We start from the raw sequence: 118,193 nt of genomic DNA on the forward strand, positions 1-118,193 counted from the left end.
AGTGATGCTAAACGATGTGTGCAAACGTTCTCAACATGTTGAGTCTTGAAATGATATCGCGTAGGATCATGAGATAAAATACTCCACCATTAGCGTATATACAGGTACATAAACGGTTCAGTGACCAGGTAAATAACAACAATATAAGCTGCACAGGTAGTGTGCATGCTTTCCAATCTAAGAGATAAAAAAGTGGGTTGTAAACTACATATTGTCTTGAATGCAATAATTGGACAAACGATACTTACTAGTATTATAAAGCAACCATGCATTGTTATGAAGAAACATTCAATTACCTCTTTGTAAAATTATATCACTGTTTAAAAACTGCTGTGCAATGCAATAGATACTACAACTATTTTAAGGTTTAAGGCTACGAGATTCTTAAACAAAAACATTTTGTAAATCACATAATCACATAACCTCATGTTAAAAAATATTAATCATCACCGCTTATAAGTCAGTCAGTTAATATAATTCCAGATATGCCAAAACGTGATATTTACGTAAGATTTCAGATATAAAACAGAATTTTGACAATGAAATTTATACGATTATACATCGGGAATTCAATGATCACAAAAAACTGTAATCATTAAATTTGATAAGTAATTTTTGAACTATAAACATCAGTCGCGTGAATGATTTGACATACCCTAGATCCGCCCCTGCATGTTATGACAATAACAACCATACGTACTGATGAATACCATATCCAAATGCTGTAGCAAGGTGTAGTGATAATATTATCTTTATAAAATAAAAATAGAAACTAAAACTAAGTATAAACTAAGCTTAGTAAATTTGTTTGTTCCTACACCAATATACCCGGACTCAAAGTCACGGCAAAAGTAACATACGACAATCTCTAGATTATAAAGAATGATAAAATAAAGGTGTATACCACAGTTTTTGCGCATTGAAACATATTCTAGATCATAACTGCCTCTAAACTTGGAAAGCGAGCTGTGCATTATCTTGTCTTGGCAACTATGAGGCAAATTCGATTCTTGCACGAGCGATTTTCAAATGAACGCCGATATTTTACAGGTATCGAAATAATTTTGATGTCACGTTGATTTAAATAACTTTATTTATCCATGACAGATATTTGAGATAAGTAAAACGTCGCGAAATGTCTTAAATCTTCGAAAATCCTTGTTTGTAAACGTTATCCGCCATACATTTTTATAGTAATTTGTATCTCTAGTGGGTAACCGGAAGTGCACTTTGCATATATAATTAGGCTTCACATTTAAAAAGAAAAGCTCAAAATAATTCACGATTTCGATGCCAAGCAAGAAACCCGATGTAGTGTTCATCGTAGAAACATAGCTTACATGATACTTGTAATCTTGAGATATCTGAGTACCACATTGTTTATAAAAACAGAGCTTTTGGACCACATGGAGGTGTTGTATATGTCTATATATAAAAAAATCTATTCATTTTTTTATATATAGTACAGTTCTTGACTAATTTAGTTCGACCACGTTTGAGGCTTTTTGGGTTAAAATTATGCCAATCATTTAGTTATTAACTGATTAGTTAATTCAATTACAGCAATGGACATTTTTATATTCTTGGTGTGAAGTCGTTTGAATTGTGCTTTTAATAGACTTAACTTTTGCTATCTTGCGGATCAATTCTGATTACCAGAAACAGCTTAAAATATACCTAAATGATACAACCAAACATCGGACATGATCTTAACAAATCTTTATAATGTCTACAATAAGAATTCTATATCAACTTTCCTTCATTCAATTTATCAGAATATAATGTAATGTTATCTTATCAAGGTGTGAGATTTACTTTTCCCAACATTTAAGCCAACGAACGCCTATTTTGTCTTATTCAACTTAAACAAGCATATGAAACAAAAGTTCCACAATTTGATATTGTGAATTTTCATGTATAAGACAAACACTTAATTATGGAGCTAAGGTTTTTTTTAACAAACTCCCAAAATACCAAGGAAACGGTAATATTATTCAAAAATGTTAATAAAAACAATAAAAATCATATCGCCGTATCTTTTTTTTACATAGCAATTCTCTTTTAATGTTTTAAATTCAGTTGCACAAAATAATTTGCCACGTATCAACTCAAAGGACGAGGCCATTTGACGCTTAACTTATCAGAACGTGAAGAAATCTGAAAGATCGAATGTTCAAAGCCTCAATCATCGATCAGTAAAGGTTTATAACACTAAAGACAAAGAATTATCGTGTGTGTTAACGATGTATAATGAGATCTTAAGTAAAAGTTGTTCGTCAAATATATATAATACAGTTTTAATAAATATTAGTCTCAACCTAGTACTATAAAATATACATCATAGATACTCGTAGCAACTTGTGATCCTGTAGTTGTACACCAAATAAGCAAAGTTACAAATACAAACAATTTGCTTACCAAAAAATCACTGTCATCTGAAGGAAGGCGTGTTTATCATGATGTGCTCGCTTGCTAAGGAGTTTAAATTGCTTGTTAGCATGCAATTATATTTATCTTTGGGTCCGGACGGTATATTTATAAAATATTTTTTATTTCATTATACTTGTGATGATATCAAATGACATTTATGAATCAGGAAGAAAATTTGGTTTGAAATTGCAAATGGACTCATGCATGTCTACATTGAATATTTTAAATATTTAGTTTTTTTTTAAATATTTAGTCGTTTTGTAACGTTGCAATTATCTTTCGTTGAGCTGTTGACGCTAAGGTGATACATGCAAATTCATAGCATTAAATAAATAAAACTGAAAATCTTTGGTTTCTGCTTTGAAAAAACCGAGCTTTTGGACCACAAGGTGGTGTACAGCAGAAATTCTTATATAATTATGCCACGTTTGAGGCTCTTTTCATTAAAATTAGACCGATTAACTAATTATAAACTAATTATTCAATTCAATTACAGCAATGAACATTTTTGTATTTTGGGTGTGGAATCGTTTTGACTTGTGATTTTGATAAACTTAACTTTTGCCACCTTACGAATCAATTCAGATTATCAGAAACAGCTTGTAGTTAAATATACCTAAAAGATACAAACACACATTGAACTTGATGCTAACTAATCTTTATAATTTCTACAAGACTACAACAAGAATTCGCTATCACCTTCCCTTCATTTGATTTATCAGAATATAATGAAATGTCACCTTATCCAACTGTGAGATTTACTTTTCCCAATATTAGAGAAAACAAACGCATATTTTAGATAAGACTTAGTCTATTTCACTAAATGAGGATCTTGTAAAATATATATTGAGAGAGAAAAAACAGAGGTCATTCGTTTACGAATGACAAAGAATAATAAAAGTTGGGTCCAGGCACCTTATTAATCAACGATTATCCCATTATGCTTCATCCCCCCCCCCCTAAGTCTTTTCTACCAGGGATATGGATCATTTGGAACATGTATCTCAGTGTCTTCTCCTTGAGATTTGGGATATTCTCCAATGTCCGATCACCAAATAGTTTGAGCAGAGATTTGTGGTCTACAGCGATTGTGAGTTTGGTGCAACCGAGTACGAAGAACCTGGCTTTGTCGAGAGCGTCTGTGACTGCCAGTGCCTCCTCTTCTATTGGTGCGTATCGAGATTTAGCGGCATGTTTGAAGCGGCTGCCGACCAGGCTTATCTTCCACCCGGTGTGGCAGCATAGTGGTCCAGTCGATTGACATTCACAGTGTTTTTAGAGTAGCCAAAAGCCGATGCCATGTTTTGACCAATCAGTGGCAAGACAGGTGGGGCGTGTCTTGTCAAAGATGCAAACGCCCTCATGGATTTCATTTATGATTATGGATTTGGATTCCTCAAAGAGAGTGTTGAGCTCCTCGTCCCAATAAAACTTCGTGCTGGGTATTAGTACTTTTCTAAACGATAGCATACGTTCAGTGGCTCCAAATGCATATGAGACTTCATTGTTCAGGTGAAATTAAGAGCGGATGTCAGTGATACTGCTCGGCTTTGGTAAATGGCGAATAGCATCGATGAATTTCCTGCTTGGGCGAACAGATTTTATGGGATTTCAAACCCTGCGAACTCGACTGTATCTGATCCGAAGACAAATTTGTCTGGGTTGAGGATGATGCCGTTTTGACCGCAGATGTCAAGCCATTCTACACTTTGATGGAAACTTTAGGTGAGGTAATATGAATTAAATATTTGTCGAAAAAGTTTACAGTTGAACGTCGTATAATGACAAAAAAACTGTAGACTGGCTGTGTCTTTCACTTTAAATAGATTTTTCTTCAATAATTAAATTTTAATTCGATACCAAAGCCCATCTTCAGTGAACTGTCAAGCATAGGTCTCTTCATAATTTTTGAAACTGAGGTGTTGATCGATGAACAGCCAGTACGGTTAAATGCCTTTAACGTGTTACATAGAAATGCAAAAACATTAATTGGAATTGAAAGGATGAACATATTTATATTTTCCTAACCCTTTAGTAATTATTTGATAATCAGAGATAATGAATTCGTTCTGCTCTTATTTGTGTGATGTTTGAATAATGAATTCATAGTCACATAATGCATCATGTGACAAAATCTTTTAGTAAGCTTTGGCTCCCGGGCCTTCCTTTTCCAATGTCACTGCTTTCTTCTTTGCTTCTTTTTTAACCATTTAGACTTCGAGGTATTATTCGCAATAAATTATAGCTTTTTTCCGTTCTTACATGCATTCTTTTTGTCGCTTTTTTGCAAATATAATTCCCACCAAATAGAAATGAGCACATATCGTTAACTTTTAAGATTAGTATAAATGCATAAAATATTTTATCTACAAATAACTTACTAATTAAGGTACGATATCAGTTGGTAAAGTTAAAGTACTCCAGCAATATATACACAAATATAAAGCATAAAGACAATTTAGCGATATTTTTGACCTTAATAATATGCAATAGCCATTCAAATCAGGATTATAGTGTTTTTTATATCAATGAATTTAACGTTGGGCAGTTTTCGTTTTCGTCGGGCAAAAATGTGTCAGAACCCCCAACATTTTTTGGACCCGTACGCCCATTTTTTATTTCCTCATGATATAAAATCTCAACTTCAACTAAACGTTATATATAATGTATATTGAATTTTTGGAATTCTTGGTTTTAATCATGTTGATATATCAATTTTTTGCAGATGGAATCAAGAGGAAAAAGAAACCTATTTTACATTGGGCAAATAATTAATGTTGTTCAAAAGGAACTTGCTTCGTTTTTCATCAAGCAATGGAACTCTCATTACAAATCATCTCATGGAAAATGGGATGATACACCCAAAAGTGGCAACAAATTTTACACTTTCGAATCAGGAAGAAGATTAGTCCCAAAAACACGACAAAAATATCAGGATGGAGACACCAGTAAGTGGGACTGTACGATATTATTTGATGCTATACTTTTTTCAAAATCAATTGGAAAGCATCTTGATAAAAAAACAAAGGATGCTGTTCATGAAATTCTTTGTGAAAGAAACAGATACGCACATTGGCATGAAAGGGAATGCTCAGATGATGATTTTGATGAGATAGTCAATATTATAGAAAAATCATTTCAATATTTGAAATTTTCTCTCGATGAAATCATTGAAATAAAAAATCATCGAAACTGTTTAAATTCATTCCAAGTGCTTCCTTCTAAACCTAAACATTTTATCGTTGAACGCACAAACCTACGAGATGAAATCATAAAAGATCTTGAAAAATTAAGGAATGATAACAATGATAAACTGACATATTTTTACATCAGTGGTAATCCTGGCAGTGGTAAATCACAACTTGCAAGACAGGTTTGTGAAAAAATATCGTGTGATTGGAAAAATAGAACTTCGTTTGTAATGACTCTCGATGCAAAAAATGAGGATTCTCTTTTTAAAACTTACTGTGAACTTGGATACCGTTTAGACTGTGACAAGTCTATGATTAAAAAATTTGAAGATGAAAACTGTTCCATCACAGAAAAAGTGAAGAATTTGAGATCGTTAGTATCCACACGATTAAAATTCTGGCAAAATTGGTTGATCATTGTAGACAACGTGGTACAGCTCAGCAAAAATTCTTCATTACTTCCCCAAGTAGGTGATCCCATTTGGACAAACGGACAAATCATAGTAACTATCCAGAACACAGATGCCGTACCTCAAGATGATGAGTTTAATAAACATATTTCTATCAGAATTGGAATGAATGATAGGGAATGTTTTCAACTGCTAAAGCATTACACTATTGAACATTCTGATGATCAATTGTTGAATCAAGTATCACACTCATTAGATCGTCAACCTCTGGCTTTGGCTGCTGCTGGTTATTGTTTCAGTCGTGTAAAGAAAGTCAACTGTTCATTTACTTGGAGTCAATATTTAAAGATAATATCTTCAGAAGAGCAAGAAAACATGGACGCCACTTTTTTTAAATTTAACTCGGTATATCCTAGAAGTATGTTACAAGCTTCACTTTTAGCTGTCAGACAAAATGCTGAAGAATCCTCAATATTGGCAAATGTTATTAACTTTTTTTCCATGATATCGTTTGATCCTATACCACGAGACATTATTGTCTTTTATATTCAGGAAATTGATCCCAAACACTCAAAGGAAGATATATGTCTTTCTTTAAAGGACTGCTCATTGTTCTTGCATTCAGAAAAAAATGACATTAGTCTACATCGCATTGTTCACAAGGCAATTATTGTTTACCGATCTGAACACTTAAATAAAGAATGCAAAATAGAACAAACTTATAATTTGCCTTCTCTTCAAATAGTAGTAGTCAAATGTATTCTGGCGCTCTTGTGCTAAATGTTGGACACTTCGATTATTAAAATAAGCTTGAAAATGTGAAACTCTTGACGATGAAGCTTTCTGCATTGATTTCTCGACCACAGGTGTTGTTGTAAATTGTAATTGTCACGGAGTTGCTGAGAATATCGTAACTATTAACCATTTTCTATATACAGACATTACTGAACTGGAGAATCAGTTCTTTAGGGAAAATATACTGGGACTAAGTCTTTCATCCGTTAAATCAATAGGTACATAAATGACTAAGGCATTAATATTACTGTCATATTCAATTCATGTTTTTTATGTCTAACTCGAACTATTTGAGATCCGTCGTTTATTGATGGCTTTTAATATGTTTCAGTCGGCTAAGAATACATAAAAATTTCATAGTATAATACAAAAAAATTTGGCCATAATGAATTTAGGGTCCTAGATTTTAGTGGTTCATTGACATACAAATTGTTTTATGTGAAGACTGGGTTATTCATTTTGGTTGTAGACAAACAAAAGAGCCAAAGCAATAATTAAAACGCAGTTGGGATTCATATTTACATTAATCAACTAAAAGAATAATTCAAAAATCTACCTATAAACTTAAAACATGTACATAAATCCCACTCTAAAGAACAGTGAGATGGAAACAAAACATTTTAATGAAACAAACATTGCTCAAGATATATAACAGCTATAAACTTATTGTTAGTTGTAAGATTCAAATACAACATTGCACCAATTTAGAGATAAAAATATTCCATATACCTGGTGTCTATTTCACAGTGACTCATAGAATTAAAGCATAAATTTAAAATTTTAAAGATCATCTTATAATATAAAGGTATCAAAAATGAAACACACTTTGAGTATTTGACATCTTAGAAAAATTTTTATTCCACCAAACCCAGCTCTGTGAAAATTATGTATTCAAAAAATCATAAACTGAAAGATTGACAAATATTGGAACTAAATCGGGATGATTTTAAAACAGACATATTTCAGCATGCTTATGCCATTTTGAGTGTATTACTTTTTGCAGCAAGAAAATTTTATGTCGCTTATACTTGTCACAGATATTAAATTACAGGAGTGGAAATAGAAATTTAATTACAAGTTAAAATTAGACCTATAATGTATTTGTTTGCTGAGATCTAGTTTTATCAAGTTGCTTAATATAAAGCATATGTAAATGATTTGAGCAATAAAGATAGCAAAAGCGTGCCAAAACATGTGTCTACATATTATCAAATCGTGGTCTGTATTAAATGTACAACTGCTATTTTGCTACTAATAAATTATTGAAACTACATTGACATAGCGTGACTGACATTGATGCCAAACATTATTATAGCAATTACAGTCATTATGTATAAAGGTGTTGCACATGATTTTTTCAATCAATTCGATCACTTCTTCCCTTGTTTATTCCTCACGCTCATCTATTTTCCAGGAATACAGTTCAATTTCATTTCATAAATGACAATAATTTGCTACGACGAGTTGATTGTTTAATGAAAGTATAGCGCCGAGGTAGGAGTAAACAAGCCACATATAGCGATAAAATTTCAATGTTTGACCGAACTCTCTTAATTGCCTCGACTCCATAAGGAAAGGCAGCCTTCTGAACAAATTGAGTGATTCGGAAAGGATTCAATATACATTAAAGGAAAGAATCGTCAACGAGAAATGAATTCGAACTTCGAAGTAGCTATTAATTAAGCAACCATTCATTTGCTCTGTTTAGGAACAAAATTCGTCTATTTTCTACGCTTTTGGGCGCTTGCGTATTCTTTAGGAAACTTTTGAATATATATATATATACTGTGTATGACGAATGCATGATTAAATATTTCCAGACTTTTCTTTTACATCCATCAGTAATTAAACAACAACGCTAAAAAATGTGTTAATGTCTGTGTCTGCTTACAATTTTGGTTTTTTGACAGGTTGCATAAAATTGCATAAAGTTGTAATAGTTTCCTTATCCTCAAAACAGACAGTCAACAGCAACGGACTTTAGCAACTTTTTCTTATAATTACTACGAAACTCGACAGAGATTGGCGACAACAGTTCGTTAACACTTGTCTGAATTCATTACAACTCCCTTAATAATCGAGTGTGAGGTCTTTACGGAGAAATATCTGACAGATGTTTTTTGTACTGACCGAGCCCATTAGGGTGAGGTTTGTGCTAAAAACAGAGGTCCGAGATTTCCTAATAAAGACCGAGCAGGCGAGGTTAATAAAAAATCAAGTAGCTATATGGTATTATTTGACCTGAAACGAAGATTTCTTTTCTTTTTCGATCTTTTCTGTTTTGCAAGGACTGGCTTTAACTCCTCTAGTTTTTGCCATCTGAAAATAAATAGTTTGAAATTGTGTTGCCTAGATAATAAAACCCACTTTTCGAGTGTTCTTTTTTGACTTACATTCATACCATGATTTTTTGTGTTGTTTATATTTTGGTTTTACAAAACATTTGCTGTTTGCTTCATGAAATTTTGGTTAAACACAAGACAATAGACACTCCGTATATAGTAAACATTTAATCCAGATAAATAATGTTTACTATATACAGTGTCTATTGTCTTGTATTTTATCAAAATTCTCTATGGCAGTCGTAATTCATGAAGTTTGTTTATCTACATTTATTGGTAATCTTACGCCTAATGAAAGCTGTTTCATTACGTGAAAATATTTACTGCCCTCTCAATATTTCCAACTGTAAGGTCATTTTATTACTTGAAAATGTCAGTCATGTAAAACAGTGCGTAATATATGTATAAGACATTTTGGAGCTAATGGGCAAAACGAAATGAAATTTATAGTTTTAAAAAGCTACTGTCCAAAACTTTCAAATTTATTTTTGTTATTTCTTTTTGAGCGCTAGCTATAAATTCATTTTTTTGCTTGTTGTCAAAATAGAAATACACAGCTTGTGTGGATAACGCTTTTTAAAATATTGTTCACAGAATTCACAAGTGGTGATGATGCTAATGCTACAGATGTCGGAAATTCTCCTGGTGTTGAAAATACAGAACAAGGTATGCCTTTCAATTTTATTTTATTTTATATATTTTGCATAACCTAAGCATATTTAATTTATATTGTATCACAAATCAAGTCATTTGATTGGTATTTATGTACTTTTATGAAGATTTATATTATTTGATAATATGCATAATGTACGTATACAGTGTTGCACTTTCGGACTCCAAACGTTTGTTTATTACGTAAGTTCAATACTGTATTAATGACTTAAATTTTCCTTTTGCGAAAGACAACTAATTTAAATGTACTTTATACCAGACGGCAGTGCTCAGCACAACTTGATAAGTCTTTGTTTATGTCTATAAATACTGCGTAGCAGCAAAGTGTGGCGCAACTCTTTTTATAAAGTGCTCAAATTGACAACAATTCATAAGTTGTATTGAAGAAAAAATATTATAATAAATTGACTAAAACCTTTTAAAACAAATCTTAACGTAATGTACACCATGCAGGTCGACCCTGCATTTTAGAGATGTTCAGGTTAGACGTTCAAGTGCTAGTGTTTGATAACGTTAATTACTACTTTCTTTGTTAGCTACAGGAGATTAGTCGGAGTATAACTTTTTCCAGATAGAAATTAATTTTTTTGCTACTGGTTTACAGTATCGAAAGTGTTGAAACATTTAAAAAAACATCACCAAGTCCAAGTTCTAATAAAAAATTACTTCAAATTCATTCTTCAATCAACCTTTTACAACCTTTTACAATTTTATAAGATATATTAATTTTTCATTACATATCTAAGCAACACTGAATGGTAACAATTGCGGCTGGTTTTATCTGTTTTAACCATGACAGTAAAATCTTGTCCCTTCACAATTTGTATTTGAAGCACATTATCAGTCAGTTGAAATTAAAAGGAGACATGAGGTGATAATGACATCATGTAATCTATTTTTCAAAATAACGTTTATTTGCATTCTGCTTGTTTAATCATAAAAGCTTCTCAACAAACTATCCTTTGGATATACTGTCATACTTCACGTTTGCACCATCATGCATACACTACCTAGCTAAAAACATTGAAAATTATGCAAAGAACGGCCACCATCAAATCGACTTGCTTAATATACTTCAATAAATAAGAATTCCTGTTCGTTGTAATAAAATAAATCAAACTCATATGGAAAATGAGCAAATTTGACGATGTGAATTTTCAAAGTTCCACAATAAAAAGAAAGCTATTTACAATTTTCATTATGACAAATATAGCATTAAATTTCACATTTATTAAACGATCATCTAAATTCTAAATTTACTGAAAAATACAAGTTTTTTTTCAACTCTCTCCTTGCTAAATATACTGGAGATTACCTCTTCAGTATGAACATCATTCAAAAGTCAACAAAGATCATTTTCTATGTTAGATTTGAATTTTGAATACTTTTTACTTGGAGTTGCATTTTGAAAGTTGCATAGAGCATAAAAGTTGCTGTATCAGTTTTTTCTACTAGAAAATTTCACAAAATAGATAAGCAGACAACGTTACTAATGCAAAACATAAAAACAAAGACTTTATTCGTTGATTTAAAAAAATTTCTCCTACTGATCTCAAAATAAATAAATATAATTTTTTGGACTATATTAGAAAAACAAGAGAGTCGAAAAATCTCATTTATGATTCAAGCTGTGTGACGATTGTCAACGATTGTTTAAAAAGCTACGATTGTCAACAGTCTTAATAACCTCAATTAAAAAGTGCATGTCAATCAGACCAAGCCACTTACGACATAAGCCACCCGATTGAGTAAGAATAACGATGCTGCGAAAATATCGCTTACAGAATTTAATGGCTGTATCATGTTTTCTGAGATTTTGTAAAACGAACCACTTAATAGGGGACCAAAACTATAACTTTTTTGGGTTTGGGGAGGGGGTGTTTAATAGCGCTGCTAAAATATCGCTTACAGAACTCAATCGCTGTATCATGTTTTCTTAGATAATGTAGCACTGACCACTGTATAGAGGGGCGAACTAGAACTTTTAGTTTGGTGGGGGAGGCGGGTGTTTAATAAAGCTGCTGCTGAAATATTGCTCACAGAACCCAATGGCTGTATCATGTTTCCACAAATATTGTAGCACGGACCACTGTATTGATGGCAAAACTATAACATTTAGTGGGATGGGGGAGGGGGTGTTTAATAACGCTGCTGCTAAAATATCGCTCACAGAACCCAATAGCTGTATCATGTTTCCACAGATATTGTAGCACGGACCACTGTATTGATGGCGAAACGATAACATTTAGTGAGGTGGGTGAGAACATTTTTAATAACGCTGCAGCTGAAAATATCGCTCACAGAACCCAATGGCTGTATCACGTTTCTTCAGATTTTGTAGCACGGACCACTGTATAGAGGACCAAAACTATAAATTTTAGTGAGGTGGGGTAAATTTGTTTTTCTTCTCTGTCATCATAATTTATTCACCTCCTACAGCTTTACTTCAACATCTTATGATAACTTAGTGATTATTGTTATTAAGTTTTAGGTTTAATCTTAACAGATTTTGATTTCATCATTAAGTAATTTATGATTATTTGATGGTTGATGAAAACTCGATGTTTCAGTGGTATTCGAAGATGTTTGAATACCACTGAAACGTCCCAGACCATGGCATATCTAGGAAGAGCTGGTCGTGCAGCAAATACACCTTTAACAAACCTAGCAACGAATGGATGTGTAACAAACGAGATGCCACTTGGTAGCTTAGGTTAGTAGATAAGGCGCTCCTTGCAGTATTAATACCGCTGTAGGAAAAACCTTCCTGGTATAATTTTGTAAGAAAAGTAATGCCCTCTTCTACAGAGGACGCGACAGGATCGATATTGTTTGCATTGCAATATTGTCGCCAACGGTTAAGGTATGTAGAATATTGCTTCTTGGTACCGGTCCGCCAAGACTGCTGGATGATTTGAGAAGCCTCTGGTAAAATGCCTCTATCAGAGAGGAGTTCCCCGATAAATGGCAAAGTGGTAGCTCTAGTTTTGTATTGAGAGGGTGGATTTGATCTGGATGATCTGGAAGAGTTAAGGTCATTCTTCCTCTAGTTAAGACAACAGGATGTGCTATTAGCATCTGAATTAAAGCTGGCCACCAACTTTGTGTTGGCCAACGAGGGACTAAGACTAGTACTGTGCTTTTATCTTGTACTATTTTTTGTAACACTTGCGAAATTATGCTAAAAGGCGGGAACGCATAAAATGTATAATTGGCTCACGATATCGTAAAGGCGTTGACAGCTATAGCATACGGGTCAGGCTGGTATGAAACATAGGGTTTCACTTGATTATTCAACCTTGACGCAAAGAAATCAATGTTCGGAGTTACGTCTAGTAGTAGAATGGCACATGTAAACAGAGTCTTGTTCAACTGCCATTCTGTTTCTCTGCGTAATATTCGAGATTCTTGATCGGCAGTGACATTTAGTAATCCTGGAATGTGCGCTGCTGTCAACCAAATATCATACGAAATGCGGCAGGTCCAGACATTGCATGTCAACTTGTGAATAGACCTTGAGTAACATGTGCCCATTTGATTAATGCAAGCTACAGCGGTAGTATTATCAATTAATACCTTAACATGCTCACCTTTTAGTTTTGAATAAAATGACTCAAGGGCAAACAATACCGCAAGAATTTCCAAATAATTTATATGATTGGAATTCTTTAAGGGCGTCCAGTTACCCCCAGCACATACAACATTTAGGAAGCAGCCCCACTCTGTCAACGACGCATCTGTTGTTAGGCATATGCTAGGTTGATTGTGAGTAATTTGCCTGTAAGTCGTGCATATTGATGACTGCCACCATCGTAAATCATGTATGGCCTCTGAAGACAGGGTCATTGTCTTGTCAAAATTACCCCGGTTTAACTTATGAGCATCGCTTTTATCCATTTCCAGGCAGCGATAATGCAACTGACCGTACATTAAGCCGGGGAGACTCGAAGTTAGAGTGCCCAAAACCCGAGAAACAACCCTTATTTTTGGGTTAGAAGCTTGTAGCAGCTCATGACACATGCGTCTTATCTTCTCAGCTCGTTCTGTCGTAACAGATACTCGCATAAGAACTAAGTTGAGTCGGAAACCCAAAAAAGTAATTACTTATGAGGGAACTAAAACTGACTTATCCGGATGTACGTAAAACCCCACTTCACTAAGCAGATGGTATCTTGAATATTCCGAACACATGAAGCATATGTGTCGGATGTCAGTCAAGTATCATCAATAATTCCAACCGAAATATATCCCTTTGACGTAAATTTGAAAAACAGGTTTGAGGAGTTTTGTAAATTTTCGTGGGCAGATGGCTAGGCCGTTAGGAAAACAGACAAATTTATATAGTTGCCCTCTCCACCAAAATTTAAGGAATTTTTGATATGTTTGGTGAATAGGTACGGAATAGTAAGCATCTTTGAGATCGATGGATGCCATGAAACTATTTGGTTTCATAAGCCTAATAGCTGACCAAACACACTCTATTTTAAAATGGTGATATCTGACATGCCTGTTTAAGGATTTCAGATTAAGAATCATGCGAAAAGAATTGTCTTTTTTGGGACAAGTGAAAATTGGAGATACAAATTCCCCTGATTCAGGGTGAGAAATCTGTAAAACGCCTTTTTCGCGTAATTTGTTAATTTCTAAATCAATATTGTTCATTTCAACCTCGGGTAGCTGTATTTGCTTAAGTAAGGCTCTTTGTATCGGAATTGTGTCAAATTCAATTTTTTGTCGAGACACTGTCTCTAAGATTTCCTCATCAGAGGTGAGTGTTTCCCATGCACTTAAAAAATTTGATATACTGCCAGCCTGATAGGTCTCCAAACTTTTATTCTAATACGCTATTAGCGTGGGTACAAACGAAGAATACTGGTTTACCTGTAAAGTATTAAAATTTCTTAAAATTTCAGTGTTTTCTACTTGCAATTGTTCATTGTGTCCGATCGTTTCTTCCCGAATCGGTTCCTCTTCGACCGATAGGGGGTGTTTCTCTGATGACGGGATAAAAAAGGATGCCATTGTCGTTTCCCTTGTTTGGAATGTTGATGCCAAGTGGTATTCAAAGAGCTTGTTGTCGCGTTGCCAATCTTGTTGGATGTGTGAATGTGATTAATTTGGGCTTGCAATTCATCTCCAAAAAATATTTCGTAATGGGAACATGCGATGCGCATAAAGTACTAAATTCTTGATGGAGATTGGGACGTATAACGTCACGTCGCCGTTGAGACAATTCAAAACTTATATGTCCCAGGATCGCTATGATATCAGCGTTCATACGAACAAGATTATCAATATTCAGTTCGCTGCTCTTATTGCGGGCAACCAAAAGTTCATTGGTGGTTTGTGCTGCTATATGACCGACATTTGTCAGGGCGGATTGAATGGCACTCAATTGTAAATCACGCCCTCTAGCTGTGCGGTCTAATTTTCCCCAAATTTCGGGGTTTACCTTAGGTACAATAACGCGATCGCAGTTCTTAGGCCTAAAAATATTTAGCCTGTTTTTCCTTCAATTGCTAGTCGCTCAGCTTAGTCGGCCAAAGCTGGTTGATAATTGAGGCGAGCTTCTCGTTGACGATTGGTGAAGTTTCCTTAGTTTTGTCTAGAGTCTGCGAAATCTCTTCCAGCAACGAGTCCACTGCTAGTTGATCTGCTTTAGAATTGCGCTTGGTCGAAGGTGCTACGTTTTGTGTTAAAAAGACTTCAAGAATAAAAGCACTTGCTTTCCTCTTACGAGTAGATTCTACTGTAGAGGATGCTGACGTTTGCTGCATTAACCTGAGTGATTCACTCATTGCAAACATTGCTTCACTCATCCTACAAAGGGCGGTTGCCACATTCAAATTCTTTGATGTGACTTGCACTTATTCGCTTTCTTTCATCATGTCATCTTGTTCATCGTGTTCAACAAACCCAAGAGTGCTGCTTCATCTCCGACATCATCTCTTGTCGTATACCCTTCACTTGTAGAAGCCATAATTCAAAAAAATTTGTAATATATTAAGGAAAGAAACTTTTGTAACTGATCGCTGTGAAATCTTTGCTCGAACTGATCTTGATATCGCGCGCTCTATCTAACATGACTTTCTAGTGACGTAGAACAGTGACAAATTAGAATCTGTTTTAACCATTGCAGTAAAATTTTCTCACTTTCAAAATTGTACTTGAAGCACATTATCAGTCTGTTGAAATTAAAATGAAACATGAGGTGATAATCACAACATCAGTCTGATGATGAATTTGTAACAAAAATGGCACCACCATGCCTACATTACCTAGCTAATGACATTGGAAATCCTGTTTAATGTAAGTAAAATACCTCAAAATCATATGAATAATGAGCCATTTCGACGATAAAAAGAAGGCTGTTAACAATTTTCATTATGACAAATGTAACATAAAATTACACATTTATCAAACGATCTTCTAAAGTCTAAATTTACAGAAAACTTTAAATTTTTCTTTGGCTGTAAGAACGGTAGTAAAAATCCAAATATAAAAAAATGTTTCTTCATGTGAAAATTCACTGAGGGATTGTCAGCTCGATAATTAGGCGGAGTCGTTTATTTTCTACGAATTATGGCACACATATATGTATTGGAATATTGATAACTTTCATATATCTTACTAGCGGTTCATCCAATCATTATTTATATATAACATACAATAACTATACTGAGTTGTGTATGCAAACCTACATGTGTACCACAATCTCAAATAACAAAATAGAGTCTTTGTCGTGGTGATAAATCTGAAAATAGTTCTAAAGATAGCAAATACCATAGTAAATGGTAAAAGTAATATAATAAGTTGATAGTTCTTAAAAGAACTGTTTTAAGTAAAGAGCACTAAACCAATAGTTTTAAATTAAACGACACGATGCATTTCGGCAGACTACTCCTGTACGTCATCTTCTTGGCATTTTAAATATCGGTAGATTGTAAATTTTCATTTAGCAGACGTTTACACTTGAGGAGTAGTCTGCCGAAATGCATCGTGTTGTTTAATTTAGAACTATTGGGTTAGTGCTCTTTACTTAAAATAGTTCTTTTAAGAACTATCAACTTATTTTATTACTTTTACCATTCACTAAGGTATTTGATATTTTGGAACTATTTTCTAAATTCAAATAATTGAATAATTAAATTTTGACGTAATTGTGTATTAATGAAAATGTAAAACATACGTTAAGAAGCTTTATTAAGTGAATGTCTTGTTCTATACGATACAATGTTGATATATTAGTTGTTAGATTCTTAATTCTTTGTTTTCATGTAATACAGTTAGCCTAATATTAAACTTCCTGTTTCATTTGAGCCCTTGTCAAGTTAGTAACTTCTGAAAACATTGAAATGGGATTGAGTTGAAGAATATAAATACATCAAATTTTTAGGTATAAAGGAGACGTCCTGTAAAGTGGAAAAACTGGTCACTTCTGGTGGTGGCAATTTAATGATGGAGGATGTTATTTTTGAACTTGGACCTGGTTGTTTAGAAGACAGTACAATGATAAAGTTGGTCAAGGTTAACAATCCAAGCTACATCAAAAGTTTGCTAGACTTGGAACTTCTTCAAAGTAGCATATGTCATCTGCAATGTCTTCCTAACGGCCTACATTTCTTAAAACCTGCTCAATTGCAAATTAACATCAATGGGAAGAGAGGATTCTCAGAAACAGCTTTGGAAAAGATTGTTGCTCTTTATGGATCCCATTCGAATGATAAGCAAAAAATGGAATGGCAACAGGTGGAAGACATTGATTTTAATGAATCAAGGGTTTTGTTAAACATTTACAAGTTTTCTTGGTACATCTTCATTGAAGCTTCTCCTTCACTTATTCCTCGCATTTTATGTCATCTGAACCATTCTTTTCAAGCTTATGCCTATGTATTCCATCGAAGATCATCAGAAATGGGAACATTAGATATCAAAGTTGTCTTTGTCAGCTCTTTCGTGCGTGAAAAGTTAGGAGATTCTCCTATGATAAAATTGGCCAAAGATTGGGAAGACTTCCACGCAAATAATAACAATGAAGATATCAATGATATCAATACTGATCGATATCATGAAATACAGCTAAATTTTCCTGGAAAGGAGCTTGATTCATACACTTTTAAAATAGATATTTAAGAGGCTTGATAGCGATGGTTTTGTTGTTCATCACTTTAAAAGAATTCAAGTAAATTTTCCTGCTAAAGGATATTTGGAGGTGAAAGAAAGTGGAAACAGAAATTCGAAGTGGAAGCTGAATGTTGACGAAGAAAACTCACAGGAAGCCGTGATAAATAAAGGTAGGAAATTGTCTTGTATAGTTCTTCTTTTCCCAATGAACTTAACGAACCTGAGGTAATAATAAGGATAGTAATGATGTAAAAGAAAGTTAAACGAAAAGAAATGAAAGTCTTATTTCCGTGAACCATAAGCTTCTGCGCTGGATGTTTCATATATGATGTATATACTGTGTTGCATTTTCGGACTCCAAACTTTCGTTTATTACGTATGTTCAATACGGTATGAATGACTTAAATTTTCCTTTTGCGAACGACAAATAATTTAAATGCACTGTGTACCAGACGGCAGTGCTCAGCACAACTTGACAAGTCTTTGTTTATCTCAATAAATACTGCGTAGCAGCAAAGTGGCGCAACTCTTTTTATAAAGTGCTCAAATTGATTACATATCATAAGTTTAATATACACGACAACTTTTTTGAAAATAAACATGTTTCGACATCTCATGATGCCATCTTCAGTATGAATGAAATAATAGGTGATACAGGGTTTATATAAAAGTAATATGATAGATAAATTAGAACAATAAAAAGGAAATAAGATAATATAATGAGGAGCGTCCAAGCGTATTATAAACTAAATATTGTATTGAATTTAAAACTTGAACATTGAGGTCAGGGTTAGTTTTGTTAATGTGGAGTGCTTCTTTGATTTTAAGGGTGAATGAGGTGTCGGCAGTGTCGATGATTTTGAAACAAGAGGGTGAATAGTTGGTTTTGCATGAGTGAGATTTAAGAAGGTGTCGGTAGATGTGAGAGTTTTGTCTGTTGTGGTATGTTCCCTGATTCTGGTGGATAAATGGCGCGAAGTTTCGCCAATGTATCGGGAATTACATCCCGCGCAATTGAATTCATATACCACCATAGATTTAATTGAATCAGGGATTGGGTCTTTAAATGAAAAAGGTTTTGATTTTGAATGATGTGAAAATTAGTCGAATGTCAATATCTGTACAGAAGCGTTTCATAATGTTTGTAAGTCTGCGTTGTGTGTGTCGTGAGTAATGTCCGATGTATGGTAGTTTGAAGTATAGAGTTGTTATTTTGGAATTTTCATTTGTGTTGGTTGTGATCGTCGTGTCAGGAGTTTCGGTGTCTAGGTTGAGGTTGTTGCTATGTTTGTTGTCGAGATATCGTTTTACGGTTCTGTTAATAAAGTGAAGTGGGAAAGAGTTTCGTAAGAGAGTGGATGTGATGTTTTTTATGTCTCGTTGAAAGCCATTGTTCGTATTGTTAAGTTTGTATGCTCTGTCGATTAGTGTGCGTATAAGTCCGGTTTTGTATGAAAGTGGTGTGAAACTAAAATAGTTCGTCAGAAGTCCTGTGTACGTTGGTTTGTGGTATGTAGATGTTGTACAGCTGTCGTGAGATTTTGTTAGTAAAATGTCAAGAAATGGCAGTTGATCTTGTTGTTCAGTTTCAAAGAAAATCTAATGTTTGCGTGCTGTGTGTTAATGTAATTATAAAACTTCATGGCCTCAGTTTCGTTAGTAAAAACACAAAAAATATCGTCAACGTATCTGCGGTAAAATAGTGGTTTAGTGTCGTTGTAGTTGTTTAGCCAGTTTCGTTCATGTGAGCCCATGAAAATGTTAGCAAGTATGGGTGCTAAGGAGAGCCCATCGCAACACCGTCCGTCTGGTCATAAAATTTTCCATTAAATAAAAATGCGTCTGTGCTGTTGCTATTAAAACAGTTGTGTGAGGTCGGTCCTGTTTATACTGAACGTGGGGTTGTGAGTGAATATTAAGTCGATTGCTAGGTTGATGGTTTCAGTAAGTGGTATGTTAGTAAATAGGCTTTCAACGTCGTAGGAGATGAAGAATTTGTGACAAGAAGTTGATGAGTTGAAAGATGAGAAGTCGTCGAGGAAAGTGAAAGAATCTTTAGTGGAGTGGTCATCTGGTATGAGTGGTGTTAGTAGAGAACTAAGATACTTAGCTAAATTATAATTGTATGCGTTGATTGATGAAACTATCGGTCGTAGTGGAGGCGATTGTTCTGGTTCTCGTTTCTTGTGAAGTTTCGGTAAGCCATAGAAGCGTGAGGGTTGAGAACCTCTGGGGAAGATATCATTATAAACTTTGTTGCTAATAGAGTCTTTCTTTAGAAGCTTCCTTAACAGTCGTTGTAGTTTGGCTTCACGTGGTAGTGTGACGTCTTCTTTGAGTGGGGTAAACTTTGCTGTATTGTTAATGATTTTAAGGCAGGAGTTACGGTACATTTGACGATCCATGATTACAACGCCGTTGCCTTTGTCCGGTTTGAGAATGATAATGTTTGGATTGTTGCGAATGTTTTAAGAATGTGATGTTTTTGAAGTCAGCTGGTGTTGGGTGATAAGATGAGATGTACGAGTGAGCGATGTGTGCCAGCTCTGTTTTGAGATGCGTGTAGTCTTCTTGATTGCGAATGTTGTGTTTTATAGTTTGGTGGATTTTTTCGAATGTTGCCAGAATGTCGGTTGAGTTGAGTCGCAGTGGTTTAATGCTGAAGCCAAGGCCATTTTTCAGGAGTTCTAGTTCTTCGTCTTTTAATTGGTGTGATGATAAATTGGTTATCGTCTCATTGTGTGTGAATGGTAGGGTTCTGTTCCTCGTGAGATTACTTACTTTTTTCCGGTGTGTGGCAATTGCCTTTTGTAGGTATTTGGTAATGTTTTTTTCTAGAGCTTTGTTTATAATATTCCAGTCGAGAGAGGATAGATTATTCTTTAATTTTTCTGATATTTTTGTTACTTCATTCGATAACTTCCTTTCTTCCTTTGTTCGCTTTTTGATTGCGCTGCGTAATAGTCGTCTGCGTATCGCAAAGCTATCTTGGTTGTTGACATTTGGTAGTGGAAAGCAGAGAAACTTTGGATAAACGCCGAGTGAAAGACAATCTTTAAGAAACTTAACATCTAATTCTGCTTTCCGTTGTTTGGTTTGAAGCTTTTCAAACTTCCGCAATTCTGATAAGGAAACCTTTCCTTCGTATTTTTGTGCTATGTCGTAAATAATGTTTCCATAATTTCGTAAAAGCACTATTGCCAATACACATTTAATATACACGACAACTTTTTTGAAAATAAACATGTTTCGACATCTCATGATGCCATCTTCAGTATGAATGAAATAATAGGTGATACAGGGTTTATATAAAAGTAATATGATAGATAAATTAGAACAATAAAAAGGAAATAAGATAATATAATGAGGAGCGTCCAAGCGTATTATAAACTAAATATTGTATTGAATTTAAAAACTTCAACATTGAGGTCAGGGTTAGTTTTGTTAATATGGAGTGCTTCTTTGATTTTAAGGGTGAATGAGGTGTCGGCAGTGTCGATGATTTTGAAACAAGAGGGTGAATAGTTGGTTTTGCATGAGTGTGATTTAAGAAGGTGTCGGTAGATGTGAGAGTTTTTGTCTGTTGTGGTATGTTCCCTGATTCTGGTGGATAAATGGCGCGAAGTTTCGCTGTATCGGGAATTACATCCCGCGCAATTGAATTCATATACCACCATAGATTTAATTGAATCAGGAATCGGGTCTTTAAATGAAAAAAGGTTTTTGATTTTGAATGATGTGAAAATTAGTCGAATGTCAATATCTGTACAGAAGCGTTTCATAATGTTTGTAAGTCTGCGTTGTGTGTGTCGTGAGTAATGTCCGATGTATGGTAGTTTGAAGTATAGAGTTGTTATTTTGGAATTTTCATTTGTGTTGGTTGTGATCGTCGTGTCAGGAGTTTCGGTGTCTAGGTTGAGGTTGTTGCTATGGTGGATTCCACCAGAATCAGGGAACATACCACAACAGACAAAAACTCTCACATCTACCGACACCTTCTTAAATCACACTCATGCAAAACCAACTATTCACCCTCTTGTTTCAAAATCATCGACACTGCCGACACCTCATTCACCCTTAAAATCAAAGAAGCACTCCATATTAACAAAACTAACCCTGACCTCAATGTTGAAGTTTTTAAATTCAATACAATATTTAGTTTATAATACGCTTGGACGCTCCTCATTATATTATCTTATTTCCTTTTTATTGTTCTAATTTATCTATCATATTACTTTTATATAAACCCTGTATCACCTATTATTTCATTCATACTGAAGATGGCATCATGAGATGTCGAAACATGTTTATTTTCAAAAAAGTTGTCGTGTATATTAAATGTGTATTGGCAATAGTGCTTTTACGAAATTATGGAAACATTATTTACGACATAGCACAAAAATACGAAGGAAAGGTTTCCTTATCAGAATTGCGGAAGTTTGAAAAGCTTCAAACCAAACAACGGAAAGCAGAATTAGATGTTAAGTTTCTTAAAGATTGTCTTTCACTCGGCGTTTATCCAAAGTTTCTCTGCTTTCCACTACCAAATGTCAACAACCAAGATAGCTTTGCGATACGCAGACGACTATTACGCAGCGCAATCAAAAAGCGAACAAAGGAAGAAAGGAAGTTATCGAATGAAGTAACAAAAATATCAGAAAAATTAAAGAATAATCTATCCTCTCTCGACTGGAATATTATAAACAAAGCTCTAGAAAAAAACATTACCAAATACCTACAAAAGGCAATTGCCACACACCGGAAAAAACTAAGTAATCTCACGAGGAACAGAACCCTACCATTCACACACAATGAGACGATAACCAATTTATCATCACACCAATTAAAAGACGAAGAACTAGAACTCCTGAAAAATGGCCTTGGCTTCAGCATTAAACCACTGCGACTCAACTCAACCGACATTCTGGCAACATTCGAAAAAATCCACCAAACTATAAAACACAACATTCGCAATCAAGAAGACTACACGCATCTCAAAACAGAGCTGGCACACATCGCTCACTCGTACATCTCATCTTATCACCCGACACCAGCTGACTTCAAAAAACATCACATTCTTAAAAACATTCGCAACAATCCAAACATTATCATTCTCAAACCGGACAAAGGCAACGGCGTTGTAATCATGGATCGTCAAATGTACCGTAACTCCTGCCTTAAAATCATTAACAATACAGCAAAGTTTACCCCACTCAAAGAAGACGTCACACTACCACGTGAAGCCAAACTACAACGACTGTTAAGGAAGCTTCTAAAGAAAGACTCTATTAGCAACAAAGTTTATAATGATATCTTCCCCAGAGGTTCTCAACCCTCACGCTTCTATGGCTTACCGAAACTTCACAAGAAACGAGAACCAGAACAATCGCCTCCACTACGACCGATAGTTTCATCAATCAACGCATACAATTATAATTTAGCTAAGTATCTTAGTTCTCTACTAACACCACTCATACCAGATGACCACTCCACTAAAGATTCTTTCACTTTCCTCGACGACTTCTCATCTTTCAACTCATCAACTTCTTGTCACAAATTCTTCATCTCCTACGACGTTGAAAGCCTATTTACTAACATACCACTTACTGAAACCATCAACCTAGCAATCGACTTAATATTCACTCACAACCCCACGTTCAGTATAAACAGGACCGACCTCACACAACTGTTTTAATAGCAACAGCACAGACGCATTTTTATTTAATGGAAAATTTTATGACCAGACGGACGGTGTTGCGATGGGCTCTCCTTAGCACCCATACTTGCTAACATTTTCATGGGCTCACATGAACGAAACTGGCTAAACAACTACAACGACACTAAACCACTATTTTACCGCAGATACGTTGACGATATTTTTTGTGTTTTTACTAACGAAACTGAGGCCATGAAGTTTTATAATTACATTAACACACAGCACGCAAACATTAGATTTTCTTTGAAACTGAACAACAAGATCAACTGCCATTTCTTGACATTTTACTAACAAAATCTCACGACAGCTGTACAACATCTACATACCACAAACCAACGTACACAGGACTTCTGACGAACTATTTTAGTTTCACACCACTTTCATACAAAACCGGACTTATACGCACACTAATCGACAGAGCATACAAACTTAACAATACGAACAATGGCTTTCAACGAGACATAAAAAACATCACATCCACTCTCTTACGAAACTCTTTCCCACTTCACTTTATTAACAGAACCGTAAAACGATATCTCGACAACAAACATAGCAACAACCTCAACCTAGACACCGAAACTCCTGACACGACGATCACAACCAACACAAATGAAAATTCCAAAATAACAACTCTATACTTCAAACTACCATACATCGGACATTACTCACGACACACACAACGCAGACTTACAAACATTATGAAACGCTTCTGTACAGATATTGACATTCGACTAATTTTCACATCATTCAAAATCAAAAACCTTTTTTCATTTAAAGACCCGATCCCTGATTCAATTAAATCTATGGTGGTATATGAATTCAATTGCGCGGGATGTAATTCCCGATACATTGGCGAAACTTCGCGCCATTTATCCACCAGAATCAGGGAACATACCACAACAGACAAAAACTCTCACATCTACCGACACCTTCTTAAATCTCACTCATGCAAAACCAACTATTCACCCTCTTGTTTCAAAATCATCGACACTGCCGACACCTCATTCACCCTTAAAATCAAAGAAGCACTCCACATTAACAAAACTAACCCTGACCTCAATGTTCAAGTTTTAAATTCAATACAATATTTAGTTTATAATACGCTTGACGCTCCTCATTATATTATCTTATTTCCTTTTATTGTTCTAATTTATCTATCATATTACTTTTATATAAACCCTGTATCACCTATTATTTCATTCATACTGAAGATGGCATCATGAGATGTCGAAACATGTTTATTTTCAAAAAAGTTGTCGTGTATATTAAATGTGTATTGGCAATAGTGCTTTTACGAAATTATGGAAATATCATAAGTTCCATTGAAGAAAAAGGATTATAATAAATAGACTAAAACCTTTTAAAATAAATCTTGACATAATGTACACCGTACAGATCTGACCCTGTATTTTAGAAGAGCTCAGGTTAGACCATCTGTTTTAAAAGTGCTCGTGTTTGATTACGTTAATTACTATTTTCTTTGTTAGAGTACAGAAGATTAGTCGGAGTATAACTTTTTTTCCTGATAGAAATTATGTTTTTTGCTCCTGGTTTACAGCATCGAAAGTTTTTAAACAATTCAAAAAACATCACCAAGTCCAAGTTCTAATAAAAGTTTCCTTCAAATACAGTCTTCAATCAACCTTTCACATTTACAAATGTTATGAAATATACGAGTTTTTTTCATCACATGTCTAAACAACACTGAATGGTAACATTTGTGGCTGATTTAATCTGTTTTAACCATTGCAGTAAAATTTTCTCACTTTAAAAATTGTACTTGAAGCACATTATCAGTCAGTTAAAATTAAGATGAGACATGAGGTGATAATGACATCATGCAATCTATTTTTTTTTAAGTAACTTTTATTTGTATTCTGCTTGTTTAATCATAAAAACTTCTCAACAAACTATCTTTTGGATATACTGTCATACTTCACGTTTGCACCACCATGCATACACTACCTAGCTAATGACATTGAAAACTATGCAAAGAACGGCCACCATCAAATCGACTTGCTCACTATACTTCAATAAATAACAATTCCTGTTCAAGTAAAATAAATCAAAATCATATGGAAAATGAGCCAATTTGACGATGTGAATTCTCAAAGTACCACAATAAAAAGAAGGCTATATAAAATTTTCCTTATGACAAATGCAGCATTAAATTGCACATTTATTGAACGAACTTCTAAATTCTAAATTTACAGAAAATTACAAGTTTTTTTGAGATCTCTCCTTGCTAAGTATACTGGAGATTACATCTTCAGTGTAACATCATTCAAATGTTCACAAAGGTAATTTTCTAGCTTAGAATGGCATTTTGAAGGTTGCCTATAGAGTAAAAGTTGCTGTAACAGTTTTTTGTACTAGAAAATTTTCCAAAATAGATAAGCAAAAAGCGTTACTAATCGCAAAACATAAAAACAACGACTTTATTCATTGATTTCAATAAATTACTCCAATGATCTCAAAATAGATTAATGTAATTATTTGACTATATTAGAAGAGGAAGCGAGTCCAAAGATCCCATTTATGATCTAAAGTGCGTCTTAATTCGTGATTGGTTAACTGAGTTCATAACATCAATTAAAAAAGTGCACGTGAATCAGTTCAAGGCACTTAAGACGTAAGTCAAAAGATTGAGCAAGAATAACCCTGCTGAAATATCGCTTACGAAACTCAACGGCTGTATCATGTTTTCTCAGATATTATAGCACGGACCACTGTATAGAGGACCGAAACTATAACTTTTAGCGGGGTGGGGGAGAAAGTGTTAATAACGCTGCTGCTGAAATATTGCTTACAAAATTCAATGACTGTATCATGTTTTTTTAGATATCGTATCAGTGACCACTATATTGAGGACCGTAAATATAATGTTTTGTGGGGTGAGGGAAGGGATGTTTAATAACGCTGCTGATTAAATATCGATTACAGAAATCAACGGCTGTATCATGTTTTCTCAAATATTGTAGCGTGGACTTCTATATGGAGAACGAAAACTATAAATCTTAGTGGGGTGGGGGAGGAGGTGTTTACTAAGGCTGCTGATGAAATGTCACTTATAGAACTCAATGACCATATCATGTTTTCTCAGGTATTGTATCACGGACCACTGTATAAAAGACCAAAACTATAACTTTTAGTGGAGTGGGTGAAGGGGTGTTTCTTAAGGCTGCTGCTAAAAATAGTTTATGCGTATATCTTTTCTTTCTCATGATATTGAAGCTTTTATTATGTTCGATTCATCTAACTTGTGACGACACATTGCATAATGAGAACTAGAATTATTTGGTACATTTGCTGATACTTTACTTGAACTTTGCAGAGTTTCTTTTATTGTGATGTGTTAATGATATAAAATACTGCCTACTATTATCAACGTAAAGTTGTCAGGAAAATGAAGTTTATTTAAAACATGGCAGCGACTCATTTTGCATGCAATATGATGTCACAAGTTAGATAAATTGTTAATAGCAAGGACTTCACTTCAGTATTTTTTGAATGAAAGTATCATACATAAAAGGTTTTAGAAAGCATTCATTTCAAAAGTTCAGGTCAATGTAAATATAATTTAACTAGCAAAGTTTTCGTTTCATTGGCACTTTAATGGTGTTCAAACAAGGTTTGAGAGAATAATTGTTTAGTTTTAGTTGCTCATGGAACTTCAATGTTCATATTTGGCATTAAACATAAGATAGTCTATCTAAATAATGAGTGTCGAGAATGAAATGAAAAATTAAATGAAGCTATTTTGTTATTTTCTACTGTACAAATTTTTAGACTCTAAAAACATGCTCTATAAATTTAAATTTAATATTTTCGAAAAACGTAAGGTTATTTCTTAAAAAAAATATATGAAATTACTGCAGAAAAAAGTTTTTGTGATCAATTGTATGGTATAAGCTAACCTCAAATGTTGCCAGATTTGATTGTACAATTAAAGAACTTATGATTTGTCTAATGGTTGTTGATAAGTTTTTCAAAATGCGCGGTAGCTAAAATATCCTTTCCTGATTGGGAAAGTTTAAGCTTTTTGACGTATTAATTTCGTTTCTTTCACCCTTGAATGTAATATTTTCTAATTTTTTAGAATTGGTGTTGCAAGAGTGGAAATACATTGATGAATCAACGAAACATAAAGAATTGTTTTAAAATTGATTGAATATGGACGCAATTCCAGTGTTGAGGTTAAAGAGGCGGGCAATGTACGAGTAATTTTCTCAGAAGAGTTTTGCATTGGCAAAGGAAGTGATGGAACACGTGTTTATCTTGGACTGGGTAAGGATGGTTACGGTAAAGCAGTGAAACAAATACGTCGAGATAGTTACATCCAGCGTGCGCTGCACGAAAAGGAAATTTTGAATGAATTCAACGCAAGAAGGTCGAAATATGTTGTGAATTATTCTTTCCTAGAGGAAGAGACTGGAACAGAATATGTATATTTGATATTAGACTTATGTGAAGAATCGTTGGACAGTTTTGTCAAGTCTTCTACTTTACAAGATCTTCAAAAAGCTCTTCCCAAAATTCTCAGACAAATTTTGCAAGGATTAGCTGATCTTCATAGCGGCCCAAATCCTATTCTTCATCGGGACTTAAAGCCCGCCAATGTTCTCCGAGACACACAAGGCAACTTTCTCATAGCTGACTTTGGCATTAGTCGAATATTGGAAAAGGATTCTACGACACATAATAGCAATCCTAACATGGGAACTGAGTATTGGATTGCTCCTGAATCATATTGTGAAGATGAAGATACAGTTAATACGGGACGGTACAAGAAAACGTCTGATGTAATGGTAAGTGCATTTGCAAGTCATGCATATATACAATCAATTTTGTGACTTTACATTGTGAATCTTTTTAGAATGCAGGAATGGTAGCTTATTATATTGCAACAAAAGGAAAACACCCGTTTGGAACTAAACCCCGTAGACTGATTAACATGTTAGATGGAAAACCAGTTGGCTTGGAGGAAATCAAGGATGAAACATTGAAAGACCTTCTATCGTGGATGTTAAACCGAGAACCCAAAGACAGACCATCGGCTACCGTGGCGTTAAAACACCCATTTCTTATGTCAGATGACGAGAAATTTGACTTATTATGTAAAGTTGGAAATCTTCAGCAGATTAAGACAAATGATCCCCTGTGTAGTGTCGTTCAACAATTGAATAGTGAATCCTCAGATTGGAGAAGCCAAATGGATAGTGATGTTTATGATTATTTGGTGAATAAAAGAACCTATAACTCTTCATGGACAGATAGTTTAAGTCTTATTCGAAATATTGACCAGCATTGGAAAGATCGACCACGACCTCTACCACAACCAGAACCATTTTATAAGATTGGCGATTACAGGGCGTATTTTCTCCGAACATTTCCTAATCTCCCTGTTCGGGTACATGCTGCTGTCAGGTCAAATGAAGAATTGAAGAACGAGCCAGAACTCAAGAACTTTTTTCCTTTTGATGAATGCAAACTACATCAAAAAAAAATTTAGATACAACAGAACCTGTTGGGAGTAAAAAAGTAGCAATTAAGAAATCATTGATAATGTTGAGATCTTATTTTGTAGATTTAAAGAAAAACAGTTTTCACGACGTATTTAGATGATATTTCACCCCGTTTCTGGTGAATGTATAGCCTGTGGTATTCATTTATACAATGTATATATTTAATTTTTACTGTAAACTGTTTTGGAAAAAGACTGAAGGTGAACATGACTTTAAAAGTTAACTTTTATGCTTGGCTGCACTGATAAAATTTGCTCTACATTCATCCAACATAATAAACTCGTATACGATAAATAATTGTTTTTCTGAAATTATTATAATTACTAAAAGTCTGGCCTTGGTGTATTGGGCTCTTGGGAATTCCTTATTGTATAAATCTGACCATTAGAAGTTGTGCATAATTCCATAAATAGAATCTTTTGTGTTTTACTATCTCACATTAATTACGTAGCTGTCAATATAAAATAGTTGAATTCAATAACATTTTCATGAAATTGAGTGAGTGACAGCATTTCGTCTAATGTTTTGTGTATGGACTCAATAATATTTGAATTAGTTTTATATAAAAATATTCATAGTTGTCATTATTTTCTGATATTTTGCTTATTTCATGCGCTGTAACCCTGACACTTATTTCGTGCCTAAATCCATACAACTAAAATACAAGTGCTATGTATTTAAGATTTCTTAAATGAATATTGAATATACACCTAAATACACGTAAGGTTAACTACGGTGCTCTCTGTTGCCTATATTCTAAAAACTCTCTCACAGTCATATTTACTGAGTAAAGTTTCAAATTAATCTTATAACTGCTAGAAGACCTTGTATTTATTCCACAGATAGAAAATAGTGCAAAGTTATGTTGATTTTATCATCTCAGATCCCATATCATCTGGTAGGTATCCGCACATCAATGTCACATGAAAGCACTCAGTAATAGTTGTGCGACAGTTTTAGTTTAAAGTTTTGTAAATCATTTATAAAAATTTTGAGCTTTTGGGCTTTTTTTATTTTATTGAATTAACATCGCAAAGAGCATACTATAAAAACAAAAGAACGTAAATAACTTCTAAATGACAAAGAGCAATGCTACAGCCTTTAAAATATAAAAATTTTCATCTCATAGGCACTTTAAACGTCATAAGTAGTTGTACATTTCCAAGTATAACATTGGGTTGAATTGTAAGGGATATTCTATACCACTTAGTAAATATGTATGCTTTATAATTTATGAAGCAATAGATAAAGCTGATAAACCACCTGCTGAAATTCACTATCCCCCAGCTACAGGACCACCTTTCACTTGAGGGAAACGAATGTAAATTATAATCCCATTTTCCCCCAAAATTGGGTGGAATTATCAATAACCATAATTGAACATTTTTTGAAAGCCAAAATTTAAATTAATCAAATAGAAGCATTCGTATGTACTATTATTTGAAGCATTCGTATGTACTTTTATATGTCAGGAAAAATGGCTATTCTTTTCTACACATAAACTACGTAAAAAGAAATAAATCATCTTCTATACTTTAATAACTTCTTCCGAGTGAATGAATTTCAAAAAAATTCGTTTTCAGACTGGACCACATACATTTGCCAATAAAATTATAACTGAGAACATAATTATTTTAAATAAATGTATAGCCATAAATGCCTTTCCTATTACAATGTACAATTTGAGATGTTTACGTCAGAAATTTTTTAAAAACTTCAACCATAATATTGGCATTTTTGACACAAAAACAGTGTATTAGCAATCGAGCCCAAAGACTAAATTTTACCGCTCCTAAAAGATGTGTGTGACATTTTTGGTAAGTTAGAGCAGTTGAGAATAAATTAAACAGATCATCTATTTGTAAAATAATTCAGAAATTTTATCTTCAGAAGATTGTCAGACGATCAAAAAAGGCTCAAAGTCAGACGGTCAAAAATGGTTCATGTTCATGTTAACTTTATCGGGAGCACGTACTCTAAACAAGTTCTTTTACAAAATGAATTCTGTCTTTAGTTTTGATGATTGTATATAACATGAAATAGAAGTTTAGTCTCTTACGAAGGTCAGTGTTTTTTTAGACTTAACCGAAATAAAAAATCCCTAATGGCAAAACCTGAACGGTATATACCAAAACCGAGCGCGAAGGCACGAGAACTTGGAGAATACTGAACAGGAAAAAACCACTAGGGATTTTAGCCGAAATTTCGCGCTCCGGGGGAACCCTTACAAACAATAATTTTCACATACCTTTGAAGCAATTCAAAAAGCCAAAACGTCAAAAAAGTAAAAGAGAAAAATTAGAATGCACTTTCAAGATTGAAAATATGGTCTTGAAGGTATATAGACATTTTTGTAAAATTCTCCATTTTTAACGAACACGGAATTCGCCACAGTTTACCGACACAGAAATCTATCATCGAACTTAACAATTTTCTACTTTGAACGAGAAAATTGTTTTTGATGGGAATTTCGTAAAACGTGTGCTTTTTAACATCTAATCCATATCCAAGTCGTATCTAGCGCAACTCAAGCGTCCCTATTTTGCACCATTTCATTCAGTGCTTTGCGCGCCCGGTGTCACTAACGCCTAAAATTTTAGAGCCAGCGTTTGCTTCACGACATGGATTAGATAAAAGTACTTCAAGTATTATGTAGAGCCGAACGAGGTTGACTTGTGCAAACACTCATATTAGAAAAATAAAGTCAATATCGAAAAACAATATCAACAGTGATCACCTGAAGAAGCACACGTTGAGTTTGGTTACCGAGGGACTGGGGGTAGTTTAACCAAACAACCGCTGGCGCTTGATTTACGTTATGCTTTATTTTGACGTTTATCACATACTTGACTTTGATAGCAACTGGATTTGGTGAACATGGAAACCTTAGCTACTATGAAGTAAAATATGTAACAACGTCTGCGACCTGTCTTCATACTAACCATTAAAGAAAATAAACAAAGCACTTTTATTAAAACTATGTCTCTCTTTAGGTTTTTTTGAAGACATTCCACATACCTTTACCTGGTGTAATAATCGTTTATTTTATGCTCGCTTGCACTGTGGAAAAAAGTATTGAAATTCCCAGGAATGAAATCTTCTTTAATGAAGACAACATACCACTTATAAACATTTACAGTAATTATTGCCACGCCGCCCCTAAACTGTAAATGTCTTAACAATCAGAATACTTTATAAGTTTCAATTTGTCGAAGTGAAAATGACCGACAGAAAAATCGGAAGTTTCTTCCAAAAATTTTTATTTAGTCATTTCTCTCTATAGTGGGGTTTGTCCTTTAAATTACTAAAGGTACTAACTACACTTTGGTTATCTGAACGTAGCAACTACTCGCCGTAACTACAGCGCATGCCTGAGCTATCTAAACTTTCTACCTGCGCATGGCACCGATATTCCGCCCTGAAAAGGAATGCCAATTTAAGGAGGTAACCCATCATGCACTAAACTTAACCTAACCTGGTACATGTCGCAACTACGGGTGACCTCCAACCGGGGAGGGTTGAACTACTCATGCATTATAGGGGATCCAAGAGTGCCTTAATAGTCAATGTAGAAAGCCGTTCATGAAATTGGCCAACAACAAGGACTGCATGCTTTTACCGTACTAAGGGAAAGACATTTTTTCTTTCCAGCAAAATCACCATCTTTCCTTTGTCTTCAATAGGTCTTGCTCGCTAGATCCAGTCTTCTCGGGTCTTACAGATGCAATTTTCATCCTCTACGCTAAGGTACCATTTGTACCTACTAACCCCAAGTAGAAGTTGCCTTCCTTTGGCCAAACTTCACTTGCATTTCCGATCTAAGCTACATGTGATCCTATCTATCCTTCTGCGAGGCAACGCCCGGGGCAAGCATACGTAGCTACTTAAAGCAGTATATTCACAAAGAGGTTTCCGAAGATAAATCGAGTAAAGCGACACAAATGCATGTCAATAACAGGCTAACAACCGCTGATACAACTTAATGTTTACTAATTCATACACAAATTTTAATAATGAGCTCCAGAACACAAATAATTTTTGGAGTGAAACTGAAAAAACTTTTAAAACCTCTTAATGAAGACTATTTTTGAAATGCAGGAGGAAACTACTATGAAAATGTGTAATTAATTTTATACCTGCATTGAAAAAAATAGCCCTTAGTGAAATATACTGCGCACTGGGATTTGTTGTGGCTTTTGCCCTTTCTGTAAAAAGGCATGGCCTGTTAGCAGGCTAAACTACGTACAAAGCATAATGTAAACTCACGGTTTTCGAGAAATCCGTTGCCAAGTTTAAGGAAAAAACGATGAATCCAATTTTCCGGTTACCTGACAAACGTCCTCCGTTTCGTGTCGACGACGGCAAGCACAGAAGCAAGATTGGCCATTTCTTGCAACTGTGTATGTCGTCTACGGCATGAAAACGGAAACATTTACAGATAGTCAGAAAACTAGTATTTTTACTTTTGTTTTGCATGCTGAAAAAATTCCATGTTTTTATTAGGAAATTTTTTTAATCAATTAATGTCGAAATTGGGCTGCTCAATGGTGGTGTGGTTTTATTCATCTGCAAAAGAAAAACTATGTTAAATTACTCATTCAGTTTACTTAAATAATTGATTATGGCTTTAAGGATTTGTGGAATTTTTTGCTCTTGTGAATAGTGTAATAAGAATATTATTCTTACCATGATATTATTGATATATCGTCGTATATAGTTCGCATGTCTTTAGGATTGGCGGATTAACCAGTGGGAATCGTATCTTAGTTAGATATAATACCCAGGATAGTAACGTTTTGAACTGCCATAGTCCAATAGTCCAATAACCTCGGTCATATTCCAATAAAACAGGGACTTGTTTATGGACATAAAAGTTTAGCTGATGGAAGCATTGCTTGAAAGCAACATGTTCTATTTGCGTTTGTAGTATACGTATGTAGACGGATTGATGGACAAAAGAAGTCTTGTCTTTTCTAACATCATTAAAGTATATACTGTTTCATCCTTGATGATTGTTCGGAGGACTTCCCAGCTGGCAAAATCACGTTGTCTCAACGTTGTACCAACGAACGTTCACTCAACGTCGGAGACCAACGTTGAGTGAACTTTTTTTGTGAACTTGTGAGAACGTGGTGGCGACGTTAGGATGAACGTTGGGATATAAAGTATCTTCAAACTAAACCCAACGTTCATCCGACGTTCATAAGACGTTTATCCGACGTTTATACAACGTCCATCCGACGTTCATACAACGTCCATCCGACGTTCATAAGACGTTTATCTGACGTTCATACAACATATATCAGAATTTCATACAACATTTACCTGACGTTTATCCGACGTTCATTTAACATACAATTAATGAAGCATTATTTGTGAAATCATAAAACAGCCTTTCCAATGATACGAACTAAAGTTTAATTTCCATATAATCAACTTTTAAAACATCTGTGCGTGTTTTAATATAAATATTTACAAAAATGCTAACTAAGCCGATTCCAATAAGTTGCCTTTTCGGACCTGCAAGAAAGTAACATATATAATCATTAGAAAATGGGAGTCTATATATCATTTTTATATGTCTTACCACCTACAACAACATTGACATACTTGTCTGTAAAAGATGCCATTTAAATGGAAAACTGAATCGCCTGCTGTATGTATATCTTCTCAATTTAATTTATACAAACAAATGAATCAAAGTATTTTTTAGTTTTATTCACTTAAAAGCAATCGAATAAATCCAATTATATGAATGCCACTACGTACGTACGTCGGATATAAGAACTTATCTCGCGCTACAACGTCATCTCATACGCACGAGAAACAAAACAAGTGAACAAGACTTTAATCGTTACGGCACCTTTTTCACATTTAACCAACACTGTCTTTTTTATATAAATAATAAAACAATTACTGAATTGGGTTTTCACGTAATATAAAGAATTATCTAGGCATCAATGTGTTCTATCTGCCTCAGCGTTGGTACATTAAACAAACCTTGGCCTTCATAAGTCTTAATTCATATACTATTTCATTCAATAATTGTTTAATATCACGATAAGCAAATTCTTTATAACAAATCTAATCATGCAGTTTGAGTTAACAAAATTTAAAACTTGCACAAATCTAATACCTGCACTAAAATGAACGTTTTTTAAGGTACGCATTATGTATATGTGTCCATTCCATTTTGCTTTACTTATAATTGAAGGACAATGAAAGACACATGCTCACTTTCTTTAAGTGCACATGCCAATAATGTTATTGTGTATTTTTCTCAACTTACACAGACAAGAAAATACAAACATGCTAACTATGAGATTACGGAGTAAAATAAGTTGAGTTTACCCTGTCTAAGTTGAGAAAATCAAACAAAGAAAAAATGGCATCTATATACTTTACCCAGCAATCTATGATGATAATGACATGTTACCTTAAATCTGGAACCACCTTGCTTGCCTAGAGCATATTTTAAAAATTCGGCAATTTGCTCTTCAACCTTGTCCTCGCTGCATCCTTTATGAGCTTTGACGAGGCTTCTAACAAGTGAAATGAAACAGAAAAGACATACTTTATATAAATTGCATAGATAAAACACTAAATCATTTTTGTATGTTGAATGATAAACAACAATTCATTATAGTGACATATGTAAAACAGTCTAATGTATTAGCTTTTAAAACTTGCAACAAAATTTCTTATGACAAGGAGCAACATAAATGGCTGTTTTTCCAAGTCATGAACGAGAAAAAAGAGACAAAACATAGTACTGCTGCAGCAATCATCATCGTTTAATTGTGCTTACTTGTTATAACTTTGCAGAAGGCAAGGTGCTGAAATAGTCGCTTTGACTTTCTGCCTTTTAAACTGTATTGGGACCATAGATTATTTGTTTCCAGCTTTGTCATAATTCTTCTAACACTGTTTGTACAGGTGTTTGCGCACAGTGCTACCAAAAAAAGCAGCTAGTAAAGAGAGTAAAAGATAAATTATATGGAAAAGTTCAATTTAGACATATATATATAACAATTTTGATCTCGAATTGCAAAATAAAACCATCCAAAGTGAATGGTGAGAGCTTTTAGAAAAACCAGTTTCTTCGTTAAAATTTTTCAGCACAAATAAAACGACACACTCCTAAGAGCCTTTTGAAGTACCGTAACGTATTTAAATCACGACAATGCTCTCACGAAAACACGATGCTAGATTTATATAGTTTAATCAGAAAATCTGAACCCTAACGTCATGAAAATCGTCATTAAAATTACGTTTCAGACTTTGACAAACGTGCATATTTTCAAGCTTCAAACACAAATGGTAGAAAAAAAGTCAATATTATGTTACGTAATTGCAAATCAAACTATCGTTTTCACGTTTTCAAACCGATAAAGGGAAAGAGTTATGCCTTCCTTTGCACATTTTTTTTACGTAACACTTGAAAGAGTCATGCATGAAAAATAGGCCGTGACAATAAATATTACTGACTACGTATGGGTGGTTAACTTTCCAAAACTTACCAACTTTCTACTCGACTTTTCTTCATCAAGACTAGAAGATAGGCCTTAAAGTTCTTCAACCCAATCGAAAGGAGTACGTACAACATCTTCCAAAATTTCGTGCTCGTCTACACCTTTCTTATTGCTTAACAGAGCACGCAATACTGACAACGCTTCTTCTTGCTTATCAATTAATAATTCCAGTTTGGCGAGAACTGATCTTTGGAAGCCTACAAGATAGATAAGAAAATAATAGAATAACTTATGTATAACCTACGTAATATCTTAAAAATATAAAACCTTACAACATGCTAACAAGAAAATTCAAATAAAACTTGCATCAAATTACTAATTGAATACGCATACATAATAACAACGCTATTCAAAAACTATATACTGTAGAATAGGTACCATTAATGGTTGATTGAGAACGTCTTCCTGCAGGTGTTATGTTCATAAAACTTGTCGAAGGCGTTTCGTGCGATGAAAGGTCATGCGCATCTACAAAGCAATCACGTGTTGCAGTCAGTTGTGAAGAAAAAACATTTCAAACGACACGAAATGAACGTAAATGAAAACGTAACAACAAGACATGCAATAATGAATTGTAAGAAAAGCTTGCCTAAGACACCACTGTTTCGTTGAGAATGTCTTTCTCTTGTTGTGCCAGTTGTAGGAATTCCTTGTGAAGAGACGTTGCTTGTATCTACAGAGAAGACACGTACTGGGTTTAACATATATCTTTATTGAACGCACGAACGTCATTTAAATTAAAGCACTACAAGTTTCAAAATCAGAAACAGAAAGGTGACTAAAATAAAACCTCGAGAAAGTTTCATTTAGTAGTTTGATAGCAAACGCTGGCAATTAGATTTGAACGAATGTATTTTGATTAAATCGTGGTGAACACAACTGCAATTTTAATTATAACAAATATTTTTTCAACTAATTACAACAACATTTTAAAGGACCAACGCCTACAGCACCTGTAGAACATACATAAGCCCTATAATGCAACGATGGACGTTGAAAAACAGTAAATGTACAATACGAATTTTAAAGTTATTTAAAAAGAATCAATCAAAATTATTTCAACATTTTAGTCGACATATTATATGAAAGTTGTTGATTAGTCAGTTCTGATGACAGAAAACTTACCACTACGCTGAGATGGTGTCCTACTAGTAGATGGGAAAGTTATTGCATGATCCTTTGTGTTTAGGATTTCTGGTGCTAGTTCACCGTCATATAAAGCTAGATCAACATTATACTAGTATGAAAAGAGAAATTTTATACATGCATGTTTCTGTCAAAAAATTGTCCTCTTGTAAGGATTATAATAGCGCTTATACCTTTTTCTGCAAGGGAGATCAGCTCGCTGTAAACCGGCAAATCTAAAAAGCAAAATCACACATTACATTTAAATGCAACGTAGCAATATGTAAAAAACTGCACTCCTTTGAATAAAGCAATGGCCTATTGCATTTCAACTATAGTACTTACTTCTAGAATTTGTTGATAAGATTTCATTGACGGCTGAAAGAAATTTTGCCTGTGTACAAAAGAAACTATATGAATTCTGTAGCTTTCCATCTGTCAACTTCCATTAAACTCCTAGGTTTTCGCACAAATGTAGAGGGGATAAATGGTTTAAGCTCCACCAATTTTTTACTAACAGCCTCTACATGAGCAACAAACAATTTAGCAGCGCAATTTCCCTTCATCCAAACCAAAATCAATTTCCACATAACACCCAGACACAGTTGATACATGTAGTCAAATGGAAATTGTTTTACCATATCAACAGGCAAGTTAAAGAAAGGGCTAAAAAAGGGATGATGTTCTTCTTGTATCTGCTTTCTAAAGGAAATATTAGTGCACAATTCCATATTATTATTTTGAGAGTAAGTCACTTGACCAAGCCACTTCCATTTTTGTGTACTCTTGTCACAACCAAAATAACCAGTACAAAGTTTTATACCTTTAACAAGTGCTCTTGCAGGAGCATCACAAACAATGCCCCTTACTGTAACAGTCAGAACCTTTTCCCCATCTTGGACTCCCCTCTGTAGAATATCGTTCAAATCTTCTATAAACTAATCCAAAAACTCCAAGTCTTTTGGCTTGAAGTCACCACATGTTAGGACAATAGGAAACACTACAACAGGTTTGATATTCAAAATGGCACACAACCCTGGCCATACATTTTTTGCAGGACTTTTAAACAAAAGAAGCCCATCAACATTTAAAGAGATTTCAAGATGATTAATGTTCTTAACTGTTTCACAAGGATGCTTTTGAAAGTGTTGTAACAATTGTTCACCAAAAGAAAAGTACATGTAATCCATGCCAGATTTTTTCTGAATAGGAATACATCTTGATGTATGCAACAAAGTGCGAGCACAACTAGGCAAATTTGGATGACCATTATCCTTAGGAAGAGCAAGCAAACCATCAACAGCATTTTGCTTAATTGAGTACTCATTCACCCAATCAACTAACCCATCTTGAAAAGAAACATTTAAACTATCATCTTCAAAATCAGAAGAAACAGAAAAATACCTTTCCCCAATGTCTGCATTCACATGGACCAAAGAATCAGCTTTTCCATGGCAAAAAGAAACATCTAAAATATCAACTTCACCAGAAACAGCACGGTCATTTTCCCCAATATCACAATCATTAAGACCAACTTGCAAAGAGAAAAAACTTTGTTTAGGACTTGTAACGGTTCTAGCTAATTTTTGTAAAGGTTATGAATGTTCACGGTCATTATCAAAAACATTATTGAACAGATTACTACAGCTTGAAGCTCTATTAGCAAAAGTCCAGTTTTTTCTGTATTGCACCTAGTCACGTTTCATTATGATATGAACTAAAATAAATAATAAAATGTAACTGTCACTCTATTTATTTTTGATTGATTCAAACATATCCCAATGTTACAACCCATTCCCCCTAAGTGCTGGTGATCACAACATTTAGTAAAATGTTTTAATAAAAAAATGATGAATCTCATTCACAGGTCATGGTAACTTATAAGTCTCCTCAACCATTTGTAACTTATTCTCTTCTTTACATACATGTATCATAACTAATTAATACATAACCTTAAAATTTTAAGTATAACATTATAGTTTACTTGCTAACAACAGCAAATGGAAAATGTTCTAAGCAACTAAATAGGAATAATTTAACTGACATTGCAAGCTTACTAACCAAATAGGTTAAGTTAATAAACCAATCTAAGAGATGAAAAAGTGGGTTGTAAAGTAAATATTGTCTTGAATGCAATAATTCGACAAACGATACTTACTAGTATTATAAAGCAACCATGCATTGTTCTTACCTTCACTGTTTAAAAACTGCTGTGATTTGCAATAGAAACTACAACTATCTTAAGGTTTAAGGCTACGTGATTCTTAATCAAAAACATTTTGTAAATCACATAATCACATTACCCCATGTTAAAAAATTCAATGATCACAAAAAATTGTAATCATTAAATTTGATAAGTTATTTTTGATAACTATAAACATCAGTTGCGTGAATGATTTGACATACCCTAGATCCGCCCCTGCATGTTATGACAATAAAACCATACGTACTGATGAATACCATATCCAAATGCTGTAGCAAGGTGTAGTGATAATATTATCTTTACAAAATAAAATAGAAATTAAAACTAAGTATAAACTAAGCTTAGTAAATTTGTTTGTTCCTACACCAATATACCCGGACTCATAAAGTCACGACAAAAGTAACATACGACAATCTCTAGATTATAAAGAATGATAAAATAAAGGTACTTACCAAAATTTTTACGCATTGAAACATATTCTAGATCATAACTGCCGCTAAACTTGGAAAGCGAGCCGTGCATTATCTTGTCTTGAGAACTATTAGGCAAATTCAATTCTTGCACGAGCGATTTTCAAATGAACACGAACGCCGATATTTTACAGGTATCGAAATAATTTTAATGTAAAATTGATTTAAAGAACTTGGGTTATCCATGACAGATATTTGAAATAAGTAAAACGTCGCCAAATGTCTTCAATATTTGAAAATCCTTGTTTGCAAACGTTATCCGCCAAACATTTTTATAGTAATTTGTTATCTCTAGTGGGTAACCGGAAGTGCATTTTGCATATATAATATAGGCTTCACATTTAAAAAGAAAAGCTCAAAATAATTCGCGATTTCGCTGCCAAGCAAGAACCCGATGTAGTGTTCATCGCAGAAACATAGCTTGCATGATACTATTAATCTTGAGATATCTAAGTACAACATTGTTTATAAAAACAAAGCTTTTGGACCACATGGAGGTGGGTTAAAATTATGCCAATCAACTAGTTATAAACTGATTAGTTAATTCAATTACGGCAATGGACATTTTTATATTCTTGGTGTGAAGTCGTTTTGAATTATGCTTTTAATAGACTTAACTTTTGCCATCTTACGGATCAATTCTGATTACCAGAAACAGCTTGAAATATACCTAAATGATACAACCAAACATCGGACATGATCTTAACAAATCTTTATAGTTTCTACAATAAGAATTCTATATCAACTTTCCTTCATTCAATTTATCAAAATATGATGTAATGTTATCTTTTCAAGGCGTGAAATTTACTTTTCCCAACATTTAAGCCAACGAAGGCCTGTTTAGTTATATTCAACTTAAACAATCAAATGAAACAAAACTTCTACAATCTGATATTGTGAATTTTTATGTATAAGACCAACTCTTAATTATGGAGCTAAGGTTTTTTTTAACAAACTCCCAAAATACTAAGGAAACGGTAATAAAATTCGAACATGTTAATAAAAACAATAAAAATCATAAGGCCGTATCTTTGCTTTACATAACAATTGACTTTTAATGTTTTAAATTCAGTTGCACAAAATAATTTGCCACGTATCAACTCAACGGACGAAGCCATTTGACGCTTAACTTATCAGAACGTTAAGAAATCTGAAAGATCGAATGTTCAAAGCTTCACCTTCGACCAGTAAAAGGTTTGTAAGACAAAAGACAAAGAATTATGGTGTGTGTAAACGATGTATAAATGAGATCTTACATAGAAGTTGTTCGTCAAATATAATTAATACACTTTTAATAAATATTAGTCTCAACCTAGTACTATAAAATATACATCATAGATACCCGTAGCAACTTGTGATCCTGTTGTTGTATACAAACTAAACAAAGTTACAAATACAAACAATTTGCTTACAAAAAAATCACTGTCATCTGAAGGAAGGCGTGTTTATCATAATGTGCTTGCTTGTTAAGGAATTTAAATTGCTTGTTAGCATGCAATTATAGTTATCTTTGGGTGCGGATAGTATATTTATAAAATATGTGTTGTTTCATTATACTTGTGATAATATGAAATGACATTTATGAATCAGGAAGAAAATTTGGTTTGAAATTGCAAATGACTCATGCATGCCATCGTTGAATATTTTAAACATTTAGTCGTTTTGTCGTTTTGTGACGTTGCAAATATCTTTCGTCGAACTGTTGACGCTAAGGTGATACATGAAAATTCATAGCATTAAATAAATAAACCTAAAAATCTTTGATTTCTGATTTGTAAACAGAGCTTTTGGACCACATTGTGGTGTAAAGCCGATATTCTTTTATAATTATGCCACGTTTGAGGCTCTTCTGGTTAAAATTAGACCGATTAACAAATTATAAACTAATTATTCAATTCAATTACAGTAATGAACATTTTTATAATCTGTGTGTAGAATCGTTTTGACTTGTGATTTTGATAAACTTAACTTTTGCCACCTTACGATGAAATTCAGATTACCAGAAACAGCTTGTAGTTAAATATACCTAAAAGATACAACCAAACATTGAACTTGATGGTAACAAATCTGTATAATTTCTACAAGACTACAACAAGAATTCTCTATCACATTCCCTTCACTTGATTTATCAGAATATAATGAAATGTCACCTTATCCAGCTGTGAGATTTACTTTTCCCAACATTAGAGAAAACAAACGCATATTTTAGATAAGATATATTCTATTTCACGAAATGAGGATCTTGTAAAATACAGTATATATTGAGAGACAAAATACAGAGGTCATTCGTTTACGAATGACAAACAAGAATAACAGTAGGGTCCAGGCCCTTATTAATCAACGATTATCCCATTATGCTCTATCCCCCTAAGTCTTTTCTAGTATAGGAAAACGTAATATAAAGTTGTTCTTTGATATTTGTTCATCCTCTCAATTTTCTAACAGCCCTTTCTTGTTGAAATCGAGTAATCTGCGTAGAGCTAGTGTTGCTTTCTTGCTAGGCTTTGTGGTCGCTGGTGTAGGTTCTCTGGCATCCTCATTTATCTTGGTTACGTTTGATGAAGTTCCATCTGCGGTATCTATGTTCGGTAGTGGTGCTGGCTCCAGGGTATCAGTCTGTGTCGTCGGTCCTAGACGTGGAAATGACGATGTTGGTTTTCTGTTGGCTGGTGTCAATTTGCTGGGAGTAAGGTTCTCCATTGAGACTTTTGGTATCAGCAGCAGGTCCGTATCAATAGTATATTTGGGTGGCCGCTCTTGTACAGGTGTGAAATGCCGGAAAAATTTTTTGTGTCTTAGTGTAATTCTGTTGGACCAGTCGACTTTGACGCGGTATTAATCGTGTTAAAGGACTTCGATGACTGTTCCAGTCTTGTCCCATTTCGTAGGGTACAGTCCTGTTTGGTTCTGTATTCTTACAGGTGGTAATCTTCTTGTTAGTTCTGACCAACGTTCCGCCTCTCTCATGTGCCGGTTTCGTAAAGCCTCCTCTCGAGCATCGAGTGTTTCGCTCCAGGTTGCGTGTGGCCTATAACGGCCTGGAGAAATTGGTATGAAATCCTTAATGGGTCAACCGAAGACGCATTGGCCGGTGATAATTTCGTATCAGTATCGGGCGTGTTACGATATTGTAGAACAGCAATTTGTAAGGCGTCTGTGTTGAGGCTACCAGTGGGGCCGGTATTGTTCGTGATGAGGCGTTTCACAGTTTTAACGGCAACCTCCGCGCGGCAATTTGAGTGCGAGAATGCAACGGAGACGAGGCGGTGGTGTACTCCCCATTGTTTGAGGAACTGCCGTATTTTGACGGTGGTGAATTCTGGTCCGCCGTCAGTAGCGCATTTGTCTGGCATCCCAAAGGTGGTTTCGCACAATCTGTGCGAAGTGCTGGTTCACTTTTCTAAAACTTCACACTAACGATGGGACTGTATTTTTGACACTTCAATAAGTTATTTACAGTGTTGTGCACGATTTTACGTTCCAAGCGTTGGTTCTTCGCGATACGGAATGATTTAATTTGATCTTGTTAAGATTACGGACAACCGCCAATCCTAGAATTGCGTTTTCGAAATTTATTGCCTTCTGCAATACGACTCTATATCATCAAATTTGTATGACCAGGTAATACACCAATAACGTCAACTTTTCCGAACCCCTAAACCAACGCTTGCAAGCTATATTTATGTATAATTATTCGAAAGTGGTTTTTGGGCGTTTACACATGACGCGCAACTTCGCCATTCCGTTTCTCCCTACATCATACCGCAATGGCGCATTGCGGTGAGGAAGTGCATGTTCTCTTAACATGACATATCTTATAATCTATAATAAGACACAGTCACACTCTACATAATTTAACATGACAACTTACAACACACTCCCCACCTTTATTAGTCCCACTAATCAAGCATACTCTGTGTCTTCCATACAGAGTCAAGAGCAGCGGCTCTCTTGCGTCTACCCTCATGTTTTGCCTCCCTTCCTCTCAGTTCTTTTTCATTCTCTTTTTGCTCACATTCCCTTTCGTCGTGCTTTAACTCGGTAGGAAAGAGCTTTTGGACGGAACGATTGAAGTGAATGACTTTCCGTTCTTAACTAGCCTGACCTTAGCGCCTCTTACCACCCCATCTCTCCCTAAAAACAATTCCTCTATTCCTCTGGTTCTCGCCGTCTTCTTTGTTGATCTTCGTCCTTCTCCCCAACTGATAATTTGTGGCATTCCCGCATATCCACTTCGACTTGCAACGCGTCGACAAAATCTTTCATGCCCCACTCTAAGTAGTCTCTTCCCCTGGTAATCGTCAGTTTTAATGAGTCCGGTATTTTTGTTAGAAGATTGGGCACGACTATCTCGCAATACGTCTCCTCCTTTGCACCGAGCGCCTTGAGTCCTCGATAATTCGTTTCCACGGCGTCAAAGAACTTGCGCAGCCTCGTCGTATCATTCTCGTTGTATACGGGCTTTAAGTTCATCATATCATTTACATGTGTCCTTTGCACCATCACTTTGTTCCCGTATCTCCGTTCTAACACTTTCAGGGCTTCTGCATAGTTGATCGAAGTCAGAGCAAGTCCTGAAATTGCTGACTTGGCCGGCTTCTCCACCAGTCCCCTCAGATAGGTGAATTTGTCGACCTCAGACAAACCGTCGTTGTTGTGAATTGAACTTTCAAAAGATTCCCAGAATTCACGCCAATCTTGTATCTTGCCCGAGAACTTTTTCACCTCCAGTTTAGGCAGCTTTACTCTACAGCGTGCTCCGCTGGATACCGTACTTGCTGATGTGTTGGCGAGTTCCTCATTTCGCTTGTTTGTCTCTATCGTGCTCAGCGCTTCGTTGATTTCGGCCAACGCGCCCAAAACTTCACAGCTGTATTCCGATGAGCCGTCAATATCTGCCGCAATATCTTCATCATTTTCTAAACAAGCTCTGAATCTCATCGTCCAACTTCGAAATTGTATCTAATTTCTGTACGAGTACAAGCCGCATTTTTCCATTTCGACTTTCCTTAACGGCGCATTATCGTTTACCATACTTCTCATCTTGTTCAAAACTTTTGTGGCGTACGATTTATGCACACTCTTCGACTGTCGCTTTCTTGTCAGCTCTGATATCGTAAACAACTCTTTATCCTATTTCTGTGTTCTTCTTGAATTCTGCTACTATATCCGGCTCGAAGGACCACGTTTCGCACAATCTGCGCGAAGTGCTGGTTCACTGTTCTAAAACTTCACACTAACGATGGGACTGTATTTTGAATATACAATTTTAACAGTTCAATAAGATATTTACAGTGTTGTGCACGATTTTACGTTCCAAGCGTTGGTTCTTCGCAACACGGAATGATTAAATTTGATCTCGATAAGATTACGGACAACCGTCAATCCTAGAACTGCGTTTTCGAAATTTGTTGCCTTGTGCAATACAACACTAATTCATCAAATTTGTATGACCAGTTCATACACCAATAACGTCAACTTTTCCGAACTCCCGAACCAACGCTTGCAAGCTATATTTATGTATAATTATTCGGAAGTGGTTTTTGAGCGTTTACATATGACGCGCAACTTTGCCATTCCGCTTCTACCTACATCCTACCGCAATGACGCATTGCGGTGAGGAAGTGTTCTCTTAACATATACTATTTTACATGAATTTAATATCCGTTATATCTTATAATCTATAATATGACACAGTCACACTCTACATAATTTGACATGACAATTTACCACAACTCCCACTTTATGGTCATACTTCCAAAATATCTTAAAAACGGTATATTTTATTAAAATTTATACTTATTTCTATTGATCAATTTGTTCCAAATTAAAATCAAACTTATGAAAAAAAACCAATAAAAATCATAAAACCATGTCTTCGCTTTACATAACAATCTATTCTTAAGATGTTTTAAATTTCGTGGCACAAAATAATTTTCCACTCATCGACTCGAAAGAAGAATATATGAATCTTAAGTTGTCAGAATTTTAAATCTTTCTAAAAGTTCAACTGTTCAAGGCTACACGCCATTAACCAGTAAAAGGTTTTTAAGACAAAAAAACAAAGAATTTTCCTGCACGATTACGACGTATAAATGTGACTTATGGAATCTTGTAAATTCTGTAATTGTAGATAAATCAAACGAAGTTACAATTCCAAACAAGAACAATATGCTTACCAAAAACAAATCACTGCCGTCGTAACCAAGGTAAGGCTTTTTTAAAGTATATTTACTTTTTTATGATTCACTACGAAGTACATTTACTTTAAAATCGCAAATGGACTCATGCATGTCATCATTGAATAGTTTAGATATTTAAATCGTTTTAGAAGTAGAAATATTGATCAGCAAGTGTGTTTATCTTTGTCGTAAACTATAGTATCGCTTGTTCAATTTTGTAAGTCCACATTTTAAATGGGGCTAAAGAATTTTGCTTATCTTTGTGATGTTGCAATTTTCTTTCGTCGATGCCAAGTTGTTGATGCTAAGGTTTGTATGTGCAAATTCATTTCATTTTACAATACAATACATTTACAATACTAAAGATCTGGTTTTCTATCAACTTGATAACCTTATAAGTACAGCTAGGCAATCAAACAATCCTGCACATCTGTATGAAAGGAAGCATGTATATGTGACGTTATTCTTGTCACGTGTCCTAAGATATGAATATTACAACTTAATAATTCCTTTTAACACTCCCACTTAATAGTTATATTAACAAAACTAACAAATCTTCGTGATAAAAACTTATAACTTATCATTATTCTTTGATTTCAACTAGTCCCAATAGCTTTGTAAAGTTTTGATATTAATCTTTTGAGAGTATTTTGGTCATTATATCACGAAACATGTCTTCTGTTGGCAACACTTGAAAGAAATGTTGTTATTTTTGACGTGTTATCACACACAGTGATACGACACCTCTACAGTGGGTGACCAAAAAAAGTGTCCTCGTAATGAAATATGAGTTTTGTTTGTAAAATTTATGAAATCAAAAAACTGATTAGAAATAATCGTAATTGAAACAACATTTCTAGTAAACGACAATACTTAAGCAATAATTTACAAAAAAACTGTGCATGTGCAGAAATGTTGACAGTCCTGCAACACTGAAATAATTCGTCATGTTTATATATTGCAACAAAAATCAACACAAACATCAAGCAATTTTTAAAACCAACGCAACGTATATATGAAAATAAAGAAGTCGAATTGCTAAGAGTGACGAACAAGACACCGTCTGCAGATATATCAGAATAAAAAAGGCGAAGGGATCGTGAAATTCGATACATGCTTAATGCTGGAGTCTGTGTTTGTAATTAGGAAGTTGCACAGAAGTTTCTAGTTTTCTACTCATTTACTGTGAAGTAAAATACTGAGTTCAAAGTTGAGGTTAACTTGAGGTGGTAATCACGCCTCCTAGAGGTAGAAAAAAAACAACAGACCACTGAGAGAAGAAATATCTTCATTACTAAAACCTCAAAGTTAGGTACTCTATCAAAGATTTCTTTTTAAATCTTATTGTTCCAGATTTTAAATGCACGCTTTTGATAATCATGGTAGCTTTGCAAATGTCTTTCGTTGATGCTAAGGTTTATTTATGAAAAGTTTTGTCAAATTAAATTATTAAAAAACAGAAATTTTCTGATTTCCTCATCAATCTGATATTGAATATCTTTATAACTTCATCAAAACAGTTAGGCAATCAAAGAATTCTGGACGTCACGTGATACATCAGTGAAAACACAAACTGTGCATCAGCCGTTTCTAACGTCACTTCTGGCATTCAAGACAAAGACAAAACGTATATTTCCATATGAGTTTGGAAGCTCTATAGTTGTCCTTATTCAAGCTAAAGCTTGATTTATTATGTCCTCTGAATGACAGCTCTTTTTTAAACAAATGAAAGATAATGCTGTCAATATTTGTCTTCTTTTTCTGCCTTTTATCCTCATTATGATGCTTCACAGCTTCTCTTCTTGTGTTTCAGAATAAAACTTCGTGGTTAACATCCTTGTCCATAGTGTTTAACACTTGCAAATTTAAAAAAAAGTAATTTCATTTTTTATGAGTCTCGAAAAAGTTGCAAAATCATGCTTTATTATACATTCGAGTTTACGTAAATGATCCCCTCAAAACGCGTTATTTTATCAACATAGATTAAAAATTCTCATTTCATATTAAAATTTATTTAAAATAGTCAGTTATTTGCTTCAGATTTTGCTTAATATTCTAGTGGTTCATGGTCTTAAAATTGATAAAAAACTTTACCATTGCCAATCAATTATCGTATATAGCCAAAGAAAAACAAGATCTTTTGTTACAACATTTTGTAAAACAAATATATTTACAAATTCAAGTTCTATTAAATGCGTTAGACTCTATGAAATTAAATAAACATAAACCTTAGTAACTTTAAAAAAGGCTATTAACTTTAACATTATAACATATTCTTAGATACAGATGCATGACATTCACAAATGAGTACGCAAATATTGAAATATATATTCTTATGTCTGTTTTGTAACGCAAGCTTTAAGGTAAAATATCATATTTTTAAAATTTTTCTAAAGGTTGTTTGACAGGATACTGCAGTTGGTAAAAGCTGTAGCATATATGCTCTCTGTCATTATTAGTTTTCAGGTTCTTTTGTAATTTTAGTACTTTTGGTGAAGTTAAATCAATTAACAAATAAGTTTAATTTTGTCATCATGTAAATTGAGACTTCAATGGAAACTGATAAAGGTTGTATAGAGTTTTTGGAATTGCTTGATTTTTATCTAGTTGATGTATACAAAATTTTTGTAGAGATGGAATCGTCAGGAATAAGAAATCTGTCGTACATTCAGCAAATAATTAATGTGGTACAAAAGGAACTTGCTCAGTTTTTCATTAAACAATGGAATTCTCGTTACAAATCAACTAATGGAGAATGGGATGATACAGAGAACAGTGGTAACAAATTTTACACTTTGGAAGCAGGAAGAAAAATAGACCAAAAAACACGACAAAAATATCAGGATGGAGACACAAGTAAGTGGGACTGTACGATATTATTTGATACAATAATTTTTTCAAATTCAATTGGAAAACATCTTGACAAAAAAACAAAGGATGCTGTTCGTGCACTTCGTTGTGAAAGAAATAAATACGCACATTGGTATGAAAGGGAATGCTCAGATGATGATTTTGATGAAATAGTCAATATCATTGAAAAATCATTTCAAGACATGAAATTTTCTCTCGATGAAATCATTGAAATAAAAATTCATCGAATTTCTTTTTATTCATTCCAAGTTCTTCCTTCAAAACCTAATCATTTTTTCGTTGAACGCAATCAATTACGAGATAAAATTATAAAAGATCTTGAAAAATTAAGGAATGATAACAATGATAAACTGACCTATTTTTACATCACTGGTAATCCTGGCAGTGGTAAATCTCAACTTGCCAGACAGGTTTGTCAAAAAATATCGTGTGATTGCAAAAATAAAACTTTATTTGTAATGACTCTCGATGGAAAAAATGAGGAATCTCTTTTAAAAACTTACTGTGAACTTGGATACCGTTTAAACTGTGACAAGTACATGATTAAAAGATTTGAAGATGAAAACTGTTCCATTACAGACAAAGTGAAGAATTTGCGATCGTTAGTATCCACACGATTAAAATTCTGGCACAATTGGTTGATCATTGTAGACAACGTGGTACAGCTCAGCAAAATTTCTTCGTTACTTCCCAAGTTGGTGACCCATGTGGATAAATGGACAAATCATAGTAACCATCCAGAACACAGATGCCATACCTCAAGACGATGAGTTTAACAAACATATTTCTATCAGAAGTGGAATGAATGATAGGAAATTTTCAACTGTTGAAGCATTACACTATTGAACATGCTGATGATCAATTGTTAAATGAAGTATCGCACGCATTAGATCGTCAACCGCTGGCTTTGGCTGCTGCTGGTTATTATGTCAGTCGTATAAACAAAACAAACGGCTCATTTACTTGGAAACAATATTTAAAGAAAATATCTTCAGAAGAAGAAAACTTGGACGCCACTTTTGTTAAATTTAACTTGGTATATCCTAGAAGTATGTTACAAGCTTCACTTTTAGCTGTCAGACAAAATGCTGAAGAGTCCTCAATATTGGCAAATGTTATTAACTTTTTCTCCGTGATATCGTTTGATCCTATACCACGAGACATTATTATTTGTTATGTTCGAAAAATAGATTCCAAACACTCAAAGGAAGATATATCTCTTTGTTTAAAGGACTGCTCATTGTTCTTGCATTCAGAAAATAATGACATTAGTCTACATCGTATTGTTCACAAAGCAATTATTGTTTATCAATCTGAACATTCAAATGAAGAGCTTGAAATGGAAAGTAACGCTGATCAAATATCTAAAGCACTTTACATGTTTAAAGAAAGAGACGACGAAATCAAATTGATGCCACATCTTGAAAAAATTGTTCAAGATTTAAAGACGAACAAGACAAAAATCAACATGAATACTTTACAAGTTTTCCAATATTTTGTTGACAGATTAAGACATTTTGGAAAATACGATCTTGCTCTTGAACTATTGGATAAATTTAAATCAGAAGAATCTAGTTATGACAAAGCTTGGTTGTTTAGTATCTTCGGTCTTTTATACTGTGACACCGGGAAGTATAGCAAAGCTAAATTACATCATCAAAAGGCTCTGCAAATTCGAAAACAATTGTTAGGTCCAAAGCATGTTGATGTTGCTTGGACTTTAAACAATCTTGCCAATGTGCTTGAAAAAACTAGAAACTACAACAATGCTATCGTGCATTACGAAAAAGCTCTAGAAATTAGAAAACAATCGTTAGGTCCAAATCATGTTGATGTTGCCACATCTTTAAACAATCTTGGTATTGTGTATAATGATATTAAAAAATTCGACAAAGCTATAAAGTTTTTCGAAAAAGCTCTGGAAATTCGAAAACAATCGTTAGGTCCAAATCATGTTGATGTCGCTAGGTCTTTAAACAATCTTGGTTTGGTGTTTACTGAAACTGGAAACTACCACAAAGCTAAAGAGGCTCACGAAAAATCTCTTGAAATTCGACAACAATTGTTAGGTCCAAATCATGTTGATGTTGCCACATCTTTAAACAATCTTGGTATTGTGTATTATAATATTGGAAAGTACGACAAAGTTATAGAGTTTTACGAAAATGCTCTGGAAATTAAAAAACAATCGTTAGGTCCAAATCATGTTGATGTCGCTGCGACTTTAAACAATCTTGGTTTGGTGTTTGAAAAAACTGGAAACTACGACAAAGCTATAGAGTTTGAAAAAGCTCTGGAAATTCGAAAACAATCGTTAGGTCCAAATCATGTTGATGTCGCTGAATCTTTAAACAATCTTGGTGTGGTCATTGAAAATTGGAAAGTACGACAAAGCTATAGAGTTCACGAAAAGCTCTGGAAATTCGAAAACAATTGTTAGGTCCAAATCATGTTGATGTCGCTGCGTCTTTAAACAATCTTGGTTTGGTGTTTGAAAACTGGAAACTACGACAAAGCTAAAGAGGTTCACGAAAAGCTCTTGAAATTCGAAAACAATCGTTAGGTCCAAATCATATTGATGTCGCTGAATCTTTAAACAATCTTGGTGTGGTCATTGAAAAGTTGGAAAGTACGAGGCTAAAGAGTTCACAAAAGCTCTGGAAATTCGACAACAATTGTTAGGTCCAAATCATGTTGATGTCGCTGCGTCTTTATACAATCTTGGTATCGTGTGTTATGATACTGGAAAGTACGACAAAGCTATAGAGTTTTACGAAAAAGATCTGGAAATTCGAAAACAGTTGTTAGGTACAAATCATGTTGATGTCGCTGAGTCTTTACACAATCTTGGTATCGTGTGTTATGATACTGGAAAGTACGACAAAGCTATAGAGTTTTACGAAAAAGCTCTGGAAATTCGAAAACAATCGTTAGGTCCAAATCATGTTGATGTCGCTGCGTCTTTAAACAATCTTGGTTTGGTGTTTACTGAAACTGGAAACTACGACAAAGCTATAGAGTTTCACGAAAAGCTCTGGAAATTCAAAACAATCGTTAGGTCCAAATCATGTTGATGTCGCTGCATCTTTAAACAATCTTGGTTTGTCATGAAAATTGGAAAATACGACAAAGCTATAGAGTTTTACGAAAAGCTCTGGAAATTCGAAACAATTGTTAGGTCCAAATCATGTTGATGTCGCTTCGTCTTTAAACAATCTTGGTATCGTGTGTTATGATACTGGAAACTACGACAAAGCTATAGAGTTTTACGAAAAGCTCTGGAAATTCGAAAACAATCGTTAGGTCCAAATCATGTTGATGTCGCTGGTCTTTAAACAATCTTGGTTTGGTGTTTATGAAACTGGAAACTACGACAAAGCTAAAGAGGTTCACAAAAAGCTCTGGAAATTCGAAAACAATCGTTAGGTCCAAATCATGTTGATGTCGCTACATCTTTAAACAATCTTGGTGTGGTCATTGAAAAGTTGGAAAGTACGACAAAGCTAAGAGGTTCACAAAAGCTCTGGAAATTCGAAACAATCGTTAGGTCCAAATCATGTTGATGTCGCTGCGTCTTTAAACAATCTTGGTATCGTGTGTTATGATACTGGAAAGTACGACAAAGCTATAGAGTTTTACGAAAAAGCTCTGGAAATTCGAAAACAGTTGTTAGGTCCAAATCATCTTGATGTAGCTAGGTCTTTAAACAATCTAGGTTTGGTGTTTACTGAAAATGGAAACTACGACAAAGCTAAAGAGGTTCACGAAAAAGCTCTGGAAATTCGACAACAATTGTTAGGTCCAAATCATGTTGATGTTGCCACATCTTTAAACAATCTTGGTATTGTTTATTATGATATTGGAAAATACGACACAGCTATAAAGTTTTACGAAAAAGCTCTGGAAATTCGAAAACAATCGTTAGGTCCAAATCATGTTGATGTCGCCACATCTTTAAACAATCTTGGTATTGTGTATTATGATATTGGAAAGTACGACAAAGCTATAGAGGTTCACGAAAAAGCTCTGGAAATTCGAAAACAATCGTTAGGTCCAAATCATGTTGATGTCGCCACATCTTTAAACAATCTTGGTGTGGTGTTTAAAAAAACTGGAAACTACGACAAAGCTATAGAGGTTCACGAAAAAGCTCTGGAAATTCGAAAACAATCGTTAGGTCCAAATCATGTTGATGTCGCTGGGTCTTTAAACAATCTTGGTATTGTGTATTATGATATTGGAAAATACGACAAAGCTATAGAGGTTTACGAAAAAGCTCTGGAAATTCGAAAACAATCGTTAGGTCCAATCATGTTGATGTCACTCTGTTTTATACAATCTTGGTTTGGTGTTTAAAAAAACTGGAAACTACGACAAAGCTATAGAGGTTCACGAAAAAGCTCTGCAAATTCAAAACAATCGTTAGGTCCAAATCATGTTGATGTCGCTGCGTCTTTAAACAATCTTGGTTTGGTGTTTAAAAACACTGGAAACTACGACAAAGCTATAGAGGTTCACGAAAAAGCTCTGGAATTTCGAAAACGATCGTTAGGTCCAAATCATAATGATGTCGTTGCGTCTTTAAACAATCTTGGTTTGGTGTTTAAAAACTGGAAACTACGACAAAGCTATAGAGGTTCACGAAAAGCTCTGGAAATTCGAAAACAATCGTTAGGTCCAAATCATGTTGATGTCGCCACATCTTTAAACAATCTTGGTATTGTGTATTATGATACTGGAAACTACGAAAAGCTATAGAGCTTCACGAAAAGCTCTGGAAATTCGAAAACAATCGTTAGGTCCAAATCATGTTGATGTCGCTACATCTTTAAACAATCTTGGTAATGTGCTGAACGAAATGGAAACTACGACAAAGCTATAGAGCTTTACGAAAAGCTCTGGAAATTCAAAACAATCGTTAGGTCCAAATCATGTTGATGTCGCTACATCTTTAAACAATCTTGGTATTGTGCATTATGAAACTGGAAATTACGACAAAGCTATAGAGTTTTACGAAAAAGCTCTGGAAATTCGAAAACAATCGTTAGGTCCAAAGCATGTTGATGTTGCCACATCTTTAAACAATCTTGGTATTGTGTATTATGATACTGGAAAGTACGACAAAGCTATAGAGTTTTACGAAAAGCTCTAGAAATTCGAAAACAATCGTTAGGTCCAAATCATGTTGATGTCGCTGCCTCTTTACAATCTTGGTTTGGTGTTTAATAAAACTGGAAACTACGAAAAGCTATAGAGTTTCACGAAAAGCTCTGGAAATTCAAAACAATCGTTAGGTCCAAATCATGTTGATGTCGCTAAGTCTTTACACTGTTGGTTTGGTCCTTGAATATCATGGAAACTACAGCAAACCTACAGAGGTTACGAAAAGCTCTGGAAATTCAAGAACAATCTTTAGGTCCAATCATAATGATGTCGCTGCGTCTTTATACAATCTTGGTTTGGTCTTTGAAAAGTTGGAAAGTACGAGAAGCTAAAGAGGTTCACGAAAAGCTCTGGAATTTCGAAAAATCGTTAGCCTTTAATCATGTTGATGTCGCTGCGTCTTTTACAATCTTGGTTTGGTCTTTGAAAAGTTGGAAAGTACGACAAAGCTAAAGAGGTTCACGAAAAAGCTCTGGAATTTCGAAAACAATCGTTAGGTCCAAATCATGTTGAGTCGTTGCGTCTTTAAACAATCTTGGTTTTTGTTTAAAATATTGGAAAGTACGACAAAGCTTTAGAGTTTTACGAAAAGCTCTGGAAATTCAAAACAATCGTTAGGTCCAAATCATGTTGATGTCGCTAAATCTTTAAACAATCTTGGTTGTGTATTCTTGCTGGAAACTACGACAAAGCTATAGAGTTTTACGAAAAGCTCTGGAAATTCGAAAACAATCGTTAGGTCCAAATCATGTTGATATCGCTAAATCTTTAAACAATATTGGTACTGTGTATTCTTATACTGGAAACTACGACAAAGCCATAAAGTTTTACAAAAAAGCTCTGGAAATTCGAAAACAATCGTTAGATCCATATCATGTTGATGTTGCTGCATCTTTAAACAATCTTGGTGTGGTGTTTAAAAAAACTGGAAAGTACGACAAAGCTATAGAGGTTTACGAAAAAGCTCTAGAAATTCGAAAACAATCGTTAGGTCCAAATCATGTTGATGTCGCTGCGTCTTTAAACAATCTTGGTGTGGTGTTTGAAAAGTTGGAAAGTACGAGAAAGCTAAAGAGGTTCACGAAAAAGCTCTAGAAATTCGACAACAGTTGTTAGGTCCAAATCATGTTGATGTCGCTGGGTCTTTAAACAATCTTGGTTTGGTGTTTGAAAAAACTGGAAACTACGACAAAGCTAAAGAGGTTCACGAAAAAGCTCTTGAAATTCGAAAACAATCGTTAGGCCCAAATCATATTGATGTCGCTGAATCTTTACACAATCTTGGTGTGGTCAGTGAAAAAGTTGGAAAGTACGAGGAAGCTAAAGAAGTTCACAAAAAAGCTCTGGAAATTCGACAACAATTGTTAGGTCCAAATCATGTTGATGTCGCTGCGTCTTTATACAATCTTGGTATCGTGTGTTTGATACTGGAAAGTACGACAAAGCTATAGAGTTTTACGAAAAAGCTCTGGAAATTCGAAAACAATTGTTAGGTCCAAATCATGTTGATGTCGCTGGGTCTTTAAACAATCTTGGTTTGGTGTTTACTGAAACTGGAAACTACGACAAAGCTAAAGAGGTTCACGGAAAAGCTCTGGAAATTCGAAAACAATCGTTAGGTCCAAATCATGTTGATGTCGCTACATCTTTAAACAATCTTGGTGTGTCATTGAAAAGTTGGAAAGTACGACAAAGCTAAAGAGGTTCACAAAAGCTCTGGAAATTCGAAAACAATTGTTAGGTCCAAATCATGTTGATGTCGCTGCGTCTTTAAACAATCTTGGTATCGTGTGTTATGATACTGGAAAGTACGACAAAGCTATAGAGTTTTACGAAAAGCTCTGGAAATTCGAAAACAATCGTTAGGTCCAAATCATGTTGATGTCGCTGGTCTTTAAACAATCTTGGTTTGGTGTTTACTGAAACTGGAAACTACGACAAAGCTAAAGAGGTTCACGAAAAGCTCTGGAAATTCGAAAACAATCGTTAGGTCCAAATCATGTTGATGTCGCTGAATCTTTAAACAATCTTGGTGTGGTCATTGAAAAGTTGGAAACTACGACAAAGCTAAAGAGTTCACAAAAAGCTCTGGAAATTCGAAAACAATTGTTAGGTCCAAATCATGTTGATGTCGCTGCGTCTTTAAACAATCTTGGTATGTGTTTATGATACTGGAAACTACGACAAAGCTATAGAGTTTTACGAAAAGCTCTGGAAATTCGAAAACAATCGTTAGGTCCAAATCATGTTGATGTCGCTGGTCTTTAAACAATCTTGGTTTGGTGTTTGAAAATGGAAACTACGACAAAGCTAAAGAGGTTCACGAAAAGCTCTGGAAATTCGAAAACAATCGTTAGGTCCAAATCATGTTGATGTCGCTGGGTCTTTAAACAATCTTGGTTTGGTGTTTATGAAACTGGAAACTACGACAAAGCTAAAGAGGTTCACGAAAAGCTCTGGAAATTCGAAAACAATCGTTAGGTCCAAATCATGTTGATGTCGCTACATCTTTAAACAATCTTGGTATTGTGTATTATAAACTGGAAACTACGACAAAGCTATAGAGGTTTACGAAAAGCTCTGGAAATTCGAAAACAATCGTTAGGTCCAAATCATGTTGATGTCGCTGGTCTTTAAACAATCTTGGTTTGGTGTTTACTGAAACTGGAAACTACGACAAAGCTAAAGAGTTCACAAAAAGCTCTGGAAATTCGAAAACAATCGTTAGGTCCAAATCATGTTGATGTCGCTACATCTTTAAACAATCTTGGTGTGTCATTGAAAACTGGAAAGTACGACAAAGCTAAAGAGGTTCACAAAAGCTCTGGAAATTCGAAAACAATCGTTAGGTCCAAATCATGTTGATGTCGCTGCGTCTTTAAACAATCTTGGTATCGTGTGTTATGATACTGGAAAGTACGACAAAGCTATAGAGTTTTACGAAAAGCTCTGGAAATTCGAAAACAATCGTTAGGTCCAAATCATGTTGATGTCGCTAGGTCTTTAAACAATCTTGGTTTGGTGTTTACTGAAACTGGAAACTACGACAAAGCTAAAGAGGTTCACAAAAAAGCTCTGGAAATTCGAAAACAATCGTTAGGTCCAAATCATGTTGATGTTGCCACATCTTTAAACAATCTTGGTATTGTGTATTATGATATTGGAAAGTACGACAAAGCTATAGAGTTTACGAAAAGCTCTGGAAATTCGAAAACAATCGTTAGGTCCAAATCATGTTGATGTCGCCACATCTTTAAACAATCTTGGTATTGTGTATTATGATATTGGAAAGTACTACAAAGCTATAGAGGTTTACGAAAAAGCTCTGGAAATTCGAAAACAATCGTTAGGTCCAAATCATGTTGATGTCGCCACATCTTTAAACAATCTTGGTTTGGTGTTTGAAAAAACTGGGAACTACAACAATGCTGTAGAGCTTCACAAGAAAGCTCTAGAAATTCGAAAACAATCGTTAGGTCCAAATAATGTCGCTGTTGCTAAGTCTTTAAAGAATCTTGGTATGCTTTTTAATAAAATTGGAAACTACGACAAAGCTAAAGAAGTTCACAAAAAAGCTCTAGTAATTCGAAAACAATCGTTAGGTCCAAATCATGTTGATGTTGCTGATTCTTTAATCAATCTTGGTAATGTGTATTATAATACTGGAAACTTCGACAAAGCTATAAATTTTTACGAAAATGCTCTGGAAATTAAAAAACAATCGTTAGGTCCAAATCATGTTGATGTCGCTGCGTCTTTAAACAATCTTGGTTTGGTGTTTGAAAAACTGGAAACTACGACAAAGCTATAGAGTTCACGAAAAGCTCTGGAAATTCGAAAACAATCGTTAGGTCCAAATCATGTTGATGTCGCTGAATCTTTAAACAATCTTGGTGTGGTGTGAAAATGGAAAGTACGACAAAGCTAAAGAAGTTCACGAAAAGCTCTAGAAATTCGAAAACAATTGTTAGGTCCAAATCATGTTGATGTCGCTGGGTCTTTAAACAATCTTGGTTTGGTGTTTGAAAAACTGGAAACTACGACAAAGCTAAAGAGGTTCACGAAAAGCTCTGGAAATTCGAAAACAATCGTTAGGTCCAAATCATGTTGATGTCGCTGAATCTTTAAACAATCTTGGTGTGGTCATTGAAAAGTTGGAAAGTACGACAAAGCTAAAGAGTTCACAAAAAGCTCTGGAAATTCGACAACAATTGTTAGGTCCAAATCATGTTGATGTCGCTGCGTCTTTATACAATCTTGGTATCGTGTGTTATGATACTGGAAAGTACGACAAAGCTATAGAGTTTTACGAAAAAGCTCTGGAAATTCGAAAACAGTTGTTAGGTCCAAATCATCTTGATGTAGCTAGGTCTTTAAACAATCTAGGTTTGGTGTTTACTGAAAATGGAAACTACGACAAAGCTAAAGAGGTTCACGAAAAATCTCTGGAAATTCGACAACAATTGTTAGGTACAAATCATGTTGATGTCGCTGGGTCTTTAAACAATCTTGGTTTGGTGTTTACTGAAACTGGAAACTACGACAAAGCTGAAGAGGTTCACAAAAAAGCTCTGGAAATTCGAAAACAATCGTTAGGTCCAAATCATGTTGATGTCGCTACATCTTTAAAATCTTGGTGTGGTCATTGAAAAACTGAAAGTACGACAAAGCTAAAGAGGTTCACAAAAGCTCTGGAAATTCGAAAACAATTGTTAGGTCCAAATCATGTTGATGTCGCTGCGTCTTTATACAATCTTGGTATCGTGTGTTATGATACTGGAAAGTACGACAAAGCTATAGAGTTTTACGAAAAGCTCTGGAATTCGAAAACAATTGTTAGGTCCAAATCATGTTGATGTCGCTAGGTCTTTAAACAATCTTGGTTTGGTGTTTACTGAAAATGGAAACTACGACAAAGCTAAAGAGGTTCACGAAAAAGCTCTGGAAATTCGACAACAATTGTTAGGTCCAAATCATGTTGATGTTGCCACATCTTTAAACAATCTTGGTATTGTGTATTATTATATTGGAAAATACGACACAGCTATAAAGTTTTACGAAGAAGCTCTGGAAATTCAAAAACAATCGTTAGGTCCAAATCATGTTGATGTTGCTGATTCTTTAATCAATCTTGGTAATGTGTATTATAATACTGGAAACTTCGACAAAGCTATAAAGTTTTATGAAAAAGCTCTTGAAATTAAAAAACAATCGTTAGGTCCAAATCATGTTGATGTCGCTGCGACTTTAAACAATCTTGGTTTGGTGTTTGAAAAAACTGGAAACTACGACAAAGCTGTAGAGCTTCACGAAAAAGCTTTAGAAATTCGAAAACAATCGTTGTGTCCAAATCATGTTGATGTCGCTGCGACTTTAAACAATCTTGGTTTGGTGTATTATAAAACTGGAAACTACGACAAAGCTATAGAGTTTAACGAAAAAGCTCTGGAAATTCGAAAACAATCGTTAGGTCCAAATCATGTTGATGTCGCTGCGTCTTTAAACAATCTTGATAATGTGCTTGAAAAAACTGAAAACTATGACAAAGCTAAAGAGGTTCACAACAAAGCTCTGGAAATTCAAAAAAAATCTTTGGGTAAGAATATATACAAATTTCATAGTATAATGCAAAAAAATTTCTCCATATTGAATTTAAAGTCCTAGATTTAAGTGGCTCATTGACATACAAATTGTTTCATGTGAGGACTTGGTTGTTCATTTTGTTTGTAGACAAACAAAAGGGCCAAAACACTAATTAAAACGCAGTTTGGATTCATATTTACATTATTCAACAAAAAAAATAATTCAAAAGTCTACCTATAAACTAAAAACATATACATAAAACCCGCTCTAAAGAACAGTGAGATGGAAACATTTTAATCAAACAAACATTGCCCAAGATTTATAACAGCTATAAACTCATTGTTAGTTTTAAAATTAAAATACAACATTGCACCAATTTAGAGATAATAATATTCCATATACCTGGTGTCTATTTCAAAGTCACTACTAGAATTAAAGCATACATTTAAATATAATGTTATAGCATATACGTATCAAAATTTAAACACACCTTGAGTCTTTGACATCTTATAAACATTTTATTTCACCAAACCCAGCTCTGTAAAAATTATGTCATCAAAAAATCATAGACTGAAAAATTGACAAACATTGGAAATAATTCAGGATGATTTTAAAACAGACATATTTCAGTATGCTTATGCCATTTTCAGCGTATTACTTCTTACAGCAAGAAAATATTATATCATTTATATATGTCACAGATATTAAATTACAGGATTGAAAGTAGAAATTTTATTACGAGTTAAATTTAGACTTATAATGTATTTGTTTACTGAGATCTATTTTTATCAAGTTGCTTAATATAAAACATAAATAAATGATTTGAGCAACAAAGATAGCAAAAGCTTGACAAAACATGTGTCTACATATTATCAAATCGTGGTCTGTATGACATGTTTAACTGCTATTTTGCTATTAATAAATTATTGAAACTACATTGACATATCGTGACTGACATTGATACCAAACATTATTATAGCAATTCCAGTCATTATGTTTCCTGCAGGATGTTTCCCTAAATTTATAAAGGTGTTGCAGATGATTTTTTCAATTCTTAGATCCCTTGCAGTTCTTGTCTACTAATTCAAAAATATTATAGCGATCACTTTTTCTCGCTCGTCTATTTTCCAGGAATACAGTTCAATTTCTTTTCATAACTGACAAAAACGTACGACGACGAGTTGATTGTTTAATGAAAGTATAGCTCCGAGATTGAAGTAAACAAGCCACATATCGCGATAAAATTTCTATGTTTGACCGATCTTTCTTAATTGCCTCGACTCCGTAGGGAAAGGCAGCCTTCTCAACAAATTGAGTGATTCGGCAAGGATTCCATATACATTAAAGTAAAGAATCGTCAACGAGAAATGAATTCGAACTTCGAAGTAGCTATGAATTAACCATTCATTTGTTCTGTTTAGGAACAAAATTCATCGATTTTCTAGGCTTTTGGGTGCTTGCATATTCTTTAGGAAACTTTTGAATATATATATATATATACTGTGTATAACGATAATGTATGATTAAAATAATTCCAAACTTTTCTTTAAAATCCATCAGTAATTAAACAACAACGCTAAAAAATGTGTTAATGTTTGTGTCCTTACAATTTTCGTTCTTTGATTAGGTTGCATAAATTCGTATAACTTTGTAGTAGTTTTCTTGTCCTCAAAACAGATAGCTAAAAGTAACGGATTTTAGCAACCTTTTCTTAAATTACTAAGATACTCGACAGAGATTGGCGACAACAGTTCGTTAACACTTATCAATGTCTGAATTTATTACAACGCCCTTATTAACCGAGTGTGAGGTCTTTACGGAGAAATATCGGACTGAAGTTATTTGTACTAACCGAGACCCTTAGGGAGAAGTTTGTGATAAAAACAGAGGTCCGAAATTTCTCAATAAAGACCGAGCAGGTGAGGTTAGTAAAAAGTCAGTTAGCTATATGGTATTATTTGACCTGAAACGAAGCTTTCTTTTCATTTTCCATTCTTGCTGTTTTGCAAGGACTGGCTTTCACTCCTCTAGTTTTGCCAGCAGAAAATATATAGTTTGAAATTGTGTCGCCTAGATAATAAAACCAACTTTTCGAGTGTTCTTTTATGACTTACATTCATACCATGGATTTTTGTTTTGTTTAATTTTCGTTTTACAAAACATTTGCTGTTTGCTTCATGAAGTTTTAGTAAAACACAAGACAATTGACACTCCGTGTAAACATTCTTTAATCTAGATAAACATTATTTAATCTAGATAAACATTATTTAATCTAGATAAACATTATTTAATCTAGATAAATAGTGTTTACTATATACAGAGTGTCTATTGTCTTGTAAAACACCAAAATACTCTTTGGCAGTCGTAATTCATGAAGTTTGTTTATCTACATTTATTTGTAAAATTACGCCTGATGAAAGCTGGTCCATTACGTGAAAATATATACTTCCCCCTCAATATTTCCAATTGTAAGATCATTTTATTACTTGAAAATGTCAGTCATGTAAAACAGTGCGTAATATATGTATATGAGATTTTGGAGCTAATGGGCAAAACGAAATAAAATATATAGCTTTAAAAAGCTACTATTCAAAACAACTTTCCTATTTATTTGTGTTATTTCTTTTCGAGCGCTAGCTGTAAATTCATTTTTTTACTTGTTGTCAAAATAGAAATACACAGCTTGTGTAGATAACGCTTTTTAAAATATTATTTGTAGAAATCACAAGTGGTGATGATGCTGATGCTAAAGATGTCGGAAATTCTCCTGGTGCTGGAAATACAAAACAAGGTATGCCTTTCAATTCTAATTTATTTTATATGTATTGCATAATTTAAGCATATTTGTTTTGTATTGTATCACAATTCAAGTCATTTGATTAGTATTTACGTGTTTTTATGAAGATTTATATTATTTAATAATATGCATGATCTACGTATACAGTGTTGCACTTTCGCACTCCAAACGTTCGTTTATTACGTATGTTCAATACTGTATCAATGACTTCAATTTTTCTTTTGCGAACGACAAATGATTTAAATGTACTTTGTACCAGACGGCAGTGCTCAGCACAACTTGACAAGTCTTTGTTTATCTCAATAAATGCGGCGTAGCAGGAAAGTGGCGCAAGTCTTTTTATATAATGCGAAAAAATTGACTACATTTCATAAGTTCCATCGAAGAAAAAGGATTACAATATATAGACGAAGACCTTTTAAATCAAATCTCGACAAAATATACACTATACAGATCAGACCCTGCATTTTAGAAATGTTCAGGTTAGACCATTTGTTTTAAAAGTGCTCGTGTTTGATTACATTACTTACTATTTTCTTTGTTAGAGTACAGGAGATTAGTAGGGGTATAATATCATTTCCAGATAAAAATTATGTTTTTTTGCTTCTGGCTTACAGCATCGAAATTGTTGAAACAATTAAAAAAACATTACTAAGTCCAAGTTCTAATAAAAATTTTCTTCAAATACAGTCTTTAATCAACCTTTTAAACTAGCAAACGTTATGAGATATATGAGTTTTTTTCATCACATGTCTAAGCAACACTGAATGGCAACATTTGCGGCTGGTTTAATCTGTTTTAATCATTGCTGTAAAATTTTCTCACTTGAAAAATTGTACTTGAACCACATTACCAGTCAGTTGATATTAAAATGAAACATAAGGTGATAATCACAACATCTGTCTGATGATGAATTGGTAATAAATTCGCACCACATGCTTACATTACTTAGCTAATGACATTGAAAATCGTGTTTATTGTAAGTAAAATCCCTCAAAATCATATGAATAATGAGCTATTGCGACGATAAAAAGAAGGCTATTAACAATTTTCATTATGACAAATGTAACATAAAATTACACATTTATCAAACGATCTTCTAAATTCTAAATTTACAGAAAACTTTAAATTCTTCCTAAGTTGTAACAAGGATAGTAAAAATCCAAATATAAAAAAAATGTTTCTTCATGTGAAAATTCAGTGACGGATTGTCAGCGCGATAATTAGGGGGTGGTGTCAAATATTCATCTAAGGTTTTCTGTATGAATTACTTTCGGAGTCGTTTATTTTCTGCGAATTATAGCATACATATATGTATTTGAATATTGATAATCTTCATATATCTTACTAGCGGTTTATTAAATCATTATTGATATATAATATACAATAACTATACTGAGTTGTGTATGCAAACTTACATGTGTGCCATAATTTCAATTAATAAAAAAGAGACTTTGTCGTGGTGACAAATCTGAAAATAGTTCTAAAGATAGCAAATACTATAGTGAACGGTAAAAGAAATATAATAAGTTGATAGTTCTTAAAATAACTGATTTAAGTAAAGAGCACTAACCCGATAGTTCTAAATTAAACGAGACGATGCATTTCGGCAGACTACTCCTGCGAAGACGGTTTCAACGTCTGCTAAATGAAAATTTACAATCTACTGAAATTTATAATGGCAAGGAAGAGTGTACATCATAAATACTGCGTAGCAGGAAGTGGCGTAATTCTTTTTGTAAAGTGCTCAAATTGACTACATTTCATAAGTTCCATTAAAGAAAAAGGATTATAATAAATAGACTTTAAAATAAACCTTTTAAAACAAATCTTGACATAATGTACATCATACAGATGAGACCCTGCATTTTAGAAGTGTCCAGGTTGGACCATCTGTTTTAAAAGTGCTCGTGTTTTATTACGTTAATTACTATTTTCTTTGTTAGAGTACAGGAGATTAGTCGGAGTATAACTTTTTTCCAGAAAGAAATTATGTTTTTTGCTCCTGGCTTACAGCATGTTGACGCAATTAAAAACATCAACAAGTCCAAGTTACTTCGAATACAGTCTTCAATCAACCTTTTACATTAACAAATGTAATAAGATATATGAGTATTTTTCATCACATGTCTAAGCAACACTGAATGGTAACAATTGCGGCTGGTTTAATCTGTTTTAAGCATGACAGTAAAATCTTGTCACTTCACAATTTGTACTTGAAGCACATTACCAGCCAGTTGAAATTAAGACGAGACATGAGGTGATAATGACATCATGAAATCTATTTTTTTAGAAAGTAACGTTTATTTGTATTCTGCTTGTTTAATCATAAAAACTTCTCAACAAACTATCTTTTGCATATACTGTCATATTTTACTGTCATACATTACCTAGCTAATAACATTGAAAATTAGGCAAAGAACGGCCACTATCAAATCGACTTGCTCGACATACTTCAATCAATAAGAATTCCTGTTCATTGTAATAAAAATATCTCAAAATCATATGGAAAATGAGCAAATTTGACGATGTGAATTCTCAAAGTTCCACAATAAAAAGAAGGCTATTTACAATTTTCATTATGAATAATGTAGCATTAAATTGCACATTTATTAAACGACCTTCTAAATTCTAAATTTACAGAAAATTACAAGTTATTTTGAGCTCTCTCTTTGCTAAGTATACTGGAGATTACCTCTTCAGTGTGAACATCATTCAAAAGTCCACAAAGATCTTTTTCTAGGTTAGAATTAAATTTTGAACACTTTTTACTCAGAATTGTATTTTGAAAGTTGCATAGAGCATAAAAGTTGCTGTATCAGTTTTTCAACTAGAAAATTTCCCCAAATAGATAAGCAAATAAAGTTACTAATCGCAAAACTTAAAAACAACAACTTTACTCATTGATTTGAATAAATTACTCCCACTTATCTCAAAAATAATAAATATAATTATTTCAACTATATCAGAAGAGCAAATGAGTTCAAAGATCTCATTCATAATTCAAATTGTGTCTTAATTGATGATTGTAAACTTGCTTGATGACCTCGATTAAAAGGTGCACGTGAATCAGACCAATCCACTTACAATTTAAGCCTCCCGATTGAGCAAGCCTATCGCTGCTTCTGAAATATCGCTTACAGAACTTAATGGCTGTATCATGTTTTCTCAGATATTGTAGCACGGACCATTGTATACAGGGCTAAAACTATAACTTTTAGTGTTGTGGGGAACGTGTGTTTAAAAATGCTGCTGCTGAAATATCGCTTACAGAACTCAATGGCTGTATCACGATTCCTTAAATATTTAATCTAGATAAATAAGGTTTACTATATACGGAGTGTCTATTGTCTTGTGTTTTACCAAAATACTCTTTGGCAATCGTAATTCATGAAGTTTGTTTATCTGCCTTTGTTTGTAAAATTACGCCTAATCAACGCTGGCTCATTACGTGAAAATATATACTTCCCCCTCAATATTTCCAATTGTAAGGTCATTTTATTACTTGAAAATGTCAGTCATGTAAAACGTAATACATGTATATGAGATTTTAGAGCTAATGGGTAAAACGAAACGAAATATATAGTTTTGAAAAGCTACTATCCAAAATTTGCAATTTATTGGTGTTATTTCTTTTCGAGCGCTAGCTGTAAATTCATTTTTTTACTTGTTGTCAAAATAGAAATACACAGCTTGTGTGGATAACGCTTTTTTAAAATATTGTTCGTAGAAATCACAAGTGGTGATGACGTTAATGCTAAAGATGTCGGAACTTCTCCTGGTGTTGAAAATACAAAACAAGGTATGCCTTTCAATTCTAATTTTTTTATATATATTGCGTAACCTAAGCATATTTCTTTTAAATTGTATCACAATTCAAGACATTTGATTGGTATTTATGTGTTTTTATGAAGATTTATATTATTTAATAATATTCATGATATACGTGTACATTGTTGCACTTTCGGACTCCAAACGTTTGTTTATTGCGTATGTTCAATACTGTATCAATGGGTTAAATTTTCCTCTTGCGAACGAAAAATAATTTAAATGTACTTTGTACCAGACGGCAGTGCTCAGCACATTTTGACAAGTCTTTGTTTATCTCAATAAATAGTGCGTAGCGAAAAGTGACGTAAATCTTTTTATAAATTGCTCAAATTGACTACACTTCACAAGTTCCATTCAAGAAAAAGGATTACGTATTTGATTACAAATACAGTCTACAATCAGTCTTTTACATTAAGTATTGTTATAAGATATATGAATTTTTTCATCACATGTCTAAGCAACACTGAATGGTAACATTTGCAGCTGGTTTTATCTGTTTTAACCATGACAGTAAAATCTTGTCACTTCACAATTTGTACTTCAAGCACATTATCAGTCATTTGAAATTAAGATGAGACATGAGGTGATAATGACATCATGTAATCTATGTTTTTAAAGTAACGTTTATTTGTATTCTGCTTGTCTAATCATAAAAACTTCTCAACAAACAATCCTTTGGATATACTGTCATACTTCACGTTTGCACCACCATGCATACATTACCTAGCTAATAACATTGAAAATTAGGAAAAGAACGGCCACCATCAAATGGACTTGCTCGATATGCTTCAATAAATAAGAATTCCTATTCATTGTAATAAAAATACCTCAAAATCATATGGAAAATGAGCAAATTTGACGATGTGAATTCTCAAATTTGGACAATAAAAAGAAGGCTATTTACAATTTTCATTAAGAATAATGTAGCATTAAATTGCACATTTACTAAACGATCTTCTAAATTCTAAATTTACAGAAAATTACAAGTTTTTTTGAACTCTCTCCTTGCTAAGTATACTGGAGATTACCTCTTCAGTGTGAACATCATTCAAAAGTCCACAAACATCATTTTCAATCTTAGCAATAAATTTTGAATACTTTTTACTCAGAATTGCATTTTAAAAGTTGCATAGAGCATAAAAGTTGCTGTATCAGTTTTTTTTTACTAGAAAATTTCCAAAAATAGATAAGCAAATAATGTTACTACTCGCCAAAATTAAAATCAATAACTTTATTCATTGATTTCAATAAATTATTCCCACTGATCTCAAAATAAATAAATATAATTATTTCGACTATATTAGAAGAGCAAGTGAGTCCAAAAATCTCATTTATAATTCAAATTGTGTCTTAATTGATGATTGTCAACTTGCTTGATGACTTCCATTAAAAAGTGCACTTGAATCAGACCAAGCCACTTACGACTTAACCTCCCGATTGCGGAAGCATAACGCTGCTGCTGAAATATCGCTTACAGAACTCAATGGCTGTATCATGATTTCTCAGATATTGTAGCACTTACCATTGTGTAGAGGGCCGAAACTAGAACGTGTAATGTGTCGTATCTTCATTTGTGGTCGACTGATTTTTTTTTTAAAGCCAACGTAGTCTACATTAAACATAATTCAAATAGACCAATATATCAATAAATTGACAGGCAGATCGATCGATAAAAAATTTATATGAAAATTTTTTATTTGAAAGCATAAATATGATTTACATCATGATTTCTTTCTCATGTTTCTAAAAAAGACAAGAATTTTATCAAAAGGACTAAAAGATATGATAATAATTTAAATCGCTTACTTTTTTTGTTGGATTAAAAAAATTATTGACTTGCATGATTCTATTCCTCCCTGGGTAAAAATTCCTTAAAAAAGAAATTTTCTCGATAACGAAAACCTTGACACAATAGACACATGACAGACAAATTGTTTCTTGCAAATAAAGCATCATGTGCTTAATAAAATAATTGAAAACTGCAAATAGCCATTTTCAATTCGGCAAAGGGAAAACAATACTAGTAATCGTTTTGAAGAACGCAAATACTATGGGGGATCGTAAAAGTAATTCAACATGGTATTTGCGATCTTCAAAACGATTTTCAGGTTTGTCACCACGATAAAGTCTCTATTTTAATACTAACAATGTTACACGAGAATAAGAAAAAGCATGAGGTAGAGTTTAAGTTTGTAGAAATATAGATAACGTGGTTCACTTTACCAGAGAAACAGTACGTGTCAGATAATTTAGAGTTAAAGCATAAAATGCCTATGAAACGAAAATTTAGCAACCAGTGTTGTACTTTTATTGAACAGACATTTTAATATGATAACGGACTTTCTGTACTAGTTTATGCATAACACTTTTCATTCTCGATATATTGAAGTTTTTATTATGTCCGATTTATCTGATATCACACTGGATAATGAGAACTAGAAGTATTTGATAAATTTGCTGATACATTATTTTAACATGGCGGAGTTTCCTTCTTTGTGATGTGTTAATGATATAAAATACTGCGTACCATTATCAACCTAAAGTTGTTATGAAAATAAAAGTTACTTGAAATATTGCAGCGACTCATTTTGCATGCAATATGTTGTCACAAGTTAGATAAATTGGTAATTGCAAGGACTTCAGTATTTTTAGAATGAAAAAAGTCATACATAAAAGGTTTCAGAAAGCACTCTGTCTTTTCAAAAGTTTTGGTCAATACAGATATAATTTAACTAGGAAAATTTTTGTTTCATTGTCAATTTAAGATGTCCAAACAAGTTTTGAGAGATTAATTGTAGAGATCGAACTTCAATGCTAATATTTGGGAACAAACATGAGATAGTCTATCTAAAAGACGAGTGTCGAGAATAGAAAGAAAAATTGAATGAAGCTATTTTGTGATCTTTTGGTATAAAAAATTTCTTAGACTCTAAGAAATATATGCTCTCAAAGTTTTTATTTAATATTTTCGAAAAACGCAAGGTTACTCCTTAACAAAAATTCATGAAATTACTGCAGAGAAAAGTTTTTGTGATTAATTGTTTGGTATAAGCTAACCTCGAATGATACCAGTTAAAAAATTTATGATATGTCTAATAATTGTTAATACGTTTTTTTAAAAGTGTACGGTATCAGTATCCTTTCCTAATTGGGGAATTTTAAGCTATTTTGATATATTTATTTTGTTTCTTTAACCCTTGATTGTAATGTTTTTATCTTGAAGTGTGGAAATACATTGATGAATCAAAGAAGCATAAAGAATTTCTTTTAAAATTGATTGAATATGGACGCAATTGCAGTGTTCATGTTAAAGAGGTGGGCAATGTACGAGTAATTTTCTCAGAAGAGTTTTGCATTGGTGAAGGAAGTGATGCAACCCGTGTCTTTCTTGGACTGGGTAAGGATGGTTACGGTAAAGCAGTGAAACGAATACATCAACATAAATTTATCCAGCTTGCACATCACGAAAAGAAAATTTTAAATGAATTCAATGCAAAGAAGTCGAAATATGTTGTGAATTATTTCTACTTAGAAGAAGATACTAGAACAGAATATGTTTATTTGATATTAGACTTATGTGAAGAATCATTGCAGAGTTTTGTCAAGTCTTCTACATTGCATGATCTTCAAAAAGCTCTTCCTGATCTTCTTACACAAATTTTAAAAGGATTAGCTGATCTTCATAGCGGCCCAAATCCTATTCTACATCGGGATTTAAAGCCTTCGAATGTTCTGCGAGACTCAAAAAGCAACTTTCTGATAGCTGACTTTGGCATAAGTCGAAAAATGAAGAGTGACTCTACAACATATAAAAGCAATACTTCCATGGGAACTTTGCATTGGATAGCTCCTGAATCATATTGCGAAGATGATGATTCAGGAAATAAAGCCCGTTACAATAGAAGGTCTGATGTATATGTAAGTGTAGGAATGTAAACATTTGTAAGTTGTAAAGAAACTCAATGTTGTGAAATTGCATTTTGATGTAACGCTTTTTATTATTTTAGAATGCAGGGATGGTAGCTTATTATGTTGCAACAAAAGGAAAACATCCTTTTGGAAATAAACTATATAGACAGATCAACATGATAAATGGAAACCCTGTTGGTTTGGATGAAATCGTGGATCAAACACTAAAGGACCTTTTGTCGTGGATGTTAAATCTAAAACCTGAAGACAGACCATATTCTAACGAAGTATTAAAACACCCATTTCTTATGTCAGATGATGAGAAGTTTGAAATGTTAAGTAAAGTTGGGAATCTTCAGCAGATTAAGGCCAATGATCCCCAGTCAAGTGTCGTTCAAAAATTGAATAGCGAATCCGTATATTGGAAGGGTCAAATGGATTGGGATGTCTATGATTATTTTAGAACGAACGTTAGGACTGGAAAAGTTTATAAGTATAAATCTTCATGGCCAGAATGCTTAAGATTCATTCGAAATATTGACCAGCATTGGAACGATCGACCACGACCTTTACCACAACCAGAACCATTTTATAAGATTGGCGATTACAGGGCGTATTTTCTCCGAACATTTCCTAATCTCCCTGTTCGGGTACATGCTGCTGTCAGGTCAAATGAAGAATTGAAAAACAAACCAGAACTCAAGAACTTTTTTTATTTTAATGAAAGCGAACTATATCAATAAACAATTTAGACACAACAGATGCTGTTGGGGGTGAAAAAAGTAGCTTTGAAGAAATCGTTTATACTGTAAAGATCTTATTTTATAGATATAAAGAAAAACAGTTTCCACGACGTGTTTAGATGATATTTCATCACATTTTTGGTAAATCTATAACCTGTGGTATTCATTGATACAATGTAATATACCTGATTATTTAATTTTTACTGTAAATTGTTTTGGAAAAAGACTGATGGTGAACTGGACATTAAAAGTTAACTTTTATGTTTGGCTGCACTGATAAATTTTGCACTACATTTATCCAACATAATAAACTCGTATAGGATAAAAAATTGTATTTCTGAAATTATTATAATTACTAAAAGTCTGGCCTTGGTGTTTTGGCCTCTTGGGAATTCCTTATTGTATAAACCTGACCATCAGAGGTTGTGCATAATTCCATTAGTAGAATCTTTTGTGTTTTACTATGTCACATTAATTACGTAGCTGATTAAAATATAAAATAGTTGAATTAAATAACATTTTCATTAGTTTGAGTGGTTGAGAGCATTTCGTCTAATAATTTGGTTATGGACTCAATAATATCTTAATTAGTTTTATAGAAAAATATTCATACTTGTCATCATTTTCTGATATATTGTTTATTTCATGCGCTGTAAGAATAGCAATTATTTTGTGCCTAAATCCATACAACTAAAATGCAAGTGCTATGTATTTAAGATTTCTTAAATGAATATTGAATATACACCTAAATACACGTAAGGTTAACTACGTCGCTCTCAATTGCCTATATTCTAAAAAATCTCTCACTCACATTTACTGAGTAAAGTTACAAAATAGTCTTATAACTGCTAGAAGACCTTGTATTTACTCCACAGATAGAAAATAGTGCAAAGTTATGTTGATTTTATCATCTCAGATCCCATATCATTTGGTTGGTATCCGCACATTAATGTCACATGAAAGCACTCAGTATTAGTTGTGTAGCAGTTTTAGTTTAAAGTTTTGTAAATCATTTATAAAAATTTTGAGCTTTTGGGCTTTTTTTATTTTATCGAATTAACTTTGCAAAGAGCATACTATAACAACGAAAGAACGTAAATAACTTCTAAATGACAAAGAACGATGCACCAGTTTTCTCCAGTTACTGCAGCCTTTTAAACACAACGTTGCAAACATTAAATACAACACAATTTATATAATGTATAATAAGTGCGAACGTTTTTCTTGAATTGATGAAGGCTGACATTTTTGCCTCTGAAGTTATTTAGATTTACTCTAGAGTGTACTGCATCTCTTTAATTAAGAAGTGAACGGATGCTGAGCACGTGAAATCATTCAGAATCCAAAAACAATTTTTTTAAAAAAAATTCAGAACGTTGATGGTACATCCATCGTATCCAACGTTTCGGCTACCTGACAAACATCCCCGGTTTCGTGTCGACGACGGCAAGCACAGAAACAAGATTGGCCATTTCTAACAACTGTGCATGTCCTCTACGGTATGAAAACGGAAACATCTACAGTTAGTGAAAAATTTAGGATTTTTACTTTTGTTTTGCATGCTGAAAAAAATTCCATGTTTTTATTAGGAAAATTTTTTACTCAATTAATGTAAAAATTTGGCTGCTCAATGGTGGCGTGGTTTTATTCATCTGCAAAAAACTATGTTAAATTACTCATTCAGTTTACTTAAATAATTGATTATGACTTTAAGGATTTGTGGGATTTTTTGCTGTTGTGAATAGTTTAATAAGAATATTATTCTTACCATAATATTATTGATATATCGTCATTTATAGTTCGCAAGTCTTTAGGATTGGCGGATTAACCAGTGGGAATCGTATCTTAGTTAGATATAATACCAAGGATAGTAACGTTTTTAACTGCCACAGTCTAATAGTCCAATAACCACGGTCATATTCCAATAGGACAGGGACTTGTTTATGGACATAAAAGTTGAGCTGATGGAAGCATTGCTTAAGAGCAACATGTTCTATTTGCGATTATAGTATGTGATGTAGACGGATTGATGGAAAAAAGAAGTCTCGTGTTTTCTAACGTCATTAAAGTATATACTGTCCCATCCTTGATCATTGTTGGGAGGACTTTTTTTCCCATTCTTGTTAATTGTTTGGAGAACTTTATTCAAGTATATTGTCCTTTAGAGTAAATGGTTTGAACCCGGGAGTATCGTTATATGTTTGTAAATGATGATCGTCCAGGTTAATAAAGTCCTGAGAAGGACTGTTTTTGATGTTGTTGACTGACGTTTCGACAACCTTAGCGGTAGTCATCTTCAGAGTCAAATGAGGAGTAAACGTCAGGTTAGCCGTATTTGTTGTCTGGTTCTTACGTCATTGTATTGTGTGTACAGGAAATGTGCAGGAAATGTGTATTGTCATTGTGGATTAGTGTGAAGTGAAATATTTTAATTTTAGTTGTGATGTGTGATTTAGGTGTGACGTTTTTAGTTGTAGTGTGTGGGTGTCAATTGTGTATTGTCATTGTGAATTAGTTTGAAGTGTAATGTTTTTAGTTGATCGTTTGTTTGTATTGTGAATAAGTCGTTTGTAAGGTGCCGGTAATTGCTGTGATCTGTTCAGGGGGGTTTGTTCCAAGTTGGTATACCAACTTTCTAATGTAAGCCCAACATTGACTGGGACTCGGCAAAGTGCATCACTTACAGTACTGACTATAGACAACGGCTTACATTAGAAAGTTGGTATACCAACTTGGAACAAACCCCCCTGAACAGATCACAGCAATTACCGGCACCTTACAAACGACTTATTCACAATACAAACAAACGATCAACTAAAAACATTACACTTCAAACTAATTCACAATGACAATACACAATTGACACCCACACACTACAACTAAAAACGTCACACCTAAATCACACATCACAACTAAAATTAAAATATTTCACTTCACACTAATCCACAATGACAATACACATTTCCTGCACATTTCCTGTACACACAATACAATGACGTAAGAACCAGACAACAAATACGGCTAACCTGACGTTTACTCCTCATTTGACTCTGAAGATGACTACCGCTAAGGTTGTCGAAACGTCAGTCAACAACATCAAAAACAGTCCTTCTCAGGACTTTATTAACCTGGACGATCATCATTTACAAATATATTGTCCTTTCTTGATCATTGTTCGGAGGACTTGATTATCCATTCTTGATCATTTGTCCGAGGACTTTATTCCAGTATATTATTCATTCTTGATAAGGGTTTCTATACAATAAGATAATAGAAGAAAATGTCAGTTCACAATATACTGCCAGTTAAATTAATGTCAAAAATTAATAACGTAAAAAGTGCTTACTTTGAGGATTTTATTCAGACTTACGCATCTAATGGAATATAAAATTTCTACCAAAAGTACAAAATCTACAGCTGCATAGCATAAATTGTTCTTTTTATGTGTTGCTCAGCCTGAAGAGAATGATGAACGAAATCCACATCGATGCATATCTACCGTCGACAATAATCACTTTCTTTATAGTTATGCAAGTCCATCATCGTGGTGATTATAAACCACAGACATCATTGTTTGACAACCTTATTTGATGACGATTTTGTTTTTAACAGAGAAATATTCATGTCTAAAATCAAGAATGGAACGAAAATTAGTTTCTAAATCTAAGGTGTCATACTTTACATGAATAAAGATCACAGTGTCGCTCACATTTACCACTTCAATAGAAGAAAGATACTCTGTTAAAACCAACATTTATGACACACATTTACCTCAATGAAGTTGATTTCAATAAACTCAAGGAGATATTTCACAGATAAAGGGTTTTGACTTCTTTTATCGTTTCTTTCTGCACGTACGGTTGTACAGACTCTTATGTCTGGTTGTGTTAGATCACGATTCTAATCCTGCTGGTGCCTTAATTCCTTTCTTGTTCAAGAAGTTACATTCTATTTCAAGGAGCAGAAAAGCTTTCATGTTAGTAACTGAGATATGCTGAATGTATAACTTGCAATTCTTTATGCACCCATGGGCTTAGCAATAGCATATAATGATAGGCATTGAAATAATCACAAAAGGTCAATTTATGAAGGTCTTACTTTCTACTACGTCCTGTAAAATTAGCTTTATAATTAGCATTCATTGTGTAACGAGTATTTCAGTGGCACTTCACATTCTCGTATATTTCACATACGAGGAAAACTCATAGAGTTAGTGTAATTCAAACAATTGTTGGATAGACTGCAGTTTAGCGGACGCCCAAAGCGCTTGTATGGGGAGCGTGGGCTCGTTTTTGCATAGTATTATAAGGGTAGGGTTTGGGTCAGCGTCCAAGGTGTCCGCTAAACTGCAGTAGTCCCCAATTGTTAAATAATTATTAAATACGTTATCTACAGGCTGTATCGCAAAACTGCAATGTTATAATTTGTATGCAGGAAATTAAACATTAAAATTTCAATGGTTATGCAACTAATTACGCTTCAGGTGTTGAAAAATGCCTTTAAGCCATATGCTAAGCAAATTGTAATCGAACAAATTATAATTCCCTTTGTAAAGGTTAGAACAGGATTACGTGTGTTCTATGGGATTAAGTGGCTCGAGCGCTATATAGGAATTTTTATCCAATGCAAGGGTATCTTAATCTCGTAGAACACAAGTGATTAGACACTAACCGCCTTAGAACATGGCCAAAGTCATGAAGAATTATTTATAGTACTAAATTTACGATCACATGCATGTTTTCATACAAGTGATCATTAGTTTGTAATAATTGTTTTTTGGTGTAAAGCATTTTTTTCACTAGCAAGATAAGCATAATTATAAGGATCATCTAAAACAAAAGAAAATACAAAAAAAAAACAAATTAAAAAGAAAATCCTTTTTCTTTTATTTCCTTCAATCTCTAGAGAACATGCTTTGCTTGGTTTAATCGCTTGTGCTTATGTCGCTAGTGAAAACTAGGCTTAAGAAGCAAATAAAAAATAAAAAATTAAGTAACATTTAATGTCTTTAAGTAGTTCAAGTTTTCTATAAATGCTAAGATTTTTGTTTTCGTGCAATGAATGAGCATAACAATTTACAAGATGAACAATATAAATTTTATGAAGACAAAAATGGTTGTTTTCAATGGACGAGTATCTAGAAATGTATAGGGCAGATTGCTGTAACGAAAAGTCAACGTAAAGTGTATAAAGCGATGTGCAACTGCAAAGAAATTACAGGTGTTATCATGGTGAAGCTTTCCAACGAGAATTTGAGTTGTGAAACCTGTTAATTTAAACACGTTTAGAAAATATTCACGAACAATGTGCGAACAATGGCTTACATTGACATAAAAGGTAGAATATTTTCACATGATTTTTGAAAAGCTCCGTGCCCAATAGCCCTCGAAGAAAGTGTTATGAACAAACACTAATATCTCGAACTGGTCATCGAGGCACATCAGTCAGATGCTGCAAAAGGCCAAGTATTCTGGTTATGTCTGTTTCAAAAGCAATTCAACAAATTTTTCAGTTGATGTTTGCAATATAAAAATAAGAAGAAAGAAGCATGTGTTAGTACGGCGAATACACGACATACTTTAGAAGTTATTGAACACATGTAAACACATATGTTGTTTCATTTTAAGCAATACACATGTGTTTGCTTTTAAATTTGTGAGCAATTATTGCTTTTTCCAATTTGTTCGTAAGATTTATTTTAGCTTTAAATTGTGCGCAATAATAGTATATTTACATCATCGAAATGCATTCGAAAAAAAATTACATCTTATTGTCAGTTGTTCTGGTATGCAATGTAGGGCAACAACAATCATTAATATTCTTTAACCTCATTAGTATTTGCTGTTTAGAGAATACTAATAAGAAAATGAACAATAAGAAAACAATATCTCATTAGTATTCTCTACATAAAGAATACTTATGAGATATGGAGAATACCAATGAAGTATTGTATTCCATTGTTTTTACTCCAATGTAAGTCATTGCAATTCTAATGTGTGATCTTATGCGTATACAAATTATGGTTTTTGCAGTCTTTTAGAGGAATTATATATCATTTTCTTTTGTCTTTAATGCATTCGGCGCATATAAAGTTCAACACTTGAAAATGTAAATGAAATAATCACTAATAAGTTGATTATGTATTAAAGTTCATTGTGTAAAATAAGCATGAACGGAAAAACTTTTTTCGTTCCGCTCAACTTCCGCTGGCGATATCTGCAAAATTCAAAAAAAGTTAATGAGACTTGTTGAAGAATCAAGGTCATTTCAACTATGTAAGTGTAGTGTCATTCAGTAGAGGACGGTTACAACAGTTACAGCAGTTATATCTCCAGTTTAAAATACTTTGCAGCTAACCCTATTTGAGCTATTTTGGTTAATTCTTATTTTATATTCTGTGTTATCTTTACGATTATCTAGGTGTAGGCACGTATCTTTTTCATTACGGCTTATGATTGATTCCAAGTACAATGGAGTACAATACGCAATAGAAATAATAAAGATCGAGTAGTTTGTTGTTATCGACAGTACCTGACACAATCGGAGAATACACTCATATTATAATATATAGTTACTACAGTATTTAGGGCCTGCAAGTACTATACTTCAAAACACAACAAATGTTATTTTCAGTGATATCTGCAGGGAATTTGTTAGCTGGAATTCAAATGATAAACGCCAATAGCACACATCTGTCAAGCTTACGTACGTTACGTATTGTAAATTATTAATCGATTATAGAAAGTTCTTCACCTTTCTAAACTTCGCCCATTTCATTTGTTTCCTCATGGTATTCATCAGTTACTCTCATAACTGCCTCCCACCAAAGATTACCATTAAGAGTAAATGTGCGACCAGTGGCTTTCTCGTATCGGAAGATATGAGGTGTATACGGTTTCGACCAGGTATTTGTAAAACGGTCGTACTTCATGACGTCGCCCCAAAATGGACGCATAACTTTAAATCTCACTTCGACATTTGTTGCGCTTGCAGAAATATTCACTCTCTCTCCATCACCACTTACTTCTTCTGTGACTTTTCTTTCGTTTAAATAATAGGTTACAATCATCTTTGAGATCCACGGACCTTTGGAGTAATATTGAATGGTTTTTCTGGTCAATTGTTCTTGGTTTGTTTTATCAGCAATTGAGCGTCGCTGTGTTTTTGACGCAAAACGTTCATTATTTGTGCAAGTTGAATTACTTTGATTGAAATCGATTTCTACTGTTGATGAAAAATTTCTCTCTGTTTGAGAGCTATGTGTCAGGGGGTTTGTAGATGCTCCATACTTCACGGGCAATTCGTTTCCTCGATTTATGTGACGACCGATTATTTTATAGTTATCCCTTCGATATCGTTGCAATTCTCGGGTCCAAGAAGCTTTTCTTTACTTTTATTGTCTATATGCGCAAAAATTTCAAACTTGTATGATTCCTTATGACGATAGCAATGATTCTCTGTTGGTTGGAGTGTTTTTGAAGAAGTCGGAAACTTGTAAAAAGGAGACCAACTTTTGTAATAGTTTACAGTGATTTTAACATTGGAATGGTTTTCAAACGACTAAGCATTTATATTGATCATCCGCCATTGAGTTTTGCTTTTTGAACTCTTGATTTATCCAATTTTCTTTATGAGACACTGTCGTCTTAATGTTTAAAGTTCTGCTTAATATGTCATCACATTAGTTCCTAAGAAAAAAAAATCATTGTAAACTGAAGTATTAACAATTTTTAATTGCAGACTTGGAGATTGCAGATTACGCATATAAATTAATGAAAAAGAATGGAAATCTGTATTGATAATGATAAACCATCAAAATCATCGAAATCTGTATTGATAATCTTTTTCACACGGACATGGCTGTACCGCACATGTCCGAGGAGGCTTTTAATGAATTAATGATAGCAGCTACTAAAGGAGTTAAATTTAGTTTTAGTGATATCATGTACAAACAAATTGATGGGGTGGCTATGGGTTCTCCTCTTGGACCAGTATTTGCTAATATTTTCGTAAGGTATTATGAATGTAAGATGTTTGCCTTGTCTGGACCTCCAGATGTGCTGTGGTACAAACGTTACGTTGACGACACCTTTTCCCTTTTTCGTAACTACAAAAATCGCCAATTATTTTTAAATAAACTCTGTTCTTTTCACCATTTTTTAAAGTAAACGTCTGAACATGAATCAAATTGTCGTTAGCGTTTATGGATGTTCTTGTGCATATACGCAACGGTCAATTACTTACAAGCATTCATCGCAAGGCAAATTTTACGGGCTTGTACACACGCTTTAACTCTTTTTCTTCACATAGAGAAAAGATTTCTTTAGTAAAGTGTTTAATAAAGCGAAAGCTTAGACTGTCATCAAAGGAGTTCATTGAGGGTGATCTCAACTATTGAAAAAGATATTTCTCTCAAATGGATATCCGGAAAAAATGCTTGATAAACTTTTTTCATACACAAAAAATGAGCAGAACAGGCCTTTTGGACCAGCTAAGTGCCCTGTGTTTATCAAACTTTTATGGATGTGATGATATTGAAAGAGAAAATAAGAATATTACGGAGAATTTGCTTTTTGCACGCCATGCTATCTTTCTACCACCTACCACAAAGAATCTCTACCGGCAACACTTTTAAGCAATGTAATTTACGAATATAAATATGAGTGTGATGCTCGCTATGTAGGTAGAACGTCTCTAAGGTTGGGTGATAGGATCGAACAGCATGTAACAACTTCAATCAGGAAGCTATAATGGTCGTCAGGTTCGTGACCTGAATAAATTGGTGAGACTTAGAGGAAAGGTTCGCTCGGTGGTAGCAGCAATCCGGAATTTTACGATAACTGACCGCGCACTCCGCACTCTTATGTCTAAGTACGTCAGCAAAAGTGCTTTTTTATTTTATTTTGTTTTGTTTTTTTTTGAAAAAGAAATCTTCAAATAACTTTTGGTTGTTATACTTATCTGTAAATGTGCTGATTCGCCAATGATCTCATTTATTTTTACTGTATATACGTAAGGCCCTGTGTACACGATACAGGATTAGTTAGATACCGGATTACTTTTCGTACCGGATAGGCCTCGCGTTCATACGGCTCCGCTGAAATCCGATACGCTTTATATCGTTTTTCCGGAGCGATTTGACTCCGCTGTGGAAGTGGTATAAAAACCAATCCGATACGTTCCGTTGTCGTGTGAACGTTCAAATCCAATACGTTCCACTTTGGCAACTAAGAAGTCCGTGCGATTTTCAAAAATGAAAGCAAACATAGCGATACAAACTATGTTTTAAATGAATAATCCGCCAGCAAATATAATCTTCAACATGGCATGTTTAAGCTTTTAACAATGTATTATCGTAGTGTGAAAAGCTTCTTTCTAGTTAGCAGCAATTTTAAAAAACACTTGAGAAAAACGACGATTTTTTTGAAAGATGATTTTTTGACAATTTTGTCGAAACATGTTTGCTTTCAAAAAAATCGTCGTTTTTCTCAAGTGTTCTTTCTAGTATTATTGTAATGGCAACATATATTCGGTCGTATTTGGACTTTACACTCTTCCAGTCCTTGCGCCCATTCGTAAAAAACCTTAATACGCCTAAGAAAAAACTCTACTTAGTTATCTGTCAAAAAAAATTCTCATTTTCTCACGAAAAACTAATACTAAGAAAAAACTCTACTTAGTTATCTGTCAAAAAAATTCTCATTTTCTCATTTTCTCATTTTCTTACTTTTTTTCGATACTTATGTATCGTCTTATGAATCCGGCATCGTGTGAACAGAGTGCATTTTTCGTATCGGATTGCTCAACGAGTACGGTACAAGACGAATCCGGTATCGTGTGAACAGGGCCTAAGTCAAAATAACTAATGGGAGAACTGCATTTGAATTATGTCTACAAATCACAAATGCATGAAGCAAGTTTAAAATTGAGTTCTAATTTCAACATAATTTTCATGTTTCACAGTCCCATATTCTCATCGTGTTAATATTTTAGTAATATTTTAAAATATTCTCATAAATCCTTCAAGATTATTTGGAATGTATAAAAACACAACCTCTACAGTTAGATCATTCATTGTCAAGATTGTGAAACTCTGTGAAATATAAGTACTAACAGTCTCTTTGAAAGTTCCTAGCAACAATGAAAAAACACTCCAATACTTGGATGAAATGTTTATTTATAAAATAGAACTGCAACTTACAGGGCCTTCTTTAAGGTTTTTTTTTCTATCAAGACCATCATATTTAAATATCCTTATATGGTTTTCCTACAGCCCAATGAAATATGAACCAATCAAAAAATCCAGTTTATTGAAATTTCATTTTAAAATGAGTAATATAAGGTTAAATAGTAAAAATGTTACTGAATAATATAAATATAGCATAATGCCATTTTTTGAGTTTCTTAATAACATTGCGACTATTTAAAGGTCACTTGAAATGCAAAATTCATATTTCTGTTTATTTGACATATAAAATGTATATATTGCGTAGACTATTCAAACGAAATTTGAAAACAATCCCATGATTATTTTAAGAGATATCAACGTGGGAATTTGTGTTTTTTTTTGAATAGAAGTAAAAAATATTCCGTCGGTTTATCGTCGGAAAGTACTCGGTGTGACGTAATAGTTGCCATTGACATTTCGCGCGAGAAAGCGGAAAATATGAATTCATAAATAAAGTTTGATTTTGATCGGCTATTTTAAGATGGTTTACTGTGTGGCATTTAACTGCAAAAACGGTCCTTCTAAGAACGAATCTAAGGCGGAAAAAGTTGGGTTTTTCAGTTTCCCCGCTAAAAATCCTTTACGCCAAGCATGGGTCGATAAGGTGAAAAGGAAAGATTGGAATCCTTCGAAAAGGTCAAAGCTCTGTTCGGCACACTTTGAAGCCTGCTGTTTTGTCCAAAACCCCGGAGTCCTGAAATCTTTAGGATGGCGACCAACCAGGTTAAGGTTAAAGAAAGACGCAATACCAACGATCTTCGACTATTCGAGGTCGAAAGTTGGTGATAAACGGAAACCGGACGCAACTAGAAACGCGTATGCAAAGCGCAGAAAATTAGAGGTAAAGTCTTGTAGCCAAGCAGTTTTTAATGTAATTATAGTGCATTACTTTAAAAAAACGCATATACAATTCAGATAATAAACGAAGCTCTTGAGAACTCCGTGGAAAACATTGAGCAGCCTGACGAGGACGAAAATACATCAAAAACATGTTCGTTTTTTTTGGGTGGACAACTGGACTCAAGAGATAAATGTAACATAAGTGACAATGGAACACAAACTGACAAAGTGGTAAGGGAAAGCAATGCAGTTTAGTTTTGTGCAAAAGCCTAACTGTTGCTTGATGATGTAGAAACGCAGACATGTAAAGTGTCAATCTGATATAAAAATCCCAGTCGAAGCAAAAAGCAAACGCACTCAAACGAATGCACAAGTGACGTCTCAAGGTTAATTTTTTACATGAACTCAGCGGAAAATAAACATTTTGAAAAGTGTTTCCTTAATTATGTTATTCCGTTGCACAGGGACAGAAACCGAAATTATAACGACAAATGCAAGAAGCACTCAAACGGAAGGTAGTTTATCCGTAGATGAAAACGACATTGATGATGATTTCCTATCAGATGCTGAAATAAGAACTTCGGAAAACAACAGTACCGCAGATGAATATCTTAGTTTCAGCGAATTTGAATCGTCAGATGATGAAGCATCAATTGCCGAGTAAGTTAGTCTGCATCATTTTGAAATAAGATAACCCAAAACATAAGTTCATTTCAAGTATTTTACAGAGCAAGATAACATTCATATAAAAAATAAGTAATTTTTCCATGTTATAGGGAAAATGATGTTACTCAAAAAAAATATATAGTTTTTGACAGCTGTCTAAGAAAGTTGTTCTCTCAGTGTCGACACTGTGGTGGTCACTGCAAGATAACAACCAGAAGCATTGGAAGCATGGTGAACATCATCGCTAAATGCTCATGTGGGTTTCTTAATAATTGGAATAGTCAACCTACTCATAGTCAGATGCCATTGGGTAATCTCTTGTTATATGCCAGTATTCTATTTAGTGGTAACAGCCCATCCAAAATCCTGCAATATTTTCAACAAGCAAATGTACAGTTCATTACTGAAAGATGCTACAACTATATACAAAGTGGATATCTTATTCCAAGTGTTTTGAATGTTTGGAAAAAGCACCAGACTATTATGATGACAGAGCGTCAGGGAAAGCAGATTGTTATTGGGGGTGATGGACGATGTGATTCACTTGGCTATTGTGCAAAATATTGCTCATACAGCTGCATGGATTTAGAAAGCAATAAAATTCTAGACACACAATTAGTTCCGGTAACTAGCTCAATTCATTAGTTTATAGTATTGTATTCAAAACAGTATTGTATGCAAACACATTTTAGGAAATGTGTAATATGTACTTATACAACAGGAATACAATGTGTGTAACTAAATCATGTGATATACACCAACATACATGCATACTTGCAGACATACATATCCCAAACACTGTATGATTTTATTTACATTAATATATCTATTACAGTCAAATGAAGTTGCAAATTCAGGGCAATGGAATTGGAAGGACTGAAAAGATCTTTTAAACTTATTCAGTCACACAATCTTCAAGTGAGTCATCTTATCACAGACAGGCATTGCCAAGTTAAAAAATACATGAAAACCCAACAGCCAGGAGTGAAGCACTATTTTGATGTTTGGCATGTGGCAAAAGGTAAAATTAAGGCTATCAAAAGCTGCTCAAAGTACAGCAATGGGTCTTAAAATAAAGTACTTCCTGATTTGATCAAAGAGTATCTTTATAATCATAAATTACCAAGTGATTAAGAGGTTTTAGAATTTTTCTAATTGCATTTAATTTCATGATATTTTGATCAATTATTGCTATGTTTTGCATTACAATTTTTTAACCGATGTACAGTGTCTATTTTTTTCTACAGGTATCAAAAAAAAGGTAATGGCAGCCGGTAAGAAGAGTGGATGTAGATTGCTACTTGATTGGGCACAGTCAATATCTAACCATGTCTACTGGTGTGCTGCAAGTAGTGGTGGTGATGAGAAACTACTTAAGGCTAAATGGCTATCATTGCTGAATCACATTTGCAACATTCATGATGGTCATAGCGAATTATTTCCAAAATGTGAGCATGGTACTCTTGAGCCTCGCTTATGGATAAAGAAAGGTACAAATTAATCCTAAATGCTCTGGTATAAGACATAATAGTTATTTACAGTAATTGATACTTTCTTTATCAACAAACTTCAATTGCCAGCCAATGCCACAATGTGGTGTTATTTGTCAACATATGACATAAATGGGCACCATAAAATTTTCTATCTTTTTTCCAAGGATCTAGAGCATTTACTGAATTGGCATCGATTGTTGAAAGCAGGTATCTCATGAAAGATATTGGGAAGCTCAGCCATGAGAAACAAACATCAGCTCTTGAAGGTTTTCATCGAGTTGTTATACTATATGCACCAAAGCATACACATTTCTTTTACAAGGCAATGCAAGCTAGGTAAACAAACAATAAACAATGTTGTTTTCATACTGAAAATGATTGCAAGGTGGCACACTAAAAGTAAAATTAAATTTTAGATTACTGATTGCTGCTCTCCATTTCAATGAAAATGGAAGTAAAGAACAAAGGCGTACAAAAGAAAATGGGGAATTAATGTGGAAAGTGTCTCACCCCAAATCAAGACAGTCATGTGGAGTCATCAAAGGTGTTAAAATTGATAGTACTTATGGTAAGGACAAGTTTTAGCACTCAAAAGCCAAATAATTGTTCTACTGATGGTACATTTCTTGCACTTCTCAGTTTAATTCTTCTCCCCCTGTTTTACAGACTATGTGAGACAACTAATGGAAGAACAGATAAGGTGCAGACATGCTAATTCCAGTTTAAACCAAGCAATTGCAACAGAAAGACAACAAAAAATACCAGATCCACTGACTAGTAGAGTTGAAAAAGTTGATAAAGTAACAGCAGTGCAACAACATACTTCACGATTCAATCTTAACCAAACTGAAGTCTAACACTCACAGGTATTTATAAATGCTGTGCATATTCAAAGCCTTTATATATGCCAGAAGATGAAGGAAATGCTTTCCTTATTTCTTTAACAGCACAGGATGGTATAGGAAGTCGATATTTCTTGCCGAGCTTTCCATGTATCCATGCTGTCCATTGCCTATAGGCAGTGTAACGCAAAGTTCTGGGAAACAAAACAAAATCAAACATAAGCAAATTATTGTCGATATATGAGGAGATATCAAAAAAGCTGAAACTGACTCGGTTTCTGGAGCGTCTGGTATTGCCCCGTGATCGTGAACGAATACAACCATAGCTGTTATAACGACTGTTTCGTTGATGCAGACCATGTGAAACTCTTGTTCTTCTGTGATGCATAAATGGTCACCATGAATTTTAGGGTCTGTCTTCGGTTCCTCATGACAACAAATGCTTTCCCGGCCGGTTGTCATCGCCACTCAGTGTCCACACTCACACCTGCCATTAAAATAAAGAAAAGAATTTTATGACGCGATCTGAAATGTTAATCATGAAAAAAAGCAACGCACCAGTTTGTATTTCCAATCCTGTGAGTTTATTCGTCAGATGAGCTGTCCGTTCACGACGACGAAGACAGATCTTCGTCAGTTTCAACATTATTGCTACTAGCTAGCGGTTCAAACATGTAAGGCTGGACCTCCGTAGCAATATATTCGATGTCAAATTCGACTTCTTCCTCCGTTGAAGACATCGAGATAAACACGCATTAATAGTAGCAGCAACAACAAAAAGAAAATTGGCGAAATTTAATTTTTACTGCTACTGGCTGCACTGAGCAAAAACATGCAATGGCAACTATTACGTCAAACTCGCCCCAGCTTGGGCAATTCAAATTCGCTCGCGCTATTTGAATTCGGCCTTCGGAAATCGTCAATGACATGAATTCAGAAGACCATATCTAATAAAATATAAAACATTGGACTTTCAAATTTGGCGAATAGGCTAATCATTAGCTAAGCTTTCATATGAAGCAAAGTTATATCAAGCATTTCAGGTGACCTTTAAAGACATGCTGGTTACATTCTGTTTTTTTTAGCAAGTACAATGCTACTGGTACTTGCTATATAGCACAACTTGCATGGACTTACAGAAGATAACAGTCTACTGAAAGGCTTCATAAACTTTAATGGCATTAAGCTGTCCTTAATTGCAAAATTTCCTCTCTGATACTTATTGTTTAATCTTTGGCAGAAAAAAATTTTGAATTTTTTCTCAAAAGGTGAATTTTCTGCCAATGTAAGGGGAAATGGGTTAAGGGTTCAATAAACTTGCATGGTTTGAAGTCTGAGCTTTTTTACATCTATAAACTGTCCCTTGTAGTACCTCACTTCTAACTTAAATCATTACGTAGAGGTGTGAATGGGGGTTACTAGGGAGGTCTATGCCTGACAACTTGGTAGAAATCTTTAAAGACTATCTCTGTTTTGAAATAGCATTATTGTAAAGTAAATTTTATGCTCCTAAGCATGCTAATGAGCCTTAACATTTGGCAAAACATTCATGTATTCTTCACTTTACAGTTTTTTTTTAGAAAAAAACAACATCCACAAAAAGAATTTTGTATTGCTCTAAAATGCTGAAAATGGCATTCCCAAGGCTTTGAAATTCAAAATTTCTCACTCTTCCTTGCGTTGGCTACTCGTTGTACGAATTTTCCTGTAAATTATTAATACACAAATGAATTGAGAAAAAAGCAATTATGATTTGTGTTCGGTGGATCACACTTCAAAAATATTTCCCACTAGGCTACCTATGCTATAAATAACAGAATTTAACATAAAATCCCATCATGACACAATGACATCCAAAAACGTCTTATTGAAATCAAAGCACCCTGTGCCCCCCCATAAAATCATTCTTGATCCATCCCTGTCTTGAAGTGAATGCACTAAATTTATCCCCAGTTTCATATTTCACATTTTGTGTATTTTTTTAAGGTGCAAAGAAGGATTGATTCCTTCTGTGTTCTAACTCAATCACTAAACTTGTAAGATACAGGGCCAGGACTCAAGTGGTAAGTTACCTTTTCTATTCTATGCATACTATTAAGTCAAGTTAATCTTGCAATAGAATGGATAAAACATCACCCAGATTGTAAAAAATTGAATGCATGATTAGGCATCATACCACTATCACACATAAGTCTACATACGTAAAATATGCTGCCTTTGGCTAGATTTGTGAGCAACAAAATTTTATTCATGACCATGGTATCAGGGTGTCTGTACAGAGAACATGTTCATTTGAAATGTGGGTGTCCATCCATTATAGGAAAAACACCTGCACTTTAAAGCTTCTTGCTTTAAATTTAATGATGTTTGAATGCCATGTATTTACAGGCATCATGGTGAAAACCATTACATAATTTATTTGTTTTATGTGTTCATCCTTAAAATGGACATTAATGCCACAGAATATTTACATACAGGTCATTTCTAGTGATTTTTGTAATTTGCATTTGTCAAGGGGAATTTTCTTTGATGAGTGTCAGTGAATCATGTACAGTGTTAACATAAAAGTCACTCAAAGTTAAATTAAGATAATTGAACGTAACTATAGCAGAAGATAGTCAGTATTAACCAGTCAACCAACTATCAAACAAACCATGACTTTTCATTTAAACTGTGACCAAAGGTAGGGGGATGGGTGGCTAAGGAGGTTGCAGCCTCCAAAATGATTAAGATGGAGGTGCTAAGACGCCCCTCGCATTATTCAATTATTCATTGTTACAAAGAGCTTTTCAATGTTTTTTTTCTGAAATAAATTCCTGTTCGATAATGGAAAACAATTGACATATAAATGGCCTCTTATACTGTCTGTCTCTCTCATACAGAATGACTTAATGAAGCCGAAACTTTGCTTAATGGTCTGAATGCCAAGCGCCTGCTACGACGTTTCTTGTTATTTGCTACACCGCTCTATACAAAACGTCTTCTGCTGTCACTGTCTGTGATTGCAAAAGCTCTTATTGTTGGTACAACAGCGTTAAGAAAGTGGAAAATAAAGGAAAAAGCAAAAAAAATCAAGACATCTAAACATATTTCAAAATCCTGATCACGTAAGGTGCATTTGCCCAAAAGTCTTTCTTATTTTTCAATAAACTGCAGGTGGTTTTCCCTTTTCTTCGGTATTTAAAGAAACGTGGTGTTTGTGTTTATTTTTCGGTATGCTAGTTACGTGTTTTAAACTTTTTTTCTTTGAAAACAGATTTTAACTTTGTTAATGATGCCTGGAATCAAGATCCGTGATGAAGATCGAGAAGAAATCCCTGCGAAGTACATATGTACTTACTGTCATCACCTTCTCATCAATCCAATGCAGACCTCGTGTGGACATTTGTTTTGTAAATCTTGTATGGACATTCTTGGGTAACGTCATTTTTTATGTAGCAAATCATTTATAGAAGTTATAGTAGTTGTCATACATGATCTTTCAATAGACGCCCTGATTATGCATCCTAATATCGTATCACATATCCCAAAGTATTCCTGCGTATCATCTTGTTCAATTAAGTCGGTGCTTAGCTGGTAGGGCGTCAAAATTGTTTATTAGATCATATGGTACGACTTCGGTTAAAAACTGTTGCGTAGGAGACTAGGGAGAGCTCATCATACTCGTATTTTTATAATCCTAAATAACAGCTGCTTTCCTAGAAACGTAATTTATCAGAACATGCATGTACAAATATTGACCCCCATCTATTTAACTGTCGAACTGGCTACGCCATCCACTCTACGAAATTGATCATTCTTGTTAGTAGTTTTTCTCTTTTTTCAATCTGTAGAAATCCTGATTTTAAATGTCCTGAAGATAAAGAAAATTTGACCAAGGAAAATGTAGGTGAATATATTGCAAAGATTTGACAGAAAATTCAATTATAGTTTTGTTGCTATCGATCATTAGCGTAGCCATCCTGCTAGTTTAGTCCTGCTTTGTAAATTGTAGTACATAATATTTTCCATATTACAGGGTTGTCAGTTAATGAGCAAAGAAAAATTAGCATAGCACGACTAAATAAGCATGTTGGCTTAACAACTATAATTATAATTACTCTTTGAGTTCTAAAAAATTATATATCGATGTACGTATTTTGTACTTGAAATGGTATCGTCTAGGATCATGAGATAAAATACTCCACCATGCCTAGCAACAGCGTATATACAGGTACATTAACGGTTCAGTGACAAGGTAAATTACAACAGTATCAGCTGCACAGGTAGTGTGCATGCTTTCGCTCAAAATGTTGAGTATGCTGTTTTAAAAACCAGAAGTTTCATTGCACTATAAACAAAATTGAGGTGCGGTTTGGTGACCATGGAACAAAGCAAATGTTGAGTGATGTTGAGTGGAAATTTTGAGCAAGTTTAAACTTCACTCAACAACGCTCAACTCCGCTTAATAACTACTACTCAACTCTCCTAAACACGGTGTTGAACATGTTGATCTCGTTGTTGAGTCTACATGTTGAGAGCCTTTGCACCTAGCGTTAGTGCGTCGGTGAATTCTACTTCAAAAAAGTTTGCCAACAGTTCTTGTAAGAAATTTACGTTACTGTTTCATTTAACGTCTAGTGCAAACTTGCATTTGAGTAAAGTGAAGTGACTCTGTCTTTTGCTACATTTAATCTTGTTTCATGAAAGATCAATTTCCATGGACCATCTAGGTTTTCCCGGATGCTTTTACGAAGCGTGAGTTAAAAAGGATTTAATTACACTGTCCATCTGAAGAGTGTAAATGGTTTGGTACACACGAAGAATTGGAGGTGAGTTGGGCACTGAAATTTATCAAAAAAGTGTGGCATTTTCACTTATAAAGGGATACACCGAATCCAAGGGATTAGGTACAACATCTTTCAAAATTTCGTGCTCGTCTACACCTTTCTTATTGCTTAACAGAGCACGCAATATTGACTACGTTTCTTCTAGCTTATCAATTAATGTTTCCAGTTTCGTGAGAACTGATCTTTGGAAGCCTACAAGATAGATAAGAAAATAATAGAATAACTTATGTATAACCTACGTAATATCTTAAAAATATAAAACCTTACAACATGCTAACAAGAAAATTCAAATAAAAATCGCATCAAATTGTTAATTGAATACACATACAAAATAACAACGCTATTCAAAACTATATACCGTAGAAAAGGTACCATTAATGTTTGGTTGAGAACGTCTTCCTGCAGGTGTTATGTTCATAAAACTTGTCGAAGGAGTTTCGTGCGATGAAAGGTCATGCGCATCTGCAAAGCAATCACGTGATGCAATTAGTTGTGAAGAAAAAAACATTTCAAACGACACGAAATGAACGTAAATGAAAACGTAACAACAAAATATGCAATAATGAATTGTAAGAAAAGCTTGCCTTAGACACCACTGTTTCGTTGAGAATGTCTTTCTCTTATTGTGCCAGTTGTAGGAATTCCTTGTGAAGAGACTTTGCTTGTATCTACAGAGAAGACACGTACTGGGTTTAACATATATCTTTATTGCACGCACGAACGTCATTTAAATTAAGGCACTACAAGTTTCAAAAGTCAGAAACAGAAAGGTGACTAAAATAAAAATCTCGAGAAAGTTTCATTTAGTAGTTTGATAGCAAACGCAGAGAATTAGATTTGAACGAATGTATTTTGATTAAATCATGGTGAATACAACTGCTATTTTAACTATAACGAACATTTTTTAAACTAATTACAACAACATTTTAAAGGACCAACGCCTACAGAACCTGTAGAACATACATAAGCCCTATAATGCAACGATGGACGTAGAAAAACAGTAAATGTACAATACGAATGTTAAAGTTATTTAAAAAGAATCAATCAAAATTATTTCAACAATTTAGTCGACATATTATATGAAAGTTGATGATTAGTCAGTTCTGATGACAGAAAACTTACCACTACGTTGAGATGGTGTCCTACTAGTAGATGTGGAAGTTATTGCATGATCCTTTGTGTTTAGGATTTCTGGTGCTAGTTTACCGTCATATAAATCTAGATCAACATTATAGTAAGATGAAATAAGAAATTTTATACATGCATTTTCTGTAAAAAAATGTCCACTTGTACGAGGATTATATTAGCGCTTATACCTTTTTCTGCAAAGGGAGATCAGCTCGCTGTACACCGGCAAATCTAAAAAGCAAAATCACTCATTAGATTTAAAGGCAACGGAGCAATATGTGAAAAACTGCACTCCTTTAAATAAAGCAATGGCCTATTGCATTGCAACTACAGTTCTTACTTCTAGACTTTTTTGATAAGATTTCATTGACGGCTGAAAGAAATTTTGCCTGTAAACAAAAGAAACTGTCTGAATTCTCTAGCTTTCCATCTGTCAACCTCCATTAAACTCCTAAATTTTTGCACAAATGTAGAGGGGATAAATGGTTTAAGCTCCACCAATTTTTTCCTAAGATCCTCTAAATGGGCAACAGACATTTTAGCAGCGCGATTTCCCTTCATCCAAACCATAACAAATTTACCCATAACACACAGACACAGTTGATGCATGTAGTCAATTGGAAATTGTTAAACCATATCAACAGGCAAGTGACAGAAAGGGCTAACAAAGCGATGATGTTCTTCTTGTATCTGCTTTCTAAAGGAGATATTAGTGCGCAATTCCATATTATTATTTTGAGAGTAAGTCACTCGATCAAGCCACTTCTCTTTTTGTGTACACTTGTCACAACCAAAATAACCAGTACAAAGTTTTGTACTTTTAACAAGTGCTCTTGCAGGAGCATCACAAACAATGCCCCTTACTGTAACAGTCAGAACCTTTTCCCTATCTTGGACTCCCCTCTCTACATTTTGTGAAAGTGCATACATTTTTTGCAGAACTTTTAAACAAAGGAAGCCCATCAACATTTAAAGAGATTTCAAGATGATTAATGTTCTTAACTGTTTCACAAGGATGCTTGTGAAAGTGCTTTAACAATTGTTCACCAAAACAAAAGTACATATAATCCATGCCAGAATTTTTCTAAATGGGAATACATCTTGATGTATACAACAAAGTGCAAGCACAACTAGGCAAATTTGGATGACCATTATCCTTAGGAAGAGCAAGCAAACCATCAACAGCATTTTGCTTAATTGAGTACTCATTCAATGAATCAACTAACCCATCTTGAAAAGAAACATTTAAACTATCATGTTCAAAATCAGAAGAATCAGAAAAATGCCTTTCCCAATGTCTGCATTCACATGCACTAAAGAATCAGCTTTTCCATGGCAAAAAGAAACATCTAAAATATCAACTTCACCAGAAACAGCACGGTCATTTTCCCCAATATCACAATCATTAAGACCAACTTGCAAAGAGAAAAAACTTTGTTTAGGACTTGTAACGGTTCTAGCTAATTTTTGTAAAGGTTGTGAATGTTCACGGTCATTATCAAAAACATTATTGAACAGATTACTACAGCTTGAAGCTCTATTAGCAAAATCCAGTTTTTTCTGTATTGCACCTGGTCACGTTTCATTATGATATGAACTAAAATTAATGATAAAATGTAACTGTCACTCTATTTATTTTTGATTGATTTAAACATATCCTAATGTTACAACCCATTCCCCCTAAGTGCTGGAGATCACAACATTTAGCAAATTGTTTTAATAAAAAAAATGATAAATCTCATTCACAGGTCATGGTAACTTATATGTCTCCTCAACCATTTGTAACTTATTCTCTTCTTTACATGCATGTATCATAACTAATTTATACATAACCCTAAAATTTTAAGTATAACATTATAGTTTACTTGCTAACAACAGCAAATGGAAAATGTTCTAAGCAACTAAATAAAAATAATTTAACTGACATTGCAAACTTTCTAAAGAAATAGGCTAAGTTAATAAACCAATCTAAGAGATAAAAAAGTGGGTTGTAAACTACATATTGTCTTGAATGCAATAATTGGACAAACGATACTTACTAGTATTATAAAGCAACCATGCATTGTTATGAATAAACATTCAATTACCTCTTTGTAAAATTATATCACTGTTTAAAAACTGCTGTGATTTGCAATAGAAAGTACAACTATTTTAAGGTTTAAGGCTACGTGATTATTAATCAAAAACATTTTGTAAATCACATAATCACATAACACCATGTTAAAAATATTAATCATCACCGCTTATCAGTCAGTCAGTTATTATAATTCCAGATATGCTAAAACGTGATATTTACGTAAGATTTCAGAAAGAAAACAGAATTTTGACAGTTAAATTCATACGACTATACATCGGGAATTCAATGATCACAAAAAATTGTAATCAATACATTTGATAAGTAATTTTTGAACTATAAACATCAGTCGCGTGAATGATTTGACATAGCCTAGATCCGCCCCTGCATGTTATGACAATAACAACCATACGTACAGATGAATACCATATCCAAATGCTGTAGCAAGGTGTAGTGATAATATTATCTTTATAAAATAAAAAAAAAATTAAAACTAAGAATAAACTAAGCTTAGTAAATTTGTTTGTTCCTACACCAATATACCCAGACTCATAAAGTCACGGCTAAAGTAACATATGACAATCTCTAGATTATAAAAAATGATAAAATAAAGGTACTTACTACAATTTTTACGCATTGAAACGTATTCTAGATCATAACTGCCTCTAAACATGGAAAGCGAGCTGTGAATTATCTTGTTTTGACAACTATGAGGCAAATTCGATTCTTGCACGAGCGATTTTCAAATGAACACGAACGCCGATATTTTACAGGTATCGAAATAATTTTGATGTCAAATTGATTTAAATAACTTTACTCATCCATGACAGATATTTGAGATAAGTAAAACGTCGCCAAATGCTTTAAATATTCGAAAATCCTTGTTTGTAAACGTTATCTGCCAAACATTTCTATAGTAATTTGTACCTCTAGTGGGTAACCGGAATTATATTTTGCATATACAATTACGCTTCACATTTAAAAATTAAAGCTCAAAATAATTCGCGATTTCGCTGCCAAGCAAGAAACCGATGAAGTGTTCATCGCAGAAACATAGCTTACATGATACTTGTAATCTTGAGATATCTGAGTACAACATTGTTTATAAAAACAAAGCTTTTTTGGACAACATGGAGGTGTTGTATATGTCTATATATAAAAAAATTTATTCAGTTTACAGTTCTTGACTAATTTAGTTCGACCACGTTCGAGGTTTTTTGGGTTAAAATTATGCCAATCAACAAGTTATAAACTAATTACTTAATTCAATTACAGCAATGGACATTTTTATATTCTTGGTGTGAAGTCGTTTTGAATTGTGCTTTTAATAGACTTAACTTTTGCCATCTTACGGATCAATTCTGACTACCAGAAACAGCTTTAAATATACCTAAATGACACAATCAAACATCGGACATGATCTTAACAAATCTATATAGTTTCTACAATAAAAATTCTATATCAGCTTTCCTTCATTTAATTTATCAGAATATAATGTAATGTTATCTTATCAAGGCGTGAGATTTACTTTTCCCAACATTTAAGCCAACGAACGCCTAGTTTGTCTTATTTAACTTAAACAAGCAAATGAAACAAAAGTTCCATAGTCTGATATTGGGAATTTTCATGTATAAGACCGACTTAATTATGGAGCTAAGGTTTGTTTTAACAAACACCCAAAATACCAAGGAAACGGTAATAAAATTCAGACATGTTAATAAAAACAATAAAAATCATAACGCCGTATCTTTGCTTTACATAACAATAAACTTTTAATGTTTCAATATAAATTGCACAAAACAATTTACCACGTATCAATTCAAAGGACGCAATCATTTGACGCTTAACTTTTGAGAACGTTAAGTGATTTGAAAGATCGAATGTTCAAAGTTTTGAGCCATCAACTAGTAAAAGGTTTGTAAGACTAAAGACAAAGAATTATCGTGTGTGTTAACGATGTATAAATGAGATCTTAAATAAAAGTTGTTCGTCAAATATAATTAATACAATTTTAATAAATATTAGTCTCAACCTGTTACTATAAAATATACATCATAGATACCCGTAGCAACTTGTGATCCTGTAGTTGTACACCAAATAAACAAAGTTACAAATACAAACAATTTGCTTACCAAAAATCACTGTCATCTAAAGGAAGTTGTGTTTATCATGATGTGCTTGCTTGCTAAGGAATTCAAATTGCTTGCTAGCATGCAATTATATTTATCTTTGGGTCCAGACAGTATATTTATAAAATATGTGTTGTTTCATTATACTTGTAATAGTATGAAATGACATTTATGAATCAGGAAGGAAATTTAGTTTGAAATTGCAAATGGACTCATGCATGCCATCATGAAATATTTTAAATATTTAGTCCTTGACTTGTGATTTGATAAACTTAACTTTTGCCACATACGAATCAATTCAGATTACCAGAAACAGCTTGCAGTTAAATGTACCTTAAGATACAAACACACATTGAACTTGATGCTAACAAATCTTTATAATTTCTACAAGACTACAACAAGAATTCTCTATCATATTCCCTTCATTTGATTTATTGCATCTAGAAGATAATGAAATGTCACGTTATCCAACGTTGAGATTTACTTTTCTTAACATTAGAGTAACAAACGCATATTTTTTCTTATTGAACTTAAACAAGCAAAAGTTCCACAATCTGATATTGTGAATTTTTATACCACCTCATCTGTATAAGACCAATTTTTGAGGATGGAGCTCAAGTTTTCACCACTTACTCCCAATTATCTTGAAAACCGTAAAATTTTGTAAAATTTATACTTCTCATTTCTATTGATCAATTTCATCCAAATTATATTCAATTTTATAAACATAAACAATAAAAATCATAAAACCGTATCTTTGCTTTACATAACAATCTATTCTTAAGATGTTTTAAATTCTGTGGCACAAAATAATTTTCCACATATCGACTCCAAGGAAGAATATATGATGCTTAAGTTGTCAGAACTTTAAATCTTTCTAAAAGTTCAACTGTTCAATGCTACACGCCGTTAACCAGTAGAAGGTTTGTAAGAAGAAAAACAAAGAATTTTCATGCTTGATTACGACGTATAAATGTGACCTATGGAAGCTTGTAAATTTTGTAATTGTAGATAAATCAAACGAAGTTACAATTCCAAACAAGAACAATATGCTTATCATAAACAAATCACTGCCATCTTAAACAAGGTAAGGCTTTTTCTAAAGTATATTTAATTATTTATGATTCACCACAAAGTACATTTTCTTTAAAATCGCAAATGGACACATACATGTCATCATTGAATAGTTTAGATATTTAAGTCGTTTTAGAAGTAGAAATATTAATCAACAAGTGTGTTTATCTTTGTCATAAACTATAGTATCGCTTGTTCAATTTAGTAAGTCCACATTTTTATGGAGCTAAAGAATTTTGCTTATCTTCGTGACGTTGCAATTGTCTTTCCTCGATGCTAAGTTGTTGTATGCAAATTCATCGCATTAAATAATACAAGCTAGGCAATCTGGAAATTACGAAAAAGCTATAGAGTTTCACGAAAAAAATATGGAAATTCAAAAACAATCGTCAGGTCCAAATCATGTTGATGGTGCTCAGTCTTTGAACAATTTTGGTAATTTGTATTATGAAAGTGGAAATTACGAAAAAGCTATAGAGTTTTACGAAAAAGCTCTGGAAATTCAAAAAAAATTGTTAGGTCCAAATCATATTGATGTTGCTCTGTCTTTAAACAATCTTGGTCTGGTGTTTCGTAAAACTGGAAACTACGACAAAGCTAAAGAGGCTCACGAAAAAGCTCTAGAAATCCGAAAACAATCGTTAGGTCCAAATCATGTTGATATTGCTCAGTCTTTAAACAATCTTGGTAAGGTGTTTGAAAAAACTGGAAACTACGACAAAGCTAAAGAGTTTCATAAAAAGCACTGGAAATTCGAAAACAATCGTTAGGTCCAAATCATGTTGATGTTGCTGATTCTTTAAACAATCTTGGTTTGGTGTTTGAAAAAACTGGAAACTACGAAAAAGCAAAAGAGGTTCACGAAAAAGCTCTAGAAATTCGAAAACAATCGTTAGGTCCAAATCATTTTAATGTTGCTAATTCGTTAAACAATCTTGGTGTGGTATTTGAAAGAACTGAAAACTACGACAAAGCTATAGATGTTCACGAAAAAGCTCTAGAAATTCGAAAACAATCGTTAGGTCCAAATCATGTTGATGTTGCTAATTCTTTCAACAATCTTGGTATGGTGTTTTATAAAACTTTAAAATACGACAAAGCTAAAGAGTTTCACAAAAAAGCACTGGAAATTCGAAAACAATCGTTAGGTTCAAATCATGTTTATGTTGCTGTTTCTTTAAACAATCTTGGTTTGGTGTTTGAAAAAACTGCAAACTACGACAAAGCAAAAGAGGTTCACGAAAAAGCTCTAGAAATTCGAAAACAATCGTTAGGTCCAAATCATGTTGATGTTGCTCAGTCTTTAAACAATCTTGGTACGGTGTTTGTAGGAACTGGAAACTACGACAAAGCTATAGAGTTTCACGAAAAAGCTCTGGAAATTAGAAAACTATCGTTAGGTCCAAATCATGTTGATGTTGCTGGGTCTTTAAACAATCTTGGTATGGTGTTTTATGAAACTGGAAATTACGAGAAAGCTATAGGGTTTCACGAAAGAGCTCTGGAAATTCAAAAAAAATCTTTAGGTCCAATTCATGTTGATGTTGCTGGGTCTTTAAACAATCTAGGTAATGTGCTTGCAAAAACTGGAAAGTACGACAAAGCTATAGAGGCTCACGAAAAAGGTCTGGAAATTCAAAAACAATCGTTAGGTCCAAATCATGTTGATATTGCTGGGTCTTTAAACAATCTGGGTAATGTGCTTGAAAAAACTGGAAACTACGACAAAGCTAAAGAGGTTCACAAAAAAGCTCTGGAAATTCGAGAACAATCGTTAGGTCCAAATCATGTTGATGTTGCTCAGTCTTTAAACAATCTTGGTGTAGTGTTTTGTAAAACTGGAAATTACGAAAAATCTATTGAGTTCCAAGAAAAGGCTCTGCAAATAAAAAAACAATCGTTGGGTGCAAGTCATGTTAATTTTGCTGGGTCTTTAAACAATCTTGGTATGGTGTTTTATGAAACTGGAAATTACGAAAGAGCTATAGAGTTTCACGAAAAAGCTCTGGAAATTCAAAAACAATCGTTAGGTCCAAATCATGTTGATGTTGCTGGGTCTTTAAACAATCTTGGTATGGTGTTTTATGAAACTGGAAAGTACGACAAAGCTATAGAGGCTCACGAAAAAGCTCTCGAAATTCAAAATCAATCGTTAGGTCCAAATCATGTTGATGTTGCTGGGTCTTTAAACAATCTTGGTATGGTGTTTTATGAAACTGGAAAGTACGACAAAGCTATCGAGTTTCACAAAAAAGCTCTGGAAATTAGAAAACAGTCGTTAGGTCCAAATCATGTTGATGTCGCTGCGTCTTTAAACAATCTTGGTTTGGCATTTAATAGAACTGGAAACTACGACAAAGCTATAGAATTTCACAAAAAATCTCTGGAAATTCAAAAACAATCGTTGGGTCTAAATCATGTTGATGTTGCTGGGTCTTTAAACAATCTTGGTATGGTGTTTTATGAAACTGGAAATTACGAAAAAGCTATAGATTTTCACAAAAAATCTCTGGAAATTAAAAAACAATCGTTAGGTCCAAATCATGCTGATTTTGCTGGGTCTTTAAGCAATCTTGGTATGGTGTTTTATAAAACTGAAAACTACGACAAAGCTATAGAGGTTCACGAAAAAGCTCTACAAATTCGAAAACAATCGTTAGGTCCAAATCATGTTGATGTTGCTACGTCTTTAAGCAATCTTTGTACTGTGTATAATGAAACGGGAAACTACGACAAAGCTATAGAGTTTTACGAAAAAGCTCTGGAAATTCGAAAACGATCTTTAGATCCAAATCATGTTGAAGTCGCTGTTTCTTTAAGCAATCTTGGTTTGCTTTATGATAAAAAAGAAAAACACGACAAAGCTTTAAAGTTTTTTGGTAAGTTTGTAGATATTATATACAACATAATGTTGGTGACTCATTTGCGTTAATGATATTTTGTTAAAATGCAACTCCGGCCAAATTTCATCCCATCTTTTTTTCGCCAAATGAAAAATACAGATTCTTAGAATTATTTTGGTGTAATGAATTATTAGAATTATTTTAAAATCGTAATAATTCTTAATACGTATCTGTATCCTTTCCTAATTGGGGAAGTTTAAGCTATTTTGTTATATTTATTTTGTTTCTTTAACCCTTGAATGTAATATTTTTATCTAGAAGAGTGGAAATACATTGACGAATCAACGAAACATAGAGAATTGCTTTTAAAGTTGATTCAATATGGACGCAATTCCAGTGTTGAGGTTAAAGTAGTGGGCAATGTGCGTGTAATATTCTCAGAAGAATTTTGCATTGGCGAAGGAAGTGATGCAACCCGTGTTTTTCTTGGACTGGGTAAGGATGGTTACGGTAAAGCAGTGAAACGAATACATCGACATAAATTTATCCAGCTTGCTCATCACGAAAAGAAAATCTTAAATGAATTCAATGCAAAGAAGTCGAAATATGTTGTGAATTATTTCTACTTAGAAGAAGATACTGGAACAGAATATGTTTATTTGATATTAGACTTATGTGAAGAATCATTGGAGAGTTTTGTCAAGTCTTCTACATTGCAAGATCTTCAAAAAGCTCTTCCTGATATTCTTAGACAAATTTTAAAAGGATTAGCTGATCTTCATAGAGGCCCATATCCTATTCTACATCGGGATTTGAAGCCTTCCAATGTTCTACGAGACTCAAAAAGTAAATTTCTGATAGCTGACTTTGGCATAGGTCGAATAATGAAGAATGACTTTACAACATATAAAAGCAATACTTCCATGGGAACTGTGCATTGGATAGCTCCTGAATCATATTGCGAAGATGATGATGAAGTAAAGAAAGCGCGTTACAAAAGAAAGTCTGATGTATATGTAAGTGTAGGAATGTAAGCATTTGTAAGTTGTAAAGAAACTCAATGTTGTAAAATTGCATTTTGATGTAACGCTTTTTATTATTTTAGAATGCAGGGATGGTAGCTTATTATGTAACAACAAAAGGAAAGCATCCTTTTGGAGTTCAACGGTATAGACTGGACAACATGCTGAATGGAAAACCTGTTGGTTTGAAAGATATCGAGGATAAAACACTAAGGGACCTTCTGTCGTGGATGTTAAATCTAAAACCTGAAGACAGACCATATTCTAACGAAGCACTAAAACACCCATTTCTCATGTCGGATGATGAGAAATTTGAAATGTTAAGTAAAGTTGGGAACCAAAAACCAATCAAAGCCAATAATCCCCAGTCAAGTGTCGTTCGACAATTGAATAGCGAATCCGTACAATGGAAAAGTCAAATGGATAGTGATGTCTATGATTATTTTTCCACGTACGAAAAAAATGGAAAAATCAATAAGGTGCATTATAAATCTTCATGGACAGAATGCTTAAGACTTATTCGAAATACTGGCCAGCATTGGAACGATCGACCACGACCTCTACCACAACCAGAACCATTTTATAAGATTGGCGATTACAGGGCGTATTTTCTCCGAACATTTCCTAATCTCCCTGTTCGGGTACATGCTGCTGTCAGGTCAAATGATAAATTGAAAAACAAACCAGAACTCAAGAACTTTTTTAATTTTAATGAAAGCGAACTACATCAATAAGCAATTTAGATACAACAGAACCTGTTGGGGGTAAAAAAGTAGCCATTAAGAAATCATTGATACTGTAGAGATCTTATTTTATAGATATAAAGAAAAACAGTTTCCACGACGTATTTAAATACTATTTCATCACATTTTTGGTAAATCTATAACCTGTGGTATTTATTGATACTATGTAATATACCTGATTATTTACTTTTTACTGTAAAATTCTTTGAAAAAGGATTGAAGGCGAATATGACATTAAAAGTTAATTTTTATGTTTGGCTGCACTGATAAATTTTGCACTACATTTATCCAACATAATAAACTCGTACACCATAAAAATTTGTATTTCTGAAATTATTATAATTACTAAAAGTCTGGCCTTGGTGTTTTGGGCTCTTGGGAGTTCCTTATCGTATAAATTTGACCATCAGAAGCTGTGCATAATTCCTTAAGTAGAATCCTTTGCGTTTTATTATCTCACATTAATTACGTAACATAGACAGCATTTCGTCTAATAATTTGTATATGGACTCAATAATATTTTAATTAGTTTTATAGAGAAATAATCATAGCTGTCATCATTTTCTGATATTTTCCTTATTTCATGCGGTGTAACTCTGACAATTATTTCGTGCCTAAACCCATACAATTAAAATGCAAGTGCTATGTGTTTAAGATTTCTTAAACGAATATTGAATATACACCTAAATACACGTAAGGTTAACTACGGCGCTCTCTATTGCCTATATTCTAAAAAATCTCTCACACTCACATTTACTGAGTAAAGTTTTAAAATAATCTTATAACTGCTGGAAGACCTTGTATTTACTCCACAGATAGAAAATAGTGCAAAGTTGTGTTGATTTTATCATCTCAGATCCCATATCATCTGGTAGGTATCCGTACATTAATGTCATATGAAAGCACTCGGTAATAGTTTTAGTTGAATGTTTTGTAAATCATTTGTATAAATTTTGAGCTTTTGGGCTTCTTTATTTTATTGAATTTACTTCCCAAAGAGCATACTATAAAAACAAAAGAACGTAAACAACTTCTAAATGACAAAGAACAATGCTACAACTTTCTCCAGTTACTGCAGCCTTTTAAACACAACGTTGCAAACATTAAAAACAACACAATTTATATAATGTATAATAAGTGCGAAGGTTTTTCTTGAATTGACTAAGGCTGACATTTTTGCCTCTTAAGTTGTTTTGATTTATTCTAGAGTGTACTGCACTGATTTATATAAGATTTTAGAAACGTTCTTATTTTACAATGAGTTGTAACTTATGACAGCTAGCTTTTCTGAATTGTGCAACCGTGTTTGACTTTGGCAGCGAGGATTGGCTTGTAATGGTAACTAATCTTCATCAATCTTCACAAGACTATAAATTATTTTGTATTCGTTTACTGACCAAATGGTATGCTTTTTTAAAGGGCCTATGACACGAAAATTTTTATGTTTGCAATGACAGTGTACTTTCTAAAACAGTTCATGCAATCACTTTTAATTCTTGAGATATTGAGGCTTATGCTGTTCCGACTTATCTAACTTGTGACGTCACATTGAATAATGAGAGTATTAGGTATATTTAACGATACTTTACTTCCCAAGGACATAGTTTCATTTATTGAGACGTGTTTGATGGTATAAAATGCTGCCTATTAGTATCAACCTAAAGTTGTCAGGAAAATGAAGATTAGTTGAAACATTTTTAGAACTCATTATGCAATATGCCTTCACAAGTTGGATGAAATAAAAATAACAAAAACTTCAATATCTCGCGAAGGAAAAGAGATATGCATTAACTGTTTTAGAAAGTACAATGTCATTTTAAAAGTTCTGGTCATTGCAAACATAAGAATTTTCATATCATAGGCACTTTAAACGTCATAAGTAATTGTACATTTCCAAGTATAACATCGCGCTGAATTGTAAGGGATATTTTATACCACTTAGTAAATATGTATGCGTTATAACTTATAAAGCGGTAGATAAAGCTGATAAACCACCTGCTGAAATTCCCTATCCACCAGCTAGAGGACCACCTTTCACTTGAGGGAAATGAATGTAAATTATAATCCCATTTATCCCCAAAATTGGATGGAAGTGTCAATAACCATTATGAACATTTTAGAAAGCCACAGTTTAATTTAATCAAATTGAAGCATTCGATTGTACTAAAATTTGAAGCATTCGTATGTATTATTATATGTCATGAAAAATGGCCATTTTTTCTACACATAAACTACGGAAAAAGAAAAAAATCATCTTCTTTACCTTTAAGACTTCTTCCGAGTGAATATATTTCAAAAAAATTCGTTTTAAGACTAGACCACATACATTTGCTAATAAAATTATAACTGAGAACATAATTATTTAAAATATATATATAACCATAAATGCCTTTCCTATTACAATGTACAATTTGAGATGTTTACGTCAGAAATTACTTAAAAATTTCAACCATAATATGAGCATTTCTGACACAAGAACAGTGCATTGGGAATCCAACCCAAAAACTAAGCTGTACCGCTCAAAAAAGATGTGTGACATTTTAGGTAAATTAAAGCAGCTTAGAATAAATTAAACAGATCATAGATTTATTAAATGATTCAGAAATTTTATTTTCCGAAGATTGTCAGACGGTTAAAAATGGTTCGTGTTGACGTTAACTTTATCGGGAGCACGTACTCTAAAAACTTCTTTTACAAAATGAATTCTGTCTTTAGTTTTGATGATTGTATATAACATGAAGTACCGATATAGTCCCTTACGAAAGTCACTGTTTTTTAAGACTTTACCAAAATAAAAAATCCCTAATGGAAAAACCTGAACGGTATAAACCAAGACCAAACACAAAGTCATAACAACTTGGAGAATACTGAACAGGAAAAAACCACTAGGGATTTTAGCCGAAATTACGCGCCCCAGGGGAACCCTTACAAACAATAAAGTTTACATAACTTTGAAGCGATTCAAAGAGCCAAAAAAGTAAAAGAGAAAGAATGAAATGCACTTTCAAGGCTGAAAATATGGTCTTGAAGGTATATAGCTATTTTTCTAAAATTCTCCATTTTTAACGTGCACGGAATTCGCCACATTTTACCGACACACAAATCTATCATCGAAATAGACAATTTTCTACTCTGAACGAGAAAATTGTTTTTGATGGTAATTTCGTAAAACGTGTGCTGTTTAACATCTAATCCATATCCAAGTCGTACCTAGCGCCACTTAAGCGTCCCTGTTTTGCACCGTTTTCATGTTTTCATTCAGTGCTTTGCTCGCTCGGTGCCACTAAAATATTAGAGCCAGCGCTTGCTGCATGATATGGATTAGATGAAAGTACTTCAAGTATTCTATAGAGCCGAATGAGGTTCACTTACACTAGTGCAAACAATCATTTTAGAAAAATGTAGTCAATATCAAAAAACAATATCAACAGTAGTTACTTGAAGAAGCACACGTTAAGTTTGGTTACCGAGGAACTGGGGATGGTTTAACCAAACAACCGTTTGACGATTATCCTTCGTACTTGACTTTGATAGCAACAAGATTGGCGAACATGGAAACCTTAGCTACTATGAAGTAAAATATGTGACAACGTCTGCGACTTGTCTTCACACTAACCATTAAAGTATACAAACAAGACACTTTTATTAAAACTATGTTTCGTTTTAGGTTCTTTATGAAGGCATTTCGCATATCATTACCTGGTGTACTAATCATTTACTTTTTGCTCGTTTGCGCTGTGGCAAAAAGTATTGAAATTCCCAGGAAAGAAGTCTTCTTTAAAAGAAAACAACATACCACTTTTTACATTTACAATGATTACTGCCACGCCGCCCCTAAACTGTAAATGTCGTAAACAAACAGAATACTTTTTAAGTTTCAATTTGTCGTATGAAAATGACCGACAGAAGAATTGGAAGTTTCTTCCAAACATTTTTATTTAGTAATTTCTCTCTAAACTGGTGTTTGTCCTTTAAATTAATAAAGGTACTAACTCCACTTTGGTTATCTGAGCATAGCAACTACTCGCGGCAACTACAGCACAGCCTGAGCTATCTAAACTTTCTACCTGCGCATGACACCGGAATTCCGCCCTGAAAAGAAGTGCCTTCTTAAGGAGGTAACCCATCATGCCCTTAACGTAACTTAACCTAGTGCATGTAGCACCTACGTGTGACCCCCAACCGGGGTGGGTTGAACTACTCGTGCATTATAGAGGATCCAAGAGTGCCTTAATAGTCCTGTAGAAGGCCATTCGTGAAATTGGCTAACTACCAGGACTGCATGCTTTTACCGTACTAGGGGAAAGATATATTTTTCTTTACACCAGAACCACCATCTTTTCTTTGTCTTCAATAGATCTTGCTCGCTAGATCCAGTCTTCTATTTCCTCTTACAGATGCTATTTGCCTCCTCTACGCTAAGGTACCATTTTTACCCACTAATCCCAAGTAGAAGTCGCCATTCTTTGGCCAAACTTCACTTGCATTTCCGATCTAAGCTACATGATCCTATCTATCCTTCTGCGAGGCAACGTCCGCGGCAAGCATACGTAGCTACTTAATGCAGTATATTCACAGAGGTTTACGAAGATAAATCGAGTAGAACCGACACAAAAGCATGTCAATAATAGGCTAATAACCGCTGATACAACTTCACGTTTACTAATTTATACACAAATTTTAATAATGAGCTCCAAAACACAAATAGTTTTTGGAGTTAAACTGAAAAAAAACTTTTAAAACCTCTTTATGAAGACTATTTTTGAAATGAAGGGAGAAAACTACTATGAAAATGTGTATTTAATTTTATATGCATCACTTTCTTTACAGTTATGCGAGTCCATCATCGTGGTGAATATAAAACACAAACATCGACGTTTTTCAACCTTATTTGATGACGATTTTGTCTTTAACAAAGAAATATTCATGTCTAAAATCGAGAATGGAACGAAAATTAGTTTCTAAATCTAAGGTTTCATACTTTACATGAATAAAGATCACAGTGTCGTTTACATTTACCACTTCAATAGAAGAAAGATACTCTGTTAAAACCAACATTTATCACACACATTTACTTCAATGAAATTGGTATCAATAAACTCAAGGTGTATTTCACAGACAAAGGGTTTTGACTTCTTATATCGTTTCTTTCTGCACGTACGGTTGTACAGAGTCATGTGCACGTTCTCAGGTTGAGTTAGTTTTAACATATGCCACTAGTTGCTTAAACTGTTATCTTCTGATTGGTCAGTTCCTAGGTATGTTGTCTTATGATTGGTCAGTTCCTAGGTATGTTGTCTTCTGATTGGGTAGTTCCTAGGTGTGTTGTTAATTGTATTTCGCAATTCTTATTGCACTTCTAGCAACGGTATACAGGGCTTATCAAAAAAGGGAACACCTTCATGACCACGATTCTAATCCTGCTGGTGCCTAAATACTGTTCCTGTTCAAGAAGTTACATTCAATTTCAAGGAAAGAAAAGCTTTCATGTTAATACCTGAGTTATGCATTATATGAACGTATAGTTTGCAATTCTTTATGAACCCATGGGATTAGCAATAGCATAATGATAGCATTGAAATAATCACAATAGGTCAATTTATGAAGGTCTTATTTTTTCTACGTCCTGTAAAATTAGCTTTATAATTAGTATTCATTGTGTAACGAGTATTTCAGTGGTACTTTTAATTCTCGGACATTTCATATAGGAGGAAAACTCATAGAGTTAGTACAATTTAAACAATTGCTGGCAAGACTGCAGTTTAACGGACACCCGAAGTGCTTGTATGGGGAGCGTGGGTTCGTTTTTGCTTAGGATTATTACATCTCATAGTTAGTTGTTCTGGTATGTAATGTAGAGTTACGACAATCATTAATATTCTTTAACCTAGTTAGTATTTGCTGTTTAGAGAATACTAGTTAGAAAATGAACAATAAAAGAACAATAGCTCATTAGTATTCGCTACATAGAGCGCATATAAATTCAACGTTTGAAAATGGCAATGAAATAATCACTAATAAGTTGATTATGCCTTAACGTTCATTCTGTGAAAATAAGCATGAACGGAAAAACTTTTTTCCGTTTACAAAGACTAATTAAGGATTGGTAATTTAATCTGTTTTTTTTCTCTTTCTGTATATTTATGTCTCATTTCACATGGTTCGTTCACTTTCGTGACCGTATTTTTTAATCTTTTGTCAACGCTTGGTTTTATTTGACACCTGCTGAGCTGAGCGTTTCAATTTAACCTAAAGCTGTTTTTGTAGGATTCCATGTTTCTCACGCATGAGTTTGGGGACGTAAGATTAAAGATGGAGGGTGAATGCTGGTTAGGATAAAACATTGGTGTTCGGCTGGATTGAATGCCTAAAGTATGTTTATCAATATGCTACACTAAATTTTCACTTGTAACGTAGCATAAATATATTGTCTAATATATCATATAGCTAGTTTCCGTAATTAGTATAATGTAGAACACAAGTTTTTAGTCTGTGTTTTTGCCACTTTTAAGTTCCAGCTGCTACAGCTCCCACAACCCCCGAATAATACTCTCCCATTTACAAACACCTACAAAATACTAAATGAAAATTCCAACACTCACTTTGTGTTTGACAATCTTAGACGATGAAAATACCCTTAGCACAAGTTAGCTATCTACACAATAAACGCAAACACAACTAGACCTGAACAAATTGTAAATAATTTACTCATTTTACGGTTATAATGCATGCAGTGAGGTAATAAGGTTACAACTGTAACCAATATGCAACAAAGGGTTATATCAAAGCAAATTTATGGGTAAGACACCCATAATTTTACTATGATACATGATAAACACATGGGCTTAGAGAGATTGATAATCAAAAGGTGGGTATGATTTTCACATATTCATGTCATATAATTCGTTAAAAACAATGAATTTCAAAAGAATTCAAGACAACAAATCATGCATATAAGAATATGAGCCCCCCAATTTACAATTGACCTAACTGTTGCTTTTCTGGAAAATATCCTTAACATATGATTTCTAAGAACAATCAAAAATTACAAATTCTAAGAATAATCAAAAATTAGAATTTCGAAGAACAATGAAAAATTACTATTTAATGATTACATTATGCACAAAAGCATACTGGTATAAGATAAATGTCAAAAGAAAACTATTTTCTTAAAAATCATTATGTGAGAGTCATTGCTGTCTCCACCATTTGAATAATGATGATTTATACGTTGTATTTGCAAGTACACTTAATCTCAGGTAAGGTCAAATATCATTTAGTTCAGCGATGACTTATTTGTTCTATGTTAACAGAACGTTTCCCAATCATTACTTCCGTTGGCGATATCTGCAAAATTCAAAAAACGTTAATGAGACTTGTTGAAGAATCAAGGTCATTTCAACTATATAAATGTAGTTTCGTTTAGTAGAGGACGATTACACCAGTTACAGCAGTCATATCTCCATTTTAAAATACTTTGCAGCTAACCCTATTTAATCTATTTTGGTTCTTATTTTAAATTCTGTGTTATCTTTACGATTATCTAGGTGTAGGCACGTATCTTTTTCATTACGGCTTATGATTGATTCCAAGTACAATGGAGTACAATACGCATTAGAAATGATAAAGATCGAGTAGTTTGTTGTTATCGACAGTACTTGACACAATCGGAGAATACATTCATATTACAATATATAGTTACCACATTATTTAGGGGCTGCAAGTACTATACTTCAAAACACAACAAATGTTATTTTCAGTGATTAATTGATTATAGAAAGTTCTTCACCTTTCTAAATTTCGCCCATTTCATTTGTTTCCTCATGGTATTCATCAGTTACCCTCATAACTGCCTCCCACCAAAGATTACCACTAAGAGTAAATGTGCGACCAGTGGCTTTCTCGTATCGGAAGATATGAGGTGTATACGGTTTCGACCAGGTATTTGTAAAACGGTCGTACTTCATAACGTCGCCCCAAAATGGACGCATAACTTTAAATCTCACTTCGACATTTGTTGCGCTTGCAGAAATATTCACTCTCTCTCCATCACCACTTACTTCTTCCGTGACTTTTCTTTCGTTTAAATAATAGGTTACAATTATCTTTGAGATCCACGAACCTTTGGAGTAATATTGAATGGTTTTTCTGGTCAACTGCCCTTGGCTTATATCGTCGAGAATTGAGTGTTGTTGGGTCATTGACGCAAATTTTCATTATTTGAGCAGGTTGAATTTCTTTGAGGGCAATAAATTTCGTCAGTTGATATAAAACCCATTTCTTTTGTTTCTCCATACTCATTACTGACTCCCATGACTGCCTCCCAACAAAGATTACCACTAAGAGTAAATGTGCGATTTTTTGCTTTTTGGTATCGGAAGATGTGAGGTGTACATGGTTTTAACCAGGTCTTGTTAAAACGGTCGTACGTCATGACATCACCCCAAAATGGACGCATACCTTTAAATCTCACTTTGACATTTGTTGCGCTTGCAGAAATATTCACTTCCTCTCCATTACCACTTACTTCTTCTGTGACTTTTCTTTCGTTTAAATAATAAGTTACGATCATCTTTGAGATCCATGATCCTTCGGAGTAATATTGAATGGTTTTTTTGGTTAATTGTTCTTGGCTTGTTTCATCGGCAATTGAGCGTCGCTGTGTTTTTGACGCAAAACGTTCATTATTTGTGCAGGTTGAATTACTTTGATTGAAATCGATTTCTACTGTTGATGAAAAATTTCTCTCTGTTTGAGAGCTATGTGTCAGGGGTTTTGCAGATGCTCCATACTTCACGTTTGAATTGTTGTCACTTAGTAAAAAATCATTTGCTCCTAACTGTAACTCATCAATTGAGGTTTCTTCAAACACTTTATTGTATGATTGTTTTGTTCTTTCTCTTCGCTCATTGTTTTCCTTTTCCTTTAATTCCTTCCGCGCAAATTCATTCTCATTTGTTACATCATCATTCCCACCGTTTCCTTGAGTTAGATAAAACTCGTGCATTAGTTCCTGTACTCCGTCAACATCCTTCCCACCAAATGCATTTTCTTCGTTTTGCAGTAGATCCAATAACTCCTTGTCTTGATTCTCATTCTCACATACAAGTGTTGTCAGGTCTAGCTTTTTAGCCGAACTATCTACGAGCTCGTAAGCAGCGTCGTAAGATTTTTTAATTGCAACTCTCGACGCCAAAATAGCAGCTCTTTTACCAACAAGGCGCAATAGTTTAACTGTATTTTGTCCTGTCGTACGTAAAAAAGCTCGCTCTATTAAGTCACCTTCAATCGTTGGTGCGGCCGCAGATGAACCACAATCAACTAAAGGCTTAGTAACTGCACCTGCTGCTATTCCAGCTGTCGCTCTTATCAATCCTCCCAATAGGGCGGGAATTATGACCTTCTTTAGAGCAATGTTTTCTTTGTCAACTAATTTCCTTGAGAGAATAGAGCTCAAAGACATTATTATTCCACTAATACCACCATTAGCTGTTCCCATTTCAATAAATTTACCAATCGAAACCGCACTTGACGATAATGCTGCGTTTCCAATGCCTACTATTCCTGCTGTGATGCCAGCGGACCCACCTCCAACGAAGACACCTGCAGTTCCACCTATTAACGCTTTTTTGATCCATTTCTCGGAATCTATTCCATCAATAACAGATCGTTCTTTCAGGAATTCACCTGAAGATTGTAAGCCGGCGCCAAATAACGCTCTACCAGCTACTGATCCTAATGTTACAAAAACTGGTGCACCGAGACCAGCCGTTAAAACAGAACAGGTGATCCCGCCGACAACTAATAAAGAAGAGAATACAAGAAAACCAAGTCGCTTCCAAAAAGCTTTAAGTTGCTTTTCACTCACGTATTCAGATAAAAACATTGCTTTCCACCGTATTTATCAAATTTAATGATTACAATTTTTTTTGATTCTTAAATTTTCGTTCTGTAATCGTTTGGATTTCATCGTCAAAATTCTGTTTTATGTATGAAAACTTAAACAAAAGCCACCTTAGTAAACAGATCAGTAGATAAAAACATATCTAGAATTATATTAATTGGCTGACTGATAAGCGGGGTGGCTCGACATTTTTGACTGATAACGGAGTTCAAGAATGCCTATTTAAGCCATTCCATTGGTCAATAGCCAGATCAGTGGACGATCTGGAATAATTTCGAACGATTAGCGGGTTGGCCGGACCTATAAGGGAGTCCATTTGCTATCGTGTAATTGGTTCGTTTAAATTTTTGTCTTAGTGTGATTGGTGTGACCGATTTCGACTGATAGCCAATTGAACTAACATAGTCAAGCTCACTGTCTGAATTGAATTTGAATTTGAATTTCATAGTAATTTTCTTGAGCATGATAGAAACTAAACTACAATCGGATGGAAATTATGGAAATCTTTTACAAATTCATATAATGACATGAATGCTGCTGTCCAAACTGTTAATTTTTTCAAAAGGGTGAAAAATTTATGGATAAATTGTAAATGCTTGGCAAAGACGATCTCGCGAGAGACATTTCAGTCATTGATGTTCAAAAGCAAGCCAACATCGTTTTTAATTTTTATCAGCAGAAATTTACATCCAAAATCGTAAGTAAAGGACAACTGAAGTGTATGCATGAATGTAAAATATCAAAGTCAATTTATGCGAGTGAGTGATGCGATTTATGTCAATGTGGCGTATGGTAAGCAGATTGATGCTTCTAAAATTGTTATTGTCGAAGGACTTTTAGCTAGGATTTCTTTAATGTTTGGGGAATCGTGGCCGTTATATGGCAGCAAAATTCTACATTCCTGCAAATATGTTTCAATGGACAAAAAATCTGTAGCCATAAGGCGGCATACAAACAAACAAACAACATTTATATACCGTCCAGTATTAATCCCCGCCAGGGGGGTTGACCGGTCCTTGAACTTTTCTACGCCAAACGTCTCTATCTCTCGCCATATCTCTCGTTATACCCATCGCCTTCATATCACTGTTCACAGCATCCATCCATCTCCTTCTCGGTCTACCCTGTTTGCGGACTCCATCAACATTCATATGCAACGTTCTACGAATTTCAGCACTTTCTTCTCTCCTTTCCACATGCCCAAACCACCTCAAACGCTGGCGCCTTACCCAATTCTCGATACACTCAACACCAACTCTTTCTCTAATCTCTTCACTTCGAATCCTATCCATCAACGTTACACCACACATCATCCTAAGCATTCTCCTTTCCGTCGACGCCAATCTTCTCAGGTCCTCTGCTTTCGGCGCCCAACACTCTGCTCCATATCCCAAAACACTTCTAACACATGCCTTGTACAATTCTCCCTTCTGTTTCAACGAAGTCGACTTTCCGCACAACATTCCCGACAACTCTCTAAAACTCCAACCCGCTGCTTGAACTCTGTTCCTCACCGCTTGCTCGCACCCTCCACCATCATTTAACACATCGCTCAGATATTTAAACTCCGATACACCTTCCAAACTCACGTCACCCAGTTCAAACAGTTCAATCGCGACTCGCCCACCACTTCGACACGTCCCGCACTCAAAATCAGTTACTCTTGCCAATGCACCACGGACACCTGAACATCTTCCACGAACCCACTTACTTCATTTCCCACACATTATCGAATTCACTCCAACTCTTTTTCCACACACACCACATGGCCATTTATCACTGTCCTTCACCTCCACCAGCCTCGAGCATCTCATGCCCTTCGTCTTTGCCTCATTCACTTTCAGTCCCTTGACTTCTATTGCCGTTTTCCATTCTCGGTACCATTCCATGACTTTCTGCTTCGACGCCGCCACCAAGACAATGTCATCTGCATACAACAAACACCAGCATCCTTCTTTTCTTCTCACTTCCTCTGTCAGTACATCCATCACACAAGCAAACAGTAACGGCGACTAGACTGAACCTTGATGAACACCAACTTTTACCTCAAAAACACCAGATCTAACACCTTCCTCCGTAACCACCGCCTCTACACCTTCATAAGTCTCCATAACTGCCCGAACCATATTCTCTGTCACTTTCTTACGCAGCGTACTCGATCACCTTTCGGAACTCTATCAAACGCCTTCTCCAAATCTACAAACACCATATACAATTCTCTGTCCTTCTCCAAAAATTTCTCCTGCAGCTGCCTCAACACAAAACACGCATCCGTCGTTCCTCTCCCCGGTATGAATCCATACTGTTCTTCCCCCATCCGAACAACTTCCCTCAACCTTCTTTCAAACACTCTCTCTACTATCTTTAACGCATGCTCCATCAGCTTAATAGTCCTGTAATTCCCACATACCGTCGCTGCTCCTTTTCCTTTGTACAGCGGGACCACTAGACTCTTTCTCCATGTACTCGGCATCTTTGAGCCCCTCAAAACCTCGTTCGCTACATTGCACAACTCTCTCACGCATAGTTCATTGTCCAACGTTTCGCTGCCCATTTCACTCGGTCCCGTCGCCTTTCCTTATTTCATCTTGCGCAAAGCCGCCGCCACCTCATCAACAGTCACTGTTTCCCACGGCCCCAAAACTTCATCCGCTTCAACTTCTCCATTCCACTCATTCTCTACATTCATCAAAACGGTCACAGTACGCCCTCCACACTTCTAACCTGTCTCCCATTAACACCTTCAACTCCCCATCGTGGTTCTGCACGCCGAGAGCACCCAAAATATCGTTCCTCTCCTTCTTCTCCGTTCTAAACAACGCTTTTCGCCTCCTGCATTTTACGAGAAGCTCTTTCTGATGCCTTTCTATCGCTTTAACCACCTCCTTTCGCGCCTTTTTCTTGAACCGATAATCGATCATATCTGCTTCAGTCCGCGACTTTCTCCACCTTTTAAATGCCAACTTCTTCGCCAATCACTTCGCTGACTCGTTGATCCCACCACCATGCCTGTTCTTCTACTACACTGCCTTTACTTCTACATACCTTCTCCGCTGCCTTTAAAATACCCTTCTCCAGCACGTCCATTGCTCCTCCACCGTCTCACCTCAACATTCAATGTCGTAATTTCGTCACGGAAACACTGCTTCCTTCATTCGATCGTAACTTAAGCCTGCTTTACCCTCAACCTTTCTCCTCTTCACCTTCCTGATTCTCCAGTCCATGACCAGCAGCTTGCTTCACACATTTTCTCCTGAAATCACTTTTGCATCCTTCACGTTTTTCCTCTCTTCTTCATTCACCAGTATATAATCCACCACCATCCTACTGTCACCAGATTCATACGTCACAAGCTTGCTTTCTTCCTTTATAAACCACGTATTCACTACCACCATCCCACAACTCGCTGCTAACCCAATATCGCCTCGCCTTCAGCATTCATATCACCAACTCCAAAACCTCCATGCGCACAGTATCCTTACGCTTCCCACATTACCGTTCCAATCACCAAGCATCACACATCGCCCTCTCTGCTCACTGCATACACGCTGTCGTAGAACTTTTCCTTCTCCTCGCTTCGTCCAACCTGCGGAGCATACACCACAACGAAACTCACAACTTCGGCCTCAATACTTACATCAACTCTCAGGACTCTGTCCGAAACTCTCTTCACTGCTACAACCGACTTCGCCCAATCCTCTCTTATCGCAAAGCCAACACCATTCGTGCCACTTCCGTTTCCCTTCCAAAACCACTTAAATCTCGCTCCATTATCTTCGCCCTTTATGACTCTCGTACCTTCACCTTTAAACCTTACCTCCTGAAACCCACACACATCAACTTTCCTTCTTTTCAACATGTCCGCCACTTCTGCACTCCTTCCCTTCATTGTCCCAACGTTCACTGTGCCTACCCGAAGGGTGACACTTCCACCAACGTTAGTAGAACCAACTCTCACCCCCAAGTTTTCGACTATTGATACGGAGATTCTTCGCACCCCCTGCCTACTGAAAGGCTGCCGGGAACTGGGGGCCATGTCTTCTTTTCCAAAGTTCATGAATTTTGTTGGAGCAAAAGTTTTACGGTAGGATGCCCTTCCTTACACCAACCCCTTTTAGTCGTCTTTTACGACAGGCAGAGGATACGTTGGCGCAATTCTAAGCCGGCAACCACACGGCAACATAAGGCGCCATACTATTATTTAATTTATCATGAACAAATGTTTTGGGCTTTTCAGTTTATAATCATTGATCATTCAATCATTAGACAGTTATACTTCACATTGTTTAAGATTTGAGAAAACTAACATTGATTACATGAGAAGCTGTTTACTATAACCTGTGATTTTGAGTCTTCTGATGCATGAAGCTTTTTATTTTGACAATTTGACTGGGATAATATTAAACCAGAGCTATTTCACATACATGAAATGTTGTCCCATGTCACATATTGTCCCCTTTTCTAACTGAACACCTCATGTAGAGATTTCAAGGTGTGTTAATCTACCGCTCATACCAGATTGTTTTCCAGAAATTCCTAAGGGATGTCAATGAAGGAAAAACATTTTCTATAAAGTAAAAATGTGTTCCTAGGTATGTAGTTAAGCCTTGAAATTTTGCAAAACAGCCAAGTATTTTGCATGATCACTAGGTGATTTTTCTGATGATCATTATAATTTTTAAACTAAATTATTTCAGATTTACATTTTAATATAGTTTTGATTATATGAAAAGATATTTATCATAAGCAGTAAGCATGACACATATACAAATTTTAACATTCATGTAATTATATGATTAAAGACATGTTGGTTACATTTTGTTTTTATTAGCAAATACAATGCTACTGGTAATTGCTATATAGCACACCTTGCATGGACTTACAAAAGATAATAGTCTACTGAAAAGCTTCATACTCTTTAATGGCATTAAGCTATCCTTAATTGCAAGATTTCCTCTGATAATCTTTGTATAATCTTTGGTAGAAAAAAATTTTGATATTTTTTTCAAAATGTGAATTTCCTAGCACTGTAAGTGGAAATGGGTTAAGGGTTACAAAAATTTGCATGGTTTGAAGTCTGAGCTTTTTTACATTCATGGACTGACCCTTGTAGTACCTCAATTCTAACTTAACTCATTACATAGAGGTGTGAATGGGGTCTCTAGGGGGTCCATTCCTGACAGCTTGGTAGAAATTTTTAAAGACTATATCATTTTTTGGAATAGCATTATTAAAATAAATGTTATGTTCCTTGACATGCTAATGAGCCTTAACATTTGGCAAAACATTCAAGTATTGTTCACTTCACAGTTTCATTTTTTTGAAAAAAACGAAAGCAAAATGTGTTGTTTTTACCAAAAAACATTTTTGTATTGCTCTAAAACGCTGAAAATGGCATTTCCAAGGCTTTGAAATTCAAAATTTCTCGGGGTAGCATGCCGCCTGACCCCTAGGTGTGGAACGGCTGAGGCGTTCGATGACTGATGTTTGAAAAATCCTAGATCCGCCCCTGATTTAAATCCACACCAACGTTATTAAAATTCGTACAAGATTCGAAAAAAAATAAATCCATATAAAATAAAAATACATGTTTGATCATCGAACACGGACGAACGCTTGACATGATTGTGATTGCTTGCGAAGCTAGCTTCTCTTATATCATCATTTAGGCTGTTTACTTTGAATTGCTGTCGGTAAAACAGAATGACGTGATTATCCCATTAATTATCCTTGTGAACGAAACAATTTAGTTGTACTTATTGTTACAAAAGCAAGCTTGGTGTTTCGAGTTAGTTGTATTATTTGCCCAAATGAACTATAATTGATATTCTTGATCTTCAGCAAGCTTATATCTGAAAAATATAATGAGCTATGTAGTTTTAATTGTCGTGTGTGAAATAGATAGCGAATTACTTGTGTGAATTAAGTTCAAACGCGAATGCTGTGCTTAACGTACACCTTAGGCGAAGAAGTTATTGTGACGTAGTGGGCACAGACGGACGGACGGCTATTTTTGGTACTGTTAGATTTTGTGATGTAGCCATCTACCTTCTATAGTATATATTGACTTACACCAACAAATAGAGATATCATAGATAACTATACGATCACATTTAATGTACAACATCAATGTCTATGGTCTACGATCTATCTTACAACGGTCTATATTTACAAGATATTACGTAAGGATGTATTGGTTCTTCACTAAATATGTTTACTTTACAATAACGGAAAACTATTAGGAACTATAAAAAATATTGTCATGATTACACATAAGCATCTCTAAAACTTATCATTTAGTTACACTTGACTTAATTATTTACTGATGACAGGAAGAATATGAGAGCATATATGGGAAATGCCGCAAAGTGTCGTAATAACACGGAAACTGTCCATCATTTTGGAGAATTGTCAAAAAATGACAATTGCCCAGTCATTGAACTTAAAATATTTTATTTAATTTTGAAAAGTTCAAAAATGTTCACAAATTTTTAATGCTCATCAAATGAAGAGAGCAAAAAGTTCACAAAAAGCCATGAGTTGCATAATTTCATCAAATTAAGGATCATAAACAGAGCAAATTCACGAATCTACGACCTTCAACGTAAAAGCGATTTTTTGCTTTTACGGGTCTGTGAAAGACTTGGCAAACTCAAAAATATCTGTTTTACGCATGCTTGTTTGAACAAAGAAAAGATTACACACTCAAAAATTGACTGAAAATATCGAAATAATGATCACGTACCAAATTAGTGTACCAGACG

At 34.2% G+C, this 118,193-nt stretch overlaps 4 protein-coding genes and 8 long non-coding RNA genes across 18 annotated transcripts in view; 6 read left to right on the plus strand and 6 right to left on the minus strand.

The window, feature by feature from the left end:
- Positions 1-1,195, minus strand: part of LOC124456487 — a 1,371-nt gene extending 176 nt beyond the window's left edge. Inside the window, exons 1-3 of the long non-coding RNA XR_006952307.1 lie at positions 905-1,195; positions 656-750; positions 1-177 (exon numbers count right to left, since the gene is read on the minus strand). The exon at positions 1-177 is cut by the window's left edge and continues 176 nt beyond it. This is a non-coding gene — a long non-coding RNA (uncharacterized LOC124456487). The remainder of the gene's footprint in view (positions 178-655; positions 751-904) is intronic.
- Positions 1,196-9,762: 8,567 nt separating this feature from the next.
- Positions 9,763-29,455, plus strand: LOC124456462 (serine/threonine-protein kinase/endoribonuclease IRE1-like). Of its 2 annotated transcripts, XM_047006908.1 has the most exons (5): positions 9,763-9,834; positions 17,237-17,648; positions 18,016-18,134; positions 27,780-28,488; positions 28,557-29,455. In XM_047006908.1, exons 4-5 carry the CDS (start codon positions 28,396-28,398, stop codon positions 29,190-29,192), a joined length of 729 nt encoding a protein of 242 aa, XP_046862864.1. In that variant the 5' UTR covers positions 9,763-9,834; positions 17,237-17,648; positions 18,016-18,134; positions 27,780-28,395; the 3' UTR covers positions 29,193-29,455. The 2 variants fall into 2 exon arrangements, with proteins under 2 accessions (XP_046862864.1, XP_046862863.1); XM_047006907.1 differs by lacking the exons at positions 17,237-17,648; positions 18,016-18,134 and having other exon boundaries at positions 9,765-9,834.
- Positions 29,456-34,599: 5,144 nt separating this feature from the next.
- LOC124456465 lies at positions 34,600-40,789 on the minus strand. 5 transcript variants are annotated; one of them, XM_047006913.1, is made up of 10 exons: positions 40,518-40,789; positions 38,208-38,256; positions 38,057-38,098; positions 37,863-37,958; positions 37,327-37,410; positions 37,116-37,205; positions 36,726-36,934; positions 36,014-36,173; positions 35,642-35,747; positions 34,600-34,725 (listed from the first exon to the last, which is right to left on the minus strand). In XM_047006913.1, exons 1-7 carry the CDS (start codon positions 40,539-40,541, stop codon positions 36,771-36,773), a joined length of 549 nt encoding a protein of 182 aa, XP_046862869.1. In that variant the 5' UTR covers positions 40,542-40,789; the 3' UTR covers positions 34,600-34,725; positions 35,642-35,747; positions 36,014-36,173; positions 36,726-36,770. The 5 variants fall into 5 exon arrangements, with proteins under 5 accessions (XP_046862869.1, XP_046862867.1, XP_046862868.1 ...); XM_047006911.1 differs by lacking the exon at positions 40,518-40,789 and adding an exon at positions 38,686-39,131; XM_047006912.1 differs by lacking the exon at positions 40,518-40,789 and adding an exon at positions 38,686-39,131 and having other exon boundaries at positions 35,611-35,747.
- Positions 40,790-41,601: 812 nt separating this feature from the next.
- LOC124456483 lies at positions 41,602-49,554 on the plus strand. Of its 2 annotated transcripts, none has more exons than XR_006952301.1 (3): positions 41,602-41,729; positions 46,669-46,744; positions 49,349-49,554. It is a non-coding gene; the product is annotated as an uncharacterized LOC124456483 (long non-coding RNA). The 2 variants fall into 2 exon arrangements; XR_006952302.1 differs by lacking the exon at positions 41,602-41,729 and adding an exon at positions 46,494-46,579.
- A 5,337-nt stretch (positions 49,555-54,891) lies between these two features.
- LOC124456441 (serine/threonine-protein kinase/endoribonuclease IRE1-like) lies at positions 54,892-101,923 on the plus strand. The gene is made up of 6 exons (XM_047006887.1): positions 54,892-55,069; positions 60,321-60,347; positions 63,054-63,125; positions 66,862-66,933; positions 70,186-70,880; positions 100,866-101,923. Exons 1-6 carry the CDS (start codon positions 54,892-54,894, stop codon positions 101,514-101,516), a joined length of 1,695 nt encoding a protein of 564 aa, XP_046862843.1. The 3' UTR covers positions 101,517-101,923.
- On the plus strand, positions 82,382-83,164 carry LOC124456489. Its single transcript, XR_006952309.1, has 3 exons — positions 82,382-82,683; positions 82,758-82,913; positions 83,147-83,164. It is a non-coding gene; the product is annotated as an uncharacterized LOC124456489 (long non-coding RNA).
- Positions 84,437-86,137, minus strand: LOC124456467. The gene is made up of 3 exons (XR_006952275.1): positions 85,955-86,137; positions 85,706-85,877; positions 84,437-85,173 (listed from the first exon to the last, which is right to left on the minus strand). It is a non-coding gene; the product is annotated as an uncharacterized LOC124456467 (long non-coding RNA).
- LOC124456482 lies at positions 87,535-88,103 on the plus strand. The gene is made up of 3 exons (XR_006952300.1): positions 87,535-87,544; positions 87,670-87,746; positions 88,072-88,103. It is a non-coding gene; the product is annotated as an uncharacterized LOC124456482 (long non-coding RNA).
- LOC124456477 lies at positions 90,583-90,970 on the minus strand. The gene is made up of 2 exons (XR_006952296.1): positions 90,885-90,970; positions 90,583-90,704 (listed from the first exon to the last, which is right to left on the minus strand). It is a non-coding gene; the product is annotated as an uncharacterized LOC124456477 (long non-coding RNA).
- Positions 91,112-91,843, minus strand: LOC124456486. The gene is made up of 3 exons (XR_006952306.1): positions 91,829-91,843; positions 91,635-91,709; positions 91,112-91,252 (listed from the first exon to the last, which is right to left on the minus strand). It is a non-coding gene; the product is annotated as an uncharacterized LOC124456486 (long non-coding RNA).
- Positions 95,518-97,387, plus strand: LOC124456478. Its single transcript, XR_006952297.1, has 3 exons — positions 95,518-95,628; positions 96,855-96,930; positions 97,123-97,387. It is a non-coding gene; the product is annotated as an uncharacterized LOC124456478 (long non-coding RNA).
- A 13,020-nt stretch (positions 101,924-114,943) lies between the features above and the next one.
- Positions 114,944-115,465, minus strand: LOC124456442. The gene has a single exon (XM_047006888.1). It carries the CDS (start codon positions 115,463-115,465, stop codon positions 114,944-114,946), a length of 522 nt encoding a protein of 173 aa, XP_046862844.1.
- Between the last annotated feature and the right edge of the window lie 2,728 nt (positions 115,466-118,193).

This window comes from Xenia sp. Carnegie-2017, unplaced genomic scaffold (genome assembly GCF_021976095.1).
Source record: "Xenia sp. Carnegie-2017 unplaced genomic scaffold, XeniaSp_v1 HiC_scaffold_5, whole genome shotgun sequence".
In the NCBI taxonomy this organism is placed as follows: domain Eukaryota; kingdom Metazoa; phylum Cnidaria; class Anthozoa; order Malacalcyonacea; family Xeniidae; genus Xenia; species Xenia sp. Carnegie-2017.

Bases quoted from the DNA above. Each gene is read 5' to 3' on its own strand.
- LOC124456462 (XM_047006908.1), top strand. From the start codon at position 28,396: ATGGGAACTGAGTATTGGATTGCTCCTGAATCATATTGTGAAGATGAA. The intron at 28,489-28,556 runs GTAAGTGCATTT...GAATCTTTTTAG, and splicing joins AGAAAACGTCTGATGTAATG to AATGCAGGAATGGTAGCTTA.
- LOC124456465 (XM_047006911.1), bottom strand. From the start codon at position 38,712: ATGCTCCTGCAAGAGCACTTGTTAAAG. The intron at 37,959-38,056 runs GTATAAGCGCTA...ATGTTGATCTAG, and splicing joins GATCTCCCTTGCAGAAAAAG to CTTTATATGACGGTGAACTA. The intron at 36,935-37,115 runs GTACCTATTCTA...TCTATCTTGTAG, and splicing joins TTCTCAATCAACCATTAATG to GCTTCCAAAGATCAGTTCTC.
- LOC124456441 (XM_047006887.1), top strand. From the start codon at position 54,892: ATGTTGATGTCGCTAAGTCTTTACACTGTTGGTTTGGTCCTTGAATAT. The intron at 60,348-63,053 runs GTAAGAATATAT...TATTATTTGTAG, and splicing joins AATTCAAAAAAAATCTTTGG to AAATCACAAGTGGTGATGAT. The intron at 70,881-100,865 runs GTAAGTGTAGGA...TTATTATTTTAG, and splicing joins ATAGAAGGTCTGATGTATAT to AATGCAGGGATGGTAGCTTA.
- LOC124456442 (XM_047006888.1), bottom strand. From the start codon at position 115,465: ATGGCCCCCAGTTCCCGGCAGCCTTTCAGTAGGCAGGGGGTGCGAAGA.